General features: G+C 39.8%; 2 long non-coding RNA genes across 5 annotated transcripts; one reads left to right on the top strand and one right to left on the bottom strand.

Moving 5' to 3' along the window:
• Positions 1 to 47,640: 47,640 nt before the first annotated feature.
• Positions 47,641 to 135,923, top strand: LOC137157348 (uncharacterized). 4 transcript variants are annotated; one of them, XR_010921081.1, is made up of 4 exons: positions 47,641 to 47,830; positions 84,459 to 84,486; positions 131,237 to 131,290; positions 135,109 to 135,923. It is a non-coding gene; the product is annotated as an uncharacterized lncRNA (long non-coding RNA). The 4 variants fall into 4 exon arrangements; XR_010921082.1 differs by having other exon boundaries at positions 131,237 to 131,308; XR_010921080.1 differs by lacking the exon at positions 47,641 to 47,830 and adding an exon at positions 79,721 to 79,852.
• Positions 76,966 to 79,095, bottom strand: LOC137157347 (uncharacterized). Its single transcript, XR_010921078.1, has 2 exons — positions 78,910 to 79,095; positions 76,966 to 77,907 (listed from the first exon to the last, which is right to left on the bottom strand). It is a non-coding gene; the product is annotated as an uncharacterized lncRNA (long non-coding RNA).
• Positions 135,924 to 144,179: the final 8,256 nt, after the last annotated feature.

The raw sequence follows: 144,179 nt of genomic DNA, 5'->3' as shown, positions 1-144,179 counted from the left end.
CTGTATCAGTATGTGGTTTTGTGCATCATTGCAGCACTGGAATGTTAATTAGACATTTACATTGAGAGCTGATTCTAGGGCCTTGAAGAACTGCATGCTGCTCTGGAGGTACAGCTGGAGCATTGCTAACTTATAACATCGTCTTGAAAGTAATCATATCTACTTGGATACCCTGTATACAATAAACTCCATAAATGCTTCTAGATATCTGGGAAGAGATCAGCAATATTGTTCCCCTGATGCAGCTTATGACTCTCTTTTTTTCCTTGTATTCTTTCAAAGCTCTCAGACACTAGTATTAAAAATGTTCATAGTTAAATGCAGATATGTCTCCTGGACATTATGATCTCAGTAAATATGAGGGGCCAAATTCCCCACTGGCCTAAGCAGAGTTTGCAATGGACCCTCCAGCGGGAGTACTGACTAAATAAAATGTGCACGATTGGGCCCTATGAAGATGAGCCTCTCGGTAATCCATACGCCATCATAACATTCTTCCACCTTTTAAAATTGGTTTAGATCCTATTGTTGCACGGTACCCATGACACCAATACTAACATTCTATAAGGTTGCTCATATCTTTTGCATTCTCCATTTATATTTACATGTCAATTTAGGGCCAAAGTTGATATATTCACCTCATCCCCTGCCTCTCACAAAAACAACAAACCACCCACTACTCAACCACCACACCCACAACAGAACCACACTTCCGGTTTTGTGCTACCGTCCGTCACTGTAGTACATGTGATCATGTGTGAAATGTTGAGTCCAAAAGTTTTCTATATTGGTAATGACAGGAGTTTACACATTCTTCTAAAGTTCTGATCTTTAGTCTAAAACTAGGAGCTCAGCTGGAGGTGATGCCTGTAGGAGATGAGATGCCGACTTTGCGGAAACCCTGGATTCCAGCCCCTTACATGCATAATAAATGAAGCTATTGTGGAAATAAAATTCTTCATAGTGAAAAGATCAGTAAGGAGGGGTAAAACGACAACCAAACAGGTGATGTGCAATGCTACAGATATCTTGGGGGACTTCTATAAGCACAGAGCTGAATAATAATACTTAGCACCTTGTGCCCAAAGAGGGATGAATGAAAACCCTCTGTCCATCCTAAAAAAGGCCCCATAAATCCTTTATGCTTGTAGCTGGGAAGAAGTCTGGAGGATGACAAAGGAAAAAGAGGGTTGCTTTACTTGACGGTGGATAGTTTTTCTGCCATCTCTTGAGGACTTATGAGAAGCTGCCCTTTCTCAAGTACTCCATTGTTGAGTGTCTCTTACCTTGAAACTTTTCCTTCTGCCTCATTCTGGTACACTGTGCAAAAACTGTCCAGAAGTTATGTGAATAATTTGTTCTGAATCAGACATGTCATTGGCTATATGACTCTCTTCTCTTCCATAGATACAGGTTAAATATAACCTTGTTTGTGTCTCTGTATTGTGTTGCTTAGTTCCAGTGACAATGTCCTAAGGCACACGTTTCTCAACCTTTTGTAAGTGGAGTCTACTTAATTATTCACCTTCGGGCATAAAAGATGTTACAATTACAGCCTTTCCTTTGTTTAAGTAACCAAATCTCTCTTTGACTGTTACGCTAACTGAGAATTAAAATATCCAGGGATAAATCGGTTTCCTTTACTTATTTGACTCCATGGAGTTCCATTGTTTAGGGGGAGGCTGTTAAATGTATCTGAAAATTGTGATCTGCTAGACTGTATACAATGACTCTAAAATTCCTACAAGTTGGGGGGAAATTTCTAAACTGAAGGTAGCTTGAGATTGTGACAAAGCCCATTGAAATCGGGGGGGGGACGACTTTCTAATTATTCCCATGGGCTTTGAATCAGGCTCTCTATGCACATTTCTTCCACAGTTGTTTGTAATCCTTGTTGCACTATCCTCCAGGGATGTGCATGTAAACAATTGCCCCTTACAGCAAATAAAAAGTTCAAATAGTGGCATGTTCTTTTAATGACTTTTTGTCCTTGCATTCTAGGGGCCTGATTCTGAAAGATGCCTAGTAAAGATTACTTCTGTAAAGTAGTGAACGTCCTCAGCTTTCACTGACAGCAGTGAGGATGAAGGTGCTGAGAGCCCTTCCAGAATTGGGCCCTATAATTGCCACCAAATGCTGGTTATTTAATGGGATATACTCCTGCTTTTTTAGAGTGAGCTGTTGCAGATATCCTGGTTGCACAGCCTGAGTGGTAGCACCATATTAAAACTTTGCATGGCTGCATGAGCGACCCTGATCAATGACATCAGTATTTTACATCAAACCCCTAGGTGTTTCTGCAGGTTTCCACCATCTGTTAATCTGTGGTTTTCATTGCATGAATACATGCAAGCAAAGAGTGGAGCCTGTTCGATACATGATACAAAGGTATAATATAGATTCTATGAATCTGAAATTCTAAACAAATGTTTATTTAAATCTGTGTTCATGCCATGCTTTTGAATCTGAAGGTTGTTTTTTGTATGTAGTATAAAGGTCATGTTAGAATTAAAAACAATGAGCAGTACACAGCATGTGTAGTGACCCCTTAAGAGAAATGTTAGTGCACTTCACAGTGAAATAAAAATGTACTGAACATAATGCTCTGTCTAGGAAGTGGAATTTTCTAATTATGGAGTTATTTTGAGACAGAATGTGCCTGTTATAAGCAGGCCAGGTGTGCAGTTGTGATGAGAATTTAAAACTCAGTGTAATTATAGACCTTGCATCATATAAAGTTTACAGCCGCCATACAATTGATGCAGCAAGATGTAAATACAACAAGTTGGTGTGTCTGAAAGCACACCTGTAATCTAAACTACAGCTATTATAATTATGTAGGAAAGCCTATCTTAGGTTAAAATTTATGGAAGTGTTGAAGTGGTCACTGCTCTAAAAGAGAAACATATATGAAAAATACTAGGGAGAATGATTTAAACAAAATGTATAAAGTGACACGTGTAAGTTACTCAAGGCCTCTTCCTTTAGTTCCCTGAAGGGGAGAGTCATAATAAACAAAATTCATTTAAAATGATGCTTAAATTAGTAATTACATACTGTAGTTTCCAGTCGATTATTTTATACCATTGCATTTGTAAGGATTTAAATAGTGAGTATGTAACTAAAATACCTCCAAAACCTTTAACATTACAACAAATGAAAACCATTAGACTCAGAACAGCAGATAAAAAATAAGTCAGCAAAACTATTTATATACTCCCCATGATCTAAAACTTTACAAAAGGAATATGAACTCATCTAAGGCATAATCCTAGGGAATTGGTCCATGGACCTGAAAGGGTTTTGGGCAAGGTCCCTGGGTGTGAAGAGGGTGGTTCATTTGGTAGGGAGATTTCCACAACCTTAGTTTAAGTACTCCTTATGAACTTATTGCCCTCCAGTGGGAAAATAAGCCCTCCTGTATGACTCTTTAACAAGGGTTTATTAAAGGATCTTTAATGAATCTCTTATTTTCTTTGCAGCTTGTTGGATAGATGTGATGGATGCAGGTTAATCTCACACACTAATAATCTAATAGTCTCACGGTGGTTAAATAAATAAAGTAAAAAGTAGCTGACTTTCAATTCTTCCTGCTACAAACCGACTGTTTAGTTTTTAAGTGTCATGGTTACTGTACAACGTTTGCTTTGTCTATGCACACGCAGTGTTGTTGTAACCTGTTGGTCCCAGGATATTCGCTAGACAAGGTGGACCAGCTTCTGTTGGTGAGAGACCAGCTTGCACAAGTGCTGTTGTCTACGAATAGACCATCAACTCTCTGGGTCTCACATCACATGCAGTTTCTCAGCTCTGCTGCTTAAGAAGCAACCCCATTGCTAATCTCAAGCATTCGAAAATCAGGACATTGCAAATGTGGTGGGTTGTTTTTTTTTAATTGTGTGTGGGGGGATGTTATTTTTCTTCTCATTTTTGAGCCTTTGGGATTCATATTTTTAAGCTTTTCTCTGCACGCAGGACAGCTAGAAATGTACTCTTCTTTTTAAATGAAAGCTAAGATGCTCGCCTTTACCCTTTCAGCTGAGGCTTTAAGATAAATACCAACTATCATGAGACTCTCAACCAAACAGAGATATGGCGACACTGAGCTCCTTGTACCTACTGTTCTCAGCAGCCAGCATCACTAGCTTAGTGCCTGAGCCGGCAAGGCCGTGAACATCTCTTGACTGCTGTCAGAATCCCACTTTCAATTCAAAGGTGGCTGTAGCCCACTCCCTTCAGCAGCCTCTTAGCCCCAAGGAGAGGAGAGAGCTTTAGGATTAGGTATGGGTGAATGCAATGACTCAGCCCCAGATGGCCATGCAGGTAATGCCATAGGGATGTGCCGGGAACTCCAGCCTGTAAGGCTCTGGGCATCTTCCGCGTCCTGCTTTGCACAGCTGTATCTCAGAAAGTCTCAAAGAGCACTTGCCCTCCCACCCCCCTAGCACAGCAGTGAGCTGAGTACTAGGGGCCGGGGCAAGGTGGAGAGAGAGCTCAGCACAGAGGAGAGGAGTCGTGCACAGGGAGGGGAGGAGCGAGAGCCCCCATGAGGTGGGGTGGCAGAGGCCGATGGCCCTATGGGCAGCAGGGCAAGCTGAGCATTTATTCTATGTGGCTTCTAGGAGCTGGGCGCTGATCGTGCAAGCTGTGTGGCCCACTGCAGCTTTGGAATGCTGCCCACCTAGGACTGGTGCGGTGAAAGAGTTTTGTGTCATGGGCCAGTCGCCTTCCTACGCTGCGTTACCAGGTACAAGATCAGGGTGCACGTAGGCTGCATGGTGGAACTGTGGGCCCCATTTTTCCCCAAGGCCTCCTGTGTGGTAGAGTGCAAAAGTACGAGGAGGCGTGGGTGCTTCAAGTCAGAGGAGGACTTAATCCGAGGGCCAGATTTTCAAATAAAGTTTGGTGCACATATGTGCTATGACTGCATGTGGAGAGATAGTCAAGTAGGTAGGGGACTAGCCTATGATTTGGGAGTCCCTGCTCTGCCACAGACTGCCTGTGTGACCATGGGAAATTCACTTAGGGTATGTCTACACTGCAGAGTAAAGTCGACTTACTTAAAGTTGACTTTCACCCGCCGATTTTTAGAAGTCGCTGGAGCGTATACACACCACACTGTTTGAGCCAGTCTCGTGCATCCACACTCACCACACTTGTGTAGACATTCAAAGCAGTGCACTGTGGGTTGCTATCCCACAGTGCAACTAGACGCCGTGGCTGTTGGGACGAGTTTCATCATCCCATGATGCAACGCTCCTTCCCCCTCCCTTCTTCCCCCAAACAAACAGGAAACCGATTTTCGCACCGTTTGTTTACGCCGCGCGCTCGCCATTGCTGCGGAGACATGGAGCCAGCTCAACTCTGCACTATTATTGTGAGCATCACAAATACATCGTGGCTTATCATTGAGTATTTTCGAGCCTGTGATCTAGCAGAGGTATCGATGCTGCGGGGTGGCACCGGGGGGCGCCACCGAGAATTGCATGCAGCTCCTTGTAGAAGTGGCATGTTTTCGGGGAGGAGCCAGAACATCTGTTAGCTTCCCTGCCTTTGTGATGTGACTGCCGCAACTCCTTGGTCTTCACGCAGCACTGCTGCGCATCCCTGTTGTGTCCCTTCTCCAGCATGCTCTGGGATATCTTCCCGTAAATGTCCAAATTCCTTTTGCTGGCTCTGAGCCTTGCCCTACAGACCGATGAGATCTAAGACCTCTGGTTGACTCCATACTGGAGCACATTTCTCCACGCTGGCTACACAGGAAATTAAAATTAAAATTTTCCCAGGGCATGAGAGGAGGGGCCATTTCCGTGTAGCGTGACCATGTAACAGCAGAGCGCGAATGTCCAGAGCGGTCACAATGGGGCATTGTGGGATACCTCCCGGAGGCCATGAACGTCGAATTACATTACGCTTTGTCTACACTGACACAAAATCGACCCAATAAAATTGAATTAGGCGCTACGCCACTTGCGGAGGTGGTTTTATTACGTCGACTTTTGCCGCGGTTTAAGTCGACGGAACTGCCATGCCAGTGTAGATGCAGGCTTTTGGAGATCAACTTAAGTGATGGTACGTCGACCTCCATCGCCAGTGTAGACTAGGCCTTAGCCTTTGTGTGCCTCAGTTCTCCATCTGTAAAATGGGGATAGCACTGCCCTACTGCATAAGTGGGTTGAGGATCAAAACATTAAAGATTATGAGGCACTCAGATACTACTGTGATGGAGACCACATAACTATCAGAGAGAGAAAAAATGTACAAATTTGGGTAACTGTGCATGTGCGAATGTAGCTGTATGTGTGTGCAAATTATGCAATTAGCATGCACAATACAGGTCATTGCATTTGCACAGTTTAACTCTTTTGAAAATCAGCTAGAAATGTCCCATTCCTTTATCTATGGTTATTCCCCTTATAAGGCTGTTAGTGCTGCACAAGTAAACTCCACTAAGCAGGTTTTTTGCCAAAAATAATTTACAGTCTAAAGGCAGTAACATATACAATGCACAGGGAGAAAAATGGTGCAAGATCTTCAGCTAACTGCAGCATGGAATTCCTGGGACAATGTAATGTGGAAGATCCTAAATCAGCAGATTCCGAGTTAAAACTGCTTTACTTTCCTGTCCCTTCTCTCATCTCCCTGGTCTCACTCTTCACTTCTGAGGCTCTCTGTATTCATTATAGCCCCAGTTCAGCACATCTCTCTTCAGAACAACATGGAGGCTCCGAATCAGGGGATTTGGAGTAAAAGAGGATTGTGCACTGAGCGAATGACAGAATGCAACATGTCAGTGGAAATGGAAACCCATGCCGAAGGGGTGTGCTAAAACAAGTAACGTGTGTATACAGAGCAGGTAACACTACCAAGCAGTGCATTGGGCCAGATCCTAGGCTGCGTTGGTGGAACAGCTAGAGCAATTTACCTGGCACGTCACCTTCCTGCTGGAGTAGTGGGTTCAGAAAAAGGAGCAGCAGTCAGCTGGTCCCAGACATCCCCTCATTACCAGCAAGCTGAGTGCCATTCATAAGCAGAGCTCACCAGCTAAACTGTTTGGCATGCTGCTCCCTCAGGGTCTTAGTGGAACATTAGCATAGCAATGGTAGCAGGTAGGGCTGCTGTCTCTGAGGTTCAGAAATTGGGGAAATCTGGCACAACCCTAACCCCACAAGACTGGACAGCTGGCAGTATGTACTGAATGCCCTTGCAGATTTCCCAAGAGAGCTGCCCCAAAAGGGATGATTCTGGGAAAACCTGGACAGGTGGCAACCCTAGGGCAATGGTGTAGAGTAGGAGTGGGCTGGTAAGTTGCAGTGTCAAGTGTGATTGTTACTTCCTTGGGTGAACTAAAGAAACTTTTCCCTCTGATTATGTATGTGGTCATTACTACTGAGCTATGATGCATCCATATCTGTAGGAATGGCCTCACGGATTGGTGGAAGAGTGGTAGGCTGCTACTGCAACATAAAGTCCCAATCTATATGAATCAAATGAAAAAATGACAAATGAGTTTGTTATAATCATAATATACACCAGTAAGTGTGACATTTTATAGGACAGGTTTGTTAAATTGAAGATATACTCAAGCTTACTATTTCCAATCTATATGAGACGTTCAATTTCTCTGCACATTCCGTACAAAGGAGCACCTATCCTTGCTCTGACTGCTTCATGACGCATTTTAAAAATAGTTTTACAAGGAAACTCCTTTAGGACTTCTCCTTTGCCCAATCAGTAACATAAATCTTGCTCCTCACTTCATATATGAACACAATTCTCTGAAGTTTGTAGCTGTCAAATCAACTCTTCAGTTGCACAGAAAGTAGCCCAAAGATGAGCATAAAAGAAGCTCAAAAAAGTGCTAGGGGTGTGGGGGTAGAGAGAGAGAAACAAGAGTCAGTAGAAGTGAAGTACTCAAGAGAGAATACCTTGTATGAAAAGAGAATAAGGCCATGTCTACGCTAGACAACTTACAGTGGCACAGCTGTCCCGATGCAGTCCTGCTGTAAGATTGCTTGTGCTCGCCCAGCAGCATATTAAAAACACCTCTATGAGCAGTGGTAGCTATGTCAGCAGGAGAATCTCTCCCAGTGATGTAGCGCTGTCCACACCGGTGCATCGACTGGTATAACTTATGTCGCTCAGGAGAGTGGTTTTTTTCACACCCCTGAGTGACATAAGTTGTACCGACAAGCCCTACAGAAAGGGAGAGGAGAGTTAAGAGAAGTGGTGGAGACCTTGGCACGTTTCCAAATATTCCATACCGTGTTTATACAAAATGCCATTTACAGAGCTTGAACCCTTCGTATTGAACACTGCTTGTTGCCCCCCTTTAGCAGATCATCTGCCCTCTATTGGTAAAGCTAGTATTAAAAACACAAAGCAAACAAAGGCAAATGAGTTAGAGTAGCAGGTACCATTGCAGTATATGACTCTGGAGGGTTTCCCTAGTAACCAGGTGATTTAGCATCAAAAGTGTCATTTCATATTTCCCAACACAGCCTCCCCGTAAAATGGTGGGTACTTTTTCACTTGACCTTCTTTGGTTGTGAGGAAGCTGTCCCATCTACAACAGAATATGGAGACTTTCAGATACCAAGTCATGTACCTGCTGAGCGAAAGAGAAGATGGGCTAGATTATCTCCTGCAGCAAGATCTGCTCAGCATGGCAGGGGCGGGGACATCAGGCTATCTCTGAGTCTCAAGTTGCCCTGGTTCCAGTATAAGATATGGCGTCCCTAGACAACTATTGTGCCTTAGGAACCATTCATTGGTGTAAATTGGCACAGCAGACCTTTGCTCCTCTCCTCTCCTGTCCCACTTATCCCCTATGTAGAGGTGTGGGGGATAATTAGCTTAGGAGTTGGCTCCTTGACCTTACAGTAGCTGAGAATACCTCTCCCCTGAAGGAATTCTAAACTTAGCTGCTTTGGCCAGATTCCAGCTCTTCGCTTTGTTCAGATAAAAAATTAGGCCTGTTATTTTCTTTTCTTTAACTCTCGTCTGTCCATTCTCTTTGAAGCATCCAATTACTAAAATGGGGAGGACAATTTCACCCTCTCTGTCCTGAACTGTGACCTTTGTTAGTATTGGAACTCATTAGGACTCAGTTCATTTAGTCCTCTCGGGATCTGCGTTCACAAAGTTTTGTTTTTAGCCATTAAATTTACAACTGGAAACCGTTTTCACAACAGTTGCCTGTGTGAAGTTTGTTGTCAGGATTCCTAGGAATGGTCCCACTGCACTTCCTTTCCCAAGGCCAGGGATTGAATGTTTTCTTTGTCACATTAAATGAAATAAACATAATAGACTCTGCAGGCCCATTTTTCAGTGAATAGATTCAGCACATGCATTTGTGTATCTGCCATTGCTTTGTTATTGCACCTGCAAACAGGTATTTAGGTGTCTAAATATTCTTTGTGTGTACAGTCATGACTGTTGCATACATAAATGTGGCAGCTGAATACCTTTTTGTGGTACAGGAGCATGCAAATGCAGATGTATACTCAGGTCTTTTCCCAGTGAAAATTTGGCACTAAAATACTGGAGTTAAGAGGTTGGACATCGGAATACCTTTCTACATTAGGGAAACATTCTAAATATAACTTTAGCAACACTGGCAGTCCTAGGACAGATGCTTTGCTGTCTGCTGCAGGTATTAATGCTGTGTTGATTAGACCTGCCTGGAGCAGGGTTACATGACGCAGTGTTAGAAACAGGACTACAGTCCCAACATTGCTAGCCCTGGTGGCATGCAACTTTCAAGACTTTTTTTTTAAGTGTTTGGTTTTTTGGTACATTAGAAATTCAGATCTTGCTCAGACATGTAGTGTCAAAAGAACTGTGAAAAGACGACACCAGAAGAGTCAAGAGACTTTGAGGAATTAAAAGGGCTTTTTAGTGATTTAAAACCCATTTAATACCAACAACTAGTTAATGTTTTGGAGGAAGACAACTTTGTTAAAGATTCATCACACCCAAGGCACATTTCTGAGATACCCATCAAAAGCCGGGAAGATCGGAGTTGACGTTTGGGGTGTACGTATGTGGGGTAACTCTTTATAAAACCTCTCCTATTTTAAAATATCTTTTATAGGTCACCCACCCTTAAAGAAAGCATTGTGAATGGCAAGATGTCGTCTTCATTTGTACTGAGTGCAAATTAATGCTTATTTGTCATGATCACCTGCAAACCAAGATCTGGAGTTAGCAAACCACACAGAGGTCACTGACATGAGCAGACTTATGCCATTCATGTAGTCTCCATCATGCATTTATTTGGTTTCTTCTGTTCTAAACATAAATAGAACAGAAATAAAAAATGCAACTTTAAAAATAACCGAGTTAAGAACCGAGCAAGAAGTGTGGAGGTGTAAATGCTTAGCAGGCTCCACAGTTAAATCTTCTCCCTTTCATTTGATGGTAGACATTAAACACCCAGAATAAACAAACAGCAAATTACTCCCTATGTTCCACTCAATTGTCCAACCATCTACTCCTTCCTTGCACTGTACTTGACAGAATTTTGGCCACTGGGAAAGTGCCGTGAGATATGCAGGAAGTCCTAACCAGCAGGAATTAAAGTTTACAAAACCAGGTAGTGTCAGTTGACTTATAGTTGTAAGTAGTGAACGTGATAGAAGGAGCAGCTAACATTTTAGTGCCACATGTTCCTTCTGAAGGCCAGAGAGGGGAGATTTGTCAAGTAATAGGTCATTGCACATGCTTCCCTCTCTGGAGCAACACAAGAGCTTTGGCGTAAATGCGGCTCAGAATGGTGCCCTCTACATAGGCTGAGAGTAAATTCTCAATCGAGCCCGTTAGTCAACTGCACTTTGGTCATAGTTTTGGGCCAGATTTTGCTCACTATGAGTAGTACCTTACTCCCCAAGCACTAAATAGGATTATGGTGGTACAAGATGTTATGTAGAATTAGAATGAATTAAGGGTGTCAGAATCTGGCTCATCATCTTCATGCTAAATTGTATTCAGTCAAGCTATTTTATTTTAGCCCAGGAACTCAATTTGTGTCAAAATGGCAATAGTTTGACAATAGTAGCTGGATTTAAATGGATTTAAAAGGCAGGCCTAATCAATAGAAACTCTGACTATGCATGTTTAAACTTGGTTTTATAGTATATTTTTGCAAAGGCAACTCCAAATGAAGGATGCTCATTTAAATGAATAACCTTGAGAATTGGGTAGACCCTGTCCTCAAAAGCCAGGGAATTCATGCACATCTAATGGTGAAACATGTCAAATGTCCTCCAACACCTAAAGACAATGGGAAGTTCTCTTAACTATTTAACGTATCTTTGCTTCTACTTATTTTTCAAGTCGGTGTCATCCTGGAAGTTGAGATGCTGCTGTTATCTGTATTGCAGGTCAGACAGAACACAGTAAGCCTCATGGCAAGCCACGAAATAGTTCCTGGTGGCCCTCATGCAACCCTTGGGCTGTCCTTTGTGCATTCATGCTTTAACTGGAAGCTTCCTTTGCTCTAAAATTTACATTTTGTTTTCTACGTCAGATTTTGTTTCTGCCTGAAGGATTCTTCTTCTCCATGATTAGAAATTCTCTTCCTTCTTGCTGCTGGCTGTGCAGTGCCCAGTGAATCAGTTCTGATAATTTCTATTGGGATTAATTAACTAATTACTAATGTCTTGGGGCTCAGTTGTATGTTTGCATGTCAGGATGCTGTACATAATCAACAAAATCACTCTGTTAGGGGCTTGCCATTCTGAAAGTGGATTGTGAGAGGAGTATAGCTCTCTCCACATTTGCCAAAACTTTTGTTTAAATTATTCATAGACCAGTTATTTCCCCTTTCCTGAAGCTCTTAAAGTTTGCCTATGTGCAAAGTAGAAAAGTCAGGATGGGAACAGAAATGGAAATGTTTACGAAGAAAATCCTGGTAGGAAAACCCACTTGTGGAAACTGTAGAATTTCTTAAGGGGAGAGCATCCCAAAATTTTAGATATGGAGGAAAATTCCATTATTTGCATTTAGGTTTAGATTGTGCAGTCTTTAGTCAAGCTCATTCATGCAAGTAGTGCTATTGTCTTCAAAGACACTACTCCTATGAGTAAGTTAAGAACTGTAGGATCTACCCCATAAGGTACCACAAATGGATTTTTAGTTGTGAAAATATGGTCTTCTACTTGCTCTAAAGAATAACCCATTTGGAGGATGATTTGATGGGGTGTTCACCCCACAACAGCTGAAGGAATTAAGATGGCCAGAAGAGGCCAATTAATCTTCATGGTTGCACCTGAAGGGAGGCCCAGGAATTTAGAAAATACTAAATGCTGGTGAAGCCTAACTGGAGGGTGAAGCTGGGTAAGGAGTAGAGAGGGAACAAAGGTGGCTACCTTATCCAACCCTCCCTCCCTGTGGCCGGTGAGTTCTGTGGATGGTGCTTCCTATAGGTGCAACACAAAAACTCATACTTTGATTTTAGGGCTGGGATTTTCAAAGGGGCCTCAGTCAGTGGGATTTGGGCACCTATTTCTCGTAGGTCTCTTAGAAAATCTCTATCATCCTTTTAATGAGTTTGGCCTGTTTGTACCACTGTTCCTATTGTGATGTCTGCTTAGCTTTATAGTATGTTGTTTTGAATGGGAATTTTGCTCTTACGCCACCCTTAACATTTTTGTCACGTGCTCCAGACCAGAGGAATTGAAAGGTGATCTCTCCCGGTCAGAATCTGGATCACATTCAGGGTTAGGCCTCAGTCTTTTAATCAGTCCTCATCTCCTGAAGCCTGTCTTTCCCAGTATTTCGCACGGTATTTTTTTTTTTTTTTTTTTATTGTTGGTAGTAAGGTTTAAACTACAGAAGTAATTTAAAATATTGTGGCATTTCCTTTCTTAATTAATCCCAACTGTTTTTCTGGGTAGTACAGAAAGCATTAGTATTTGATGAGGACATTATGGCTTCATCGCTGTGGCAGTGGATTCTTCCTGCCGAGTCTGTAAACAGCAGACAAGCCACAGAGTTCATTCTTCATGTTCTGGTTTTCATTAGAGCCCAGACTTGAGAAGCACCCAGCTGTGTCTTCCTGTAAGGTCTGTCAGTCTTACAAAGCTTGTTAACATGCTAATATAAAAGGAAATAGGACTGACTTCAAGGAATTTACAACTAGCCTTAAACTTCAAAGACTAAAGCTAAATCTATTCAATACAACAACAACAACAATCCTCTCACCAAAGTTCTGTTAGCATACCAAGAACAGATCTGTATGCATTGAACATTGCAGCCATAATCCATGATGTCACGTCCTTCACTGCAACTTGCAGCACAAATCCCTTTGTATACTGTGCAACTTTGTCCGTAGCTAGTAGATTGGATCAGAGGCAAGTCAAATATCTTTGTCTCACCCACAAATACTGTGATATCAGAAATAATACTCACAGTCGTTCCTTACCCTAAACATGGTTTCCCTACAAATAGCTACAGCAGTTAGATAAATTGGGTTTGAATACTGGGCAAGATTCTCAGCTGGTGTAAAGTGGACTTCAAGGGAGTTATTCCAGCTTGTACCAGCTGAGGAGCCGGCCTACTCTGCACGAACATCTTTAGTATCTGTAGCATGCTGAGCTGACATTCTTAATGGCTCCCACAGACAGATGTTCCAACAAGGTGGAACACATTGTATTCTATTCTGCTGAAAAGAGATCTCCATGATGCACAAGGAGGGCGAGGCATCGGCTGAGCGGAACGATGACTCACTCTATAAGCCATCTCCTGGCAATTCTAATAACAATAAAACAAATCAATTCCACTGAAATGTTAATGGGGAGTAACATTAGCAAAACTGCCATCACCAAAAGTGGCATTCATTGGTATCCTTGTTGGCAGGCGGTCTCAGCAAGAGACGAAGAACTGTATGAATGTGGAAAAAGAAATATCTCTTCAGCACTAGCAGTGGTGCCATGAGGCCAGGCTTGAGGCACGTCAGTGCTTGCCATTGACTGAGTGCCCATGCTATACCTTTCCTTTAGGTAAGGGGAGGATTTTAGAGATAAATCCGTCTACGTGCTGATTGCCTCTTGCAAGTCCTCTCAACTCCTGTTGAAGCCCCAGTATCTTACAGGAGGTGTTTAGGGTATGGGAGGATCAGACCGTAAATCCGCTGAGTTCTCAATCTGGTACCTTTCACAGGCAATAAAAAAGCATAGAAAACTGTTTATTAACTGTGGATTATATCTGTATATAAAAAACTCTGTTATCACATAATGTTCCATTATTATTATTGTAATGTAAAAGGTTCCTATTAAAATTCTCCAGTAGGAATCTGAAGAATTTAAACACAGAGACATGAGTCATGTTGCACAGCTGAGATAATTATATACTGAATGGCTTTGGCTTGTACCCTTGGCAATAAAAGTGTCAGATGACACGCCACTGGGATGTTGTAGTAGATTTCCAAAGTGACCTCTAGCTAGTGAGACTGAACTTTGTGTGCTTGAGAGCTATGAGAACTTTTCATTTGCGAAGACCTCATTAGCTGGTTTGTAATTCAGTTGTTTTCGTCATTTGCAAAAATAAATAAATACATTTAAAAGCAACTCAACTCAACTTAAAAAAAATGACAAAGTAGCATATAAACTTGGCTGTTATTCACACTGTTCTTTCTCTGACAGCTTGTTAAAAATCTTGGTAGAATAGGTGCTACTGTTATACTTTTGTTATTCGGTGCTAATTAGAACAACTTAAGCAGAATCAAAAATGATTTCCAAACGCGACTTATTGTTTTAATTGGAATGAAAAGAAAACCCAGTCTAATGTGCGGTGGGGAAAGCCAGAGAGACCAATTTCATATGTCAGGTTTGCTCATCAATTTGTGTTTTGCTAATTGTCAGAGTTTTATTAGCAGAAGTCATAGTTTGAATACTTCAGTAAAAATGTACCAAACAAAGAAATAGTTGGGATATGCCTATTAGAATTCTTTAGGAAATAAAGTATTTCAGAGGGAATGATTAGGTAATTAATAAACTATTGCCTTATGAAGCTGTAAGACTTTAATTTGATCTCAGATGAGGGAGTGCATCAAGGGGAAATCTTGCCCCTCCCTTTCTGTCCACAGATGTTCCATGTGGCAGCAAAATTAATCCATCATTATTATCAAACACACACAGTTTGACGACTGTTGTGCCAAACAGAGTGACCGTGGTGTATGGCGTTGCACCAGATGTTGTGTAGTGAAGTTCCCAGATCTGACTCAATCCTGTGAATCCATGAATCTTTGGGGTGGCCCCACAGGTAGGGTCAGAGCATATACCCTTCACATCTTGATGGAGGGTTTGAGAGCATGGTGTGCTGGGGTGTTTTAATCTATCCTGGCACTGTGACTGAAGAGCATGCAACACTGCTTTTGAATATAATGAGCAACTGAAGGAAGGCTAGATCTTTGTGAGATTGACATTTTGCACAAAGTCCAAGCACTCTATACTCGGGATTTGGCACTGACAGTGCATATAGAATACCTCGAGCCATTCCAAGTCTGCCTGTCAGAGGGTCCAGGTTTCTGACCGGTATGGTCATACAGCTAGAACACAGGTTTGATAAATCCTGAGCCTCAGCTCAGCTCAGAGAGGCTTTTGCATTCCTAAGCAAGACATGGCAACACAATTGATGTGGCTCTACTGCATAAAGAGGGCACAGGATTTCAAGGGCAGGCCTGTTACGAGGATCTTCCCAACTCCTCCTCCTCTTCCCCCCCATATAAGGGGTCACAGGGACTAGTGTGGTCTCAGGGCTGCTGTAGCGGCCAGGATGCAGATTTCAGCCACTCCGAGTATGTCTACACTCTGCGTGCATGTTTATGTGTACACACACACACACACACACACACTAAGGTAGTGAGTCACAGAGCCCAGGACTGCAGACTCAGGCTTGTGGACTTGTGCTATGGCACTAGAAATAGTAGACATTCCAGTGCAGGCTCTGAAGCCTGGGGCGTAGAGTGGGCTTCAAGTGCCCGAACTTCAGCCCTAGCCGGGAACGTCCACATAGCTATTTTTGGTGTTGTAGCACGAGCCCTAGTCTGTAGGCACAGGCTCCAAGACTCACTGCTGTGGGTGTTTATGTAGTGTAGTCACACCCTTCATGGCCTCCAGCTAAGGTTTTTCTCCTTCTTCCAATCTCCATGCATCTGCCCAGCGACTACCTTAGCTATTCAGGCTTTGGGCTGAATTTGGCCATATAACATTGAGCTGGTTTTAAGAGAGATGGTGAAACACAAGTGTCTAATTTCATACGTCCCCTTAGTGCTGTAAATGGGATTGGCAATGTGCTAGCTAATTATACTGTAAAATAATATTAAAGAAGCTGCCCTGGATTCCGTGCCGTGGAGGGGACTTGACATGAATTGATCAAAGGTAACCTGGACGGCAGTCTGATCAGTACCATAGCCTTGGCTTTTCTGATTCCTTGTATTATAAAGTCCCAAAGGTGAAGAGGGGAAAAGGGAAGCAAGAGTTTGCAGGGGAAAACAATGGAGTGCTCAATCCATCATTAACATCCTTGAAAAAACTATAAGTAACTCAACATTTAGGAATCCGCTTGCAGTTTTTGTTTTTTAATGTGTCTGGAAATTCTGAGTTTACACTTTCCTGTCATTTCTTGTCTTAAAAAGTATCAGCCTAAATTCCTGTGAATGGAGCTAAATGTGATATGGTGCAGATCGATTGCCATTCTGCCAAACAAATCCCAACGTCCTCATGGGATAATGGCAGGAGACTCTGTGCCATGAGCCTGATAATGTCATATTAAATCGGATCCAATTGTTATTGGGTTACATTTTGTGCGTAGTTGTCTCCTTAAGGGGGTGTGTGTGGTATTTATGTGTGTTCTGTAGCTGGTAGCATAAAGGTGACTGTTAAGAAAGGCAACAAAACAGCTAAAAGTGTATTAACCTTTTTTGGGTGCAATTCTTATCTAAATTTCATTTGGAAGAAAGGCACTCCAGTAGGATATGAACATACATCTGACGAAGTGGGTTGCAGCCCACGAAAGCTTATGCCTGCAGAAATCTGTTAGTCTTTAAAATGCTACAGGACCCTCGTTGTTGAGACCCATTGGGTTTCCCAAGTACAGAATTAAGTGGAAAAGTCGCTAACAATTGTCAGAGGTCATTTGAACCTGCAGGAAGCTGCTACTTAGACAGGCCTTAGGAAGCTTTATACTTTTGCAAAGCAGATAATAGGAAAATTCTCAGTCAGTAAGCATTTGGGGACACAGTTCAAAGTTTTTTAGGTTGACAGCCTCTTTAGATGAGAAAGGACATACTAGAACAGATTGGAAATTACTCAGAGCAAGGGCTAAGAGTACAGCTGGCTGGGAAATTCTGAAAGTCAACGCTTTGGAAATTGCAACAAGAATCAATATTGACAAGAGTAATTTTTTTTTCCATTTTTGTCCCCTTTTTTGATCACCACTATGTAAAAAGATACACAGTGTCCAAATTTGTTTCACTTGCACAACACATGATGATGTAGATGTAATGGTTCTACCAATCAGAAGATCATTGGAGTGGATGGTATGCATTTCTTAAGACGGATCAGGTTCCCATCTGTTAGTGGTCTATTTGTGCATAGATATGCTTGTGCAGCTTTGTGGGTAACATCTATAAGCTGATTATTTTGCTTGGCTATGAATATAGATTCAGTAATGGAATTCAAATACACTTTTGTTGATTGGTGAAGGTAAGGATAATGGGGAAATATTCTGCAGGGAAACTCGACCTTTGCCAGCTTATTTGAGAATGCTAAAGATTTTTTTCCCTTAATTTCTCTGTGTTTCCTCTTTGCTCCAAGGTGTTTCTTTGTTTCTGCATGTTTAATCCATATGTTAAAAAGCATGCAAAATAGCTACCTGGTTAAAGAATTCTAAGCTCACAGGAATAGATGAAGATGGATGCAGAACCCAAAACAGCACCTAAGGGGGAAATCATGGTCTTGATTGTGGGGGAAAAAAAACCCTAACAACAAATCACAGGTGGAATTCTGGATCCACAAAGTTAACCCCAAAACTCCCTTGGGCTTCACTGGAGACAGGATTCCACCCCAGTGTGAAAACAGATATTTGACAAAGCTCTGACTATTGTTCTTCTAAATGTCTCTGTCATATATATTGGGGTAGGTTCACTACTTGGGGAGAAGTAGGCATACTTCTGGTTGAATAGGCTAAGCTGGGTTTGTAACTGCTTTGCGTCACAGGGGTGGCACAAAGAAGCCAGGGTAAGTTGGTGAATCTGGCCCTTAAGAGGAGTGATTAATTCTGCAGATGTTTTAGAGATTTGTTTTTCCCCTTTACTTGAGTGGGTGGCTACTAGATGGCATAGCACTGGTACCAAAGCATGTTCACAGTAAGAGAAGCTGAATGGCTTATTCACACTGAATACACTGATCAATAAATATTGCCTATTTTCCTGTCCATGAATTGTCACTGAGTTGCTTATGACTTCTTCAAATGTATTTGAACTGTTTTTCTGAATTATTCTTGTCCTGTAGCTCGTCTGTGAGCAGTTCATTGTGGATTTTCATTACTCAGAATTCAAGCGATTTTGATTGGGCATTCAAGTCACATTATATGTTTTCATTCCCTGAATGGATGAGTTTAACGCTTAGAATCATAATTAGAATCATAATTCTGATGCAATTATGTTTCAGTTTAAAGTTCACTTTCTGTGAATATTTCCCAGTATTGGCTTAAAATTCACTTTTCCTGGGTAAAATAGAATCGTGGCAGAGGGCTAGCTCAGGCTCTATTTCCCCCCACTTACATTTAAATTGAACACTATTTTGAGGATTTAACTGGCACATAGGCCTTTTGGCAGGCCCTTTGCTCAGAGGTGAATTTCACCTTCTGAACAATCCTGCCAATTAACTCATTGGCTAGAATAAGCTCAGAAAGTGAGCCCCAAAGGGTCAGGAACATCAGGAAAATCCATGTGTTTAACTATCTGAACAAATATTCACAGCGCCTCTTTTTTTAATTCAGCATTCTCTCAGCTCTAATAATAAGTGGAAGTGTGGAGCATTTGGGCTCTCACTTTCTCTCCTCTTCCAAGGTACAGTGAAGTCTTTAAGGATGTATTTCCTTTTCTGTAAGGCAGCTTATTGAAAAACAAGGCACTTCCAGGCTAAATTCTCCTTTCAGAGATGCAGTGTGGATTTCTTAACATGTAATTAAGCTGGGACATGCGAGACTGACTGCATCCCACGCATCAGACATTTGACTTGCTGGTGTTCTCCCCTCCTGCAAACAGTGCCTATCTGTAGGCCCTCTGAAGTACTGATTCAGTGCTAGGTGAATGTTCTGTTCTATGCAGATGTATATTCTGTTCATTGCGTAGCACTTCAGGATCCTTTGGGGGCAGAGTGCACTATATCCCCGTAAAATGATATGTGTTCTCTTGACTCAGTTCTCCAGCGTGCAATAGCTCTGAGAAATGGGGCTTTGCTGATGCTAAATGACCCGCTAGGGGTTGATCTGTCAGCCTAGGGTTGTTGGAGTGCAGGCCTACCCACTCCTGCATACCTTCTATGTTGTGGGAGATCCAGATGCAAAGGGGACTTGTCATAAGTTAGGATCTGGCCCATTATCTCTTGTGACCACTTCAGTGTAAAAATATTCCAACTGGCAAAAACTATTTTATTTTTCGGTGGGATCTAAAGACCTAAAACATTTGTCTGAATCCTTATGGTCTGAGTCCCTAGAAGAAAAAGCTAAATTTGTTAGCAAATCCTTTCCGTTACATTCAGCAGTTCAGAAAGGTCAATATCAGCAAAGGAAATTGCAAGTGTTGACTACAAAGTGAACCTCAAACACTGTATAGGAATTTAAGGAAACGGACTTACTAGGCAAATTGGGAGATATCTCTTCTCTACAGACCATTCATGCTCTGTGTCTCTTCTCGCTGTGACACCAGTGTCACACTTACTCTTTCTCCTTCCCTTGCTTCCTGGCCTAAAGTGGACAATGGATATAGGAAGGAGATTTGTGGCTCCATTTTTCTTCTGAGGCAACGTGCGCTGTAATAAAAATGTATCCTGGATCTGAACACCTTGCATGGTTCTTGCATCTTGCACTTTTCAGTCATTCCATGCTACTTTTAGAAAGGTATAGTAAAGTTAAGAAAATTAACACCAGCCATAATATTTGCAAGCTATTTCCTTTTCAGCTGCAATAAGGAACACTTCTTTCAGTCAATCAGTTAAACACTTTAAGTGTCAATTTCTCTTTGCATATAAGATTAGCCAGAGACCTCAATTCTTTTAGATGTACTAGTGATACCATGATTGACTTTCCCATGAGGTAGCATCCAGTCACATTACACAAGGCATGCTACTATAGAGAAAATGCATGGCATGTTCACATGTGTTTGTTTCTGGTTGTGTCCTTTTCAAAAGGAGAATGCAATAATCATAGTGGTTTGGTAGTGAAAGTCCATTAAAGTCTTGTTTAAAGGACTCCTGTCATTTAAAGCCACCTGGGGCAAGTCACTTCTTTTTTTTTAAATGGGGATAACACTTACTGTTTTATAGAGGTGTTATGAGACTAAATATATAAAGCTTTGTAAAGCTAATTGAAATTCTTGGATGGAAGTTGCTGCAGAAATGCAAAATATTATGAAATTTTGATACAGTTACAGAGCTGCTAATATTTTTCTGCCATACCAATGTGTAATTGGCAATAGAGCTGGACTGAGAGGTGCGATACAGATTAATTAGAAACTGGAGAATGCTAGTAGTTGCCCTCATAAACTATACACTATCTTCTTCGTTTCAATTGTGTTGTTTCCAAGAGAATATTTGCATTAAGCATGAATGAGAAGCTGTGATGTTGCTGTTGCCCTCATTGTTCATGATTACAGCCTAGTAACAGCATAACGTTCCGCTTTACTCATGAAACAAGTTAACAGCTTTTGTGCATCACAATGACTTCAGGATCATGATTCCATAGTAAATTCTTGACCAGCATGGAACTGAATGACGCTTTGAGAATACTGATGTTGTTGATGGCATCTTTCCTGTGATGCTCTATAATAATACTCTGCTTACATGGCACCATTCCCCTGAGGATCTCAAAGCCCTTTACAAATAATAATTAGGCAAGCCGCAGAACACCCTGTGAGGCAGGTATTATACCCACAAACAGAACTGGGTGACTCATAAATCTGTTTCACAAATATGCTTTAAAATCTGATCCACTGACTCACTTCTTTGATGGTCACATCCATTTTATCCACAGATGTTTGAGTGAGCAAGTTTTAACTGCAAAAAAATTCTCACAGAAAGAAAAAAGTGTCTCAAATCCTACTGTGAATAAATATCTTTATTAGCATTCTCATCAGAAGTGCTTTCCTGGCTATTTAGAAATATTCTATTCGCACAACAGGTCCACTAAACAATTGCAAATGTTCCTGGACATTTGAAAACAGCATAAGACACTTCTGTTTATAAAGCTTCAGTCAACCAATCTGTGAACAGAAATAACACCACTTGACTTCTGTATATGCAACAAAAATAATGAACAGTATGTATGCACAATAATCAATCAGTGAACAAATCACAGGCAAAAATTTGTTTGCATAAATGACTTACCAAACAATTGTGAATGATAAACAATTTTTTGGAAGTCATAGGCTGTGTGTGGGTGACTTGCAAATAGAAGAAAAGTGCTAAATCAGTTGGAGAAGATAATGAATGATTCAGCCAGCCTATGCCCTTTACAGATGGACAAACAGGTAAAGTGATTTTCCCAAGGTCACACAGCAAGCTGGTAGCAGAGATGGGAATGAAACCTCAGAGTGCTTGTTGCAAACGATATGCTCTCACTTCCAGTCATTGATATCCAACCCATACGCAAATTTCACGTGAGCTGAGCTGTTATCTTTCATGATACAGCATACAAAAATACAAATAAAATCACATCCATTTAAAAAAAATCCACTCAACCTTTTATGTTAAATTTGCAGGTAATTTACATTACAAATGGCAAGCCACAGTGCAAATGATGCTCAGAAAAAATAAGCATTTTGACAAGCAAGTGCAAATGTAACCAAAATGCTGGCACATCTCTCTTTGACAAGACCCATTTTGACAGTTCATGCGTGTGTCTGTGTTTTGGAAGGAGGTGCTTAATATTACATGGATCTGAGAATTAAAATCATCCCACTTTAACAATTTATTTGTGTATTTAGTTGAAGATGTTGGACATGCTAGACTATGAGACCAGAAAGATTGTCTGCTCTGCATGTTGTGCCTAATATGGTTTACACAAATCTTTAATAATAACAAGTTAAAAAGAATTATTAATGATATTAATTGTCATGGTACTAAGCAGGCTGATGTTTCTATATATCAAACCCTGAACCTTGTATAAATTGTTTAGTGTTGGACATGTATTGGGTTATGTTATCACCTTTGACTCTTTGAGCTCATGTATTCCATCTAAATGAATACAAATTCCTCCACAGTCAAACTCTAGTATAGAGGGTGGGAGATGTTGCTGGCAGCATTTGCAGGGAGGATATACATTTTCTTGGCCACCTTGGAGACTTGGACAGCTATTTGGGTGATCAGCCACACCTCCCTCATCATCTGGCCCAATATATAGTGTAAGTGTGTGTCAACCCAATTGCACAGAAGTTTCTGGACCAGGTACCTCTCTCTTCAGTTGTGAATCTAGTGGATTCCTGGACCAGTTTCAATTCAGAGTCCTTTGTCTTGGACATTTTCTACAGAAAGCTAGGCTAACATAGTGTTCCTCCCTGTGTTGTTAGTGTTCCTCCTTAGTGGAAAATATTTGGTGTCAGAGTCGCCCTAGCTCATCGGAAACCAAATAACAGCTCTCAAAATCCTGATCCTCTGTCTGCCCTAACTCCAGCATCTGGAAGAGGTTGAAGCATGATAAGTGATGCAAAAAGCATCTACACTGTCTGTGTGGGATCTGCTGTTGAGTCCCGGACCAAATGCAAACCTATTATGAAACATGCAATGCTTTCAAGTATCTGAGATAATAATTTAGCTCCAATTAAACACGATGATTAATTTAAGGCATCTTGTGATCTTTGTAAATGCAGAATAAATATGGAAAGGGAGAGTTGGGGAGAAACACCACTGTAAAATTAAAGGGACACTGGCAGGTTAAAAATCAACTTTAAAACATTCCTTATCTATGTTCCTAATTTCACCGTCAACTATCAAAATTGAGAGACTTCCTAAAAATGTAGGGCCTGGATTTCAGAAGTGCCTAATATCCATATCTCCAAATTAAAGTCCATGCCTTGAGTGCAGAGCACCTCTAATCATCTGGACCTTGAAATCCCTATTTTTCACCATCTATACCTTTTTGTATTTCATTCAGCTTGGACAATAGGTTCGAGTAGTCAGTTTCACCTTTTAACTCTCCTCAATTAAAGGTCTGATCCAAAACTCATTGTAGTTGATGGGAATTTTTCCATTGCCTTCACTGGACTTTGAATCAGACTCTAGCATAATGTTGCAATGTTTGTGTTGCAAACACTGCAAAGAAAATGTTTAAATTCTGACAAAAATTGGTTTTACATTATTAGAAAAACCTTGAAATAATTTCTGTTGTTAGGTTTTGCAAAATTCCAGTTTATTTTTTAAATAAAGTCTATTTTTTATACCTACCCTACTGGGCATTGTCTTTAAAATGTACGTTATAGTATGTGGTATGCTTTGAGGCCGAGTGGCTAGTGTCATCTTGGGTATATACACTATTAGAGAATAAACGATTACCTTTCCATTATTCCAATATCAATGTGATATCCGGAAGTGCACACTTTCAGCACCTTTAAAGCCAACATGCAAATATGGACTGGTGCTCTGCACTGCATAAGTGATTCACTGTAAGGTAATTCTTACAGCCATTCAACAAAATCCTTCCTGTGGAAGTGTTTCTGCTGTCTTGCCTAGTAATTATTTCTTGTATTTGTCATGCTGGTCCTGACGATCTGCATCTGCTTTAATTTAAAAAAAAAAAAAAGGAATGATAAGGTCAAATTTGTCTTTTAATCCATTGTGTAATTAAATATCTGAGAGCCAAACAACAACAAAAAAGAGTGGTGGTATAGAAGTATATTCAAGTTAAATTCATATACAAAAAGAAAATGTGCATGGTGTTTGCCAGCTAAAAAACTCATAGTATGCTATGGACTTGGAAACGCTTATGCATGTGAGTAGAATTACTTGATTGTCATCCCTTTGTAACCAATGGGACTACTCCTGTGGATAATTTAAATCACGTGTTTGCAGGATCAGGCCCTATACAGTTGCAATGATACCTGTTTTATCCAGGGCAAGATGGAGGGAAAAAAATTAATTTAGGTAAGTGACGTTTTGGATAATTTAGAATCATAGAATCATAGAATATTAGAGCTGGAAGGGACTTCAGGAGGTCATCTAGTCCAACCCCCTGCTCAAAGCAGGACTAACTCCAGCTAACTCATCCCAGCCAGGGACTTTCTAGTGTATTAAAAATACACAATAAACATGATATTATCCCATTTTAGGGAATCCCTTTTATTTAAAAGAAAAAAAGTCCCATAAGCCAGGTTTCGCTGAGAGGGAGAGGGGGACAGACAGACATGCCACAGTCCAGTGAATGAACAAATATGGTATTAGTCATAAAATACATTTTTAAATAAACCCAAGTTCATAAACACAGCTAGCCAAAGGCAAAAGTTAATCAAACAGGACATACAAATACGACACATGCAAAAACCTTCCCCCATGCAAACATAATGGTCCTAACACAACATAGCTCCATTGAGTTCAAAATCGCTTTTAGCGATTTTATTCATGCTGAATGAGAGAATTAGTGTTGGGAAAGCTAAATTCCCAAATGTTCAGTTTCACTGTTAATTTTTGACTAAATTTTAAATGTGTGGAGTTGCTAGATGGCTTGTAAAAGAGCACTCTCCTCTTTTGCTGCTCTGAAAGTTCATTGAGAAGGGAGGTAGGGGAAATCTCTCTTCAGAATCTAGAAGATATCTTGTCTTTTTGCTAAGGTATATAATTACTTTGTCAGGTGTGCCCACTTCTTAGTATGGAAAAAGGTGCTTGCTCGGCTTAAAAACCTGTAGTAAGCAATATAAACTATTTCTCATACACACCAGCAGTTCTTGCTGAGACAAGTGAACAAGGGCTGTTTTAAAGCATATAATTATACCACTATATATCATTTATTAAATCAGATTCCCCCACCCTCTCCTCTTTCAAGTTCTTTCTGTAAACACTTTTTTCTTTCAAGAGGTATGTTAGCCACAGTCCTCCCCGTTTAAGAAGTGTTTCCAAATAATGAAGACAAACAAAAAACAAACAGAATCTGTGCAGCTTATAAAGATACACGTGGCACATTGCTATGCTATTATCTTTCTTTTATTACATCTTCTTCCCCATCTTTTATTTGTTACCTGCTTGGGGCCTGATTCTGCAACCACTTACTGCTGACCAAACCACATGTCACCACAGATACCATAGATTCATACATCTTCAGGCTAGAAAGAACCATTATGACCATCTAGCCTGCTCTTCTGTGTAGCCTGAAATTCTGACCATAGAATTTCACCCAATGATTTCTGCCTCAAGTCCATGACTTCTCGTTGCACTAGAACGTATATGTTAGAAAGACACCCGATGATTTCATGAGGCCACCATCAGTCCAATAATATTTTAAATATATAGAAGTTGACACAAGCTTGCCACATAAAATGCACCACACCCCTCAAATTTAAATACTAAAGCCCAATGTTTACAAAGCACACAGTGGATGCTGTGCATGTGCAAAGATCCAGTATGCCAACCCTGACGTGGACCATAATCTTTCTTTTTAGGCATCTACCCCGCACCTCACTCAACCCATCTCCTCAGTAAAAAGCTGGGGGGGAGGGGGGGAGATTTTACAGCGTACTCTGAAGGGCTGTAGAATTAGGCTTTGTTGGACAAAGGGGCCATCTTAATATTAATTGGTACCCTGTAGTGGAACCCTCTACAAATGCAGTCAAGTCAGGGATCCAAACTGTTAGCCTGGTTGTGAAGATCCTATCTATGCTACCAATTGGCAGAGTTTTATAGCTGGCACAATTGTGTTGTACCTGGAACTGCTGTTGTACTTGTGGTATAGGCGGAGCTCTATGGTGAAGCTTTGTGCTTTGATATATACTGATGAAAAGACGATAGAAGAGCTAGATATTATTATTATTTTATTGTTAATTTTCAACCCCTCTGCTCACAGATATATGTATGTATGTTGGTACTTTGAATCAGATTGTCAAGGAGAAGCATTTGACTGTTTTCCTTCAGGCTCTAATTTTACTTTTTTAAAAGGTATTTTCTCCGCTAGTCGGTTTTGTAAAAAAAATAAATAAATTCCGATATGGAAGGAAAAACAAAGGGAAGATTATTTGAAGGAAGATGTTGGGAGAGGTGGAAGAATGTTTTACATCAAACAACAGAGAAACAGAGTTTCTATACACAGGATCAACTTATGGCAAATCATATATGAAATACAACATCATCTATACTTGGGATCAACTTACGGTAAATCAAATGTGAAATATATAACACGTAAGGTAAATAGTGATCCTGCTGTAGGACATAAGATATAAACAAACACATGCTGATGGATACCCACCACCTCCCATCCTCTGTTTTTACCAACTTTACAACAATGGTGCTCATATGAAAAGTTAATATGGATCCGTATTGTCATTTTATACTGTCTTTAATTAGCTTGTGAATAATGCCATTTGGAGATCAATTGGCACAGTGTACAGTGACATGAACACTGCCACCTAGGCTTGTGGAAGCATCAGTTTTACTTTATGGGTGGTCTTTGTTCTTGCAAGCTTATATGAATACCACATATTAGCTGGACTAGTTCTCCCTTGATGTCTGTGTTGTGTTGTACACATGTTGTCACTGTTTGACACTTAAACAATCCAGATTCTTACCCAGCCCATATTTAGTGCCATAATAAACTTCTGAGCATATGTTTTTGTGAGCAACACAGTACCATTCATCAATCCAATGTGACATGTAAATAAGCACTATTGGAGAGTATACATGCCTTCAGAGGGCAGAGCTGGACTGAAGGTGTGCATTGAAGTGAACTTTGTGACTCTTGACCTCTGGTTTTTTGTTTTGTTTTTTGGGTTTTTTTTGCTTCACAATAATTGAAGCAGTAGTTCAAGTAACTTAAAAAATTAGCCATGGCACATTTAGGGAACAAATTGTTAGAGCAGCCTTGTTAATAACATTACGAGGTTGCTTGTCTCTTATTTGGGCTCTGCTCTGAAAAGGTTTATGAGGGAGGCATAAAGCATTTCCTCCCTTTCTCCAGGTCAATCTCACCCTCTTTCTGTACATTTATATGGGGAAATCCATGCTTTGTCTCCCCTGCACAGTCAGTTTGGAAGGCATTGTACAATAACACTCTCACCCCCAGAGGGTCAGAGTCTGCTTTTCTTACACTGTCAAAGTTCCCACGTTCAGTGGGTTTTTGCCTGCCTGAGGAGGGCTCTAGTAGTTGACCCAGTGTGTGCAAGAACAAGAGAAGAGGGCCCAGCAAGACCGGAAAATCACAGAGAATAACGATAAAGTGGCAATTTCAAAGTGATGGCAAATTTAGTCTTCTTTATCTGGTTAGACTTCCTATGGGTTCAGTGGGAGTTTTGTCTGAGCAAAGAATGGAAAAAGAAAAAAAAAAGACCCTGAGTGAGGAAATAGTGCTAATTTCTGAAGAGTTAGACCAATTAATTTCTGACCAATTAGAGTGAAATAGTTGCTCCTAATGAACATATGGCAGCTAGCCCATGATCTCATTGATTACAGGTGGAATTACCAGAGCAATGATGCGGGATGCAGAGTCTTCAACACTTTCCGTGTCAAGCATCTCTTCATTCTCTACCAGTACTTATTTAAAGAAACGTGCTGTAGATGGTAGGAAGTGCCTCTCTCTTCTCGTGTTGAAAAAAACTTCAGTGATAAATGGATCATCTTCCTTTATTTCCTCAGTTAGTACTTGAATTTCTAATCACCAGTGTTGCTGAACACAGGAGATCATAGAAAGTCACATTTATGAAGAGTACATATTCAGGAGCAGAAATCATTTCACCTTAACTTGTCAACTGTCTTACTGTCAGAGTTACATTAGTACAGAAATGTTTAGAAATTGGGGGGGGGAGTATTTATTATATATATAAACGTTTCATGAAGTGAATTACTTTTTCTCCGGGGACAAGTTTCTTTCCTTGGAGAATCCTACTCAGCCCTGCATGCTTTAAGGGCTTCGTTCTCAAGGTATCATGTTGTGGCTGCTGTCTTTGTGACTGAGCTGGACTGGACAGGATTCCCACTAGGGACCATTCATGTCTTCCATTAAGGGGCCAGTGGGATTGCTGTTGAGATACATAGCCTCCACCTATCTCACAACTTGCAACATGCATATTTTCTCCACCGTGGAAATTAAGAACTTAAACAAAGGGTAGGAGTGTGTGGCTGAAAACAGACGATGTGCCTCAACAGCTCTGCATGCTATGAGCAGGAGACACTCCTGCTTTCAAGCGTTAGGCTGGAAAGGCATGGCTGCATCACTAAGGCCCTGATTTGGAAATATTTAAGCACATGCTTAGAGTTAAGCATGTGCATAAGGGTTTTCAAGATGGAGGCCTAAGTAGATGCGGCTGGGAGCAACAGGGTGAAGGATGTGTGTTTACAACCCCTGGGTACAGGATGACCTATTGAGAGAGACTGATATCACCTTCCTTCTGCCCAGAGGCTGAGCGAAAAGAGGCTAGCTGATAGCCAGTGGAAGTGGCAGACCTACAATGAAGGTGGCAATACCAGGCTTCCATATTGTCAGGCTTCAAGGCAGAAAATTCATCCTGATTAACCTGGATTGTCAACACTTGGGGGCAGGTCTCCCTGCTGTTTGAGCAGTGCCGACCAAAATGGGGATGGTCATTTAGGTGTTACTGCAACACCAATTATAAATAAGATAACGTGAATGTTTTTGTCCCTTTGGAAAGCAATGTGTGCATTAGAGATGGGTTCAACCTAAAATTTTGAATCCACACACCAGATCCTTGGGTCTAAATTTCATATACGGGCCTGGTAAAGCTGTAACAAAACCCCATTTCTCACCCTTCCCCCTTCCTTTCCTTCCCTCCCCTGCCCCTACCAAAAGCATGAGTATTCTAAACTGGATCCAGGCCTAGACTTTTTGACCTGGTTCCGTCCTGTGTGCACATACAAAAGAGAAGATCTTTCACATGCAGCCACGTTAATTCTTGCAAGAGGGACTTTAAGTTTTAATATTACGGTTGTCTAATTTGATCAAGTATTTGGTCACTGAATTGTATCATTGTAAGAAGCATGAGAACAGTAGCATGGCCATGAGGTATATTGTATTACAGAATGAGGTTACACAGCACCAAAGCAACCCCATATTTCAGTAACAAATGCAGCTTCTGGGGAGTTTTGTTATCATTGCATAAGCTTCACTGCTCCCTATCAGATGACACTGATTCAGACAGAAAACACTAATTCAGTTCTTGCCAGTAGAGCCAATTGTCTCTTTGATTACATTAGACTGACAACTGGTTTTCAATGTCATTGTCAGCAGCAAGCTTCCATACATAGCGCAGTGTAGCGTGAACCTGGCTCTCTTTATTTATTTATTTCAGTCCATTTCTGTATTTGTGAGTAAGGCAAATATGGTCTGATCTAACAGATTTAAAAACTTCAGGTGGCTTATATTTTAATGCCCAGGTTTCAGCAATGGTCGCTGGCATCATTTTTAAAGGTAGAGCTAAGTGAATGTTTCATAGCCAATAAATTACTTGATGAATTTATCTTGTTTTATTAGAGGTCCACAAGTAGCTTATGATTTCTTGATTGTATGTTAGCTGCTGAATAGTTTCTTTTGCAAATCAGTCGAGCTGGTCAGGAAATTTCCAACAAAATATTTTTTCATCATAAAAATGCAGATTCATCAACACTGAAATTATTTGAGGAAATGGTTTAAATTTGCAGTTTTGATGAATTTTCTGTTTCAAGGAAAAATTCTTAGAAGTTTAGAACTTGTCAAAATGTCCCATTACTTTTTTAAAATGAAAAATTCCATTTTGGGAGGAGTGGGGCAAATTTACCTTTTTATTTTAGAAATTAAATTTATAGTTAAAAATATCTTTTTAAAAGAAGTTCAAAATCTAAACAAAAGATTTCAAAATTTTCAAAACAAAATGTTTCAATTGACCCAATTCAAATATTTGTTTGCACAAATTTTAGATATTTTGACTTTTTGTTCCAATCTGTGCATGAACATTTTTGGAATATTGAAAATTCTAATGGGACTGGAAAACCATTTGTCACCCAGCTCAACAAATAAATCCAAATAAATTCTGAAGCATCTGGCATAGGCCACTGTCGGAAGACTGGACTAGATGGACTTTTGGTCTGACCCAGTATGGCCATTCTTATGATAAGCTTAATGTTCTTCTGCAACAGAGAGATTTGCCTTATTTCTTCAGTGTCTTTATATATGTTTAGCTCTTGTTAATGATACTTGGGCCACACTCTGACACACTTACTCACACTGAATAGTACCTTATTCCATGAGTAAGGGCTTGTGGTGAAAAGACCTGATTCTGTACCTCTGAAATAAATGAGAGTTTGGCTATTGCCTTCAATAGGCTCTGGACTGAGCCGTAATGTACTATTCAATATGAGTAAGAGCACCGGAATCTTGCCTAAATATTAAAAATAAATAATTTTTTTTTTAAATTGAGGGTTTCGGGGTAAGTTACAAGAATATTCACATTTGTGGCTCAAATAGATTATGAACTTGTGGTTTGAATGATTGGGGATGACCTGGTAAATCAGCTGTCTTCCTCCAGTCTCTTCACAAACTGAGGACCCAATCCTGCACACCCTTATGCATGTGCTTAACTTTGTACATTTTATCCACTGAGGTTATTAGTTATTAATTATATTACCATAGTGCCATGGAATAGATGTGGGTGAAATATTTTGTGCGACACCTTTTTCACTAAAAAATGCAGATTCAGGTTGACTGAAATAATTTAAGAATTCAGAGTGATTTTAATGAATTGTTTCAGTCAGAAAAATTCTATTTGGAAATGGTGAATTGGTTTGACTTTTTTTTTTTTTTTTTTTTTTTTGGAAAGACATTTAGTTTTAGAATGTTCCTCGGTTTTATTTATTTTTTTAAAATTAAAAATGCTTAAACCTTTAAAATGAGACAAAATGTTTTGTTTCGGGTACAACTAATGTGTATCATTCTGCTCGAACTGAAAAATCAGCTATTTGTACAGCTTTACCTAGGAGTCTCAATCATGCACTTTGTGCTCAGCACTGAAAAGACTGTACAGTGCATATACAGTTAAGTATGTGTCAGGATTTCAGAACATGGGTGTAAGCGAGCTTCTTCATCATAATATTGTCTGATCTCTGTCTGTCAAAAGAGGAGTTCGACTTTTATCCTCTGATTCTCAGCTAATGATTCAAGTAGCAACCGACGCCTGTCTAGTCAGCAGAACAGAGACCTACTAGAAAAAAATTGTACAAATAAGTTATTGACCTAGTTAATGCCATGTGATGGTGCTACGAAAACCTCTCACCTAGATGGGAATAAGCTGCAAAAAAAGAGGGGTGGAATTCAAACATCAGGGGTCCAGGTATCTGCAGGAGACAAAAAGAATCTGTGCTGTCTCTGCTTTACTGCCCAGACCACTGCTCACTGCAAATCCTGGATAGCATGTCTTCTGCAGTAATGCAATCTGCTGTGGTCTGTGTGCATGTGCTCACTGGCATGCATATGCGTGGGGTGATGAAGTCATCAGACACTGGGCTGCTCTCTCTCTTTCTGTCACCTTCAGCTCTATGGAAGTGAAACCATGCAATGGGAGAGCTCTCATAGGCTTGAGGGAACACACTATGGAGAGGCTACACTTTCATGCACCTCAGACTCCCCTCTGAGCGAGGAATTGGGAAGGAACACGATGGCTATCATTTGTTTTTTTTTATGATATTGGTCTTGTAAGTTGAACTGAGTTGGCTGTTTTGTGGGGTTTTTTAATAACTATATACTTTATAGAGCATGGAATCTGTGTTGTATTTGCAATGATGGAAGCCTAATTTTAACTTAAAGTCCAAAAATATAAACTTAAAACGATGTGTTGGCTCATTTGCATGTCCTATATTTGCCACCTCTCTTTAGAGATTTCCAGTCTGTGAGGCATATGTTGCCCTTAAAGTAGCATGCAGGAAATCTTTTCTACAAAATGATCATCTTGATTCCGTGTGTGAAAATAGACAAAAATGAAATTCAACTCTCAAACTCTGTTGTTGTTGTTGTTTTTTGTATTGCAGTAGTACCTAGGTACTCCAGTTATGGACTCAAACCCCATTGTGATAGGCAGTGTCCAAAGAACAAAACACTGATGCCCAAAGAGTTTACAATCCAAGTAATTTTAAAGTAGGCTTTACATCATTTAAGACTAAAATAAATTTTGCAATCTAAGTTCCAGATTTACTTGCCAAACAATGCTGGCAAAGGTTTTTGCACAAATTATTGAGGGTTGGAAAAGCCCACTTTTGCCTCATTTTAAGGCAATTGGAATATCGACATCAGGATTCAGAAAGTATTGTCATTTATTATTGGTAGTATCATGGCTGAGATTTTCACCTATTCTCATGCCTCGAGGAGCTCCAGGTTTAAGAAAAATACCAAATATATTGAGACTCACAAAACCATGAGAGTTGGCAACATTGCACTGCCTTTAAAAGGTGCATAGGTAATCATAAATCTGGCACTTCCTACTCGTTGAGTGCTTGACGTTACAACTTAAGTAAAGTTCTGTTAACGTTCTATATTTTTGTATGGAATTTTATATACATAAACTAAAAAATCCCAAACTTCTTGAAAAGAAAAATGAGTTTAGTAATTAGGAGGAAAGTTTCACAAGTAGTTCTGTGAATTCTGCAAACCCACAAAATAGTTTGCATCCAGCTGTATGTGATTCCCTTGTCCCTGCAGAATAGAGATCTGTGTTTTTCAAAAACGTGTATTTTTCCATTCTTGGAGTCTCTCCTGCTCACATGGCACAACAAAAGCCAAACAAAGCTAACCTCCTCCACTTCCCAGAGTGAAAGACACGCACGCATTGCATTTAAGAGTAGATTTAGCAACTGCAAAGTGGGCGATTTTGGATCCACCTATTAAAACTGAGCCCTCTGATCTAAAGTCAGGTGAGTGCTACTCCTTGCGGGATGTGTGCCAAATCCAATTAAGCTTTTGCATAACCTGCATCTTGGATGACTTTGATTTATTAGTTTTGTTTGAAAAAAGTAATAATAAAAATGGCTCTGCTAATAATCTGTTTGAATTCCCTGTGTAAGTAGAATACATGGGGGTGCGAGGTTACATCACCTGTTAGAATGATGCAACCCACTCCGTGGGTTGGTATAGAGAGGGGCACGGATGCATGGTCCCAACTCCTCTATACTTTTTCCTTTCTATTTGCCTTACGTACTTATATGGCCTCCATTGCTGCAATATTTGACCACCTCACAACCTTTAATGGTTTTATTCTCTCAAATCCCTGATGAGGTATAGAAGTGTGGTTATCCCCTTTTTATAAAATGGGGAACTAAGGCATGGGCATATTAAGAGTCCTGCCCAAGGTCACACAGGAAGTCTATGGTGGAGCAGGGAATTGAATTAGTTTGGTATGTGAAGATCCGAGCTGCTGGACAATCCTTTCTCCCTTTGGATATCTTGCACTCCATAGGCTGCAGAGAGGAAGGATTTTCTGCCGGAGTGCAGGTATGTTTGGTCCTTATTCTGGTGGGGGAAGTGTCTGTGCACCTTCTTCCATCACACCACATCAGCATGTTGGTTAGTCATGGTGAATCCTCACTTGTAAAAACAGCAACATTACGTTGTGGCTTGAATGCCAGTACTATGGGAATGCTTACAGGAATGGTTTCCAAATGGGAAACCCTCCTCATGGCTGCTCCAAATTATGCCAAGGAAAGTGGATTAGGTCCTCCTTTCTTCACCATTCTTAGCTGCAATATGCATACATTTGGTGTAGCTGAGCATTGAGCCCATTACTAGATTTAATTTCTTCTTGACAAATACCTGAAACTCTTACGTTTGCAATGAAAAGATGCATTGCAATGACCAGCTAGTCTCATCCATGCTGCACTGACTTGAAGTGGGGCATCCAAGCTGAGAGATCTAATTCCAGTGATACTGTAACACAATACAAAGGGGAGGATTTGCTTATCCCCTTCCTCTTTGGGGTGGACTCTTAAGACTAAGAATTGCTGTCAGGAGATTATTTATTATTCATATTGTGGTACCACTCAAAATGTCCTGGGTGCTCTAGATGCATGGGAGGAACCTGGTTCTTTCCCCTGCACAGCTTGCAACTTGAAAGACCAGCTATTGGTGGTGCTGGAGGTGCTGTTCAATGTAGTGACCTTTTGGATGGTCGTAGAATCTCATTTTTGCCACGGGATCTTGCAATAACTCAGTTTTGTTCAATGGGATGAAATGGTACTAGAGTATAAGAAGTCAGTGAAACTGTTATTGTGTCTTCTGTAATAACAAAATAAGTTTCCAGACTCTAGCCCAGGCAAGTAGAGCTGGGCAAATAATATAGAAATGTTTCCATGAATTGTTTGTTTGAAGTGTTACTGAAGCAATTCTGAGTATATTTACATTTATTCTGTGTGTAAACATCTCCCAAATGAGTACAGCTGGTTGAAAAAAGCTAAGTGTGTTTCATGGATTTTTTTCTTAAAGATTTTGTTCATAATATTTTCTTTTGACAAAAAAAAATTAGAAACTTTTTTGTTTTGTTTTGAAAAATTTGGTTTAAAATGTTTTCTGTTAGCTTTGCAGAGACAGTCACTTTATTTTTGAAAATGTTTCTTCTTTTTCCACTGGAAAAAAGGGGGAGAGGGCAGTAAACTCAGACAAAGTGGAGTGTGGAAGGGGAAACAGAATCAATTTTCTTTTACAAAAATTAAGTCCTTCTGACCCTGCCCCTAAAAAAATCACGCTTGTCAAAACACCATTTTCCAATGAAAGCTTGTTGTTCAACAGCTCTTCCTTGGCTGTACAACTGAGCTTACTGACTCTAACACTCACCAAAATTGTGACTGGGAAGTAAGCACTGGGAAATATTTGTAGAGGGTGAATTTTGAATAATGAAACACAAGTATTCTCACTGGAAAGCTGATGCAAAGAGTTTCACTCATCCAGTCAGGAAAGAGAAACAAACCATCTAACATGCTGTGCCCAAAACAGCTCGACCTTCAGATGTAAAAGAGAACCTGTTCAAAACCTGCCTAAAGACCATGAACTTGCAATGACTTTGGCGTAATTCTCACCTTTGAAGCAGGGTCTGAAAAAGGTTAATTGATGTGGGGGGGCCTAAAAGGGCTTGAAGTTCTAGTCTCCCATCTTTAAGAAAAATGAATTCAAACCGGAGCAGGTGCAGAGAAGGATGCTACTAGGATGATCAAAGGAATGGAAAACTTGCCTTAGGAGAGGAGGCTAAACAAGACAATCTCCTTAACAAAACAAAGGCTGAGGGAAGATATGATTGTTCTCTATAAATATATCAGGGATAAACACCAGGGAGGGAGAGGGCTTATTTAAGTTAAGAGCCAACACCTGTCAGGGATGGTATAGATAATACTTAGTCCTGCCATAAGTGCAGGGGACTGGATTAGATAACCTCTAAGGTCCCTTCCAGTCCTACGAGTCTATGATTCTATTTTAAGTTTAGTCTTGAAGTGAGATGAAGGTTTCTAACCATCAGAGGAGTGAAGTTCCGGAACAGCTTCCTAAGGGGAGCCGTGGGGACAAAAGAAAAAAACTTGTTTCAAGACTGATCTTGATAAGTTTATGGAGGGGATGTTATGATGAGATAGACATGGATAGGCCATGTGCAACTGTAGGCAATCAGCAATTATCTCCAACAGCTGGAGATCTGAGGACTTCTGTAACTCAGCCAGAGGTCATGGGCCTATTGAAGGAGTGGTGGGTGAGGGTCTATTGCCCGCAATGTGCAGGAGGTAAGAAGAGATGATCATGATGGTCCCTTCTGGCCTTAGTCTATGAGTTCTTCCCAGCCCAGAGGTAAGCACATTGCTCTCCAATGCTATGCCTTGGGCTCCTTTTGTCCTGTGAAAAGACGACAAGGTGGTAAGGGCTCCTGAAGCAATGCTGCATAAAAAGACCCCAATGGCCTCGTTTTAATCTTAGGCTGTGATTTCCAAAGGTGCCTAAGGGAGTTCAGTGTTCAGTTCCCATTGTAGTGTAATGGGGTTTGGATGCCTGACTCAGTGGTGCTGGAAGGACTGCAAAAGTGTGTGTGTGTGTGTGTGTGTGTGTGTGTGTGTGTGTGTGTGTGTGTGTGTGTGTGTGTGTGTGTGTGTGTGTGTGTGTGTGTGTGTGTGTGTTGGGGGCGAGCAGCCAGAATGGCCCCAACCTGAGTGACTGAGTGCACCAGGTCACTCATATTTGGCAGGGTGTCTTCTCCGTCATGCCAGCAGGGAAGGGCTTTGCTGTTATGTCCCACCCACTCCCCTGTCAGAGGTTAAGGGGAGGCCTGCCCCTTCCTCCCTCCCCCCCCCCCCCCCAATCACCTCCCATGGAGTTCAGGTTCTCAAAAATGGGGGAGCAATGACTCTTTGACCCCTGTCTCCAGCACCCATGGCCTGACTCCTCAGACACTCCACTGAAAAGATACCAGCCTTAGTTTATCAGCCTGCTTAGGGGTCTTGTCTACACTGCAATTAAAAACTTGCAGCTGGCCCGGGCCAGCTGATTTGGACCCATGGGGCTAACAACTAAGGGGCTGTTTAATTGCTGTGTAGATGTTCAGGCTCGGGCTGGAGCCTGTGAGGGAGGAGGGTCCCAGAGTTCAAACTGCAGCCTAAGTCCGAACGTCTACACTGCAATTAAACAGCCCCTAAGCCCGAGTGCCACGAGCCTGAGTCAGCTGGCGCAGGCCAGCCAGGAGTGTCTAATTGCAGTGTGGACACACTCTTAGGGGCTGGGGGCAAATTCTCTCTCGTGCAAGTAACAGGCTTCTCTTCCAAGATTCACCTATACCAACAAGCCACGGTGATTATTTGTGTGTACAGGAGGTGGAGGGAAGGAAGGGATTCTTTTCCAAATTGGTTTTTGCCAGAAATACAGCCACGATGCTGCATGCCGCCTTTGCTGACTATATGCGCCGTCTGACAGTGACTCAGAGGCAGGGAGAATGAGATTTCTTCTCCTGGCTCAAACATTGAGTCAGTTGTGGAGGAGGAGGAGGGATAATTAATGAATATGGGGCATTGGACAACTCTCTTGTTGTTTGTAGTAACTGGGCGTGATCGGCTCACAAATCAAACTGCTGGCTGACTAATTTTGCAAAAGCAGATATATCTCTCAAACACCAGTGAGCCATATCTGCACAGCTGAGTGTGTATCACTGGTGATCCGTCTTCACTACACACCGTATGCCAGTTGCTAGATCCAGTAGAGAGAATGTCCATAGCATAATTGACGTGAATAGAGTCGGAGGCTGGGGTTCAGGTTGCTGACCTGAAGTTAATTAAGTTCTCACTGGGTTCCTGAAGTTGGTATATTTATTTTTGAAAGCCTGCTAAGTGGATTTTCCAAAGCTCTGACTATATTAATTTTCTGCTTAACGATAGGATCTAATTTCAGCAACAGTGTCTCAGTAGGGAATGGATTTGTTTAGCAGCAGGAATTGTAACCAGGTAGTAGCGTAATGATCTGGTCAATAGATTTAGCTTAGCAGCTAGATCCTGAGCTTGTGTAAATCAATGTAGCTGGATTGAAGTCAATGGATCAGACTTCTGGACTGCAAATTAATGAGAGTTCTACACTTCCAGAGACATTTTGGGCCTGATTCTCCTCTCTTCCTGGGGCAAATCAGAAATAGTTCCATTGAAGTCAATTGAAGTCAATTGATATAAATGTGAAGGAAAAAGGCCTGTTGTTTTCTTTCTGATTTAAAACAATTAAAAGTTTCCCTTGAACAAGATACTGGGCTCTGCCATCAGTTTTTAAACTTTTTCCTATGAAACTTAAGGGGCTGGATCTCCGGTGTGTGGCATCAGTTTCACATCGATAGAACTCCTTCTCCTTCTGTAGAGTTAAACGGGCATGAAAACAGGTTAGGGAACGGGAATTACCCATTGGCATAATATCTTTGTGACACATGATTACGCTAAATAAAAATATACCATAAACAATACATTTTGCCCAGTGTCTGTAGTTTTATTTGTTCCTTTAATTTACACAGCAGGACATACCTACAGAATAAAATCTCACCCCACCAAAAACAGCAACAGCCTTTCCTTCCCCACTTGCAACCTGTAGGTGTTGAAAATAATTGAATGAAATATGCATTACATTTATGGATTTCCGGGTTCCTGCTGTGGGTTTATCATTGTATGATAGGTCCGCCACAGAGTGTTTACAGAAACTACTTTGTTTCCTGAGACACAGATGGTATTGAGTTTTGTCATTGGCTCCATTCTTTACGAGGGACACCATTAAGATGGTTAGCCTTGACATCTTAATTTTTGTGAGGAAAATATTTTGCCAAACCTATTTTTAATAGAATATTTTATTTTTTTTAGCATTTTGTTTATCGAAGGCCATATTTTCAAAAGAGCTCCGCTCCCATTTAGGCATGTAGATAAGAGCCAGATTGTCAAAAGCACTTAGTAGTTCTCATTGAGAACAGCCTTTTGGCTTACACGAAAACATTTTTGGGCACGCTTTGCAAGTTTGTGCCTGTGCATGAGAAACAGAAAGTGTTAAATGCATCTATATAGACAAGACTTAAAACAATGGGAGCTTAAACTTAGGCTCCTAAGTCCATTTTTATGCTTGATGTTATGAACTGATTTCACAGAAACTAAATTATATGATCAAACTGGAACCTGAGGCAATGGGGCTTTACATGGGTTCAGGGGTTCTGGCTAGTGTTTCTGATTATAGCCCTGAGTCTTTGGCCTGTAACTACATCACTGAAGTTATACCTACTTACACCAGGTCTGAATTTGGCCCAAAGTCTTCATTTTGGATAATAGAACACGATGGAAACATGAACACAGCCTAGTATTTCATTTTTATTTGGCTTGGGTAGTAATTATATAATTGTGTCTTTTGCTAGGAGGGACTATTTTGATGTTATTGTGGTTTTCTTAAAGAGACGCTATGAAGATAAAAATCAAACATCATTTTGTTTAATATAAAATATCCTTTCTAAACCATGATATGGCACCACATTAGCTTAGTTTCAAATTTAATATCTGAAAAACCTAATTGACGAAGAAGTTACATAGCCATGCAAAACGAAGATGGCACTTAATCCCTGACTGGTCTGTAATTATGCTGTGTGATATGGAAGGCTGATCCTGCAGGCATTTAATCAAGTTGGTAGGAACTCTGTATGTTTAAGGAATAGAAGTCTTTAGTGAGTTCAATAGAAGTCTTTAGTGAGTTCAAGCTAAAAGTATTTCTAAAAGTATAGAAATAGGTATTTAAAAGAGCCAGTCTTAGGCCTTAAATCTACAAGTTCCCTACAGGCAGACTCCCGTTCCACTGTGGCGCTCCATTGACTTCAGTCCAGCTCTGCACAGGTCAGCGATCCATCAACACAGGACAGCCTGCGTGATTTGGACCTTAGTCGTGACACTTTTTAAATCCTCTAGGAAACTGGCATACAGCAAAGACAACAAAGATCATCATGTCCCTCTATCTCCATCTGCCAAAGACCACAACTAGGTGCTTTAGACCTTGAAAGACATGTTGGGCAACAACTCTTATAATGATCACTTTAGGCACATTCCAAATGAACTTGCAGGGTCTGACTACTTAGGTGTGAGAGAGAGAAGACAGAGACCTGGCCAAGGAAGGTCATGTTTTTGAAAGCCAGAAATATAAGGTGTCCTAAGATAAATAAATCATATAGGGTGAAAACCTGGATAATGAGTCTCATTGAAGTAATCTATGCACAATTGCCTTGAATCTGGAGTATTCTACAATGGATAAAGAGCATTACAGGACTGATCCAAATCCATACGAGTCATAGGAAAGACTGCCATTGTCCAGAATGGTTTTGGATCGGCTCTGTGGGCTTACGTGGTCCATACCATTTGGTACAGACCATTTAAATTAGTGTAAATCTATCCCAGAAATCTTTGAGTACTGATGGACCTTACTGAATTTACCAGAGGGATTAAAGCTAGTTCACAGCTCTTTGGCCCCAGAGGTGAAAGGAAGCTTTATCCCTTCATAGTTCATTTTCTCTATTTCTGCTTTCATCTCTGAAGAGCTGCAATGGAGAGATTGCCCATGAAGAATTATGACCACTTACTATTTCAACCAGGAGATGGCTGAGCAGCATACACGTAAATTCACAATCCAGCAAAGCATTGGAGCACATTTATCCAAAAGCATGCGAGAAATCCTATTAAAATCAATGGGACTAAGCTTGTGTTTAAAGTTAAGTGTGTACCTCAGCATTTTGCTGGACTGGGGCCTAAAGCCATAAGAAAGTGCTGAGACCATTTTCATATGAAAGTAATTATCATTTTACCTTTTGATGTTCTACTATCTAGAATGTTTTTCACCAAATCCTACAAAAAAAGGTCATTTTTATGTCAAAATGTCTTGTGTTTTCGGTGATGATTGGTTTTCCAACTTTAGCTCTGCATTAACAAGTTAAGTGGGACTTAACTGGAATATAGAAGCCTGGTGTAGTTACTCTACATTGGAAAGGACTTAAGTGGTGTTTCTGGGCCTTGGGCAAGCCCTCCACCTGGGATGAATTTCACCCCAATTAGTCATTTGTTTTCTTGCTCAATTAATGGCACCCAAGATATGGAGGATCTCAACCACTTCCTTCAGGTTTTCCCTAGGGTGGGGAATTGTTTAAGTCTGAGCTATGTGAACTCATTATTGTAACGTATAATGTGCAAAAGAACTTCAAATTTTCTCGAGGAATATCTGATTAGAGAGGCTAAATTATCCTCTTATTATTTTAATAGTTTGCTCTAATGAGGTTCAGGCAGAATGCTGTTTTATTGAAGATGGGCCAAGAGGTGGAGTTCTGCTCTGGCTTAGGTTAAGGGTAGAGTTTGGGTATGAGTCTGAATCAGACCTAAGGTTCAGGTTTGGTGCCAAAATCTTGTGAGCTGTTCTCACAAAGGTTGGGTTCAGAATGGTGGGACTCTTGAGAGATCTGCAGTTCTTGTGAGAGTTCTGTCATCCTGGAACAAAATCCTAGGAGAATTTTACAAAATGGTTAGAACTGGAAAAAGAGGCCATTTAATTTTTAGATCTGACCCAGAACAAAAATTGTAGAGATGTATCTGAATCCAATGATTTTTCTCCCAACACCATCAAAATTCAAAGGGATTCTGATCTGAAGTTATAGTTTTTGCTCATATCTATGTCTGTCTGTTTATCCTATTTCTATACACAAAAGAGTAGAGATAAGCAAAAAACTAGAACGTCAGGTCACACTCTTCCAGTCAGAAATGTTTAACGTTTATCTTCTCTGTCTTTTGATCCCTTTAATTAAAATTTAAGGGAGGCGTAGGCTGGGATGCTCTTCAGTGACACCGTTTTTGTTCCCTCAGTGCTGATTGAGAACATTTAAGGCCAGATTTTGAAGCTGTTTAGATGCAGACAGGCACCTAGTCAGATTTTCAAAACTCTCCACTGACTTTATTAAATCCACTGTTTTAGGAAGCTTAATGTTACATGCTTTTTTGAATTCGAACAAGCATGCCCAGGTGGCTAGAAGGAGGAGTGCATAAAATCACATTGATATCTCTGTTCCAGGCGTTCAGGTGAGCAACAGATAGTTAGAACTCCTCCTCTCATCTAGCCTATCTTTCTCCAACGCAGCATTCTTTGTGCATTAATAGCCATAGAAATTAGAGATGGAAAAGACCTACTAGTAATATTGCTAACACAGTAGCATGGGTGGTTATGGAAAACCATCTTGAGATCTGAGTCACAGGCAGGGTTCGGTGGCTACAAAAGAAAACTTAACCTAGTAGAAATGAGTCTGTAGTTTGTGTAGTTGGAGTCAACCAATGGTGGTATTTCCTGTTCACCTTTGAAATGGCACAGCTGAACAGAGAACCACGTGATTTTAAAGCTATGGAACTGGATTTATATGGTCTAAATCTGTGTTTCAACAAAATAAATCAGATTTAGTGTCTTCTGTGGTGTTGCATTTATTGTAGTTGCAGCTTAATATCTCACAACAAACTGCACCTTTAAAAAAAAAAAAGAGCAACTGTGCAGGCAAGAAGCAGCATCTGCATTTGTTTTGCTGGATCTTTTGTCAAGCATTGTGATCAGGCTGACAGTTAGCCTGGAGGAAAGTTATAAATTCTGCACTGAATTGCGGTACAATCTTTCACCATGGCATTTCTGCCCTCTGGCCACACTCTGGTTATCCATAATTGTGGCAGATAATGGTTTTTTATGGCTGGAAACATTCTTTGCAGGCACAGGACAATAACCAGGGCTGAAAATGTAATTAAAGTGAATGGATGAACTTTCTTAAAGAAACAGTGTGGACTATTACTGGATTTTTAAACAGTCAATAGGCCTGGGGCAAAATGGTAGCATCTGAAAAAACGTGTATACATGTTAAATATAGGCCACAGCTGGAAGGTGGATATTAGATTACAGAAGGAAAACTGAGACATTTGATGTAACAGATAACTAAGACCTGAGATCATCTCCAGTAATATAAGCTAATGTAACACATCTTTCTCTGTCAATTGGAATATTTTATTTGTCTTCCGTGGCACTTTGTTTTCTCTAGACTAGAGAAGTTTGTCTCAGATTTTTCTGGGGCTATATAGGTATAAAAGGTGTTTCCTTAATGAAACAATTACAGAGAGGACTGTTTTATGACCCCTCTTTTTGTACATCCCAGACTTTCCACATCATGTAGTGAACCAAATTTACTTTGCATAGCACCACTAAGAATATGAAAATCAGTTTATATAGAACAGCATTGTGTATACAGATAGAAGTACATTGTAACAGACCTCTATTCATTAGTGCTTACACAGTTATGTTTATAACTATTCCAGGAATGGAGTAAATACATTCTGCAACTCTATAAGCCAAGTAAATTATACTACAACATTGTCTTTCTTTCCTTTAATCTAAACCTGGGCCCACCGTAGCTGCATGCTTTGTGGTTCCTATTGGAGGACTGAGGCCTATATTTGTCCCCTTTGTTTTCTTATGAGGCAGAAAGAATCATAACTTCTTCAGAGTTTAATCTCGCCTATAATACACATACACATTAAAAATGCAATGGAATGCAATGGAATAATACATTGATTAACATCTACAAAAAGCACTATACTTCTCATAGCCAAAGTTTTATTCTTCAAATGCTGGTATATATGAAGCTAGGGACCACATTTTCAGTCTTGAACTAGACATCCAATTTTTCCACCTACTTTTGTGCGTACAAGTGACTGTCCCTGTCAAAGTGAGTGCTCTCTATTTTATGCATGAGAATCAAGTTGCCGGGTGCCCTCTTTGCATGCACAAATGGCTGCCAACTTTTATGATTTGTTATTTGTATTACCACATGCCCCTAGGAACTCCAGTCATGGACCAGGACCCCATTGAGCTACTTGCTGTACAAACACAGAACAAAAAGGCGGACCCTGTCCCAAGGATTTAATAACTAAGTAACTTTTGTGTGTGTGCTCAGTTGCACGCATGAACGTTGGCTTGAAAAATCAGAAGCCAACCTGCAATCTTCTCCTCCAGTCTTAGGAGCATAACTTCACTACCCTTTTTGTTTTTATTTCGAGACAGCGCTCTTGCTCACCTTCTCTCTGTGCTGATTTCCCTGCTGCCTGAGTTGTCCTAGTTAAGCTAGCTTTCTACATGAGAACAAACTTAGAGGCTGTAAATCGGGTGCTTTATATATTTCAACCAAGCTTCAAGGTTCAAGGATAAATTATGTTAATTTGAAACCACTAACAATGAGGCCATCTGAGCCTTTCGCACAATTTGTACCTTGTACGCTTGGTCTTGGGTTCTCGTTTCATGTGACCAAGCTGAATCTCAAAGCAAAATGCATGAAGTGAATTCATCTCTGTATATTGCATCGTGGAGTGCTGTTATGAGACCAGGGGAAAACCTTCCGTGGTACCAACCAATTCATCAAAACCAAAGTGACCAAAACCAAAGTGTGTAACTCAGTCTCCAAAAACGTGTGCCTCGCCAGAGAAAATGAAACACTTAAGATATGTCTACACTGCCGGCAACTTGGGGATCGATGCAGTGGGATCGATTGAGCAAGTCATGGAGACCCGCTCAGTTGATCCTGGAAGTGCTCTCTGGTCGACGCGATTAAACCACCTCTCTGAAAGGAGTAGGCTGCATCGACTGGAGGGTGTTTCCTGTCGATGCAGCGCAGTGAAGATGCCGTGGTACGGCAACGTAAGTCGACGGGAGATACGCAAGCTACAGTATGTCGACTGCCAGTGGCAGTGTAGACCAGGCCTTAGTTTGATAAAAGGCTCAGAAGGGAGGGGTCTTAAAAGTTTTTTCTGAAGCTCTGTGTGTGTGTGTGTGTGTGTGTGGTTTCTGTGTGAGAACCTTCGGCACAGCGCTCTTTGCTAATTACCACGAACAAGGATATGCATTATATTATGCTTTCCTGTCTTCAAAAAGGAAACAAATCAGCATTAATTTTTAATAACCCACTCAGTTCATGTTTTGTCTTTTTTTCTCTGCCCCTTTTTACAATGTTGTTTACATTAATAGCAATGGAAACTTAACCTGGTGTCCGATTAGATTCTGAGTGCTTATAGTGCTGCATGCTGAATCACTTGCATGCTCTTGTCTCTTGGAAATGGTGATAGTTCATGTGCAGAATTGAATACACAGGGCCAAATTCTGCTGTAGTTGGATTGCATTATAAAAGGGTAAGTGAAAGCAGAATGTCTCACTGTGCTTTTCCTGGGGCAGGTGTCCAAACAGCAGAATTACCAGCCAGTTTGCCAAATGTCCTCTGCCACCTGTTCCAGTGGTTTGGAGTTGCCTCCAGGTTTGCCACACGGTCAGGCTGCTTATGAAAGATTCCAAATATCTTTGTACTAGCTTCAGTTTGCCTTAGGCTCCAGGTAAAAGATGATATCTAGATAGTGTTATGCTTGCTCACCTGAGCTGGAAGAGGCAGATTCCCACAAACTGATTTCTGAACTTTAGAGTAAGAGAACAGCTACTACAACTGACCAAACCAAGGTAGGTGAGAGAAGAATCCACTTTCGGTTGCATCTTATGGCTTTCTTGTTATTGTGTATCAGTGCCTAGATACTATGGTGACTGACACTCTATACCTAACAGAGACCTGGCAGATCTGTTCGCAGTAGTGGTGATTCCCAAACAGGGGTCTTTGAAGCACTGGATGGTGTTCTATGGAGAGCTTGCGAGTTACGTAGGGCTTAGCCCTGCATCGTGCTGAGCACTCTGGTTCTGATCCAGCAAAGCACATGCTTAACCTTAATCATCTCTGTGCTCCTGCTGGAGTCAATGATTTTTTACTCATGTGTTTAAAGTTAAGCATGTGCTTTGCTGGGCTTGCTGTTCTTGTTCCCTCCTCACGGGGTCCTAGAGCCTGGGCTCCCGCTTGAACCCAAAAGTCTATACTGCAGTTAAAAGCCCCGTAGCCTAAGCCCCGTGAGCCTGAGTCAGCTGGCACAGGCCAACTGCAGGTTTCTAATTGCAGTGTAAACATACCCTGCTTTCTGTCTACTGCTAGTAATTTGGAATCTATGCTTCCTTCATTGTTTTTGTTGGTTTGGGGGGTTTTTTTGGTGAGTGTTATGCTGCTACTTTTTTTCTTTCTTCCTTAATCTACAATAATGATGTCAAACTTTATAGGACTGATTCACTTTATATTACACTATATATAAACATCACTGACATAATGCTATCTGACAGGATCATGTGATATGACATATTAAACTTAAACGTCTTAGATCAGATGTCCATTATCAATTTCAGTTTTGAAACAATCTAGTTAAAAGAATTTGGCATTTGGAAGAAAATGTGGTATCTATCTGAAGTAAATAACTCCATACAATATAGCTACTGTATATGCTATGTATTAGGATATTCATTTCTAAAATCTACTGCAATTCAGACAAGCCTGATAAAGTGCTTGCATTTTGTTTCATGTTTTCTCGCTAGACGCAAACCAACACAACAGAAACAGTCACTTAGCAAAATACTGGGCAGAATATTTTTCTCAATTAACTGAAGTGTTTAGATACATGTATAGCATGTTGCCATTGGCACTTGATTCATACAAACATAGACATCTAAATTTGACAGTTTTCTGTTGATATGAGTATACTTCATGGATCTGTCTGGCTCAGGCATACATATGTCCCATTTCACTGAAAATTTGCCATGTTTCCAGTGAATTTTTCAAGTGAAAATTAACCAATTTTTTGCAAGAAACAGTCTGTTTCTTGAAATGCCTCAGAAATTCAATTCTTCTGCATGTTTTCAATGTGAAAACAACAATTTGCAGAAAAGTGATTTAAAAAAAACCCACCAGGAATTAAACAGCAAAAATGTATGTGCAACTACTTACAAATGGTTCCATTAATTTTGAAATGAAAATGCAAGAGTCTTGCAGCTATGGTGTTGGTGAAAATTTGTTATGGGATATATCCCACTTCTCTCTCTCTTTCTGATTGCTCCTGGACGTCATAGCTATTCTGGCAGTACCCCCATTGTCCCAGGGTCTGCAGCAAAGAGCATAACTTTGCCAACATAGGATCTGTAGTGTAGACATGGCCTAACTCGCCCACTATCACACTAGCACCCAGCAACGTGTGCTTCAATCTGTGGAAAAAGAACCATGTGTAGCAAGGACGGAAGCAATTTGGAATGATACCATTTTAAGATCATGTCATCTGTTACTTCACAAATTTGCTATTCTTTCCTCTTTTCTAATCCCACTTTTCTCTCCAGGAAAACACCAAATTGAGGCAGGAAGGAAAAACAGAGAGAATTTGGCCTGGAAGATCACAGAGGTACAAATGACATGGATTGCTGAGATGATGTATGTGCAGTGTCACGAAAGGGAGTAGAAAGATTTGCCACCTGCAGGCTAACCAAGAATCCACAATGAGTGAACTGCTTGGGATACAGTAGCTACAGAGGCTGGCTTGTGCTCTGTTCTTTCAGCCGGAGGAAACATACCATCCCTCTGCTGAAATGGAGAGTGACAGACAAAAGCGGAAAAGGGAAATAATAATCAAAGTAACGGAAGAGCAAAGAATCCTAATGGGTACAAAACATACACCTCTAAAAACCAAATTATCAATGGGTTGCATGCCGCACAGCTGTAGAGACTGAAACGTGTCATAGAACAGAGACGCTTAAAAAGATACATGATTATGAGCATTGGCATTAACCACAAGTGGTATATAAACCCTTCATTTACCTGGAGGGTAAAGAAAGCAACAAAACAGTTTCTTGATTTCATGTCACAGGAGATCATGCTTGAGGATGATGTGCTGCAAAAGAAAATTTGCATGTGATACAGCCCACTATTCCTCCTGTTTTTTATGCCTTGTAGGCAGAGAGAGGGCCAGACAGTCGAATTTGTCTCTTGCCATGATGATCCCAGACAAATATGAGAGGGGTAAGAAATGTTCCTTTGCTCTGGGCAGCTGGATAAGCCTTTTTATAGATGAAACTTGCAATGCAGCTCAGTGGGGGACAGCTGGATGAAGGTTATTTATGTCAAGTGCTCAGCTGCTTGGTTCAGGGCTCATGAAGAAGCTTAAAAATTAAAATATTTTCTATAAAAGTAAAAAGTGTGTTAGCTCTCAGGTAGTAAAAAATCATTTATAAAAATGTATATTTATAGAGATATTGGTACCTTCCAGGCAGGTTTATGACCTCCATAAGCAATGATATCATAGTATATATGTATCCTTTGTGCTATCCTTCCTTAAGCTCCACCTGTTGTTTGCTGTCCCTTATTAGACATTCTGTGTGGGGTCTAGGGTTTTGTGACTCAGTTTTCCTACCTGTGATTTAAAAGTGATAATGCTTCCCTACTGGGAGACATGAAGATGGGCTCTGTGTAAGTTCGAAAGTTTGTCTCGCTCACCAACAGAAGTTGATCCAATACAAGATACTGCCTCATCCATCTTGTCTCCCTAGTACCTGGGACCAGCACAGCCACAATAACACCGCATACAGAAGTATTCCTGGTAGTTTTGTGTATCATTAGAAAAATTAGTCGTCACTGCTACTTTTGGATTTAGGTACCCAAATGCAATTTCCTCAGTATTAGGAAAGTTCTACTTATATGCCTAATGCATTTTGACATCAAACAGATCTCATTCCTTTGCTTTCACTAAATAAAAGGGAAAAGCTGCAGAAGTCCACTACAGTAACATGTAATAGCTACAGGGCACAGAGACTGGAAGAGAGACAAAGAATATTCCTCATGCAATGGAATCATTTCTATTACTTAACTCTCTTCTTCATCTCGCTGAACATAAGAAACCATTTGTATCACCTATATGTGGACTTCGTAAGACCTAGAGCACTGCAAACTTTGTGGAGTTCCAAGATTTGCAAACGTCCATCAGCTACTATTTCCCCCCTGCAATTTGAAACAAACGTATTTTTCCCCTCTTAGGGCCTGTTCCAAAGACTCATAGTGACTTCAGTGAGCTTTGGACCAGGCCTTAACTATTTTCCATGACTGCTGCTGAGAGGGAGAGGAGGATGGAGGACAAAGTTTTGGCCCTCTGTACAGGGAGCTGATGGGGATCAATGGTTAGCAGCAAAGAAAAGGCTCAGTCCTACAACATGCTGAGCGAATGTAATTGTTGAGTGAGGAGGGGCAGCTGCTAAACAATCAGTTTCATCGTTCTAGTTTTAGAATGCTCTTATTTTAGAATATATGTGCTGAATGGTGCAGAGAAGGTAGACAGGGCACTGCTGCTATTCCTGCTTTCTCCTGATATGAGAATATAGGGACGTTTGTTGAAAATGAAAGGAGAGGCTTACAACTGACAACTTACTTTTTCACACAATGTGCAGTTACCCAGTGGAACTCATTGTTACAAAATATCATTGAGGCCAAGAGATAAGCAAGATTCAAAAAGGAATTGGACATTTATATGGACTACAAGAACAGCCGAAGTTATAATAGTAACTATTTTTAAAATGAAGCGCTTTGGAAGGGATATATCCTTCAGCCTTTAATCTCTAGCTATTGCAGGTTAGGAGGACACTTCCTTGGGGACAGATTCACCCCTAACGATGTAATTCATGGCATCTTGCACCTTCTTCTGAAGCAGCTGGTACCAATCTCTGGTGGTGATAGGAGACAGGACTTGGTGGGCCATTGGTCTGATCCAATATAGCAAATCCTGTTTCTCTCTATATGGCAATATTTGAATCTAAAATTCATCTTCTGTCTATTTTTTATTTATGCTATAAATTTCATTGTAAAAAAATTAACCACTTACTATGGTTTAAAAACCAGCACATCTCATCTATAAAATGTAGCCATATAAGCAAAATTCAATAAAGGTTAATAACATAATGGAAAATAAAATATCTACAGCCAAAAACAAAACAATATTCCATCTTATAATTGAATAGTGCTGCTGAAGTGTTAAAGCAAATCAGCAATGCCGTTCTGCCATATCTTTCCAAATGGGGTGTGAAATTCAACCATTGGGCCATGCAAGTCACATACAATTCAAATTTGACTAATTAGATGAATTGTGCAATTTCCCATTTTTTAATGGAAAAGAGTTTGTGAAGCAATTTTGAGAGGGTGCGAGCTGTCAGGAAAGAGAGAAAAATCATCTGAAAGATAGAAAAGTCTTTAACATCTATGTAATTTAGAAAGTCCTTAATTGGATCCTATTAAGGGAAAAGCCACAAGACTGAAAATATTTCATTACTGTAAACATGACAGTGGGGATACACAATAAATGAGACCTCTTTGGGCCTGAATCCCATTAATACTAAGGCCCCTTCACACTATTCTGGCAGAAGGGGTGAAAAGGCCTTTGTGTAGATGAGAATCAGGCACTTTGTTTTGAAAAGGTTTTCCAAGATGCTTTTCCTAAATTGCTGCAGAACGGGAAGACTTGCTGACTTCAGTCACATTTAAGTACATGTAAGTCTAAGTGTTATAAATTCTACAGCAGTACACATTGTGCTTACGCAAGAGATTACATCAGATTAAGTAGAGTAATGTTTAGGAGTAGGATGTGTCACTGCAGTAGAAGGGCATTGATTCTGAACTCGCAAGTCTTAAGACTCATTGGAGTGTCATTCTTAAGGGTGTCACAGTATTAGAGATCTTATATTTGATGGAAAATTAACCTGAGGTACTAACCTGAGGTACTTCATTGTCTAAGTGGAACTTAAAGAATCTATGGAGTTTAAGTAGGTGATTTGATTTAATATATTACCCTTATAAAACACTCACTGAGAAGCTACTAAGCACTGCAGGATAAAACTTATACTAACTATTACAATGAAAATAAAGAAGCAAGCAGTAATTTACCGCGAACCTGAACAAATGATTGAGCAGTAAATCTGGAAGTTCTCAGACAAGCCACCCTATTAAGTGTAAGCCAGTTAAAGATCCACCTGCTGAAAAAAATGGGATTTGATTCATGCCCAAAAGGCATCTAGAGACAGATTCTGTTGGACCTTTTCCAGGAGAAAGTGTTTGACCAAGAAAGTTGCGCCCTTGTCTTGCTCTGACTGAATCCACAGGCAAGACCTGTCCCAGGTTATTTACAGTCTCCTAACTATTGTTCCTACTTCCAGTAAAGCAGGTGACATAGAAAAGCAGGAGAGTAATGGAGATGATTTTAATGTATTATTGTTGCTAGCCCCATATTCTGCAGCAGTATGTGAATTCCACAGCCACAGAATTGATGACAAGTAGGGGCTTGTAGCTTTTGTTAATAAACAAGATTACCATACGCTTCTGTTGACACATTTTGTCTTGCCAGTATTAAGTTCACATTATGACCAGATCCTTCAAAGTACTAAGTATCCTCTACTCCCATTGATTTCAATGACAACTGAAGATGCTCAGCTGCTCAAGGATCAGACCTTCACTTTGTAAAATGATCCCTGAATATCAATGGCATTCAAATGTTGGCCAGCAAATTAATCATGTCGACAAGCTCAACAGGTAAAACGATGGTGGATGAAGGCTTAATTTTCTTGAACCCAAACTCAGCAGGGGCTTGGAGTCTTCTGATGAGGACAAAAACAAGTCTTTATGAACAAAGAGGATTAAATTAAAGTAATGCTGTCAAGCTCAAATTTGGCCCCATATTAGGTTTTATTAAAATAAGATTTATAGAATCTTAAACCTACAGAAATATTTCTAAGGGGAAAAAATGCCAATGGACACAGATGGTTTAAACAGATTAGCATTCACCTGAAGTGTATGTAACCCAAACATTATACCATTATATCTAGTGCATGAGAACCAGAATGTGAAAATGATTGGAAAAAACAGTAACACTGATGAGTCTGTTTTCCTTGTTCAGCCAGAAAGAAATGCAAAATGTAAAGAATGTGTGTGTTGGTCCCAGGATATTGGAGAGACAAGGTGGGTGAGGTAATATCTTCTAAACAACAAGTTTAAAAGCTTGTCTCTCTTACCAACAGAAGTTGCTCAAGTAAAAAGATATTACCTCATCCACCTTGTATGTGTGTGTGTCTGTCTGTCTGTCTATCTATCTAGAGGGGAAAAATCATACAACTTTTCATTTATTATCTAAGATGGTATTATGAACCTAGGAAATTATATAATTATATTATATAAGATCTTTACCCTAACAATGGTTCCCTACTGACTTATACTGCCGAATATGTATTTATTCTTTTGTTTATTGAATTCACTTTAGAATTAGGGAACCTTGTTGTCAGAGAAGACAACTGGTGGTGGTTTACTTGTGAGTAGTGGGTTGCTGCTACCTGCAGGTGAAAGAAGGAAGCAGCAGATGCTTTTCTGTTTTTTGTATCTGAGTACCTTGGTACTATGCATTTTCCATCCCTTCAGTGCACAGCGAGGTATATCTGTGGCAGGCCTCCAGTTGGGGTTCAAAACGTTTTGTTCCCACTGAGTCTGATGTGGAACACAGTTTTATTTATTGTCTTAGGTGTGGCTTATAGTGGATTCTTGGTTTCAGAATCTTTCTTGGAATCCATTGAACTATTGTCTATGTATGCTGTTTGTATACAAAGCTCTTGTTAGTTACCAGGAGGCCTTCTTGAGAGGTTGTGTATAAAAAGTGTCTAGAGTTGCATGGTTTACAAAAACAAATAGCTTATTTAGTAGAGCGTGAGATTCAATTTATTGTAAGCTTTTTGGGGCAGAGGCCATATCTTTATTCTGTCTGTACAGTGCCTAGCACAGTGAAGTTCTGGCCCATGACTGGTGCTTTTTGGTGTATTCAAATAATAAATACTACTACTAATTTAAGGGCCATGTGTAGGATCAACCAAAGTGCACTCCCAGGTATGGTGTTATTGTTGACAGCCATTGTCACTTCAAAATGTTTTGCATAGAGATTAACACAGGGCAAGTGGTCTGCTGTGCATCTGTCTCCTTCACAGAAAACAAAGGTCTATGCCTGTGTACTAGCATGGGGTTCTTCTGCCCCATGCCCTGGCAGAGCACATCTAATAAGCCCTGATAAGGACTCTCTTGGGGGCTGCTGCCCCTGGATCTCCACCTAACAAGGGCTCTTTGTTGGAACCCACAGAAAAGTCAGTACAGCCTGAGGCTGAATTACCTTTCCTAGGGACATTCTGTGAGGTTGGGGGGTGGACAATATGCATCTATCCAGTCCTGTTCTCATCCATTGAGGACCTACTAACTGCCCCTCCTAGCCTGCCTAGTCTCCACATAGATCCCCACATTTGTGGGGGTTTTCAGGGTGTCAGAACAGTACACTTGAGGAGGTTGATGCTCCCCCATTCTGTATGGGAAGGTTGACATCCATCTGTAGATGCCACCTGGCATGCACAAATCAGGGAGATGGGTACAGTAGGGCCTATTACAGTAATATGGTGGTCTGCAGTGTCACTGACAAGTAGGCGTTCAACATGTAATAATGGGAGATGAGCTCAGCTGGCAAAATCTGGACCTGGATTTTGAAACCCTCAAAGTCTAGGCATGTTCTGATCTGGGTAGTTTGCGTTGTAATGGCCAGCCATGAAATTCTCACCTGCGGAGGTATTCCGATTCTGGATAGCACCACATTCTAACAGCAGTAATAATCCGGGCTTCTGGATTGGATCTATCGCTTGTAAAAATTCTAACATTATCAAGATATTTTGGAATGCCTATACAGTACAGGATCATCAAAATCCCATGGCCTCTGCCATAGCGTGAGGCCTGAAAGATACTGTTCTCTTAAGGAATCATCTTCCTTTGGAGAACATTTAAAAGCATGGGAAGGAGGATAATGCAGTTTTTCTCTTTGACTGGAGTTGAGCTCTATGATATGTAAAGATCTGGCAGGACTCCATGAAAATTAGCTTGAGAGATAAAGGGAATTCAGCCATTGCTATCCTAGAGCAAAACCATGATATTGGGCTCCTGGCAGGTCTAGGCAGAGAGCAAACGCCTACTGAAGCATGGCCCAGACAGGCCTGGTATCATCTCATCTGAGGAGCTGCCCTTGCCAACTGCCTGAATCTATAAATGGGATGCCAGAAACATGTGCCGCCACAGTTGAATTGCTGGGGGCAGGGAGGTGGTGGTTAGGGAATAGAACAGAAGAGTGAGAGCTGGGAACGCCTGATATCTAATCCTGCTTTGGACACTGGCTCTCTTTGTGGCCTTGGGCATGTCGCTTGAACTCTCTACCTCAGGAGTAGTCTACACTGCCCCACAGTTTGGACTATGGTGTGTGTGAACAGCAGTGTGCACCAAAGGGTTGCACTGTAACTCTTCCATGTGGATGCTCCAGGCATGAACTAGAAGGTTCATAGTTCACGCAAATTTACTCCTGGTCAAAGAGGACTACATTAATGCAAACTAAAAACCTTTTAGATCATGGCCACAGCATCCAAATGGGGGAGTTACAGCATGGCCCTGTGGGGTGCGCTGCTGTTCACGCCCCTATAATCCGCACTGTAGGGCAGTATAGAATAGCCCTCAGTTTCCTGGTACTAATCAATCTATCTCCCAGGAGCATTGGGCGGACTGGTTTAGTTTGCTGATATCTTTCTAAAGATGAAAAGCGCCAATTATTTATTATTAAACAATCTGACAATTCACTGGAGCAATTGTTGAGTTTGCATCCTCTCAAAAGAATGTGACTCATATGATTTCCATTAACAGTTCATTTACATGGGTTTCCTTGCATCTGATCATTATTCTTTGGCTAAATGCAAGAAGGTCTGAGTATGTGCTGAATGCCAGTAATTCGATTATCTGCCCTCTTTCTGTCCAATCATATGATCTTGACAAAGACCTTTAGTAAAAATCCATTTAGAAAGTGTTGCTAAAACTTAATGGAATGCCAGTCATGTTAATACAATTTGACCAGTGAAAAGCATATGCTTATTGAACAGAAAACTTTAATCTCGTTATTACTCGATACAAGGGAAAATGATAATGAATGGTTGTGCTAAAGCTGTCACTCAGACAATGAAAGTGGGACCTCCCTTGCTGTATGGACACACCTGTCCTTTTTCATTCTGGAAAACTTCTCTTTAATGTAGGATGAACCTGATATATAGGATTCCAAAAGAGCTTATCAGAGGTCATAATTATCCTCTCCCCTGCCAGTTCATGAATAGGAATTTTGGTCACTTTAGCTTACACATTGTGCTTGCTCTGAATGTAACTACAGTTGCTTCTTTGAAGGAAATTCCTTTGAGTGGTTCTGTGTAGCTGTTTCAGTGGGTTTTTGGGGGTTTTTTTTACCTTAAGAACAATCACACCCAGTTATTACAGTGATAGGTGTTGCAGAAATGCATATATCAAGATAAAATAACAGAGAAGAAAAGTTGTTCTCCTGGCAGTTTATTGTTCCAGGTTAGAGTACTGTTGAATGGACTGTGTGGTTTGGGAATATTAAAAGGAGCTGTGAGAATGACATCCTGTGTTGGAAAGAGACTTTAATCACTGATGCCAGATGTACCAGGTATGTGAAGATAAGCCTATCTCCAGAGCTGGCCCACGTACCTACTAGGACTGTGCAAAATATTTGCAGTAACTCATGATAACAGAGGAAACACATTTGATTTCAGGTTCCCACATAAACCTGAAACTCAGGGTGGGTTCATTGAAAGGTTTGTTTAGGGCAATGAATCTGGGCCAAGTTAAGGGTTTGTATCAGAGCACTGAGAAACTCACATGAAAACATGGGAAACTTGCCACTTTCAGTTGAGTCTTCTGTGTCTGAGTCAGTGAAAACCCTGCAATTCATAGTGAAACTCAGGAAGAGGGGATGTGTGGATTGAAACCAAAAATAGTATTTGCATGAATCCCTGTGAAGCAAACACACTGAGTTTTGTGTTGGCATAGTGTCTTAACAACTTCTTAATGGAGTACAGGGCCATAGTAACATCTACTGTTTACAACGGCAGACGGAGTGGTATAGAACTGGGTTAATTTTTTCAGACAAAACACTTTCACTAAAGAATATAGATTTGGGTCGACTGGAAAGTTTTGCTTATTCATGTTGAATTCGTCAAATTGTTTCAGTCAAAAATTAAAAAGAAATTAAAAAAAAAAATTTAAAAAGTGTAAATGCTTCATTCTGACACTTTTGAAACAAAACATTTTGATTTTTTTTATTCAAAATGACTTTTTGTTTTGAATTTTACTACTTTTTTATTTTAAAAAGGTTAAATAAAAGCAGCAAAAACTCCAACATTGAAATGACGTTATTACCAACTTTTTTGGTTGTCTGAAAATTTTTTAAATAGTTTTGGGCTGATCCAATATTATTTGGTTTTCCATTTTTCGGTTAGGCCACAGAACAGAGAAATCAGCTATTCACCCAGATTAGTCACATGTGAGTCGTGCTATTGAATTCTTTGTGTGTGATCTTCAGAGAAATCACTTAATTCATATCTTTGTACCTCAATTTCCCATTCTTTAAAATGGGGCTAATTATAGTTACCCATCACTCTAAAACACTGGGAGGCCCTTGGATAAATGTTTCTATGACAGTGCAAAGTATTATTTGTATTAGATCTGTCAGTTTATTCAATGAGTTTACCTTTTTATTGTCATGAATTGCCTAGGAACAGATTGATTTTTCTGAACTTCTTTGTGATTCATAATGGTTTGCTGAATGATTTCCGTAGCTAATTTTGGACCTGTAGCTTGTGAATAAAAATGTCATAGGGAGTACTTGATAGTCAATGTGTGAACTGTTTTGATTGGATAGATCTGTCGTGTGGCTTGTTTTGGTTGGAAGACTGTTACTCTCTGAATCAAGAGTTTTGGCCTGGAACCCCATAGCTAAAATGCCAGGATTTGTTTTCTGATAATATTTTCTAAAATATTTGCTTAAAGTTTTGCTGTTTTGGTAAGAAGCAGACTTATTTGCTGGAATAATCACGGCAAGTGAACACGTCAGAGGTACAGACTCACCCAAAATTAATTCATTTAAATTCTACAAGCATTTGCAAAGGACTCCCCCTCTGACCTGCCGTGATGGTCCAGCTGTGTGATAGTGGCACCTAAAAAAAAGCTGAAGCTCTGTTACTAATGTGTTATAATGCACATGCCAAGTCCTTATGTGAACACATAGCTAGAGCGAGTATGTGAAAAAGTCCTCTCCCTTCTGCAACCCATGCAATTCTCTTAGGGCCTTATCTCACTGAATTCAGTAATAATAATAATACTTATTCCTTATATAACATTTTTCAGCACTAGAACACAAAGCGCTTCACAACCTGTTGATGTACTGATCCTCACAATGCCACTGTGAGGTAGACAGGCATTGTTATCATTCCCATTTTACAGATGGGGAACTGAGGCACAGAGAGACTCAGTGACTTGCCCAAGGTCACATGCACAGTCAATCGGGGAATAGAGAACTGAACCTGGATTGCCCAGGTCCTTAGCCAGTGCCCTAAACATTGGGCCGTCCGTTCCATTCAGTGGGTTTTGGATCACTCCTGTGATGTGTTCCTGGGGGGACGGTTCCAGGAGACAGGCTGCATGGAGTGGAAAAGACTGTACCATCTTAGTGAATGGGTATAGTTTGCCCAGCACCCAAGTGAACCAGCCTGCTGTTCTCTGAGTCTCAATCCCCCCTGGTGTACCCTATGGGGGTTGTAGCTTAGCACTGCCCGCTGCTGGGGGCAGTGACTAAATGTCACAATTTGCTCCTATATAAGATAAGTGCAGATCGACTTAATCTTGCATTTTTAACTTATTTAAATAGTAATAATATAAGTTGAGGCCCTTGGCCTATGGAAAAGATACGCTTTACACTCAGAAAAGGAAAGAAATTACTGACAACTGCCTAGAAACGCCTTTAAGGGAAAGACTTGATAAAACCTAATTGTGGAACTGGACTCTTCAGCAGTGGCTTCTTTGCTACCATTTTACGATTACGCACATTGGCATCTGTTATTGTTAATTACTTCTTCAAATTTCATCAATGATTTCTTGCACTCCCCATAAAAAACATTGAAAGGTTTTAACAAACAAATTAATTATGTGTAGTCTGTGATGCAAATTAGCCTAATTAATTGTAGCATTGATACCCTCTCCTCGCAAAAAAGAAAAAAAGGAGAGAGAAATACTGTCATACATATTTATAAGTACTTTTTGATATATGATGATGGGTTGTGATGAAGAATCGGTCAAGGTTTTCAAAATGACTTTTTTTTTCATGACAGGCAAACGGGGTAGCAATTTCGTAGAACACTGAGTTCACTTCATCACAAAGGCTCTGAATATTCAAAGCTGGAAGGTCTAGGGAAATGCTATGCCCATAGGCCGAAATCCCGATACCACTGAAGTCAGTGGGAGGTTTCTGATTGATATCCAAGGGAGCAGGAGCAGAAACAAGGCCTAGACATGAAGATACCCATTAGCGCTCTCTCTCTCTATATATATATCTATATATCTCCCTGGAAAAAAAGTTCCTGTCTGACTTACTAAAATCTACAGCTAGTTGGGAAATGCTTTTTTTGTTTGTTTGTTTGTTTCCGTGGACAATTTTGATGAATTTTCATTAGAAAACTGAAAACTTAATATTTTTCTTTCTGTTGCCAAAAGCTGACTGGTTTTTTGCTGACAAATTGAAAATTTACAAGGAAAGCAGGCACTCTTCACAAACATTTTTTGGTTAGTCTAAACCACAATTTTTTGTTGAAAAAGAGTTTGGATAAAAGATCTTTTGATCAGCCCTACTAAAATCTCAGAATATCATCAAGTCACTGGAGTTTGTACAGATTTAAGACTAAAAAAAACATATGCCCAAATAGAGAGGGTCATGCAAACCTCATAAGCCTCATGAGGACAATCGTTTTCAGGCAGAAATTCTGGAGCGCGCTTTAATCAGAAATAAGAGTTGCAAGTTATTACTTGTTTATTATAAATGCAAAACAAATTCCACTGGAATGTAATGTGCAAAAATAGTGATACTTTTATTTCATAGTGTTTGAAATGTACCTCTTTTAACTGCCGTACAAACATTAATAAAATTAGATTAGTTTACAACAAATTGCAACTCTCATACTTAACACAGAGAAGAAGAAATAGCTTGTGTTCTTGTTCTCTCTCTGTAAAACAGATGACAATGTAGCACATGTGCATACATGAGATCATTTGAGAATCTCCATGTGCATGAGTAGAGCATGGTTAAGTTTAAATACATCTTACTTGGTGTTCTTGTCAAGTAATTGGGGGCTGGCTGGCTGCTCACATGTAATGATATGATGGCCAGTTATACCTAAAGCTCTTGTTAAGTATTGTGAAATGTTTGCCTCATTAATAGAGCTGGTAAAAAAAAAGATGAAAAATATTTATGAAAAAAATCAGAAATTTTTCTGCACATTTCTCATCACAATTTAGAATATTTGAAAAAGTCTAATCACGCTCTAAGCTGGTCAAAACCAGCAAAATACAGAATTTTGAATTTTTGCAAAAAAAATTTCCATTTGACATTTTGAAGCTCTAATCATCGGCAATAGCAGGATCACTCATTGGTCTCTGAGCAGAGCAAATGGCTTAAAATACGGAGATGCTGAATTTGTGGGATAAAACAAACAATATTCTCTCTGGTTCCTTAGAGACTTAGGGCAGGTCTACATTACAAATTTACATTGGTGAAGCTGCAGTGTGTCTGGTGAAGACAGGGGAGAGCGCTCCAGTCAGCTTAATAACTCCACTTCCACAAGAGGAGGTAGCTATGTTGGCAGGAGAAGCTCTCCCGCCAATCTACTGCTGTCTACATGGGGGCAAGGTCAGTATAACTACATCGCTTGGGTGGGTGCATATTTTTCACACCCCTAAGCGACATAATTATACTGAAGTAAGTATGTAGTGTAGACCAAACATAGGTCAAATACTTGGAGAATGGTTCCCCTCATCAGACAGAAGCTGCATGCATTGTTCAACTGCAACTCACTTAAAGTATAGATAAAGTTGGGGGTTAAGGGCGTAAGGGTTCATATGCCTTCCATGGACCCTCTGCACTGGGGTGAATTTCACTCACAGGTCATGCCTACACTACAAAAGATGCCTGTTGCTGACAGCTGATAACAGCAACTGTGCTGGTACCCAGGGTTGTCCTTAGCATGAAGCAGACTTGTCTGTGCCCACTGTGGATCAGTTCCCTGAAACCACCAGTCCTAGCACACGCACTACCTTCCAGGCATGTGCAGGCCTTGGTTCTCTAGTCTATACTACAGGTAGTGATAGGTACACACTAATCCCCAAGTCTGTGGAGTGTTCCCTCCTGAGTCCAGCCCCTACTCCACTGAATACTCACAGAATTACCAGGCCTTCTATTCCCAAAGGAACAGCACACACCACTTTATAAAATTCAGCTCAGGACAGCCACTTTGCTTAACACCACAGCACTTGGATGTCTTTATAGTGAAAACAAGCATACGTTTATTAACAAAGAACAGAGATTCAAGTCATAGTGAGTAAGAATGTTGGAGACAAATGGTTATGTATCCAACAAAATCGTAACTCTATTGAGACTAAACTAACAGGTTAACTCCCCGTCTAAAGAAATTTATCTCACCCAGAACTCTTGCTAGCGTTTTCAACAAAGGCCTCTTTTTCATGAAGTAAACTTGCTGTCCATTTGTTTCCTCAGTGAAGGGCAACAAATATATGAGAGCAAACCTTTAATGTGCACCTCAAGGTAAGGTTCTCCCTTTCCCGCCCCTACCAGGTTAGTTTCTTTTTGAAGTCCACATCAGCTCTTCATTAGCATTTGACTTAGATTACTAATGGTTGCCCACTGTGAATGAGATAATTCTCAATTTACATGTAAACAGGTAGATGGATAAACATCACTTGTCTGACAGAAAACCTGTTTTCACCTTTGCTGCTGACCAGTCCCTAGGCAGGGACTTTTAGAAGTATTTTCAGTATATATACATACACATAACTCCTTATGTGATGACCAGAGTGACACAGGCTTTTATTACAGACTTCACGTGACACTCTTTTGGTGAGCTAGAATGTAAGTCTCAGACTCAGGAAATCCCTGTATCCCCTATGCACTCCATCTGTGCCCCTGGCCAGTTGGCACTAAGAGGTTCCTGAGTCACAGCAATGTGTGCAGCTGAACTCAATTTGGTTGCAACTCTAGCCAAAGACTACCAGAGTTTACCACCACTTGAGCTGCCCCAGTTGCTAACAGAGTCTTCCTAGGGCTTTTGATCATTAATGTGTTTTGCACTGGTGAGCTATGCTGATGTGAAAAGTGACCTATGCCAGTGCAGGTTATCACAGTTTGAAAATCAAGTGCAAGTCACATTTCAACCATTGCTGTACATTTGCTCTAGAGGTTTGCACTGGTGCAGCTACCTACGCATAGCTATCCCAGTGCAAAACCCACCCAGTTGTAGACCAGGGCCTTGGAATTCAGTGGGAATTTGCCTAATGTAGAAGTCTTCAGAGTTGGCTCCTTGATGGTGGCAAACTGCGTCACTGAAGCAGGTTGGGTGCTTCTTGTGGTAATTTAGTTGTTAGTGAAATGTGACAGACTATTTGATAAATGGGATTGGTGGGCAGAGCCCACCAAAGCCATGAGAGGCCTGCCCCCTCCAGGTGAAGAAAAGGACACAGAACCCAAAAATCAATAGAATGCAGGGGGCAAAACAAAATAACACCGACAAACCAAGGGTGGGGGCGCAGGTCTGACAGCCCTGGAGACTGAAGTGTTCTCTCTCCCTCCACAGAATTGGCTACTACATATTCCCTACCAGAATGCTTCATCCCTCCCCTGGAGAGATGAGAGTGAAATTTAGTTTCCATCTTTCATTCAGTCCTTTCTCTATACTACTCTTCACTGTGACGATCCAGAAACTGCAGCATCAGCCAATCAGCATTACATTGGGCTCTGATACTATTCGTGGATATACCATTTCAGGGAGTTAGATTTCAGGTGTTGAAACAAGCCAAATGTAGAACTGTTTGAAAATTGCTATATATTTTCAGGGAAAAAAATTATCTGAAATTTTTCAGAGAATGGTTTATTTATTTTGACAGAAGAAAAACCAAAAAATCTTTGTTTTTCTCTGGTTTTTTTTTTTTCCTTCTAGAGAGAGAAAATGAAGGGAGGAGAAACAAATCCCCCCCCCCCCCCAATTATTTGTTTTTTCAAAACCTCATTTTTGTTTGTTTTTTACTTAACGTAAACAAAAAACAAAACAAAACAAATTGAACATTTAAACTATCAAAATTTTTAAACCACAAAAAAGTTCATTTAAAAAAGTCATTTTTCATCTAAACAATGATTCAACGATACATTTTTAACCAGTTCAAGCCAGATAGCTGTGCTGTAGAACAGTGGTTCTCAACCTTTCCAGACTACTGTACCCCTTTCTGGAGTCTGATTTGTCTTGATTACCCCAAGTTTCACCTCACTTAAAATCTACTTGCTTACAAAATCAGACATAAAAATACAAAAAAGTGTCAGCACACAATTATTGAAAAATGGCTGACTTTCTCATTTTTACCATATAATTGTAAAATAATCTGATTGGAATATAAATATTGTACTAATATTTCAGTGTATAGTATATTGAGCGATATAAACAAGTCATTGTCTGTATGAAATTTTAGTTTATACTGACTTCGCAGGTGCTCTTTAAATAGCCTGTTGTAAAACTAGACAAATATCTAGATGAATTGATGTACCCCCCAGAAGACCTTTGCATACCCCCAGTGGTATGCATACCCCTGGTTGAGAACCACTGCTGTAGAATAATGCTGGAGAGAGAGAAATTTAATTCTGTCCAAAGGTCTCTGAATATTCCTGTGTTCAAAGATACCTACTGTACTAGACTGAAAGCACTCCATTTTCCTTTTTCCCCACAAGATATTTGGGTCCTTACATCAAGTCTGGTGTGCGTGTGTATGTGTTTTGTTTTCTTGTTTTTTTGTTTTGTTTTGCAGTTTAAATTGGGCTTGTGAATGGATCATATTCTACAGGAGATTATTTTAAGATGTCTTGAATTCAAGTGTCATGGAAACTTTAGAGTCATTAAAAGATGCTTTTAAGGCTGGATCACAAAATCAGAGAAACTGGAGATGGCAAGAATCTATTAATACATGCCTTGCGTAGCTGCTAGGGGTTGAGAGTTTTTCTGTTGTGTTGTCTCTTCTGCTTCCTCTGATCTAGTCAAAGTGGTTCACACTAGTTCCCTTTATTGAGGGCTTGTCTACACTTACAACACTGCAGTGGCACAGCTGCGCCTCTGTAACACTTGGTGCAGATGCTATCTATGTCGACAGGAGAGCTTCTCCCATTAGTGCAGATTCTCCATCTCCCCAAGAGGCGGTAGCTATGTTAACAGGAGAAACCATCCCGTCAACATAGAGCTGTCTATGCTGTGTGTTAGATCAGAATTACTGTGTCACTTGGATGTGGATTTTCCACATGCTGGAGCAACATATGTGAGTATAACTCACTTTGTAGTGTAGAGCAAGGTTGAAAATATATGACTTTCTCTAAACACAGAAATTGCATCAGTTCTGCTAAAATCAGTTAGAATACTAGTTCAGCTAGTGCAAAGCCATGTGTGGACACAGGTTTTAACTTGGTGTTATTGGTTTAGCTTGCACCTGTAAAGATGTGTCTACATGGAAAGTTACACCAGCTTAACTAAAAGTGTGACTTAAAATTGATTTAGTTAAACTGGCACAAAAGATTGCATGGACATTCTTAAATCAATATAAACCTGGCTTTATTTGATTTAGTTTCAGTTGATTAGGAACAGGTTTCAGCTGAACAAATAAAAGCCATTTTCAACTGATATACATGTCTACACAGGGGCTCACATGGATTTAACTAAATCAGTTTAAAAATACATGTTTATTTAAACTGGTGCAAGTATGTGTGTAGACCGGACCTTAGGGCTGCTACAACAAAAGGTGTTGGTAATTAAGTAGGTGACTTGTCCAATGATATTTGGAAGCCAGGTTGAGCACATATAAGACTTTCACTCATTTGCAGACATGCATGGAGCATTTATAGAAATTGGTTTCCTGTAGTTAAAAAAATCTTAGCTTGCTTCATGGTGTTCCTCTTGATGAGTTTATGTTGAAAATGTTCTGCTCTGCATAAAGGTAAACAAAAGAAACTTGATTTCTTGAAATTAACATCAATATTTAGTTTTTCACCGTGCTGAAATTTTGTGAAATATTTATTTTAAAAAAATGTCTTGTACACAACCAAAGGGTTTTATAATCTGCAGGGATCAAAGCAATAGTTCCTCATTTCAGATATCCCAGAAAAGGCTAGATTCACAAAGAATTGTAGCTGTGGGGACACTGAGCATTGTCACGGCTAATTTTTAGGTGCCTGGAATATCACTGCTGTTCACACAGCCTGAGTCCTGTCCCTATCCAACGAATGGGGAGAGTTGGGCACTTTAGAATGGGATTCACAAAAGCCAGCACACCAGGCGTGTCCCTGCCTAAACTAGACAATGGGAGATGCCCAGGAGGGATGTGTGTGTGCGCTAAGCCCTGCCCCTCTCTGGGAGATAGTTCCAAGTCCAGGCAACACGAAGATTCCTCCTGCTCTGTTTTCTTTTTTAATTATTTATCCACAGTGGAACAGATGCAACAAGAGAGACTGGGGGACCCTCACATCAGCATGTCCCATAGCCCATTAGCTAAGGCTCTCAGCCTAGAGGTGGCAGATTCCTATTCAGATCCCTTCTCCCACGATGTGGAGGTGCGGAATCCCACACGGAGTACCATAACCACTGGGCTAAATGTTAAGAGGGAGTGCCTCCTCTGGCCATTTTGTGTACGCTTGCCTCTCAGGGCCCAGATCCAGTAGGTGATGTCTGAGCGCAATCACCAGATTGGGCCCTGCAGGTGAGTTAGGCACAGGAATGTCTATCTTCCCCAGTTCATATGGATCTCTGGGCGTAGGCATGCAGACACTTGGAAAGTGGCAGCAGTGTGCATGCTTAGATGCAGAAATGTATGTGTATAGAGAACTTTTACAGCAAAAAATTAGGCACCAAGCGAGTTTAGGTGACTACAGGGTTTGGGGGCAGCTGAGCAGGGATTTTGTGAATCTCAGTGATTCTAGGATTTAGGCACTTAAAATATCAGGCACCTAAGTCCTTTTGTGAATCTAGCCCAAAGTGGCTATTTTAAAATGGCCCTTTCTGGGGGTAGGAGAGGCATGTTTGGAAAATTTTTTTTTATTTAATTTTTTTGTTAAGATGATTAAACCAAATTTTCCAAATGAAGCAAGGCAAGTGTGCAATCCCTGTGAGAGCAATGGGAATGATATGAGCCCCACATTGGCATATGTGAGACATGTAACTGTGCATACAAGTGTTCATTGTATGCACAGGTTATGTAAATGTGAGATCTGTATGCACAATTTTGTGAACACGACTTAGGCAATCACATTTAAAATTTGGCTCCACTATATCCCTTACAAAGCTTTGAGACTGGCTCTTGTCTAGTGCATGTGTGGAGTATTGTGTGTGTATATGGTAAAAAGGGATGAACAGGAAAGGAAGTTCAGAGGATCCCTCTCCTTCATGAATAAGAAAGCTGGTGCATGGCCACCACATGAGTCCAAAGAAGATAGCACATAGCTACATGTCTCATAAAAAGGCATAAGGGGATCATGCATGAGCCTAGATCTCATGCCCATGTCTGATTCCTGTTTGTTTTCTTCACCCTTTATTTTACCAGGTGCTCTTGTGAGTGAGTGATCAGGTACATGAGGATGCTATTTGTGCAGAGAACTATACCTAGCACTAGCCTTTTTTGTAACCATATCGTTGCCTTGCACTTCCTTGCTCTACCCAACTATCTTGTGCCCCCTACATTGCAAATCTTTCAGGATCAAGGCCTTTACAGTTGTTTATATTACAATAGGAGCAAGAGTTCCCAACTAAGCTGTACAAACATTGACAGCCCCTGCCCCAAAGAGCTTACAATATAAATAGATAAGATAGCCAAAGGGTGGGAGAAACAATGCATTATTTTTCCCATTTTACAGATGAGAAACTGAGGCACAGAGCGAAACAGCAACTTGCCCCAAGTCTGTGGTAGAACTGGGAACTGAACCTACGTCCCCTCACCTATGCTGTAACCATTCTCTCTGAATGAATTATTTTCCCTTGGAATTAATCCTAATATTTTTCCTAATATTTCCATTGCAGTATTTCACAAAGTAGTTCCCGAAGAGAATTTATCAGTCATAGTTTAAACAACTCTAAAAAGGAAAGCAATATTAGAAACCTGCTTAGGGAAATCTGCTGCAGTGTTTCAAAATGAATCTTTTTCTTTAATACAAAGAAAAATGCACAGAGAAGCAAATATATAATTCATAATCCCTGTTTAAAATACCCTTCATTTTTAGGTATTAAACCTTCAAATTCTCCACAATATGGTACGGTATGTTCACTGATCAACCTACTAAGGTTTTCTGTGACTAATTATTGACACTACCAAGGGCTGTCTCAAAAGGTATAGGCAGCCTGGGGATTTTGTATAAATGTAATCACTGAATCTCGGATGTTTTTAATTTCCAAAGTTTCTTTAGCATTGGTGCTCTAAGGAGAGATGAGCATAAAAGGCTCTCAGAATGGCCGCCTAAAATATGTGTTCAGATTGGAACCATGTGCTTTGTATAAGGCCAAGTTTTCAAAATGTGGATCTGTCCTGAAATCTGACTCTGTAAACATGGAACAGTAGGGTTGCACGTTGAACTGGTTGGGAATTTTTCAACAAAACGTTTTTTTTTTTGGTTGGAAAATACTGATTTGCCAAAATGGAACCTTTTTGCAGAAATGAATCGGTTTTTAAAAATTTTCATTGAGAATGTCCAGGATAGAATTGAGAGAGAGCCGTAAGTGAGACTAGGCGAGACATTTGTGCCTAGGGCACTGGGATTTGGTTCAAATCCCAGCTGTGAATTGGGCTTAGTAGAGACTTGAACCTGGGTCTCTAACATCCCTGCTGTGTACCCTAACCCCTGGGCTCTCTTGGGATGGGGGGCAAGTACCCCCTGCTTTTTTTTTTTAATTAAATTTTTTTAACAATCTTGACTTCGTTCTGATGCAAAATGCAGAATGCTGTTTCCCATCCAGCTCTAGTTCCATGCTGGTGTCTCAATTATTCCAGCCCATAATTGCACCTTTACAAGTAAAAAGATAGGAGTGGAGAAATCAATGACAGTTTTGCCATTGACTTCAATTGAGCCAGGATTTCCCCCAGGAATTCTCTCACAGCCAGCATTTCACAATCTCACCCTGTGATCTGAAAGTCAAACTTTCCTGATTCTGCACAAGTTCTTAGTTCACCTCCATTGTTCTCAGTAGAGTTGTACTGGTAACAACAGCAGTATTTGAAGACATTGGGGTTGTATATAATTGTGCAATAGGATTGTGAAACTTGTTCATGTGTAACTCAAAGCATGGTTTGGGCTGCAAAACTCTCATTGCTGGTGATGATGTGTGAGATGGAAAAAACCTAGCCTGACTTTCAGAGCTGGGGTGAGTATACAGAGCTGGCTGGTAGAAAAAATAATTTTACTTGTAAAGAAAATCTGAACGGAGTCACTGAGATATTGTGGGCAAAATCCTGACTCCATGATGTCAATGGAAGTTTTACCATTTACTTTTATGGATACAGAATTTCACCCTACACATACAGAACCCCACAACAGCATTTCTGAAGCACTGGAAGCCATATACAATACCGTCCGTGTCTGTGTATTGATGTCCACAACTATCTGAAGGAGGTAATGCTGCAAGCTACAACCGCTCACATGTGAGACTTTTTCCATGCCGCTGAAAAGTCGAGGGAATAAAGGTTCACAATGTCATTGGTTTTGTATAACTAATGTGTGACTGTTTGGGCTTCATTTCTATGAAAAGGCATATTTTTGCCCTAAAGAAAGGGAAACATTGAAGGTGGCAGACAGGGATCTAGTTATAAAAGTCAAGAAAAGAGAAATGAAGGCTGAATATCTGGAAAATCTACCTGAACATAAAATGTATTAAAGTAGAGTCACTTCCTAAAGGATGTGGTGGAATCTTCATCATTTCTGATATCTTAAACAAGTCTAGGAACACCTCTATAAACTTCACTATGTAAGGGGACAATCCTGCATTGGGAAGAGGATGGCCCATCTGATTTTTTAATATGAAATCGCTCATCAATGTCATTTTTAAAGCACTCATATTCTAGGATCCAGAAACATAAACCAGATCCTCAGTTGGTGTAAGCTTCAATGGAGTGATGCTGAGCTACACCAGCTGAGTTTCTGGCCCAATGCTGTCTTTGGAAAAAAAAAAAAAAAAAACGTGCAATTACTGTGAGTGCATATATATACCAGGTAATTGTATGTATAAATATGCTTATCTGGTCGTTTGTACATGCACATGCAATTACCTAATTAATGTGCAAAATTCTATGAATTGTATGTGTGCTGGGTGTGCAGTTTAAAAATGTGCAACTATAATGAAGTCTGTCTTTTTCATCCCTAATGTGTATGATTAGTTAGAGTACATGTGAGGGTGAATTATTATCAAACTGTGGTAGCTCTGGTTTTGTCATGTCCTAAGTTGTATAAATAAATTTAATACTATGAAATGTTGCGGAAATGAAACAGAATAGAAAGTACTAGGTAATTACCTAGTACTACAAAGAGAAATTGGGCCAGAATCTCAGCCGTGGTAAGTAAAGTGTAGCTCCACAGATTTCACTGGGGTTATGCCGGTTTACACCAGCTAAGAATCTTGCCCATTATGTTTTCTAGATTAGCCCTAAAAAAAGCTTATTAGCCGTATATGGCTGGTTATAGTAAGCCCCTTTTGTTGTTAAAAAAAAACAAAAAAAAACCTCCTATTACTTAACCATTTCCTGTAGTTGTTGTCTGTGACTGTAACAGTTTAAAATTTGTTATACATGATCTTCCTTTTGGGAAATTCACTTATGATTATAATTGAGCTAAAGCCATCCTCCTTTAAAATTAATTAACTTTTAACTTCAGGCCAAAAGCTTATTACTCAGCTGAGAGAGCATGGATTACAGTATTTCATATTACATTCAGTATCAACATCTTAAATATGTCAATGGTTTCCTTTAAAAAAAAATGTAAAACAAACAAACAAAAACTAATCTTTACTTATGTAACTTTATAACTTTAGTCTCTTAGCAAATGACTATTTTGAATGTATGATAAACTAAAAGCTAGCTATAAATATAATTCTCTTTCTGCTAGTAAATCACAGTGATTAAGCAAATGACATTATGAAAAACATGTGTTTTGAAAACCTGTTCTAAAGATATTTAATTTCCATTTGGAACACTAGCTTTGAAATAAAGGACTTTGCTACATAATGCAATTTTCCCTTCTCTATTTCAAATGGGAAGAACATGTACTAAGTTCACTGACTCCTAATATGTTGCTGTTGTGACACAAGGAAAGCAGCATCTTTTTAAAACTCCACTTTAATTCCTTTTTAATTTTGCATGAACACCTTAACTGGGAAAAAATTAGCTCCAAATCAGCATCTGATTAGCCCAAATCATTCTCTCTTAATCCCCTCTCTGAAGGCATAATTTGCAAAATACTGCTGTGCATCCATGTAACATCTCTGTAAATTTAAAACCCTGAGTGTATTAATGAAAATAAATAGAACATTTTAATTAAAACTCATAAAATTGTTGGACATCTGCTCTGAATTGTTCAACATTTTAGTGGTTAACAGATTTTGTGCACCTAGATAATGAATTACTCGTTATTATTGGCATAAATAGTAGCTATGGGGCTTTTTATAGCAAGATCAGAAGCCTCTTTGTGAAAGCTCTGGCTTACTTTATAGTCTTTTGGCAGATGCCTGTTAGAACCAATAAGTTTAGCTAAAAAAAGGGAGGCAGAGTTAAACACAGGAAACAAGAGTTGAATGTCCGCCAATAAAAATGATCACAAATCAGGGCTGCTTATGTCATAACCCTTGGGGTCAAAGGTTGAGAAAGGAATAAATGGTTCTGAAAGGGACAGCCTGTCTGGTGTACTGAGCTGTTGTTGGCAGGCAGGCCATAGTACATGAGTAAATGGGAAGCACAATGAAATCCAATGCGCCTCATTAGCAGCCAGGGCCTGGGTGAAGAGAAGTGTTTGATGAGTCCTTCATGTCCCACTGTGTCACTATGGGATGTAAATGGAATAATTACTATGATCTAATGGTCGTCTCTTTTGCATGCAGGCCCCTCTGAATGGAGCCCCTCTTTCATTGTATTCATCCTGGGTTGTGTAAACTGTAGGGTGCCACTCGGAATCGGAGCCTGCAAGACTGGCGGCAGGTCAACTCCGACCATTTTGTATTCACCATGAATAGAATAAGAAGGCCAAGTAATTTACTTCCCCGTCTTTCAGCGTGAGAGTGGCAGATTGAAGGTCACACTCTATTTGGCAGGGCTTGAGTCACTTTCTATGCACACACGGAGTTAGACAGATGTAACATCTATTTGCTAAGACTTTAAAGAACTAACAATTTAATTGGTCTGCACTTCATCATACGGGCTTCAAACTGCGCTGCCCTTAAGATGCTGAAATTCAATATATTTCATTTTTAAGAAACCAAGACTCTTTAGGTTTTAAGAATTTACCCCTTTTCAGTTTAATTTCCATCTGGGTTTAAATCTGAAATTAAAATGTTTGCATGCATTCAGTTTTATAGACAGTATATTACTGTGGAATGTCTAAATCTAGCTATTCCTTGAATCCCCATTCAGATAGTAATTTCTGGGCCAGTTGCCTTATATGTATATATATATATATATGTGTGTGTGTGTGTGTGTATAGATATATATAATGTGTATGTATATATAATATGTATGTTTGTTTAAATTTAAATAGTTGTATTGTTTACAGTATGTTCCTTTTTCTCCTCAGAGAGTTAAATTAATACATGACTTTGTGTCTGGGGCATACTCTCATTTAAAAAATGACGTGCAGCAAATTATATCCTAAAAATACTCTTAAATTGTTTAATAAAAAATGTATTCCGTTTGAATCCAAATGAACAAAATTCTGATATTATATATCTCTTAATATGTAATGTTGAGCATTATTGTGGTAGTTCTAAAAAGGTCTACATTAATAGTCAGCCTTCTATAAAAATCTTTACTTTTTATCTTTGTAGCATATGATTTAAATTTAATAACTTACACGCATTTTCTTTTTCAAGTGTTTTAATATCCTCCTTGAACTAAGTCACTCCAAAAAAGTTCTGTGAATTTTTTCATAGGACTCTCTGTGTGTCCACTTCTTGAGGTGCTATCAAAATGCTCATGATGTTTGTTTTATGATACATTCACTGCACTGTTAATGAGGGCCAAATCTTAGATGCATGGAAGTCAATTGTAAAACTCCCAATGACTTCAGCGGGACCAGAATTGAATTGTGCGGTCTGCACAAAATGTGATGGAATCCATGGGATATTTTCTGAGGTCACTTTAATTAAGACCTGTGCAGTATTTTGGTTTTTGTGGTCACGTGGAATCAACACTCATCATTTGTGAAGACAACACAATCATTCCTCCAGGCTACATTTCTTTATTTTGAAAGAAGAGAGAGATTGTGGACACTTGAAAAGGTCACATCTAGGTCAGCATCAGAGCTTTAACCAGTTCTCTGAACACATGTTTACATATTTTGGAACCCAGTAGTCATGGATTTATATACATTATTGTGAAATAATGCATCAGTGGTTTTAACAGTTACTTGGAATATCACTGATATGAATAACATTGTTTAAAAATTGACAATATTTTATTGTTAAACTCCATAATATAAAGTATGGAAGAAACAAACGTGTATAAACACCAGGCAAATGGACTGAAAATTGAAAACCTTTCGCTGCCCCTGTAATCATGTATGTAGTGTAATTATATTCTTAATTGCTTATAATTATCCACTTGCTCTCTTCCTTGCTTCTGCCTAAGATGTGTAGCAAACAGCCCAAAAAGCTAGCGAAGCTGGCAATACTTGCCTAAATCTATATAGCAGTTTAGTAAACGTGTTAAAATACAGTGACTCTGTGATTTTTATTGGCATTGTCTGTCTTCTGGTGTTATAGTAAATTCCTGGGTTTATTAAATTCATTTCACAGTTGCCAGTGAGCTGGGCAGAGATGAGCTTTCTAATGCTATCAGGGCCCATTCTTGGGAGGTCTTGAGCATCTGGTGTCATCTCCATGATGTCATAGTGAGTTTAGAGCTCTCAGGATTGGGCCCAAGTTTCTAACTTCTTCTTTATATAACAATTTAGTCCTCCATGGGCCTGGCCTGCCCCCACTGAATAAATGGGAGTTTTGTCCTCTGCTTCAAAGGAAGCCAGCCCACAATCAGATCTTTTGTGGGCACCTATAGCTCCCAGTGACTTCAGCTGTTACAGGCCTTCCCTCTGTGCTGATCCACAAAGGATATATGTTAAAGCTCTCAGCTACAGAGTCTTGTCTGTAGCATGGCATGTTTTCAGTTCAGGAGATCCCCAGTTCCATCTCCAGCGTGTCAGCCAAAGGTGGCCATCACATCAGCTCTTCTGAAAGTCTGACCCTATAGCTTTACATTACTGTTCTTCCTTTTGTGTATTGCTATTGCAGCTAGGGTGAAGAAGAGCTCATGCACCTAATTATATAGTCCTTACTCTGGCAAAACTTCTAGCCACTTCAGGGAGTTTTCCTGGGTAAGGATAGCAGGAGTTGCTCCAATAACTGTAGAGAACCTTAGAGATGAAAAATACTATGGGACAGATTTCCCAGACTACTCAGCATCTCCTGCATAGGCACCTGAATAAGTAGCCAGATTTTCAAAACTATTCAGCCGCCAGCAGCTCTCCTTGTTACTTGTGATAAGTGAGATTTCAGTGGAAGCCGTTGAGTACTGAGTACTTTTGAAAATATGGCCCTATATAAATACGTAAGCATTACTATTTTATTATTGGTGCTGTTACCTGTTCTTAGCAAATACTCTGAGGCAAATTAATTCCTGCCATAACTTTACTGACTTCAAGAGATGAAGCTGGTCCTCCTTAGTAAATTTGGAGGCAGATATTGCTGCAAAAAATCTATCTGCAAAAAAGAAAGAATTCAGAGTTGCAGGAACTTTTTTTTCTGTCTCTCTTTCAGAATCTTTATGTTGCTTTTTCATCCGTTTCTTTCTTCTTGAAATGCTAAGCTTGCAAACAACCCCCTTGCCCTCGCCCTCCTCCTCCCCCCGCAATTGACCACAGAAAAGGGTTAAATTTAAATCATCATTTTTGTGTGATGTTCCTGTTGTAAGGTGGAGTTTGGAATGCAGCGTGCAACAGACCCCTTGCATTTTTCGTTGATTATCTTTAATTACTTTTGAGGGTTGAGCTAGCTAGCATTATCCCCCAGGCAGCAGTGACTGACAAGGAATGTTCTTTAAAGCCATTTATAGTGCATCACATCATCAAGTAACTAACAGACCAAAACTGACACGAAAAGAAAGTACATTATTACTTTCATTATTGTTAAAATAGTTTTATTTACTTTTGTAGCCCTCTACTTTTAAATACATTTACTTCCCTGAATGTGTTACCAGTGCTTGCTGTCTTTCCCCTTTGGAAGGAGGAGAAGAATTCAACACGCTAGTTTGTGATGGTCTATAATGCCCTGAGCAAAGCAAAAGCATCACCATCATTATTATTATTGACCATGTTTACTATTATAGTGGCTAAGGGGCAGTCAAGAATGGGGCCCTGTTGTGCTAGTACTGCATGACACAGAGTAGCAGACGGTCCCTGCCACAAAGAGCTTACAGCCTAAATCAGCAACCAAACTTTGTTTTATCTCCTTCAAGACTGTTGTTTGTATTTATAGAGCTTTACAGATGTTTGGCTTAGAGCTGTGATTTGAAGGGTTAAGTCATTTCACCAGCCAGGCTTTAACAAGTATAGGGAAAAGGAATATTGCCTATACCAAAGCTGTCCACTCACTGTGTTCTTGCTGTTCTTAAGATTTCAAGGCACTACGGTAGTTGAACTAATTTTCTAAGGCAAAGATAACACAGTATTCCTATTCAGAACTAATGCATTGTAAAATAAATGCACAATGTGTAATTTAGGTACCTAAACCCAATCCTGCCCTCATGGAGACCTGTTGAAGACAATGGTGCCCCCTCATGATTCCCAGAGTGGGATCTAGGTATTACCTAGCATAATTCAAACACATCTATAATAACCTATGCATCCGGTGAGGGTCCTGAATGGCTCGGGTAAGGGGTAGGATCAAAGCTGGTCAGATACAAAATACTAAATATCAAAATAATTATTGAATTAATAGGACTGGTCTTTGCTGAATAATTTACTTGACAGATGATATTCAGTCAGCTATGATACCGAGCTGGCTGAATGTTCCAACAAAGTATGCATTTGAATAAGTTTGAAAATAAATGGTAAAATTAGTCAAACATTCAAGCAGCTCTGCATAAGACATTGAGTTCTTCATCTCTGGGTTCAGAACTATCCTAGACTGGCTATGATGAAAAGTTATTAACATCTGATGGCTATACAGGGTGTGTAAAGAGTGGCTGTTCTCTGCCAATCCCAAGGGCTGGTGTACACTCCCAAATTAGATTGTCCCAGCTTTGTGGCTCAGGGGTGAGAAAAATCCACACTCCTGAGCTATGTTGTTAAACCTATCTAAATCCCTGTGTAGATGGTGCTGGGTTGACAGAAGAATTCTTCCATCGACCTAGCTATACCTTCTCAGGGAGGTGGATTTATGACAGCGACTGGAAAACCCCCTTCCATTGCTGTACTGTGTCTACACTCCAGCACTCCAATGGTGCAGCTGTAGCATTTAAAATATAGATGTAGGCCTAGTAGTCAGATACCCACTTTACAGAAAAGACTTGCTGTGGCAGTACCACGTTGCACTACCTTTGCTCAGGAGGGAACTAGTACACAAGGAGTGAAACACTGGAGAACTGGGCTTATTCTGAGGAAATCAGTTTCATGATAGCAAATCATGGAGTTAGCTAATAATATTATCAGCTATAGTAGCATGTTGTGGATCTGGAATCTGTTCTTTGATTTCTCACTGTTATGATTTGGGGGAAGAGAAATCAATGGGAATTAGATGCCTTTGCGTTGAAGATACTGGCCCAGAGTATGTAAAAAAGGCATGTTATTTAGCATGCCTAATTTGCATGTGCATGCACTGTGTCTATGCATGGAGCCACAGTAGTCCAATTAGAAAGTGCCGTTTGCGCGTGCACTTGCTCTGACTGCTGGCAGTGGTGATAATTGTGTGTGCATATTAGGTAAGCAAAAGTGCATGTAGCTTTACCTGTGTAATTGTATATCTGCAATTGTGAAGATTTGGGCCATATAATTTTAGATGTAATTTTTCTTTGGATAGGTAGATGTACACCCTGTGGTGCTTCATAAATGTGTTTGAATTTTGATAATAGAAGAAGAATTTCATGTAAATTGAACACGAGAATTTCCTGGCTCCCTCATTCATTTAAATTACACCAAAAGTCAAATGGTGCAGAATGTTCTGTAAATGACATGAGAATAAATCTACCAAATATACTCTTTTTGTTTTGTTGAAAAAGTATGTATTTTGTAATTGTGTGAAGGCATCGAATTGTCTAATGTCTTCCAAACTACATGGTGAAATAGGTGCCTTTTTACTACTGGGCATGCCACGCTGATCTTGTAATGCTGTCTGAACCGGCCAAATATTTAAACATAATATATGCATCTGGGGCCTGATCCAGATCCCATTGATTTCAGTATGTGGATCTGGGCCCCTGTCTCTCTTCTAGCCCTGTAAATTATCTAGTGCCCCTGACAATCTCTAATATCCAGTGGCTTTTACTTCCAAAGCTCTCTAAGAAGTGGAAGGAGGTGTCAGTCCCTTGTGGCATCTCGCGTTGTGGGATATAGAATATTTGCAACTGAAAACAGAACATATCATCGGCAATATTATTATTTAGCTGCTAAAAGAGATGTTATGTTTCAGATGCAATAGGTTCCTTACTGAGATTATCAATTCCTAATTTAAAGTTTTACTGTTCTTATCTGAATAGTCCATAAAACCTAACACTTTTCCTTATCCAAAGGGGCTTTGATGAATGTTAAATAATTATTCATCAGGCTCCCCAGGCTGTAGCTATTTTACGAAACTGCCCACAAAAATTTAGAGAGTGGAGGTAAAGACATCTCTGCTGTACAGATAATGTCCTGGTCAATAAAGCTACGTGCTTTTGTGTCATGCTTTTGCAGTTCCAGATCCTCTGTGTTATTAAAAATGTGCAGCCTCCTGTTTGAGCTGACGTTTCAATAGGTGGTTTTCCTTCTGCATTGGTGTAAATATTAATCTGGCCTTGGTGGGTTGATAAAAGTGTTTGCAGGCCTTATTATCTGTCATATTTTCAATACGGTGGTTTGTCTTATGAACAAACTGAAAGGCTGATCCATTTGCATTGCTGTTTTTACCTGCTGTATTTAATCACAAGGAATATGTTATGTTGAACTCATCAGGAAATAGTGTCACATCCTAAGGTAGTGCCTCACGTCTGACATTCGTGGGGAAGTGGATCGAACATGGATTTTGGGCTGATGCGGAGTATGGGGGAAATGCAACACGTGACCTCTGTGTGGTGTCTGCAGTAAGACATGCATCAGACCCCTTTAGTACTCATTCCTTTCCCACTTACTAAATTCACAGTCATGGCTTTTTTGGAGGAACTTTTATGAGGAGAGACTCCTGGTAACTGGGAAGATGCCGCGGATCCTGTGCAGTCACAGACTTTTAAATCACTTTTCTGGAAACCCTACGGAATGGGAATATCAGTTTGGTAATATGCCTATTCAGATTTTGTACCAATCCAAACCTGTGCAGGTCTCTCTGTGGACCTGTGATGGACATGGAGCTGCTCTGTAATAATTGATGAATACAGCATGTTGATCTGGGATTACTGGGATGTTTTCTGTATGAATATATTGGTTTAGCTTAATAGGAAGCTGTAAGGAAAAAGCAAGCCGGAAGGAAATAATAGCACAAGACCACTCACCCCATGGTCAACACTTGAGGGTTTTTATGGGACACTGGGAGAGCCATTGGCTCTGTGGAGTCTGGCTTAGACTCCTACAGAGCCTGCTAAATTGGTTTTGCCCAGAAGGGCAAAGCCTGGTCCATAAAGTTGTTCTTTCTTTTGAACACAATGACACTGGAGAGCACAGGTGATAGCATGTGCCTCCTGGCAAGACTAGGCTGAAGAACCAGAAAATCATAGTACTATAGCAAGAGGCGGAAAAGATCTATTAGGTCATGATGCCCTTCACTCTGGAAAAGTAAGATATAGTCCCCAAGTAGAGGCTGGGGAATCTCACCCTTTTTTGTTCAAGGTGATACTTTGATGTTGATACAAGTTATGATCCAATAACAAATAAATAAACTCGCTGGCTATGCCCAACATCCCCACCCTTCTAAGCAAAGTAAAGAGAGACCACATGTGTTTTTAAAACCATATTCTTTGTGTTAAAACATGCTCCTCTTGTGAATGAATTCCCTACAGCAAGCTCCAAATAACTATGCATAGCGATAACTTAAAAAAAAAAATTCCCTGCCTGATGCACAGAAATAATCCAGGTTGTTTGGTGTTGTCCCTGCTCCGAAGTGATCTTTGTTCTGTGCTGTGTATAGTCTGAGCAGTCAAATTAGGTCACCAGGAGCAGAGAGTGGGTATTTTTTTCAATACCATTTCCCTGTATGTGTTTTTCTCTCTCTTCACTCACCCCCTGTGTATCCAGGAACCAGATAGCTGGGGCTGGCCGACAGCTTTTTCAAAGCTTGCTTTTTTCCTCCTTTTTTTTTGTTAAGTTTCTCAGTAGCTCTTAATGGGGTTGTTTTCACTTCAGTGCCACAGACACAATGTTGGCTCTATTCACCAGCAAGTGGCTGCAGCGGTGACAGGAAGCCCTGGGGAGACCATCTGAAAGAAGTCTGTTTCTAGACAAGGCAGAAGGAGACTTTTGGTTAGATCTGGTGCAGATGAGTAGCTCTGAGTAGATGAGTAGCAGTTTAGGAGTAGACGAGTCCTTTTCATCTCTGAGATACGCAAACATTTCTGTAATGGTTTGGCCCATCTCAAACATACATAATATATAAAAGGTTTTGTCTGACTTCATTTATTTTCTGAAAGCAAACTACTAATGGCATGTGTGATCACTCAGGAGCATGCAATTTAAAAAAAATCTAAATAAACCACTATGTTCCCAACAGCAAACTCTTGTGAAAAACTACTAGAAGAATCCATTCACTGTTTCCCTCCAAATATATTGCTATTAAAATGACTCTTCTGTTTTGGGGGAATCTCCATCTATAAAAAATAAGCAATATAATGTCATCTTTGTCCCTTCTCAAGACATGTCCTTATTGCATTTTGGACAATGGGGTCATTGATGATGATGATGATTTAAATACTTCTGAATCCTGAAAATGTAATTTCAAATTAGCTGTCAGAAGTTTTACCAGTTGTTGAAATGTCTTTGTGACCTAATTTCCAGTTTACAACAGGCAGCATTTTAATCCTGGTGTAAACCAATCACTCATCTAGATGTCTCCTCACATTGAAACATACAGATTTAAAACAAAAATTAATAGGGTATTAAGGGTATTTTTACACTGCAATAAAACACCCACCACTGGCCTGTGTCAGCTGACTTGGGATCACAGCACTCAGGCTGCAGGGCTATGAAATTGCAAGGTAGACATTGGAGTCCAGGCACCCTGTGAAGCTAAGCTCCCCTCTGAGCCTGAACACCTACCTTGCAACTTTGTAGTCCCACAGCCCAATGCCCTGTGAGCCTGAGTCAGCTGACATGGGCCAGCTGTGGGTATTTTATTGCAGTGTAGACATACCCTACATAGCTGTAAGTTTTGGCTATTCAGCCTCATGTAGACCCTTCAAATGGTGTTGGTATCTGAACCTACAAGCATAGGAGTACTTACAAGATCAGGTTCAGTATCGCTAACCATCTTCTGAATCCGAATACTCACAAAACAGCCAGGTCTCCTTTAGACTCCTTTCCCTGTGTATTGCCACTTCCTATTTGAGCAAGACAGTGCTTAGTCACTGCTTTGTGAAACAACTTTCCTGGGAAGAAAGTATGTCTCCTCTCCCTTTCAGATTGCAAGGATTAGAGTTATGAGAGCAGCGGTTGATAGGAGACTCAGGCAGATCTGAAGTTGGTTCGTTAACCCTTGAAGTTAAGCAGGTGATTAAAGTTAAGCACCCGCTGAAGTACTTTGCTGAATTGGGGCCTGTGCATGCAACTACACTTTATTAAGTTTTAGGGCTGGTCTACACACTGAAGTTATACCACTATAGTTAAAGCAGTGCAACCCCCTCAGTGTGAACACAGTTATACCCACATAAAGGTGCTTACACCATTACAGCTATTCCCAAATGAGAAAGCGGATAAGATCTACTGGTATAAGGCGCTTTTATACTGGCATAACTGCATCCGCACTATGGGTTGTACTGGAATAACTATTTGAAGTTAAAAAAAAATGCCCCTAACTGAAATAGTTACAGTGGTACAAAAACTGTGTGTAAACCAGAGCTCAAGTGTGAATCCTATTCCCTTTGAAATCAGTGATAAACCTCTCAGCAACCAAGTGTCAGCCATATTTCACTCCAGAATTTGTGACTATCACAGGTGAAAAGCTTCAGCTAATAAAGCAGGCAATTATGCTTGTCAGGTAAAACAATCTCTTGCATTAATTAATTAAACACTTTTCGCTTGAGAAAAGCAGGGCAAGCCTGGCCCTGAGTTGCAGTCCCTCATCTATCTAAACATATGATGCAGTAGCCCTGGCTCTGGAATACAAACTCCACTTGTGCCTGAATATTGAAGGCATCTCTGAACAGGAAATTTGGATTCCAGGGCAGGTACAGGATAGAATTTTCACCTTCATTCTGAGTCTGAATGTCCTGGCTTTAGTTATTTTGTGTTAGATTTTTTTATGTTATTTCTTGGTCTTTGTTGAATTGTACTTTAACATTTAATGTTTTTACAAAAATAAACAAAGAAAACCCAAAGTAAATCTGAGAGAAGTCTTGGGACTTGTCTACATACAGATGATCTGGTTTAAATTAAATTCCCTAAAAATTCTATTTAAGGTAAACCAGTGGAAACCTCTGTGTGGATGTACTTACATCAGTTTAAAAGTGGTTATATCAGCCTGTAAATTTACAAATGCAAGCTAACCTGAAATCAGGCTAAAATTAATTTAAGAGCATTTACACATACACTTGCACTGGTTTAACTAAATTTATTTAAAGTCACATGTTTAGTTAACCTAACAATGAGAGTCCTGGAGCTAACAAAAGACTAACAAATTTATTTGTGCATAAGCTTTCATGGGCAGAAACCCACTTTGTCAGAGGCATGAAGTGGAAATTTCAGTTTGGTAGGTGTATATATACACATGCAAGGATGGGTGAGTTACATCACAGTGAGGAGTGCAAGTGTTAACTAGGTTAATTCAATCAGGGTGGATGAGGCTGTCCACAACAGTTGATAAGAAGGTGTGAATGCCAAAAGAGGGAGCATTATTTTTTGTAGTGGGCTAGCCACTCCCAATCTCTATTCAGACCTAATCCGATAGTGTCAAGTTTGCATAAGAGTTTCAGCACTGCAGTTTCACACTGGAGTTTGTTTTCAAAGTTTTTTTTGTTGAAATATGGCAACTTTCAAGTCTGTTACTGAGTGTCCAGTGAGATTGAAGTGCTCTCCTACTGGTTTTTGAATGTTACCATTCTTGATGTCTGATTTGTGTCCATTTATTCTTTTGCGTAGACAGTCCGGTTTGGCTAATGTCCATGGCAGAGGGGCATTGTTGGCACATGATGGTGTATATCACATTAGTAGATGTTCAGGTGAACGAGTTCCTGATGGTGTGGCTGATGTGGTTAGGACCTGTGATGGTGTCACTAGAGTCGATGTGTGGGCAGAGTTGGCAACGGGGTTTGTTGCAAAGATATGTTCCTGGGTTAGTGTTTCTGTTCTATGGTGTGCAGTTGCTGGTGAGTATTTGCTTCAGATTGGGGGGCTGTCTGTAAGCGAGGACTGGCCTGCCTCCCAGAGTTTGTGAGAGTGAGGGATCGTCTTCCAGGATAGGTTGTAGATCCTTGATGATGTGTTAGTTAACGTACTGCAACTTTATGTATAAACTAGGTTTTAGAAAATTGACAGGGAGCCAGTTCTGCAGTTAGTGTTTGTGAGAATCTGGACTAACACCCTTTACACCAATGCATTTGAGAGCAGCATTTGGCCCAAAATATCTCCACTATTAGAATGCAAAAGGACCAGCAGATCCTGATCCCACTGAAGTTAATGTGACCACAGGAGGTTGTGACATGTTAGAAATAGGTTTATTTTCTTGATAAGATCAGGGTGTCTCCAAGTTAAATATCTTGGTTGCTTTTATTTTAGAAATCATGATCAATAAGAGAAGCTTACTCGCATTTTAAATGTTATGGTATTTTTATGATCAAAAGCTTGTGGGGGGGGCTACCCAATAAGCATTATTAGACTGTAAAGCTTCTGTTTTTATGCTTATGTGCAGATAATGAACATACTTCAACCCCCTATGATTTATTTCCCTTTCCCCACACAAATAACCGTCAACCAGAAAACACATCACCAAGATCAGCTTAGCTTCTTTAAATGAAAACACCAATTTGGAAATAGGATGGAAGTTCTGATGCAAAAGTAAAGGCTGGAGAAAACATCCCTGGCTGATGTTTGAAATGGGGAAGGTAATGGCTTTGCCACATTGTGGCTCACTTTCCTCATTTGTAAAATAGGGATTATGACACAACGCTTTCTGTAAAGCACTTGATGAAAGCAATGCTATTAGAACTTAGTAGTATTAATTAAAATGTTGCCACAACAACTGGAAGCATTCTGATAAAATCTCATGGCACTGTGATTGTAGACAGGCCAGTTCCTCAGCTGATGTCAGTGGAGCGATGCTGATTTACACCAGTTGAACACTTGGTCCGGTGCCTCATATCAAGAGGCATCCAGCACCATTAGGATACTATCTTCATTCCATCACAGTATTTACAAAAGTGATTGTAATTAACTAGATGCTGAAGTAATAAATGTGTAAGATAAATTATTTTTGGCTTGACAGCAAAAATTGCTGGCAGCGTCTGCTTGCTGAAATTAAAACAATAAGCTGCTTCAACATTACATTTCCAAACAGGCAATAACTTGCATTGCCATTCAGTGCGGTAAAATGAAATCATCACAATATTGTTGACCAAGTGGATGGTAGTGGAAGTTTTTTTTGTTTAGAAACTCTCATGTATTTGCACACAAGAAAGCATGTTTTGGCTTTTTGCTTTTATTGCAACTTGAAGAAAGGAGGAAATGGCTTACCTACAAATGTATACTGTACCCAAGCAGGCACATATATAAATGTGTGTGTGCATTTGGATTAATTAAGTGAATGCTTTCTCTTTAATTTTTTCTATGTTGATTGCTCTGCTGCATTCACATGCATGTTGACTGGTCCCTTTAAGAAAACTATGGCAGTAATGCAGTTTAGAAAAAACAGTGCAATTATTTTAAGCATTTTCTTTCTAAAGAGTTTTTCTACAGCTGTAGTTAATTTGTCTGATTAGTCTGACCCTTCACCCTATAAGGAAGTAGTTTAGGAAAAGGAATAAATGTGGTCACTATATATATATATATATATATATATATATATATATATATATATATAGTTTTTATTACTGTCTATGTTCAGCAAATAGTAGTTCTGATTGCATATATTTATGTATATTTTTATCTTTGCTAATTTTTGTCATGCATTTTAAAAGTGACATCTAATTTACTCCTTGCACAAGATTTTGATGAACCCAGACTTACTAGTAGTTTGCAGTTTTCTTGTTCCCAACTGGCTCACTGAAACTAATAACATAAATAGAGCAATTAAAAAAAAAAAGTAAAAACACACAGCAGTGTTGTTTGTCTCTCCTTTTGAAGACATGCCCAGATTTTAAAGGCATCTTATTTAATGACCAGTCATTACAGAAATCTAAGCCTTTGCTTGTGTTTATAAAACTCGGGCAAGTTTATAAAGAATAGTTCCTAAATAAAACACAGATCTTATGTGTGGAAATGCTGGAAGGGTTTTCTTATAGTGCACTGCTAACGTCCATGGGAAAATGTTAATTGACATGAACAAAATGGCTTTTGGATACATACAGATGTATCTCTCATCCCAATAATGGGGCTGATTTCTCAGTTCTTGTGCAGTTCTTGGTTGATATGAGTTTTGCCTGCCTCAGGACTGATGGAGTAGTACCTGTTCTTGACACACGTTTTGTATGATCTAGATTAATTCTTACTGTTGTATTATTACCTCTTGCTACTGTTAAAATATTATGAAATCCTCATATGTTCTGTCCCAGGTCCTGATCTTACCAGCACTTATGCGCATGCTTAACGTGTAGGCCATATGCAGTCCCAGTGACTTCATGGATCTGCTGATGTTCTTAAAGTTCAGCATATGCACAAGTGTTTAAAGGATAGGGGCTTTGGAGACCTCTTTGTACTTTGAAATACATAGGGATCCAGCTACAAAGTTCAAGGCGATTCAGAACCAATGTTGAGATCTGGGCTCATTTCTACTCTGGATATCAAAAAGCAATTCCAATGTCTGGAGGTCAGATGGTCACTGAGGGATTATGTCTGTACCCACTCAATTTACCTTCAAACTGGTTGGTGCCGAATATTCAGATGGTGCCATTCTTGAAGATACCTGGTCTGAAAATGATACCTCCTCAAATAATATCACAGAAGCAAGGAATAGTCATTGCTAGTTGTGGAAATATCCTTGTGGCACTCTACATATGGCTATGGTGCTGTGTACACATCACAGCAGCTTCTATTGGTTCAGTATTTTGACAGCCATAGGCCAGCTATTTGAAAGATTCTGGGTATTTCAAATCTGCCCCTGGAGCTGAAGGGTCTTTTAATGGATTTGTTGTTTCTTTGGTTTTTTTTTAATTTAATATAATGGGAATCCTTCTACTAAATTCAATGGGTGTTGGATTAGTGTGACATTATAGTATGTCACTATAGTGACATTAGTGTGCATGGTGCTGTACAGATATAAAGACATGGGTGGAAATTTCAAAAGCACTCAAGTGATTTAGGAATGCAAGTCCCATTGATCTTTCAATGGGACTTATGCTTCTAAATGATGTAGACACTTTTGAAAAAGCTCCTAAGTGATTTAGAGGGAAACACAAATAGCACATAAGTAATGCAAAGGCAAATGGTGTATTGCAGTCATGAGACTAAGAACCAGGAACTCCTGTTCTTTGGCTCTGATACTGACTTATTGGGCCTTGGATAAGTCACTTAATTCTGTGCATCTCAGCTGAAATCACTGACTTAACATGTTATTGTACATAAAGTGCTACAATATATGTGTGAAGTACTGTGAATTTTAAATGTGTTTTCTCTTCATTTCAGGTCCTCTGAAATTGACCTGTGGAGATCAGTAAGTGGTACTTTTTTTAATTAGAACACAAGGTTTACCTAAAGTGGGTTTTTTAAAATCCAGAATTATATAATTTTTGTGTGTGTCCATTTTCCCTTAAATATATTTGTCTAACTAGGTATTTTTATGGCTCTCATCACTGTAGTTTGAGTAAAATATATATGAGGTATGTTGATAGTGCTATAAGAGTTAAATTCTCCCAGCAAAACCTAGAATAACTTGTTTACATTGACTTTATTGCAAGTGTCATCCATGCTAAATGTATGGATCTTTTCCCCCTCTCTAACGGCTAGAGAGTGGTTGTGCAATACAGGTGCAGACTTTACATGTTTAGCTCAAGCAGAAGCAGCTTTTGTTTTTAGCACTGTATTTTGTGGGTTCAAACCAACCTGATGATCCAAGAGACAGGCCTTTATACAAGCTCAGCTAAATGACCTGCTTAAAATGAACATTCCTATGCTCTTATGAAATTTTAAAAATGTATAAATTTAGCCGTTCTATATTTTCAGAATGAAACCATCTGAAATATTATGTGCAATGAAGGAAACACACACTTAAATGTGTAAAGGAAATACGTGTGTTACTCTGAGACAAATAATATGAATGCTGCTATTTCAGGTTTAGAGCGGTGTTCTCTAAATACCTTTTAATTAATATCTCAGGTTAAGAAGTTCAGGAAATAAATGTAATCCTTCCAACATTTTTGTCCCTTACTTGTGTAGAAGGATCAGTCTCTATGTTTGTAATAGCAATGGTGAGTCTTGATACTATATTTATTTATGGATTGTGGAAGTGTCATGCTGAGATTTTTGCAGCTTTAAAAAACATTTTTTTAAGGGTCTGTATTATGCAGAGATTTGTTGGCTTCTTGTGATGACATCCATGGCACTGGCATTATTCAGAGAGCGTTCCACGATACCTCTGTGAATGCCATTTAGATGTACAGTAGGAAATAGTCCTGTACCATCAGGGTATGTCTACCCTGCAATAAAACACCCTTGCCTGGCCTGTATCAAATGACTCAGGCTCAAAATTGCAATACAGATGTTCGGACTTGGGCTGAAGCGTGGGCCCTGATAAGTCAGGGCCATAACCTCTGTGCCTCAGTTTCCCATCTATAAAATATTGTCATTCTTGTTTGTTTAGTTTTTAAGTTGTTTGAGATCCAGACTGTCTCCTACTGTGTTTATGGAGAATTCATAGCACTGTGCAATCCCATTCTTCACTGCGGTCTCTAGGCAATAGTGTAATAATTGTTATGTAGTGTCTTTAAAAACAGGGCCTTTATGTATGGCCATTTGTTTAAGGAGACAAGCTGGGATTTTTTTTTTTTTTTTTTTTAAAGAGAAGTTTTCTTGAAAAAATTGTCCTTTTATTTTTTTTCCCCCATTGAAACCTTAAGATTTGGACCAGCTTTAGATATGTTGGATGCCTTCTCAGCCTTCGTGCAATCATCTGAAAAATACACTGTGTGTAAAAGATAAGAAGTTGTGGTCAGCTGGACTTTAATATTAATGATTTCCATTGAAATGACTTTTTTTTTTACTATTAAACCTTGTTTTAATTTTTAAATGCCCTTTTCTTTTTTGCAAATGTAAATTTCTTTGTCTTGCTGATGATGATCAGAGATCAGTTACGTACCTACATTTCAGTGTGTGTATTGGATGGGGATTACTGAGTGGCTGTCACCACAGGAAGATGATGTGCTATGAGAATCTTGCCCAAAGCGTGGCAGTAAAGTTGACATTCAGAATGCAGCTAAATTAAAGCAATCCTGGAAACACCCAGCAACAGTTCAAAACGTGATCTCATATTATCACAAATCCTCTCTCATTAGCTTGGGCTGTGCATGCTGTCGAATTTTCCCTTCGTTTCTGGAGGGAATTTGTATTGTTGCCATTATATATGGAGTCAAAAACTACCATTAGTAGCTCTTATACTTTACTTATGTGCCAGGAACAGTCAGAATGGTAATAGCCGCTCACTACATTGTCTTATTTCAGCATCTGTCAAAGAAATGAGTCTGATCAACAAAAGAGTTCATTTGAGTGTTTTGGGGAAAAAAAATTAAGTGCTGGCTTATGACACACAAGGCATAAATTAAATCATAACTAGAGCAAGATTGCTGACAAGAAGTGATGACAGGTGTTGTGAATAAGTTGACGCAGGAGCCACTGCCCTGTATAACAATTGTCAGTCATCGGCCGGTTTTGAGGTTCTTGTATAGCTAATGGGGAATAGTTACTGGAAATCCATAAAGCACTATTATCTGCATCCTATTTTAAACACTAATTTATGGCACAAATATTTGTTCGCTAAATAGAGACAAGCTGATTATATGGGATTTTTTTGTAATATTGCTTTTAGTACATGCAGTACAGTGCCTTGTAAGGATGGGCTTATTGTTAAGACTCTGGACTGAGACTCAGGAGATATGGGTTCAATTTCTGGCTTTTTGTGTGACCCTGAACAAGCGATGTGATCCTCTGGTGCCTCAGTTCTGTAAAAGAGAGATAGTTCCTTTGTCTCATCTATTTAGATTGTCAGTAGAGCTGTGCAAATAACTGATTTTTTTGGATCACTGGACAAACTGTAAAATTTGGGGGGGGGGGGGGGGAAGGAAAATTAGTTTTGGGTCAAATTAAACATTTTGTTGGACCTGAAATGGAATATTTTTGTTTGGCTTTTGAGTTTATTTAATAAAATAAAAGTAAAATTCTAAATGAAACATTATTTTGAAACAAAAAATTGAAAGTTTTTGGTATGAAAATGTCACACATTTTTTGTGTGGTTTTTTTGGAATTTTTTAAACTCGTTTTCAACTGGAACAATTTGGCAAGTCCCACATGAACTTATGAAATGTTTTGGTTGATCCAAATCTGCATTTTTATTTTATATTTATTTATTTATTGGTGAGGGGGAGAAAAAGTTTTGGTCAAAAATCTTTGCCCAACTCGAATTGTGAACTCTTCAAGGCAGGAGCTGTTTCTCACTTTGTATCTGTACACAGCTAGCACAATGAGGCTTTCTCAGCTGAGATCTCTGGGTGCTACCATAATGCCAGCAACAGATTAAGGAATGTTGCTTGCTCTGAACAGTTTACAATCTAAAATACAGAAGACAGACAACAATAGCTATACTATTACTACTGGCTAGATTAATCTGCTGTTACCAGATGATACCCATGTGCTTCTATGTACTGCATACAGATCAATGCCAAAAACATACAGATGAAAACATACAATCCGTATTGACATGTTTGACATGTCTCTCTTCAGGATATTACAGAACATTATGCATTTTGGGATACATAAAAAGAGAGCAACCCTGCAGCAGTTCAAAAAGATGTTTATAGTTAGAAAAAAATCATGGAGGTAAATTTCTCCCAGCCTGACCTCCCCCTCATTTCTCCAACATCATTCTCAGGAGAAAAAGCATCATTATTTTTGAACTCTGCTGTATATGAAGTATCATTAGCATTATTCAGTTGCTAACTTCAGATGTCTTCTTCTCTGGTCAGAGCAATCATTATAGGTTTATCCAAGAAGAGCTGTGACAGATGTCACAGTGTGTTACATTCACTGTATGCTGGATTTAGCCTCCAGTTATGTACCGCTTCAGTACTGTCTCTAAAAGCATCTTGCGAGTACCCTGCAGTAGAAACAAGTGACAAGGACTTCAGCTGTATTTGTGACATTGCATGGGCGAGTTTTTAGGATGGCGATTATGATGTGGTAAGCAGAGTGAAACAAAGAAGCACAAGATACCTTGAACAAAGAGCATTTCCTACCTTTTTCTTCATTGTGGCTTTTGGTTTCAGATGAGGTGGGCATTGTTAGTAAAGTGAGTTTGATAGTCCTGCATATCTATAGTGCAATGTCATTTTGGCCTGGTATAGCAAAACTACAAGCCTCGTATAAGATGGCCTTAATTTTTATCTACAGATTGAACTGCTGCAATAGGAGTTTCTATTGGTTATAAAAAGAATGGAAGGAGAGAAGGAAGTATGGAGAGATCAAGGTGACCTGGAGCTACAGAAGGGTAGCCTCAGAGAGACTTTTATTAGAGGTGGTCCCTAGCTGCAAAATGTGGCTCTGGATTCAAATCATTCTGAAATTCTGAGCTTTTTGGAACTCGGGGTTTGGTGTAACAAGTTTGTAAACATGGGGAGAAGCTGCAAGGGTTTTGTTCAGACAGTTCTAGAGAGAGAGGCTCAAATGTGATGTTCATACATGAATTTGAATATACCTGAGATTGGGGTGGGTGACGTGCAGGGCAATCTACAATATTTGCCCTTGCAACTCACATGCAGTTGTGTTGTCCTACACATGCCAATGAGTTTGCATGAGTATAACTGAGGGGTAAAATACTTTAGGTGGGTGTGATGCTGCTTATATATGTTGCTCTGTTATGTGTACGAGTCTGCAAATAAGAGTTGGCTGCAGTCACTCGGGCTTTCTGTTCTAGGTTCACTTTCTGTCAAATGCTCATGGAGAGGATACTAAATACAGTATATGAAGTATGACTGAAATGCAAAGAAGCATGTAAAAACTCTAGAGAGCTTTCTTTTAAATGGTGTAATCAAAACTCTTACTTTCCTGGCCTGCTAGAAAAAGAATGGTAGTGAGAGAGTGGAATGACAAAGCATAAATTAATAACTGTCAATATTCTAGTCTTCAATTAATGCTTTTTAAGCTCTGTCAGTATGTTCCAATTTCTCCTCTGTCTCTGATTCTAATGACCTATAAATATTGAAATAAAAAAAACTGTAAAGAGCCTCTCTTCTGAAAATAAAATGTGCCTTATGTGCTTACCTTTAAGAATTATTGATGCCGACACAATCTATAATATATGAGAAATCTGGCCAAATGGTCCACAAGATGCTTACTTCTCACAGAATAACTTCATTCTTCCACAAAGCCACTTGTTCATTGATGCTTTCTAACGAACACTGCTGTCATTCGTTCCTTAATTAGGAGATCAGGAGAATTCCTTGGCTGAAAATTAAGAATCACTATGGCTTATTTTATCACTAAAAGATCACTACAACAACTTCCTCCAGGAAATTGCAAAGGGAAGTCATTATCTGAGGGGGGCTGGGGAGGGAAAACCTAGCTAGATTGTACATGTGAACCCCAGATGAAATGCATACTATGTCAGGAGGGGGTAGTAGGGGGTGTTTACTAGGTCATTTACTATGTTCTTCTTTTTTAAAGTTTCCTTTTCCACGATTACTTGTTGACCTTAATTGTTTCCATGCTCATGAGATAAGTCTTTGTACTTCCTACTGAGGATTAGCAGAGAGGTCTGGGGATTGCTCCTGCTAATTACCGTGTATTCCTTCATTTCCCTGGAGTATCTGTGTGGCAAGCCTATTCCACATATGCTACCAAAATCCATTTTAATAGAAGGGGCAGCAACGCACGAGCTGATGACATATGTTTAGCTGCATTCAGTATTCGGTGAAGCATGCCTATCACGTTACATAAAAGGAGAAGGTCAGTACAAAACAAACAGCTTTTTACAAGCTGTAGCTTAAGGATTCTGTACGTTTTGAAGAAAGGAAAATAAGCTTGTTGTTAAGCTCTGTTCTCTTTCTAGGGTATGTGCTGCATCAATTAGAAATGTTCTTAGTCTCCCAGGACAACCTGTGTTAAAATGTTCCTTTGGCACTGTGTGTTCATGGTACAAATAAAATACTAGGCCAGATCCTCAGCTGGTGTCAACTGGCATAGATCCATTGACTTCAATAGCTGACATACCGGCTTCCACAGCAGAGGATCTGGCCCAGCTATCTGTAAAGAAAGGTCAAACCAGGTAGTCTCTTCTATTTTAAAACAATAAACAGTTTTGAGGTGACGAGGTTTATCCGTAGCCAGGGTGAAATAATTAGTGGCTATAAATATTTGCTATGTAGGTAGATATTTAATGTACACTATGCAGAGCAACTAGGTCAGTTTAACCTTTAGAAAATTAGTAGCAACAGGTAATTGGGTGCGCACACAGTCATAACAATACTTAAGAAACAACCTGAAACTAGATGGTCTGGAGGAGATCTTTAAAGGCACAAAGGGCAGATAGGCACCTGATTCCCACTGAAAGTCAGTGGGAGTTGGGCGCACACCTCCCTTTTTATGCATTTTAAAATTTACTTCCACTGGTTCTTTAGAGATGCTGACTGCCTGCGGCTCTGAAACAAACAGGAGATGCTCGTTGTTCTTCAGCGTTGGGCCCTTTTGTAGCAAGGCCTATAAATAGCCATGTGTCTGTATCTGAAATGACATCATTTCATCGGTAGCCGAGTAGCCCCAGGATATTAGAGAGACAGGGTGGGTGAGGTCATATCTCGTACTGGACCAACTTTTGTTGGCTTGTCTTTCTCACCAACAGAAGTTGGTCTAATAAAAGATATTACCAAGACAATGATGGTTTGTGGCAATAGCTAAGAAACAAATTCATATCCCATTGTTTGTTTGTTTGTATTAAAACAATGCCCAGAAGCCTCAGTCAGATTAAGGCCCATTGTGCTAGGTGCTGTACAATCAGGTCCTAAGAGACTGTTCTTGCACCAAAGCTGTTTGTAAACTAAATAAAGACAAGAGGTAATAAGTTGATGTAGCAAATGTTAGGGACTTGGGGAAAAAGGATCTTAAGGTAATATTGATGAGGACATCTGGTTATGTGGTCTAGCTATGAGTACAATTCACATTTTAAATCTTATTTTGGAATACAGCTCAGGTGAGGAAATAAAGACCCTGTTTGCTTGGATTTTGGTATGCAAACTTTGTTCACGGGATCCTAGTGGTTTAAATGGTGCCAAGGGGTAATTTAGGGCCAGATTTTCCAAGCACGCAGAAGCTCCCATTTAGAACAACCCTGAGTTCTTCAGAAAATCTCGGCCCACTTGTGGGTGCTGAGCACTTCCGAAAATCTGGTCCAGGAATTGTTCAGTTTTAATGTCCTGACCACTGCTTGCAATATGACAAGTGCCCTCAACTCTCCCTGAAGTTAATGGGAGCTGACTGGTCTCAGGGCCTCTTAAGATCATACCCTCCCAAACACTTTATTTAACAACATGAAAGCACTTGAACAGTCACTGATATAAACAGGATTGTTCAATCTGGATTGGAATAAAATTTGCCCAAATTTCCATCTAAGCATTTGAAATATGTAGTTTTGTGCAAAGATGCACGATAGGGCTTGTGTGATCACAAAAACTGATAATCTCAGGATCCTACAGAAAAATTGCTGTCACTGAAATGGATGCAAGGCCTGTTTTTTCCTCAGGGAACAGAAACCCTTTCCAATAAGCCAATTTCTTGTTTGTTTGTTTTTTGTTTTAAATAGCTTTCAAAAATTGCTTTGCAGCCAGCTGACTAAAATCATGCAAATGGTTTCAATATCCTTTTGGGGAAAAGTTTTTATAGAGATATTTCTTAGTATAAAAGTCTAATAAATTTCCAATGCTTGGCCATGAAGCAGAGTGAGCTTCAACTGCAGTCTTTATCGTATTTAAACTTAAGTAAAAGCTTTTGAAGGAAAATTGTTCTTTCTCCACTGACTGACACCTCCATTGACACAATTTGTCTCCCTTAGTCTTCCGTATATTAATGGCTTCCATGAAGACTGAAGTCACATTTGTTTTCCTGCTTGGGAAACCAATTGGAAACAAAAGCTAATTGATAGTTGCTTGCTATTTATATTCAGGAAGCAGGCACCATAGTTAAGTCTAAGTAAACATGTGAAAGAATTCTGACAGCAAACCTGAAGACTCACCTGTTCCACGAAGCATTCAAGCCTCTGTCAATTTAATTCCTGTGAAGCATATAGGATGAAATCCCGGCCCCAGTAAAGGCAATGAAGGTTTCCCATCAACTTCAGTGGGACCAGGATTTCCCCCAGAGTATAAAATTGACCCTATAAAATAAAAGGGTGAAATGAGCCCCTACGCAGAGCTCTAGGGTGGGATTTAAGATTTCCATGGGCCTTGTGCACACAAGGGTAATTCTCATGCTAAATAAATATATTTTATTTATATGAGCCCATTTTGTCCTTGTTCTGTTATATATTGTTTGGTATTCCAGTGACTTGAGCATTTAGACTGAAAGATTTTGTGGCAGGGACTTTGTTCTTTGGCACATTCACACTTTGTACAGCACCATGCACAGTTAGTCTGCTGTCTGGTAATCGACAATTCGACTTGCTGAAAGGATGGGAAGGTTCACGAGGTTCCTTTTGAACTCCCCCATTCAGCATAGGCTGGGGAACAGCATTCCCATGCAGGTGTAAAAGGCCTCCAGTATGAGAGGATGGGACTTTATAAGAAAACAGATATCAGTTGATCTTGCATGCCTAGATGATTTTACTGTGACGTTCTGCCAAGAAGCCTGAGGCACTGCAAAATTAACTGCTAGTATTATAGTATCATGATGTTTCTGATTCCCCAGTGAATCCCATATTTGTTTGCTTTACTTTGAAGTGTTTCATGTCACCAGTTTATACACTCTCCCTTCATTTACAGGAAAATAATCCAGTGGGGGGAGATATCCAGATGACAATGGCAGAGCTCAGGGCCCAGCCTATGCATTTTCCTTCTATCTCTACTCTATTTTCAATGTTTCCAAGACACCTTTCACTGGTATCTAAGCATGTGTTGAATAGAAAACAAGTCAATTTCTGACTGCTTTCCCTATAATTTTTTAATCTGAAAATACTACATAGCAGTAAGTAGTTAAGCACAGCACAAAACAACTCAGTCATACATCCCAGCCTATTAGTTTACCATCTACTTTATTCTGTGTTTGTACAGCACCTAGCACAACAGGGTCCTAGTCCATGACTGGGCTCCAAGTTACTATGATAACAGGAAAAAAACGTGGAAAAGAGGACCATTCTCTGGTAAACCATCAGATACTAAAGCTGTGTAATTCTCTATGTACCTGCTGCAAACATCCATCGCTGCCAGTCATATTCCTAAAGGGTGCTGAATGAGTTCAACTATCTTCTCACATTCTGTGCGCTCATGTACCAGCCTGGTGGAGTGATCTTCTCAATTGTTGCTTGCATTCCACCAGCTAAACAATCTGGCCGGGTCTTTTCCCACCTTGAGCCCCAGCCGGTGGCCACTCACCTCCTGCCTGAGGAGATCAATTCCCACTTCTGCCTGTACCACACTTGAAAAAATATTCGTGTTCCAAATTTGCTTTTTGGATTTTAATCCCTCTGAGCAGCTCGCCTAGGGAAGGCTGGCCCTCCTGTCTTTGCTACCTGGCAAGCTTGTGCTGCCCTCATTCCCTGAAGGGAAAACAATACCGTATCATCTCTCCTTCCCCTGCCTAATTTGTTTAAGAAAACCAAAAGTGACTGCTGAAGTTAATTAAAAGGTACTGTCTGATGTTTTCAAAAGAATGCTACCCTTGCTTTCTTGCCGGAGGCAGGTAAAATGGATGTGAGTGACAGCCTGGTTGCTGGTTGTGAGTTTAGAGCAAGGATTCAGTCTCAGCTCATATGAGTTGCCACAGGGGGCCCTGCAGGTACAATGTGGCACGAAGAATGAAATGGAGGAAACCAGTAAAGTCATCTAAGCATGGACTTTTTAAAATTAAATCTAACCAAACTTTTTCAAACCTCAAAACCTGTTGGGTTCATTTCCAGTTAGAAGTAAAATTGTGGATGGCTTCTTGCTGTAACCACTAATTTTGCCCATCCCTTATAGCAACAAAAATCAACAAGGCAAATCATTCCCTGGACCATCGTCTTGTTATGTAAACTGTTGGCAATAGACATACGTGTTCTTCTTAGTCTACCTAATCTTTTTACCAGGTGCTCGGGCATTCCCATGTGTATTTAAACTCAGCAGTGAATTCCACCATCGAAGGAGTCATATTGCATAATTCTACAACCCAGACCAACCTTGTATTTTTTTTCTCCGTTTTTGATTATGGTATCACTGTGCTCTTGGGGCTGACTTAAATAGCATTGAATAGTAAATGGTTTTCATGTACTATCAAGTTTATGGTTCTAGAGTTTATAAAAAATGGTCAGTATCTTTATTCTCCTAGTAAAGAGTCTATATCAGAACAATCTTTAATTAAGCAATAGTGTTTCACATTAGGATGAATGTTACACTCCTACCTCTGATGTAAAATGCTTATTTCTTTGTAACTTGTTTATTCTGTTAACAAACGTATCCTGATGAAGCATCTTACTACGTTGATCTGATAAATATAAATGCTAGATTCCAGTAATTTTAAAACTTACCTTTATTTCATGCCAAATAGAGGTAGTGGAAAAATCATTGTTTCACTATTTATTTATTTATTTTTAAATTTCAAAATTCAGAATTTTAAAACATCAAAATGTGAAACATTTTTGCCCAGCTCTATGGTTGGTTGAAAAATGGAGACAAATCTTATGAAGGTTTTGTCAAATGCATCAATCTTTTTCTCCCCCCTCCCCCCCCCCCCCCCAAAATTTTGAAAAATTGCAACTGGCTCAAAATGTGCATCAACATTTCAAACGTTTGAAAAATGTTTCTGGCAACCCTCCCTCCACCCCCCACACAACTTCAGAGGTGGAAAAAATGGTGATGGTGGTGAAATATAACTTTTTTTAAAAAATTACCAATTTTTGTTTTCCAGTAATAGCCTCTACCTCATATTTTAGGATCTTGCAAGAGGAGAAAGATGAGAGAGGTGGTGATGTAAAGTTTTATATTAAGGACAATTAGATCTGGTGAAACAGTTTAAAAAACATAATAAATATTGTTATGAATAAAAATGCCAACTTCAGTTTGCTGTTACATTTTGGCATCAGAAGCTGCAGAAATCAGCATTGTTTCCCAAACTATTCACTAACCACTAATGAAGGGGATACATTCATAACACTACTTGTTCAAAACAAATAGACATCCAGAATAAATTTGTCACAACAAGAGACCAAATGGGAAGTTTAAATTCAAATAACCAAATGAGATTATGGGATCTAGGGGCTAAAGAAAAGAGATCCACGCATCTGTATTAGAAAAATCAATGTCCAGGCCTTTTGGATGTGAGAAGAAGAAGCTTCAGGGCAAATCCTCTATTGAAATCAATGGAACTACATCAGTTTACACCAGCTGAGGATCTGCCCCACAGTATATTACCAGTATCTGTACAGGCCTCTATCTGCTTGCAGTCCACCTGAGTAAGAAGCAGTGAGATTTCTTTGCAATAAATAATCTTGACTGGTTAATGGTATCGTACCTGTGCAGTGGTAAATAATCTTAGGTTGTGCTAAATTAATTGTAGCAGCCATATGGCAACTTTTTCGTGGTGGTTCTCAAACTTTTTGTATTATTGACCCCTTACACAGCAAGCTGCTGAGTGTGACCCTCTTGCCCCTGTGGTCGCCTGCCCTGCCCTGCGCCTGCTCCCCCATCGCCCCTAACCCCTGCATTGTACCCTCTTCACCCCTAACTCCTGAGCCCTCCTGGGGAAACAGATCTGTATGCAGGGAGCAGCTGATATTGAGAACCAATGCTTTATCATCTGTGATACTAAGGTGAGTATCATTAAATCCTATTAGTGTGTGCATAGTGAGAATGGGGAGTCAGAAATCTTTGCTCACGGACTATCACCTTTATCAATGATTTCATCAACCGTTGTAAAAAATGTGGAAAACTTACTGCCCTTGTTCAGTCTGCCATCCCTGCAGTAAATCTCTGAGTCCTGTCATATCTTGCAGCAGCAAAACAGTCTTTCCTAAGTGCAGATGTCAATCAGATGATCTTTCACCCTCTCTGGATCACTCTAAGCAATGAAAGCCTGTTCTGTTGCTTTAGAAGGATATTAAGGTAACCATGCTGAATCCAGGTGGCCATGGTTGCGCATCTGACTAGTAATCTTGATATCAGTCTGAGGTCTTCTGAGCATGCCACATTACTATTGAGCCTCAGATAGATTGCTCTCCATTGGTAAGGGGAGAAAATGTAGTGAATGAAAGAGCAGTTTAGAATCCAGAAATACCCCATTTTTAAATGGAATTCTTTAAGGTCCTCTTTTTCTAAGCTTAAAAGGCAGACTTTCTGTCCGCCAGCACATTGCAAATTTTTGCCCATCATTCCAAATATTTTTGCTTTTCTCTTGCGGGTAAACGCTGACCTGTCGTACCAACTTTAGATATGGCATCAGTTGTACCCTACAACAGAATAATGAAGGGGGAAATTATGCATTAGTAGAAAACAAAAAGCAGTGAGTAAATAAATCTCCCCGGTTTGGTTGTACTGCTTCCTTATTTCCATAACTTTTTTTTACCAACATTATAATCTTCACCCACCTGATATTGACTTCCCTGTATTTGAGCCTCCCACAGTAATTGAGGCAGATTTAAGGATGCCAGTTCTGCAAGGAGCCAACGGTATGTTAGGCTATCAGTAAAGAGTTCTAAACTGCTTATTGTGGAATGTCTGCTGTGAGGGTGCGTTTAGTGGTGATGGGGTCTTGGTCTATCACTAAAAGTTGTGCATTTTTTAATGCGGTCTGCCTCTTGGGAAATGACCCCTCTTTCTTTCAATGAGGAAGTGATGATACTACAAGAGAAATGTAAAGTTCAGGTGGTCCTGCTCGCTTTCTTCCTTGGTTGTTCCTATGATCTCCAATGTTAATGAACAAACTTCTTTTGCCAATAGATTGATTGATTGTTTGTGAGGAGACAGTAGTAAAAATTCTGGAAACAGAGGACAAAATAGCAAGGGCAGTGTGGGAGAATTACACTGTCACTAACAGATCACTCAGCAGGAGATGTACAGCAGGTAAAAATGAAGTAAAATTGCCTTGGGGATGAATTTGGCCCTCAGTGTTGATTTTAATGGAAGGTTGATGTTTGGCATGATAAAGTGAGAGAACCAATTTCACTTGGGATCATAAATCACAGGGAGGGAGAAGAAATAACCTAATAGATTATATATGCACTTAATAATGTAAACTGTAATCCCCTGGTAAAGGATATATCAGGTATTAAACTGATAACAGATGTTAAACTTCACTTCCGCCAGCTAGCCAAGAAAGCCTAAGGTATTTAAACACCTGTCATTTGAATGGCTTGCTAAAGAATGAGAAACCTTTTTCTGGTTTGTAGCTCCCTTCCCCTCCCGCCTTCCATTTCCAGACTGCATCTGGATTGTTTGTACCTTGTCAAACATATTTTAAATAAACTGATGTTCTGTGTTTTTGTTCTGTGTTCTTGTTAGGAAAATTGCTGCCCTCTTCTGGTTTAAAAAAATACCCAAACATTTAAATGTGTCTTAAGGAGAATGCCTGTTTCAATGTGATAATATGACCCAATATGAAACTAATTAAATCTAAACAATAGTTTTGGCTTAAGACTCAATCAGAAATGAGGGCACGCAGTCTTTCGTAGGACAATGGGGTTGAATCCAAATGGTGTTTAGAGACATCCTGATCCAGGATGCATTTAATGAGATTCATGCAATTTCTTTCTGAAAACAATAACTTTAGCTGTTGGTTGCATAACTCACGATATCCAGCTGAGGCCCCCCATGCACAAGGGCTATGGTTTGGCAGAAGGAACTTCAGGGGAACTTTCATTTAGTGCTTTGGAAGCATTACAAGCAAGAGAAAAATATTCCTCTCCCCCCTTCCCCCCCGACAACGTCACCCCAACTACAACAGCCTCACACAGCAATGAGAACAACACCTGAAAAATTACCACCAGAGGGCTAGAAATCTACTGTTTAACTCTTTACTCACATAAGTAGTCCCATTAATTTCAGTGGAATTAGTCCTTTAATAGACCTTATTGATGCTGATTGTAGAAAACAAGTCCTTGATGGGCAGCCACATCTTTAAATTGGCTTTCCTCCCCACCACTTGAGAGCAGAGTGATTTAAGAAAGTCTTTGCAGATCCAGCTATTCCTTCCCATTTAGGTAGCATACAGCATCAGTTTTATATGACTGGAACTAAATGGAACCTTAATACAAACAGAAACTACAGTTCACAAGCCAGATATGAAGATAAATGGTGGGTGCATCTCTTAGCTATTTATTTAGAGCCATTCATTTACTTTTTTGTTCATAACTTCCACTGATATTGGTGAGAAGTACTAATATAAACAGTATTCTCTTATTCAAAATGCTTATATTTCCTATATTGCCGTTGTGGGACAATTATTACGGTTGCATTATAAGCTTCCAAGGGAGGTTATGGAGTCCTCATCATTGGAGGTTTTTAAAAAACAGGTTGGACAAACACCTTTCAGGGATGGTTTGGGTTTATTTGGCCCTGCCTCAGCACACTTGATGACTTCTTGAGGTCCCTTCCAGTCCCAACTTCTATGATTATCAGTGCACTTCAACTATAAAATGCTATTTAGCAGTTACAGGCCAGATCCTGATTGCCTTTCTTACATTAATCGGGTTTGACAATTAGGTATAGAAGACTTGATCCTGCCATGTTCTGAACATCGCGAAATACTGTTACTGTCTCTAGCTCCTGCTAGCCTTACATTCCCCTATAATAGCCTCTGTTAACAAATAGGTGGCTTAAATAAATGCAAAAGAACCCTCCCACTTTAAAACAAACCTGCCATAGTGTGGTTAGGGTGGATGCACGTCTATAAATATATCTGCGATATTATTCTCAGTAACAGAAGGTAGACACCTGAATGCAAATTTTGCAGTATGCATGCACCTATTGAACACACCTGATTCAGCTGCAAACCCCCCAGTATTTTAATGAAATTTGAAAAAAATTGTTGAAATTTCCCTCATTTTTTGACCAACTGTAGAACTGGTTTAATTCTTTTGAATTCTGAAACTTCAAAAAAGGAGGCTAAAATACTGAGACAGACCAATTTCCCTGACCAGCTCTGTCCTCCAAGTCTGAGCATGTCTGTTGTTCATGCACATCTGGGCATGTGGAAGCACAGTTGTAAGCGTGTGCACTGTGGATTTGCATGGTTAGCTGGACACCCGCAAAAGGGCATTTCCATACATCTGAAAACGTGAGCCTCATTGCGTTACAAAAATTGGTTTGGAAGACCTAAAGTTAACAAAAGGGGGGAAAGAATACAGAAACAGTCATTGTGTTACTGCTCTGGATTTCAGTTACCCCCGTATTTCCCCATGTATAAGACGCTCCCATGTATAAGATGCACCTTAATTTTGGGGCCCGAAATTTGAAAAAAAATGTTATTGAACTCAAGTTTTATTCATCATAAATGCAAGTAGAAAAATCTACAACCACTGTATAAGACACACTCAGTTTTTAGACCCCAAATTTTTCGAAAAAAGGTGCGTCTTATACATGGGGAAATACGGTAGGTGTGGTAGGGCTACCAGGGAGGTGAGCAAACTTAATGCATTGTATAGGAACAGAGCAGTATCCATGAAAATAGTTTGGCCATCTAGTGGTGCCCATCATGTTCTATGTTTTAGAAACTGCCAGCAACCAGCCAGAGCACCACTGTGTGTATATAGCTGGGCCTTGCATGTCTGTGTATATTGACTAAACCCAGTTATTTGGGACCCAATTGTGTCAACATGGTTTCTCCACCTTGTTTTTGTTGTGTAAAGAGCAAAAGACACGATACTCACAGTACCTAGATGTGAAAGAGCCCATTTGAAAGGTATCTTCCTAGGAAGGAAAGCAAAACATTCTGGTTGTTAAAGCAAGTACTCAGAGTAAGGAAACCAGGGGTTGATTTCTGATTCTGTTGCTGACTTGCTATGTAACCTTGAGGAGTTGATTAGCTACTCAGTGTCTCAGTTCCCACGTCTGTAGAAAGGGGGAAACACGACATCTCTATAGCTACATCTACCATTGGAGGTAAGGGTGCGATTCCCGGCTTGTGTAGCATACTTCCACTAGCTCTCACTGAGCACTACAAATAGCAGTTTGGCTGCGGTAGCATGGGCAGCAGTTTGGCTAGCTGCTCCGGGTACAAACCCACCTGGATACACCTGGACTCAGGGCAGCTAGTCCGTGTCACCGCTCGCCACTGTCCAAACTCCAACGGCTACACTATCTGGTATTTTAGCTCAGTGAGACCTAGTGTGGGAGCTGGGAATCACACCCCTAACTCCAAATGTAAACGTGGCCTATGTTTGTAAAGCACTTTGATACCTCTGCTTTCAATGTGCTGCATTCATGCGGAGTCGTGGTAGTGGTATTTGTGATTAGGCCGTTATATGGCCATTTTGGTGCTGAGATAATTTTCTTGATCTTGTGTAATGAAAAGCTGCTCTTTTGGCCTCTCCTCCTGTACTTACTGGATTTCTATGGCCCACTTAGCAGTCACTGTAGGGAAAGGAGAAATCTATTTGCTGCTCCGGAATTCTTCTTAGTGACTTCAACCCACAGTGCCTGTGGGGCTCCATTTTGTATCAGGTAGAAGTGAATATTAGCGAGTGTTCCCTGTGTTCCCTCCAGATATAATGAAACACGATTGTACCCTTCCTCGATTTCTCCCATGGGTTCCGTATTGAAGCAGTAAAATGGTGTCCTCCTTAGTAATGGGAGATCCGCTAAAAGCTTGGCTGGGCGCCCAGAAGTTTGGCTCCTTATCCAAACTATTGAGACCTGCAGAACTGGCCTGCCGGTCTTGTAAAAGCAGGCTGCCCGATGAGACTTCTCACACCTGCTTCAGGTCAGCTAAGTGGTTACCTGGTGGTAACTTTCATTGTGCGGCTCTGTCATTTTTGCTTCCAGCCCCAGGATATATTTGCAATTTAAAAATGATGGAGATAGAGATCTGAGTGATAGTGTTTGGATTGGAACTTCCCCAAAGTTTGGGGCTGCTTGGATCTGGAATTGTCTGGGATGCAGGAGTTGAATTAAGAAAGCCTCTGGGCGGGTGGGTGGGTGGGTACTTAGAATTTTGGGTGAAGAGTCAGACAGGCTTTTAGTTTGTGAAGTGACTCACCCATCACGTTCAGCAATCCCAACCTGGATATTTACGTTCCATCCATGCTTGTTCGTCAGTAGCCTAAACTATCTATTGGAAAAGCAACAATGTGGCTCTTCATGCTGCCAGATGCCACTGCGGTGATCTCAAGCATAAGCTGTAGATTTTTATCTTTCAAACTGAGCTGTCCCTTGGGCACAGCCGCTGCCCCTGTCCACAGCTATCCTTGTCACCAAGCTGTCCTCCGCACTCGGTGCTGCCCTGCCACAAGACCGTAAGGCTGTGTTTGCTGCATGAGAAGTATTACAGTGGACAAGGCCAGAAATCAAGGTTTGGGATCCGGGGGACATCTTGGTTTAAAGGTAATGGGATTGTGGCTGTTCTTTGGAAAGGCAAGACACGAGACCTGGAATAAGCTAGGGCTCAAAACAGGGTGTGTGTGTGTGTGTGTGTGTGTGTGTTCTATAGGATTACAGATATTCATCTTCCCATTTCTCACTGATGCTGGAAATAAGTGAAGTGAATACACACTGTGAAATAAGAGAGACTTTTAGAACTTGACTCTACTACTCTTCTCACTGGCTTCCCCAAGTTCCCTCTCCCATGGGCTTCAGCTGGTGCAGACTGTAACTGCTAGGCTTCTTACATAATGAAGCAAGTTGGAGCACATCACCCCTATTCTCACATTCATTTCTGAAATTTTAAGGTGCTGCACTATCTGGTGACACAATCACACATTCCCAGTCAGATTAGGATCCAGATGAAAATGGTCCTAAATGGGTTTTAACACCCTTTACGGACTTGCTCTGGCCAATTCTGCAGACCTCTAGCCAAGTTCATCTCTGGTGTAACTCCACTGAAGATGGGTAACTCCACTGAAGCCAATAGACTTGAGTTAGCTGTCTTGCAGTAAATTCCGAGTGGATACAAGGTGCAGTAATTTTTAGCTCAATGTGGCTAGTGAGGTAAACCCATATTGTTGAATTTGACTAGGTACACGACAGTAAAAACTACCTGTGCTTTGTCTCTGTTAGGATTTTACAGCAAGAGATCTAACTCAAATAAGCTCTCTCTATAAGAACTCTCTTTCTGGCAGTGAAGATGTAGGCTTTGTTAAAGCAGTGATGAACCTAGCAGGTGCTCAGATCAGGGTCTGGATTAAGTTTAAGATCGTACTTGGCTCTGAGGTTGAATCAGGGCTAAGGTTCAGATTCTGAACCAGTGGTGGTGAAATCTCATGATTCCACCTACTCATTTTGCTGTTGACTTTTAACCCTTTCAAATCAACATACAGATACTGAAGTTAGTAATGCAATTTCATCTGTCGTCTCTCCAACATTTGTAGTCCATATTTCCCATAACATTGTGGTTTCCCCACCCAAAATTCCATTTCAAACCATCTTTGGAAAAGATGGATTTGTCACAGATGCTTAACCTGTTTGGGGTGGGAAGGGTGAGTCCGCAAGGATTTCTATTAACTAGCCATGAACTGCTGTCAGTTCATATTGCAAAATGCCCCTTGGTATCAAGTGAAGTGCCTCTACCTATCAGGGTGTGTAGTGGGTGTGAAGTCACAGCAATATATTGCATGTAAGATGCACTTAAAATGCAAAAGAAGAACAGTAACTCAATAAATCAATTACATGTACAAAAATAAATCAGATCAACTCATAAATCAGTTAACTTGTCTGTTAGTGACTCTTTTAAAGATACTAGTAAAAGCCTGGAAAAAGCTTAAGAATAAAAAACTGTGGCTCCTTTATTGATCTTGTTACTGTAGTTTCTTGAGTTTCCTCCCTTTAGCAACAGAGTGCATTGATCTCATTTTTAAAAGCTAAAGAACAGTCATCCCAACCCCCGAGTCCTGTTTGCTTTTAAAATATATTTTCTGGCGTGAAACAAATACCGCAATTTATTTTTCTATAGAGTATTCAGACACTAAAGAGTTAATAGTGTTGTCTGACTCTTGTAATCCTATCCCTATCTCAGACAGGTCTCTTCCTTGCCACACCCAGCTGGTATTAGCAGCAGACAAAAAAAAAAAAAAAAAAGCAGACACTGAAAGAAATTATATGTGTGCGTGCGTGCGGTCCTTCATTCCTGAGCTATAAACGCTACCACAGCAAGGCACAGATTTTCAGCAAACTTTGTAGTTTTCAGACAAATGGATTTCTGACCTTGTAAATGTACACGCAAGAGCATCAGTGGCGCATTTCCCTTCAGATGTCATTCTCAGGCATATCGCAGTTAAACCCACATTTCAAAATTGATTAAGGATGAAGGGTAATTTAGCTCTGGCCATACATGTGCCTTTGCAGAGCTACAGCTCCACTCTCCTGTGATCAAAATGGTAAGTCTCTTTACTGATCAAGGGTGCAGTTTACCACTCTCTATACAAAGCCCAAGGAAGCAGGTGCTGAGTGTGGTCTGGGGGAATGGACTTCAGCCTCAAAACCTACATGCAGGCCACAGTGCTGTAGTGCTACCCCTTTACTGCGATTATTCCAGCACGTAAGGTGGAATATACGAGGTACTGCTCATCCATACTTCTGCTTCACAGGGGCTTCCCAGCCACTCCATCTGTGCAAGCTCATGTTTAATAATCCTCATAGGTGTCTTAAATGTTATATAAAAGGCTTTTCAGGTCCTCTGCTCCAGGGTGAAAGTCATCCCAAATGGTTTTCTGAGGCCTCGTCTACACCTAAAACTCAGGTTGATTTAGCTACATCTCTCAGGACTGTTTAAAAAAACAAAATTCACACCCCGTGTGACGTAATTAGATTGACTTGACACACCTGCATCTATAGTGGGGGTTAACAGAAGAATTCTTCCATTGGCCTAGCTACCACCTGCCCTGAGGTGGATTAATACAGCAATGGGAAATAAATCCTTCCATCACTGTAGTAAGTGTTACAGCTGCAGCTGTGTTGCTGTAGTGCTTGGAGTGTAGACATATCCTGAGGCCTGCTCTACAAACAGGTTTTTATACTAGTAGGTTAGTGGGGTGATTCTTTTTCTTTTCTTTACTGATGTTCTTATACCAATGCATCCCCTAGTGTGGACATGGTTATATTGGTATAAAGCTGCCTTGCACCTTATTCCCCTTCTCATAAAAGAATAAGGTATATTGGTATAGGCACATTACACTGCTATAACTCTGTCCATGCTAGGGGAGTTGTGCTGTTAACAACAGCAGTATAATTAAAACAGTACAACTGCTGTGCGTGGATGAAGCCTTAACAACTGCCACGTTTCTTCATTATAAGGAAAATTGTTGTCGCTTCGGAATACGTTTTTGAGAGATGTCAATGCAGATCACAGTGACAAACTGAACCAATAATGTCCGTGTTTAGTGTCTGGTCATGTCCTCCTTTGCCTACGTTTGGAGTGCGCAGCAAAAGCACTTCAGAAATTTTTCAAAGGATTTAGTCAAAAATGGCCTTTTAAAAAAATATTCATTGGAAAAATTATCAACGTTGTCAATTTTTTTTCCAATTTTTTTTTTTTTTTTAAAGTTGAAAACATCAAACTGGCTATAAACATTTTATATTGACCTAAGGCCTAGTTTTCTGATAGAAGAACATTTTAGATACTATTTGTGATATTTTAATTAAATAAAATGTAAACAGTGCTGACTTTTTTTGAAAATGTGAAAAAATGTTTTCAAAAACGTCAGAATTGCAGAAACATAGTTTTTCATTTTTCAACCTTTTTTTCTTTTAAAAAAAAAAAAAAAGCCTCAACTACTTCCTTGAGCAAGTAAGAACCAGAAAGCTTGAAAACCTTCTCTACATAAACGCTGCTCTCATAATGAGAACTGAAATGTGCTAGAAGAATCCAATCTTATTGAAAAAGCTTTACATGTGGCCTACCTCTAACTGTGGGAACCTAGACATAATTTAGGATTTTATAGGGCCAAAGGAAAAGCTTCAGCAATTCATGGCCAGTTGTGTTCACATATTTATCATGTCATAGAATTTAAGGCCAGACGTGTCCAGCAGATTATCTAGTCTGACCTCCTGTATCACAGGCCGCCCCTCCCCGCCCCCACTAAGCCCAACAACTAAAAGTAGACCAAAGTATTACAGCCTGCAGAAGACTACATTATTATGTCCCACAAGGAGAGAACAGGAGGGACCAAGGCCCACAAATGCCTGAGGCCCCTGCAATAGCAAGTGACTGCATGCTTCAGAGGAAGTTGGGGGGAGAGGGGAACCCCAGCTCACTGCCAATCTGACCAGGGGGAAAATTCCTTCCCAACCCCACATATAGTGATCAGTTTGACCATGAGCATGAGAATAAGAGCCCGTCAGTCAAGCACCTGAAACAGAGATTGCTTGATGCTATCTCATAGCACTGGACCACCCTGCCCAGTATCCCATCTCCAGCCATGGCTATATCTGATACATTATATATGTATGTATATATATATATATGAAAATGCCTTGCCTAGTGCATCTTAGCATCACAGGTTCATAGTCTCATGTGATCAACCCCATGCACTCAAGTTTCTCTCTTCCTCTGTCACTTCCAACTGATGAGTCCTTCGATAGTAGCAGGAATTCTTATTAGATCCTAAGTGCATGATCTTGCAGTTTGTACTATTGAGTTTCATCTGCCTCCTGTCACACCAGTCTTCAAGCTCATTCAGATCTTCCAACTTTGTATCATCAGCAGATTTCATTTGCACACTGCTACTTTTTATGACAAGGTCATTAATAAAACTATTGAATGAGATTTGTCCCAAGACCTATTCTCCATAAACTCCACTAGCAACCTACCTCCTGTCTGATTAGTTTACCTGTCAGCACAGCACATTGCCTTCTCCCCGTTAGCCAATGCCTTATCCAGTTTACAATTCTTGTATTAATCTCTTTTTTTTATCTAATTTAAAATAATAATTTTGCATGGGGTACCATATTAAAAGTTTTACTGAAGTCCCAACTACATTAGATCTACTGCATTTACCTTATCTTAAAAAAATAAGTTATTTTCTCAAAGAAGAAAATCAGGTTGGTCTGATATGATCTACCTTTGGCAAACCCATATTGCATTATATCCCTTTTTGCTGTTTACCTCCATGAATTTAATTAATCTTTCCTTTACAGTTTGTTCTAAAGCCTTGTATGCTACTGAGTCCGTTTAATTGGTTTGTAATTGCCCGTATCACTTTTTTCTCCTTTCTTAAATATAGATACAACATTAGCTCTTCTCCAGTTATGTGGTGCTTCCCTCAAGTAGCTAGATTTATTAAAAATCCTTGCTACTGGACTTGCAAACTCATGTGCCAGTTTCTGTATTCTGGGGTGAAGATTATACAGTCTGCCCAGTTTGAACACATTAAACTCTTCAAGTTTTTTCCACCTCAGATATGATGATTTCCATTTCTAGACACTCATTTCCACGTTCCATATTATCATCCTTATTGAAATCAAGGCACAGGATTCATTTAGTGTTTGGGCCATACCTAGATATCTTTAATCTCCTTTCTATCTACAGCTGCATAGCAGCCCAACCTCAACCTTCCTTCTTCTCTTTTTTTATTTATATAACTAAAAATTTAGCTCTTGCCAAGAAAATTAAAATAAATAATAGTAATCCTGTGTGTCTGGGCGACGGCGGGGAGAGTTGAACCTATATTATGGAACCATGGTGTTACATTTTAGCTCATCTCTTCACTTGCAAGATGTTCTAAGAAGTGGGTATTTCTTCAGTCCTATTGCTACCTCAGGAGTATTGCCTTACTCATCCAGCTATGTCTCAAATTGAGAAATCTCTTACTGAATCCTTCTGGACATGGCTGTGCAAAGAATCAGAGGAGATTAAAGTAAAACATTCCAGTGACATGTTTAAACATAGTTTATTAATATCTCTTTGCAGTAACCCTTAAGGCCCCAACCACTGAAGACTATCTCCTCACAACAGTGACAAATTCTGATTCCAACAAACCCCCTTGGGCATGTCAAATCATTAAACACAAATGTCAAAGGTCTATATTATTTCCAATATTTTTTGATGTTGCATATGATGTGGCCTCTGGCACATTCCCAGCAGAGGAAAGTTGAGCTGTATTTCTTTCAATTAAAGAATTGGATATATCCACAAGTCATGTCAGAGAAAGCTTCAGTACGGGAGGAGCAGGGAAGGGAATGGGGGGTGAGAAAGCAACTATTTCTTAATGGTGCACTCTGATGGTTTGTTTCATGCCCCTGTGTGACCTGTCCATGCCTAGGGTAGCCACCTGAAAATGCTAAGGTTAGAGCTGGCTGCAAAAGCAGGGCAGATTCTCCCAACACTGGTGGGTGACACTGAAGTCAGACTTCCCAACCAGCCAAAACAGTGCTTCTGATTCCCCACACTGGTTATCAAGAAGCCAAAATACAAGTATACACAGCCCCCATTACTGCATTTCAGTCTCTGGCTCCCAATCGACCACTAGATCTAGTAAAGAGATCAGTTATTTCAAACTCTATGCTCTTTACCAAAAAGGTTTCTCCTGATCCCAAAGGGTCAGCCACAGTACCAGATCAACATAAGTTTGGATCTTACTCAAAATACCACGCTGCCAGCCAATCCTTTAGTAACGAAAACTAAAGGTTTATTATAAAAGGAAAGAAACAAACTATAAGAGAAATGTTAAAGGATTAAAGCAATTAGACAAATACAATTGATTTGAAAGTCCATATATATATTAGGTTTCTAATAGAATTGTGGAGTTTGCAGGCTTGTACAGTCCCTCTGGTATACATCCAGTACCTGGATGGGTCTCAGTCCTTTTTTTTTTTTCCACAGCTTCAATTTAGTTGTAGATGAGTTGATCCAGAGGTAGACTGAAGACCAAAGACAGAAGACAAAATGGATGTGGGTGCAGCTGCCTTTTATGTCCTTTGGCTTTTGCCATGCTGCTTGTGGAAATTTACAGGAATAAGATGGAGTCCAGGGTCACTTGAGTGACTGGTGACTCATCAGGTATATCCCTGGCTTCTCCCCCGGGCCCATTGTACCTGTGAATTTCCTTAATGGCCATTAAGCAGGCTAGTGCTACAGCCATCCTGACTGGGGTGTCTCCCGGAAACACAGTACAATATGAAATACAGATAAATTACAGATATCCATACCTTCTATTACACCCATAACACATTAACATAAACATTATCATTTTACTTAGCACATTATAGCCTTTCTAACAGTACCTGACATGGCATATCTCCCATGAATTATTATGATTCTGACGTATTGATGTTAAAAAATATAATAAATGCCCCCCCAATCCAGCCAGCATGACACCCTGCACAAGGACTGGAGCACAGTATAAAGCACACTGTTACATTAGATAGGTTCTTTCTACGTCAATAGCAATTATCCCAAGAGAAGACATACCTATATGAAATTTCATCTCTGTGGGCTGTCCACAAAGCCTAATCCTAGTGAATGCACTCATATGTTCAAATTGATATTAATCAGAGCTAATATGTAGCTAAGAGGATTGACCCTTTTCTCAGTTTACTAATTCTGCATTCGCCAGGCCTATAGGACATGCTGCAAATGTTTCCAGGAATACCTTTTACCTGTTGCCTCGAACAAATCCAATTCCCACTTTCAAACAGGAAGAAGAGATGCAAGAAATATTGAACATTGGGTGATGGCTAAATACCTACACACATCAAGAGATGCGGTCCCTCATAGTGAACCTGATTTGACTTTGCTGTCTTAACCATGCTTTGTCTTTGGTTAATGCCTTCTCGAAACTGGCAAATCAGGCTGAGTGGCTCCATACAACCCTAATGGATGGGCAGGAGTACAAAAATTCTATACAATCAGTGTGTGCACTGAGTCTATTTATTTGTGTGCTCAACAAATGCTTGATCCTGCAAACCCTTATTCATGCATGCATCCATTTGATGACAGTACAGTAGGCCAGCTTACATGAGTAAAGACTGCTCACTGAGCTAAGTGTTTATAAAATCAGGACCTAAGACTCTAGAACTAAGGATGTGATGGGCTGGGGGGAGAACAGATGAGGTAAGTATTCTGGCACTAGTGCTAGCCTCTGGGGTGCTTCTGACTCTGTGCAGTGAGTATGGATGGAAATAATATGAGAACAGAAAGAGGAGGGGTATATTCTCTTGAGGAGTGGGAAGTCGCATGCAAGTAAGCACTACCCTAACCCCTAGCTTGGCTTCTACCCAACCTCCAGGGTTACAGCCACACCTGATTATTTCCATCAATACTAAAATGACATAAGCAATTGATGGCAAGTTGTGGGACTAGAGAATGACACACTGGTCCAGAGGTTTCTGTATTTCTGGTGTCCCAGGGCAAAATGATTCCTTTGTCTGAGTTTATTGCTGAATAGCTGAGAAGGGTGTGGAATACAGATTCATGACCTTCCATAGCTTTCACATAGCTGCTTAGCCCATATGCAGGTGTGGTCTATCTAAGGCCCTAATTAAACAGCAGAAAAACTTGAAAAACAGCAAAGCTCTTGATAAGAGAGGATTTGCATAGGGAAAGATGGTCAAGTTACAGAGCAGGGCATAATAATAGGAATAACTGCTGGTTAAGTTTTCCAAATCTTACTTATCAGATCATCTTTACAACCAGAAGCCTGTGTTACTCAGGAAATAGCTTCTCTTTGCTGATCTCTGCTTATTAATGGAGAAAGCTGGAAATGTTTGGAGTTTGGGTTAAGTTTTTATAAAGTGCCCAAATACTGACATCCTTCAGAACCTTTTGTATCCGCAAAGCTGGGCTAGAAATACATAAGTACAGGCCTTCTCATGTGATTTCTGGTGCTGCTTCTTCTCCTCACGAGCTGGATGTTAGGAAAATGTCAGCACTGTGTTTTCTGGTTTTGATGCAGGCTGACTGCATAGTCACACTAGCAAATACTCTGATCTTACAATGAGATGTATACTGATGGATCTCTACACCCACTCAGGGCCCCCGTTGGCTTGAGTGGGCTCTGCTCTGCCACCAGGTCAGGAATGTAAAAGTTGAGTTTCTGAGAGCAGTGCTGCAGAGTTAATATTGTGCATATGTAGCATATTCTTTCTCTTGTTGATTATGTACGTTTATGTCCTAAAATGTGTTTCACAAAATATACAGGGTGCTGTGTGACTGAGAGAGAGGTGCTGTTGCAATCTGAATTATTGCATTTCCTGATGATTTGTGACTTTATATTTCAACTGTGCTACATTAGTGCTATTTTTTTTTTCACTTCACATACCTATATCTTGTACGTTAAGGGTGAGATTTTTCACAAGAGCTCAGTATTGGCCTAACTCAGCTTCCACTGAAGTCAGAGAGTGGTAAAACGCCCCATGGGAGCAAAGTTAGGAATGCTTTTCAAACTCCCAAGTTCTGTGTGTGTATTGCATCTGTATTGTATATCCGGTGAAATATTTGCATATATGACTGCTCCTTCAGCTTGCACAATGACCTAAGTATTTTTATACACACAGATATTGTTTTTAATTAAAATTTTCCATTGTGTCTTAAGTAGTCTATTCATGAAAATATGTTGATGTGAGGGATCTGACTGACAGTGGTTTTTACAGTGGAACATGAACAGGAATGATAACTTTAAAAGCAGTAGCATTCGCCCGATCATTGTATTTTTCTGAAAGACAAGTGCAAAATCTTTTTTTGCTCGACAGTTACGTCCTAGGCATATGTACCATGTACCTTTTAGTGTCTTGCCTTTATGTAAGGAGTATGCTAGGCAGATGATGTCACTGCTGGTAACTTTGTGGAATCTCGAAAATCTGACATCTATGCTAAAGAGCAGAATGAGTACATATATGTAAATATCAGGACTTTCTTCTCATTTATTACAAATCATGTGGCATATTGCAGATCTTGTATATATGACTGAAAATGTCATGCAAATGGGCTCATTCCTACAATAGCAAACATCACAAAGCAACATAAACATCATTCCTTTTCCAGGGCAGCCAGGGAATGGTTTGTGGTACCTCAAGCAGACATAGCTCATAACCTTGTAGAAACAGAGTTTCAGTGGTCACCCTTAAACGGATTATTTTCTCCTCCTCACTTGAGAGAGAGATTACCACTACTTGAAATGTGTGGGGGTGGCGGGCAGGTATAATGCTAGAACTGGTAATGCCTGTCTAACCTGTGGACCTTTTTAAATGCACCCACTGGCTGCATTTTAGAGCACTGACAGCATGATTGCATAATCTATACAGCATGTTTGAAGCACATGTGTACTTTCACCATAAAAGTACACTTAGGTAGATGCGCATTAAATAGATAATGTGCATGAGACTGTATAGCAAGGCCGCATAGACTAGAGATTAAAGAATAGGATTGGCACTGAAAAAGCTTTAGATTCTGTTTCCGGCTTTGCCACTAGTCCATATATTACAGTGATTATAAACTGGGTATTTTCAGTGTTGGAAAAGCTGGTAGTTACAGATGAGCTGTACCCCTGAATTACAACAGGCATTTTGAACATGCCCACTTCTGAAACAAGAGAGACAGCCTGTAAGCCTTTCCTCCCCTCAGTTCAGTATCCATTCTCCTTTCTTCTACAGGGTTCAGTTGCATTTTTCCCAGTAGCAGATTTGCTAGGGAGGAAAAAACTTAACTAGGGAATTTTTCTTTCTGGTTGAATCTGTGATTCCAGAATTTTTGCTTGTAGACAATATATTTAAAAAGCAGGCATGTGAGGGGGCATGTGAGCGCTCCTGAATTAATGAATAGAAACAAGATGTTTTAACCACCACCTAGGGAGGTTGCTGAGTGGTCATGATCAGAACTCCCTAGGAGGCGGCCAAAATGTCTCCTCTCTATTCATTAGGTCAGAATAGCTTTCCTTTTACAATGTGATCTTTCTTCCTGACCTCCTTTCTGCTTCTAAATGACTCCAGGACCATAAATCCCCCTTTAGTAGTGGCATTGTTTATTTTACTATCAATCTGTTAAAATCAAGTTGGAATCATTCTTTGAGAGAGAGTATCAATTTGAATCGATATGGCATTCTCTGTTAACAGTATAATGTTTCTGCATTTTTTAAAATTCTGAAATATACTTCCTCTGAACCCTTCTATAGAGGAGTAATTTGCTCATATCATGTTCATGCTGTATGCAAACTGGCTGTTTATGTGAAACGCTTTTGGTAGTATTGAAGTAATACTAAATTCTTCATAATAACATGATTTCAGGGTTGGTTGGATGATTTGTTTTAAATATTGAGGCACATTTTAAATGGATTTGTAAGGCTGTGTCTATGCACAAAAATTGAATCACTTTAATTATCTTGGTCTAGTTAAAATGTCATAACCCCTCTAATGTGGACACAGTTATGCTACAAAGATGCTTATATTGGTATATTATCTCTGTATGTGAAGGAGAATAAGCTATACTGGTATAAGACATCTTTATATCAGTATAATTGTGTCCAGACTAGGATTTGTACCAGTATAACTACATCAGTTTTAAAAAAAATCCTATCCTAATTGTTTTTTTAACTGGCAAAACTATTTCAAACACACAAACTGTATAGCCCAGGCCTAAGATTCAGCCTGCAAATTTTTTTGCCACAGCCCTTTTGCATGAGCAAAACCTGCATTTGCACATACAAATAGGCGTTTGTGCATGAAAACCAGGCAGTTACATGCATGATTTCCCAATTTCTCAATTCTTGGCTGCTCTACTTAGAGATACAAGGTGGGATTTTCCAAAGCATTTAAGTCATTGAGAAGCACAAGTCCCATTGAAAGTCAGTAGAACTTCTGCTCCTATATCACTTACAGGCTCTTTTGAAAACCCCACCTTAAATTACTTAGGAACAGAAGTTCCCCTGACTTTCAATGGGACTTGTGCGTCTCAGTGATTTTAAATGCTTTTGAAAAATCCCATCTGATACCATTCCCCTTCCCCCACCCCATAATCTATTTATTTGTCAGAATTAAATAAAATCAGTTAATCCATTTTCTAGCTTTTAAACGCTGCTATTCTTACAGCCCGACATAGGTAAATCTCTTTCTCTATATTTGTGTGCATTTGCTTTCTCCCTGCCTAGTGAGGTTATTTACAACATCAATCAAACATTTTACAAAAATGAACCTGACTAGGTTATGAAGCCTCTCATCAACAGGGATGGCACTTGTGTTAGTGGCTTAGGGCAATAAAGTATTCTGAGGCTATCATGATCAGTTTTGTTCTGCACCCATTTACAAGTCAAGCTGACCAGTTTAAATACATTGTAAAGCCCTTGTCAGTGAAATGCCTTTATAATTGAGAAAGAAATATTCTATAAATGTATTTGGGAGTTTCCTGATGGAACTTATTTCAGCTGCTTAGCTTGCATTCTTGCAGTATGTATCCATGCAAGTAACATCATGAGCTTGAGACTTGTGAGATCAAGCTCCTAATTTGACAGCTGAAATTGCCCAATTGCTGGTTTTGTGTAGCAAAATCTATGGGGGCAGGTGTAGGTGATTTTACAGATTAGGGCAAAAATGAGCTTGCTTGTGGGGAAACACCCTTTTCACCTGCATCAGGTCTGGTGTTTGTTTACAGCAGAAATGGAGCAGAGCTTTTTTAGCTGGAAGAGCATTAAAGAGCACTGGACACATGAAGCTGTTTCTTCTAGCCCTTTTTGAGTGTCAGTGATGTTATACCAGCAGAATAAGTACTCTTGGAAAGTAAAACATTAAAGTTCACTACTGTAGAAAACGCCCTCTAGATGGACCTGTTCCAGACCTATTGAAATCAGCAACTTAGACATGGAACTTTAGCACATTGATACTTTGGTTCGGTTTATCCCATCTTGTAGCCCCTGATCAGGGAAGGCTCAGAAACAAAATACAACCAGCCTGTCAGGACTGAGGTGCGTCAGCAGAGTTGTGGGGAGGCCCAGTGCTAGGGGATTGCTGTTTTGGAGTGAGGTGTCTTAGCAAAGCTGAATGGCTGGAGGGAGATGTACAGTACATGCTGCACTCTACCTGGCTCTGTGAGAGTGCTGCATGTTGGAACTTTACACAGATATGCTCAACAATGTATGCGTGGAGGTGTGAGCCATTTGTGCTCCCTGTTTTATTAGGTCCAGTCAGATGCATAGGGTAAGCAGTCTATAAATATATACCTCCTTTTGCAATTGCCTGGAGGACATCTTGAGAAGACTAGAAAACCATTGTTTTCTTCATATAACTGAACCTGATCAGAGACATTGCCTGCATTTTAATTCAAGTCACTTACTGGAATCCTCCCAAATGTAAAGAAAAACAGATCCTAGAAAATACTGGAATATGGTGTTATTAAGCAATAATGATCAAGGTTGGAGGGATATTTCCTGGGTATTAGTGACTAGCCAGGAGATCTGGTGGCTCAGAATAAACTTAAGTCTCTAACATTCCTCCTCGCCCAATAATTTATTTTCCAGGAAATGACCGAGCCCAAGGTCATTACAGTTATGATCAGGGATATTGGTTTAATCAGTCTGAATAAAATAAGAACCAATCCAACCTTCCAACTGAACTTCAACTTTTTTAGGGTTCAAAAAAAAAAACAGTTCAATTTTCTTTAATTGGCTTGAACATCATGTACTTCCTCATTTGGATCAGAAGTGGAAAGTACCTAAATTCTGTGAGAAACTGTTCTCATGCTGTCTGAGTCAAGTGGAGTCTGGAAATCTCATAAGAGACTCTTCTTGTGAAATCTCCAGCCTGGATTTCTAGATAAATTGACTCAGCATTGCAATATTGGATCCTTATCTAAGGATTTAACTGAATGTCCAAACTTCTCTGAAATTCTCCCAGTTAATTATAACTTGTCTTGTGGTACAGAGGGTGTTTTTGTTGAATGAAATGGATATTTTAAGTGTTTGTTTGCACCTTTGAATGGAACAAGGATGGGTGGCTTGAAGGGCAGTGCTGTTTTGTCGGGTCATTTAGAGCTTGGTCTGACGCCCATCCTTATCAATGGAACAAATCCCGCTGGCTTCCGTGGTCTGTGAATTAAACCCATGCTGACTATCAGTTCATATTGACCCATCATCTGGTGAGAATTATCCAGACTATTGGCCTTTTGTGGCCATGTGGTGATTTAGTAAAGCTGCAAAAGGTTCAGAACAAATCTAAGGCATGTGTTCAATGCTCTGAAAGTTCATTTAGGGAAGGAAGATCAGTTTGTTGTTAAGGCACTGACTGGACTGTGACTCGAATATTCTAAATTCAATTCCCAGTTCTGCCACAGACTTCCAGTGTGACCCTAGGCAAGTCACTTAGGGGCAGGTTTTGAAAGGTAATTAGGTACCTAAAGATGCAGATAGGGGCCTAGTGGGATTTTCAAAAGCACCTAAGCAGATGAAGCCCTGAACTCCCATTGATGTCCATGGAATTTAGGCACCTAACCTGCCTAGGTGCTTTTCTCCACAAGGCCTCTACTGCATCTTTAGCTACCTAAATACCTTTCAAAATCTGATCCTTAATATCTCCCTGCCTCAGTTCCTCAAAATGGGGATATTTCCTTTCTCCATCATCTGCCTGTCTTGTCTATTTAGATTGCAAGCTTTCTCGGGTATGGACTCTCTCTTACTCTCCCACTGTATGTACAGTCCTGACACAATGGGGCTCGGTTTCAGCTGTGGTTCCTAGGTATTCTCATAATACAAATGAAACATAATTTTACAGATTAGGAACAGGAGGGATTTTTCCCATTTTACAGAATTTTGGGGGGATTATTTTATCACAAATACTATGTAACTAATTTTTAAGACTCTTCAATGGTTGATTGGTACAGATACGTGTGTGTGTGTGTGTGTGTGTGTGTGTGTGTGTGTGTAATACTTTTAAATATACTCTGCACAAATATTTGTTCAATTTTGCTGAGATTTATGTAACTGCTCATCCCGCAGGCTAGTGAAAAGGTGCCATGATGTAAGTGCACCATATGAAGAAAAGGGATAACAAACAAGTGCTAAGGACTAAGTCTCAGATCCTCAAAGTTTATTAGACATCTAACTCCTGTTGAAATCAATGGGAGTTAGGTGCCTAAATACCTTTCACAATCTGGGCCTAAAGCCCCTTGCAGCAGAGATAGAGCAACAGGAAAGTCCTGCTTAGCAGGGCACGTGGGTAAATATCTCATCCTGGAAAAATAAGGTGGGGGAGGATCAGATCAAGACCATTGGCAAAATTCTGCTCCAGTTAATCAGCTGATCAACCCAACTAAAATCAATGCAGTTATGTGGGACCAGATTTTCACAAGTGGTTGGCACCTAACCGAAGTCTGGGGACAGATTCTACACTTGCACACCAAGGGCCAGATTTTAAAAACCACTCCCATTTAGGTATATGAGGGCTTTTCTATACGAGGCCGTGTAGTGATAGACTCACAGGGCTCAATTTATCTGGCTTCACGAAGAGAGGGTTAAGGGATGATTTGATTGCAGTCTGTAACTATCTCCATGGGGAATAAATATTCAACAATGGGCTCTTCAATCCAGCAGAGAAAGTAGAACATGATCCAATGACTGGAAGTTGAAGTTAGGCAAATTCAGGTGGGAAATAAGGAATACATTTTTGGCAGTGATGGTAATTAACCATTAAAACAATTTATCAAGGATCATGGTGGATTCTCTATCACTGATCATTTTTAAATTAAGATGGGAGATTTTTCCTAAAAAATCTGTTCTAGGAATTATTTTGGGGAAATCCTATGGCCTGTGCGATAGAAGAAGTCAGACTAGCTGATCACAGAGGTTCCTTCTGTCCTTGGAATCTGTGAACACTTAGCTTGCAGCAAGTTAAGCTCTGAAGGGAACATCTCAGTGAGGTGAAGAGGGTCCTAGAAGGTTTCGTTTACATCTTTGCTGCTGCCACTCATTTGGCAGGAGACTATTTTTTGCATTATCAGAGCAGTTGTGACTCCATTTTCCTCACCTCACTGAAGGTTTTACAGTAAAAGCTAGGAGTCAGCAAACATTGCAGGCTGGGGATGCCCATGATTCCCCAGTGTGTCTGGCAGTTCTCTTACCTGGACATTGAAGGCCGGCAAGCCGGCTGGAATGTTCTACAAGATATAAACATGTTCCTTCAGTTAGAGACCACAAACCAAACCATCTCAGAATGTCTCCTATATTGGGCTCTGTGCCGCCCTTCCTTAAAACCAAATTCTAAATGCTCATTACTCTCCTGCTATGAGGAAAGGATCTGGAGGCTGAAGCTTAACCCAGAGAAGATAGCCAGTTAGATGAAAAGGCAGGACATTGCATGCACCATCTTCTGAGGCTGGTGTATGTTCCCCTTCGCCAAAATGGGTCACAGCCACAGTGCATTATTGGATCTGCTGTTGCATCTGAAGTTTCAAGTAGCCCATACCATTTGGATTTCCAGTAGTAACCCATTGTGGTTTTTGTCACCCACAATGGACTGGGAGGCTTCAATCACACCCCTCTTGTCTTATCTCACAATGGTGCAAAAACCTTGGCTAGGGGCATTTGTGTACTCCACCCCCATTACTCCCTAATTGGCACCACTGCTGTCAACACGTACAACCTGTGCTGGAAGTTCCTGTTCAGTTCCGTCAAAGGCGGAGCTGGTGATTGCTAAAGATCTCACCCATTGGAGACTCTCCCGTCACCCTATTTATCCACATAGAACATATGCCTATGTGCTTTGCTAGATCAGGGCCTAAGTTAAGAACATTAAGTGATTCGCAAGATGGGGGCCGTAGGTTCCTAAACCCCATAAGAAAAGGTTTTTTTGATCCTGGAAGAAAATATTCCCAACAAATCCATCCCATTGAAAAATGGGTGACACTATAGAGTTTAATTAAATGAAAATGAATTTCCTCCGCATTCCAAAGCATTTCTGGGGTACTATTTTTGTTGACTTTTAGATTGCAAGGCAACCTCAAGTGCATATAAGATGGCAATCAAAATGACTTGGTAGAGTACAAATGTTGCTATTCACTTAGCAAAAATGTCTCTGCCAGATATATTTAGTTTACCTAAGAGTTAATGGGAAGCAGTGTCCAATTCCAAGTGTTGACATGATTTGTCAAGTTTGCCATTGTATATGTCTGAAGTTTCCTTTGAGGGGAAATGACCCAAGATTGTAACACTAAATAAACACACTCTTCAAATAACCAATGGCAGTTTCCTAAATTGCCAATCAAACCCATAAATAATGAGACATACTGTGGGTATAGTTACGTTGTGATTAGCAGAACAGATCTAACCGGTGCTACTCCTGTTAAAATGGATTTTCAACTTAAAGTGATATTCTTGTGAACATTCAAAATAAATTGTCTGTGCCTTTGCCTTTTGGAAAAATGGATTGAATAAGGAAGCTGCACTAGAAACTTAGAAGCTGGTTATGAAATTCTTACTATTAAAAGCAAGCACGGCTGTCATAACTATGGATCCACTAAAAATTGCTTTCCACAAGATAGCAGAACGCATTTATTTTTATTTGTAGACTTTCAAAGTGTAAAATGCAAGTATTTAAAATGAAAAAACTTTAGAGTAAACTTCTCAAAGGATCCCAGGTCCCATTTTCTAAAATGATGTAAGCAATTCAGGCCAGATTTACATAAGTATGTAGCCATCTAAGGATGCAGACACTAGGTGCCTGTTGGGATTTTCAAAAGCACCCAAGCAGGTTAGGAACCTAACTCTCATTGAAATCAATGGGAGTTCGACATCTCAGTCACTTAGGCACTTCATAAACCTGAAGGTTTAGGCACCTCTCTGCATCTTTAAGTGCTTAAATACCCTTTTTAAATCTAGCCTTTAGGAGCTTATGTCTTACTGACTTTCAAGGAGCCCTAATCTCCTAAGTGCCTACGTCATTTAAAAAAAAAAGGGATTTAGGTTCCTAAGTCACTTAAACACTTTTGAAAATTTTCCCTTAATCTTTTCAATTTGCAAGGAAAACTGTCTTTTTATAAAAGCTGCAGTGTCGGCCACCCCCAAACCAGCTTTATACTCCTTCTTTTATGGGCAGCTGAATGAGCCTGTGTGTGTGTATGTGTATACACCTTCCATGCACAGGAAAAGCACCCATTTGGCACATGATTAAGGCATGTCAAATGACAGTTTGTGTAAATACAGTGGGTGACAGTCTTGCCTCACTGAAATCAATGGAAAAAACTCCCATTATTTCTTGGTTCTTGGAATGTATTGGGGACAACTTTTTGTTTCAGAAAGTAGAGGAAGTTACCGGGAGACAGCCATTTTATACTTGATTCTAACCAACAGGGAGGAATTGGTTGTGAATCTGAAGGTAGAAGACAATATGGATGAAAATGGTTATGAAATAATAGATTTCATGATTCTAAGGAGAAGGAGTGAGAGCAGCAGAATAAGGACAATGTACTTCCAAAAAGCAGAATTTAGCACACTCAGAGAACTGGTAGATAAGGTAAGGAGACCATATTAAGGACACAACTGCAAACTATCCTTATGCAAAGGGAAAAATAGGAAGAATAGTAATATGGCTCCATCAGGAGCTCTTTAATGACCTGAAAATGAAAAAGGAAGCCTATAAAAAATGGAAATATGGATGAATTGCTAAGGAGGAGTACAAAAGAATAGCACAAGCATGTAGGGCAAAATCAGAAAGACCAAGGAACAAATTGAGTTACACCTAACAAGGTACAAAAAAGGCAATAAGAAGGGGTTCTTTAAATACATTAGGAGCAAGAGAAAGACGAAGGAAAGTATAGGTCATCATAGCGGGAAAGGAGAACTCATAACTGATGACATCAAGGTGGCTGAGGTATTTAATGTGTATTTTGCTTCAATCTTTACTAAAAAGATTAATGGTGACTAGACACTCAACACATTTTGTATTAAGAACAAGGGAGGAAGGAATGCAAGGCAAAATAGGAAAAGAACAGGTTAAAGAATATTTAGCTAAGTTAGCTGTATTTAAGTTAGCAGTGCCTGATGAAATTCATCCTACGGTACTTACGGAATTAGTTGAAGCCATCTCAGAACCATTAGCAAGAACTCACAATAGGACTGGAGAACAGCAAACATAGTACCTATCTTTTTTAAAAAGGAAACAAAGGCAAACTGGGGAGTTATAGACTAGTCAGCTTAATTTTAACACCAAGAAAAACACAGAAAGACGCTGAAACAAATTATTTATCAAGCAATTTGTAAGCACCTGTAGGATAATAGGGTAATAAGTAATTGCCAGCATGGATTTGTCAAGAGCAAATGATGTCAAACCCAATTTAATTTCCTTTTTTGACAGAGTTACTGGTCTAGTGGATGGGGGAAGCAGTGGACATGGTATAACTTGACTTTAGTGAGGCCTTTAACACAGTCCCATGTGACTTTCTCATAAGCAAACTAGGGAAATGTAGTTTAGATTAAATTACTAAAATGTGGTTGCACAGCTGGTTGAAAGACCCTACTCAAAGAGTAGTTATCAATGGTTTGCTGTTAAACTGGAGGGTGTATGTAGTGGGGTCCCACAGGGCTCAATGCTAGGATTCGTACTATACAATATTTTCATTAATGACTTGGATGGTGGAGTGGTGAATGTGCTTTTAAAATTTGCAAATGATACAAAACTGGGAGAGGTTGCAAGTGGTTTGGAGAATGGAATTAGAATTCAAAACAACCTTAACCTGGAGAATTAGTCTGAGATCAATGAGATGAAATTCAATAAAGATGAGTGCAAAATACTGCACTTAGGAAGGAAAAATCAAATGCACAATACAAAATGAGGAACAACTGGTGAGGCAGTAATACTGTTGAAAAGGATCTGGAGGTTATAGTGGATCACAAATTGAATGAGTCAACAATGTGATGCAGTTGCAAAAACGACTATCATTCTGAGGTGTGTTAACAGGAGTGTTGTATGTAAGATACAGGATGTAATTTTCCCTTTTTCTCAGTGCTAGTGAGGCCTCTGCTGGAAGCAATTCGTGTCCACACTTTAAGAAAGATGTTGACAAATTAGAGTCCAGGGAAACCACCAAAAAATGACAAAGGTTAGAGAACATGACCTACGTGGGAAGGTTTAAAAAAACTGGGCATGTCTAGTCTTGAAAAACTAAGATTGAGGGAGGATCTGATAAGTTTTTAAATAATGTTAAGAACTGTTAAAAAGAGGACGGTGTTCTCCATAGTCATCTTCCCTTCTCCGCTCCTCTTCAGTTGTTCTCTATGTCCACTGGAGGTAGGACAAGAAATAATGGGCTGAAACTGCAGCAAGGGGGTTTTAGGTTAGATATTAGGAAAATCTTTCTGACTATAAGCATAATTAAGCTCTGGAATAAGCTTCCAAGGGAGGTTTAATTTTCTTTCTTTTTTTTTTTTTTTTAATTTCAGTGAAAAATTGAAATGGACACTTTTGCATTTCAATTAAAACAAAGAAAAACGAAATGTTTAGTGTTGACCAGTTATCGATTTTACCCAGGCCATCACCCATTGGCATCAGTGGAAGTTTGTCTGAGTGAAAATTCAGTAAAGAGCTCAAAATCTGGCCATGTTAAAGTATGTATATGAGTTATATAATATATATGCACATACACTGATGTAAGTAAGCAGGTAAGAACAATTTGAAATGTCAATGAAAACCTTTGCTTCATGTATGAATCTAATGGGATCAGGAAACACAGCTACAGACACCAGGCACACTCTGATACCAATAAAGAGACGATCGGAATAACTAATAAATTTAGAACACAAATGCAACTCCCTTTAAACTTCTCTCTACTCCTCTCCAAAAGTGAAATAACATCCGCAAGTGTTTGCAGAGGTGGCCCATTTTTCAGAATACCAGTAGCCAGAAGGACAATTTCAAATGGCCAGATTTCTGTCATCAAGAGTTTAGAAACAAAAACAAAAAACCCTCATTTCCAAAGCCAGGATTAATGTCAAAATTCACTGGGAAATGTCATCTTGGAGTTCAGAGTTAATTTTCCTTTTGCACAAATCAATAGCTATCATCACACAATGCAAAGGGTTTGAAACTTCAAACCCTGTGCCAAACAGCTTTGCATTACACACACTGCTCTGTTTTGCCCTAAGGCTTAATCCGCAGTTTAGTGAGACAGAGATGCCAATTTCTGTGCAGGTATTTCACATTATCACTTAGATTTGCCTCAAAGGTAAAAAGGAGGAGGGAATCCTCAGTTTCAAAAAGCTATTTTAGTCTAAGGGCCACTTAGTCTTAAGTGCTATCTGCAGGCAGCAAGAAACATGCAAGCAACAATATAAAGAGTATTTATTTTGATCTAATGTAAACCACAAGTATTAATCCACAGTACTGAAACAATGTTTAAGTGTTAAAGTAACATTGAGGCTCACTTTTTCTGAAAATCACCCATACAAACATGCACGTATCTTTGTGTTTGTAGGCATGTTCTAGTGTCACAATTGTTCACGCAATCATAGATGAACATCGAATTTGCTCACAGTTGCAGCAACTCCATATCAAAATTAGGCTTTCAAATGCCTGCATTTTTCTGAAGGTGCACCAATGTTTGGTGCCATATTTGGAGACACAGGTTTGGTGCATTTGACACATGTAATGGTAGTTTGGTTGGCATTCTTTGACCGTGCAAAATCAATTTAATTCACAAAAGTGTGTGTGAACTCAGGGTTGTAAATGTTCTCCCCTGAACTAGTGACCGCAGGGCCGTATTATCTATTAGGCACAACAGGCACAGTGTCTAGGGCCTACGAAACTTTCAGGGCCTACGAAAAAAGATTTATATATAATTTTTTATTTTTATTTAAAAAACTATTTATTAATAGCTTAAAATCAAATTAGTTATTTCGGTCGGGGGGCCTACGAAGGCAAGTGTGCCTAGGACCTACGAAGGTCTGAAAACGGCCCTGAGTGACCGGCAAGAAATTTGGAATTCAGATAATGATTTTGGTGACTTGTTGGAATATCAGCATCTGCAGGAGTCTTCTCTAGCTGCTGTCTAAGCAATGCTTTTTTGCATAATTATATCTTGTTAATCCTCTCCTGCCTAAAAATTCTTCCCCATCTTAGGTTTGGTCTACAGTTGACAGTTTTACCAGTATAATTATTTTGGTGAGAGATGTGCTTTTTTTTAAAAAAACAAACAAACAAAAAAACCCAGAATAATTACACTAGTAAAAGCTCAAGTGTGGATGCAGTTATGCCAGCATAAAGGTACCTTATACCTGTAGAATTATCCCCTTCTCATTCAGAAGTAGCTATCATGGTATAAAGCACCTCTTTACCAATATACCTATATTATCTGTACTGTAATGTACATTTTTAATTATACTGGTATAGATAACACAGCACAACTTTTTAAGATCGACAAGCCCTTAACATTCACAGCCACTACTCCTTTCTTTCTGACAAAGCAAACTCTGAGACAGTGAAAGAGAGAGAAATGGGATGAGTTCTAATGCCAATGTAAAATTGAGTCTGAATTGCTTTATCAACAGCTGTGTCCTGGTCCATGACTGTGGCTCCTCGTTGGTACAATAATAGAAATAGTAACAATGGAGGGGATTCTCAAAAGCATCGAACCAGGTTAAGTGCCAAATCCCCACTGAGAGCCAGTGAAAGCCAATGGGAGTTAGACACCTCATTCACTTATTTTCTTTAGAAAATCCCAGCCCGTATCTCTCTCTAATATTTTGTCAAATTGTTTTCCTGTTTGACAATAATTGACCAAAACAGCTGATTACTGTGTGTGCAGAACTCCTTCTCCCATGTTTTGATTATGATTGTGTCTTTCTAATGCTTATAATTCAGTAAGATGAAGGGATTCAGTCTCTTATTTCACTTGGATACAGTGCTTTTCTCCTTTTCTTGACCTCCGCAGCGACTGTGTTTCACCCCAGAAGTGGCTGCATTTTTGGTGCTTCCTGCAATGGTTAAACCTGATGGGTTGGAAGTGAACTGGCTCCTGCAGTTGAGCTTAGATAGCTGAGTTCTAAATCCTATAGGGCAGCTCCCCATGCCCCCATACTGCCGTCAGAACTCTTACAAAGATCTAAATGATCTACATTATTTAGGTCAGGGTTGGGAAGGGCATGTGAAAGGAAGTTAGTAGCAGCTGTTGTGGGGAAATGAGGGGAAAGGTTTGCAAATTTTGTTGGTCCAAACATCCCTTTTGGAGAATGTATTTGACATTCTAGCATGGTGAACCCTGGCAGTCTTCACACACTAGTCCCATTGACTTGAATAGGGATTTAAACCCGTACAACAGATGCAATCATTGAGAAGAAGCACATTTTGGCAGAAATTTTCAGTTTTGTGTTTTTGTCAAAAAAACCAAACAATTTTCAGGGAAATCAAACTTTTTCATGAAAATTTTTTGTTTGGTCAAAAAACAAATGTTCTGTTTTGGACAAAAAAAAAAATTCAACCAGGCCCATTTGTCTTCCTGTACTGGTAGTAAATCTGTATATTTTAAAACATTTATGAAGCATTTGTTATCTGAAGATAGCTGAACAGCTGTGAGGCAGAGGAGTGGTATTTATATCCATTTTACAAATGGGACAGGAGATGCACACAGAGGTAAAATGATTTGCCCAAATCCACAGAGATTTGGATCTTATTTCCACTGGTATAATATAAATCTGGAATACCATCATTAATTTAAGGAAGCTACCCTGAATTTACACCAGTGAAAGTGAGGTCAGTGTCTGGCCACGAATGTAGAATAGAACCCAGAAGTCCTACTTCCTCACCTTCTCTACTTTCACTAGTAGGCAGCCATCTGCCATACTCCTTCCACAACTTAAAAAAAATTGTTTGAAAGCATAATTAACAAACCGGAGTATTCAAGCTCAGTCTTGTTGATGCAGCTTTCCATACCATGTAGCATTTAACTCAAGCTGAAACATTCAGATATGGATGTGGATGTTTAAAACCCAGGTGCTGTGGAGTTCACATCTGAAGTTTTGGTTTGGCCTATGAAAATGATGATAATGAAGTGGACCATTTCCAAAATTCTAATCCAGACCAGTGTTTGGATTCTGAACATCCTTTCACATTTGGGCATATCTGCACCCAGGGTTTTGGTTTTGGGACTTTCTTGAATATCTTTTCCTAGTACTAAGAAAAAGAGCTGTTTTAAGTGATCGCTTAGCTTGTTCTCAGTTGTTAGACAGGTAACATTAACCAATAGCTCTGGACTGGAAGTAAGGAGATCTTGGCCCTGATTCAGGCATACCTCTTAAGGAAGCTGCTAAGCATGTATTTAAAGTTAACATGTGCACTTTGTCCTTGATTTGACTCCTGTCTTTGCACCGAGGCTGCTATGTGAACCTGATCAATTCACTTAACTACTCTGTGCCTCAGTTTCCATGCCTGTTAAGTGGAGTGATGCCCCACTGAGGTAGGTCAGTGTTAGAGGTTTAATTCATTAGTATATGTAAAGAAATGGAAGAGGCATTAGCAGTGCAAAATATGATTTCCATGGGAAACTGCTTCTCAATTGTATAACTTTACAGATTTCACCAAGTGTGCAATGGGTGCTAAAGAGACAACGGGTAGCATGAAATGTTGCAGAGATACTAAATCATCAAGTGAAACTCGATAGGGTTTGTTTCTATAGCTCTGTGATATGTGAAAACTGTGCTAGAGGCTACATCTCTCACAGTTGCCTATTACCTAAATTCCCTTCAGCTCAAATGTAAATCCTTTTAAGAGATTTAAGATGCTTTGAAGTTGAAGAGTAGCTCCCAATGACAAATTTATACTTTTTCTGAGCTTTGCTTTCTGGTATTCCTCCCCCCAGCTTTCCTCCCCCCAATTCTGTAAAATGTCACTGAAGTCTAATGAAACAAGCCTGGAGTTATTAATGTTTTAGAATACTATGTTGTCATCACCTGATCTCTCAGAAATTTGCTATTGCAAGTGTTATTTTTACAGTATTTTATCTTAAGCTATTTGCATTTAATGTCACTTTAATGTTTTGGATGGAAGTTTTAAGAAAAGCACATGATGATTCTTTAGCTTGACTGGATGCCAATGTAGTATTATGGTGAATAATTGTGCCTAACTGGGAAGTTCTCCTTCTTTATGTACTCTTATCCCCATAAAGTTTCCAATAATATTGATTTAGGCAAAAAAATAGAAGTTTTCAGTACAAGAAGCCTCCCTTATAGGTAAAAGGAGAAAATCTGTTTATGCTGTCTGCGTCATGGATTCAGGTAACATCCTGAGAGACTAGAAAGGCAGATGGCGTTAGGAAAGAAGAAAGAAGTAGGCTGAGATTTTCGAATCTTCCTGAAAGAATGCAACTAGGGCAAGACAAAAATTTGCCACTGGAACTTTTTATTGGCAGAGAATTGGGTTTTGATTAAATTAAAATTACAGAAAGTTTGTTTTCCTTGAAATTTTTTGGATTTTTTTTCTTCTTTGAGCTGAAAATCAATTCAAAATATTTTCAGTTTTCTGCAGTTTTAGGCTAAATTTTTGTTTTAATATCTCATTCTTTGACAAAAATAAAAAATATTTTCATCCAAATGTTGCATTGGGGGAGGGGGACATTTTCCAACAAACTAATGTAGACATGCAAACTCCTAATTAAATTAATGGGAGCTGTGTGTCTAAATCCCTTAAGTGGCTTTGAAAATCTCAGATCTTGGTTTTGAAGGAGAGACTTTTTGTGGAAGAAAGAAACACATGAATTGTTAAAATAACTCAGGAAGTAGCGTGGGGTAAGAAGAAGGAGCTGCAGACGTGGCAAAGAAAACAAATGTTGGCATGGGATCTGTACTCTTTATAAATGTCCTAGCCTGTTCTAGTGAATCTTTGACTAGATAAGAAAAAGTAAATGCTTTACTGTCTCATGTTTTTCCTCTCATTGCTTCTTAAGCATAGGATACTTTTTGTTTAATAAACAAATCCAAATGATATCTTGGGGAGGTGACTGTACATCTCAAGAAATCCCAACTCTGAAAGAAGGAAAAGGATTTATATGGAGTCCACCATCCCAGTAGTGTCATAATCAAGTAGAGATTTTAGTTTCATTCTTTCTTGTTTGTTGCTTTGCTAATTCTAACGTAAGGCTTTTGGACTGACAACTACTAGATGGTTCATTGTGTAGTGAGAAACACAACAGGCCTGAGATGTAAACTTGGAATCCAAACAGCCAAAAGTTCAGGGGTGTTTGGATTTCAACATTTAATATCACTTTCCACTCTCTCTTTCCTACATAGGCTACCTGCACAAAGCCCATTTTTTTCAGGATTTTAGTCTGTAACTCATGGAAATTAATGCCTAAACAACATTTTGCCTCCATATGTACATTGAGTAGTAGGATTATTTTGGTTTGTTTTTTTCCCCTTCATGAGTTGACTTGATGTAAATAGAAAGAGTGGGGGAGGGTTCACCCCAGAGCTGGCAGCCATCATGACTAAAGCAAAAAGTTATTTGCGGGTCCTGATATTGTATTACAAACTCTTCTATATTAAATATCATCCCTTCAGAGAAAGCTGTCAAAACACTTTCATTTAATCTTCACCAGTAGAAAAATCTTAGCAATGTCACATAACTCAGATTATACAAATAACTGTCAATGTTCATTAAAATCTCCTTTGGAAAAATGATTTCCCTAAATTTTACTAATTTTTTTTAAAGAATCTTGATGAATAGTATTTCCAGGTTTGAACCAGGCTAATGAAGTTTTAGACCTGATCATCTTTAATTTAGATGTAAAATCTAAGCAAATATACCCTGACACACAATTCCCATGAGGACGGCAACCAAAATCACTGGTGTGACGGATAGATACAGATAATCTCCCACAGCACAGGGCAAGTGTCCAGACCACCGGGATGTCCTGAAGTGGGCGTGTGTCTTGCTCATTTTTCACAAAAGACGTTGAAACATCTCATTTTTGTTCCAATGTAGAATAGGAAAATGTTTAAACATTTAAGATCACTATCAAAATATCCTTCTTCCCAACACTTTCAAAGTACCTTTTTCTAATTAGGTATATAAGTCCCCTTCTTTTGAGGCTTTCAGGATGAAGAATGGAGGTAAAATAGAGTGCAGAATCACATCTAGTAATTCCTACATTTTTCTTTTTTGAAAATGTATTCTTTAAAAAAATTCTGTCTGTAAATTGCATTTTAAAACGTGGCAGCCAGCACATGCTTTTTCTTTCCACACCAATACATTTAGGAATATTCATTCTAGCAGGAGGAAAACAAAAATCACAATAGCTTGAGTTCTCTTTGATCCTTCATACTTCCTACATGCTTTTCTCTCTGCTTATATTATCTGACATAATTCCTTTGGTCAGATTTTATGCCTGAAGTCATTTAGGTCAATTCTACCTTCTTTTTTCAGGGCTTTGACATCTCAGGCAACTTAATCTAGGTCAGTACGTACCTGCTGTTGGCAGGAATTTTCTTGCGTACTGTTTTGGTGTCAGAGGGACCTCACTTGACATGTACATGTCAGAGGTCATTGAACATGTACAGTATGTAAAGGGCAAGCAACTGCATGTAAAATATTAGTCAAAATAGTATCAATAATTATTGTAAAAACAAAACAACACCCATTTAAATAAAAAGTGGTTTTGGAAGTGACTGAAATGTTATAATGAAAAGGTCCAGAGTCCATTATATTTTGGGAAGGATGAACATATTCAGAAAGTTCAAAATAGCTCATATGGGAAGCCACAATCGTATTGGTTTCAAACCCATTTTCAGAAACATTTGAGAAGCACAGCAGACCAAAAGCTGCCCTTAGTTACAACCCCAATGAAGTGTGTGGGTGTTACAGACCAGAGTTTGGCTCAGTAAACTATCTGGAACCCAAGAGAGCTTGTGGCAGTCCTGGGCCCAATCCAAAGCTCGTTGAAGTCAGTGGGCAGGCTCCCACTGAAGTCAGTGGGCTTTGAATCAAGCCCAGATTCTGTTTCATGCTTTTCAACTTTTTTTTTTTTTCAATTTAAATTTTAATACCTATTTTGTTGTAGAAGTTTGAAATTTGAAAATTATAAACTAGCAACATTTCCATGGTGGTTCGCTGTTGTTTTAATCAATGCATTACGTATCCCTAATTCTTCCTACCCAATGCAAAAAGTGAATACTAATTAGTGCTACTGGGGACAGGGTTTCCTCATAATTATTTCTGTAGCAAAATCAGAAACAGCACATGCTGTAGTTGGAACAAAACTAGGGCAAAAAGAAAAGAGAGAATGTTCTTCTTATTTTCCTTAAATATTAAATGAGGAGTCATGAGTTTTATTGTCATTTATCTTCAGCCTTTGCAGAAATGATGGTGAATGCCAATATTTCAGAAACAATTAAAGAGATCAGGTGACAATGTAGCCTATCAAATCTAAACTGAGTAACTGTATTAGAAACTTAATTTGCTCTGTGTGCTTAGTTATCTCATGGCTAAATAGCCAATCAGTGGTACACTAGCAAGTACTGATACTTTTGCCCTTTTAATTTGACTGAATCTGTTATATTTGGATGACCGATTTCCAATAAGTTCAAAATATTCAAAACAGTTGTTCTCAAGCTATGCTCTGAGGATCACTGCCTGGTAGGCTGGTCACAGGGCGCAGTTCTTTCACTTTGGCTACATCTACGCTATACTGCTTTCATCAGTTTGTAGAGTATGTGTAGCTTCACACTACAGTGAAAAGCAAGCTCTGTTCACACTGCGGTGTGTAGCTACATGTGTGTGTGAAAGGCTCTGGCGGTGGCAAGGCAGCAGGAAAAGCCTTCAGCAGCTCCCCATTTCCGGAGTCTTTCACTGAGGCAAGAAAAGGCAAGAAAACCTTTCCTCGCTTCCTCCTTCCCACCAGATCCTTTCCCCTCTGCAGCAGAAGTCTTTCACTGTGGTGCGGAAGAGCTCTAGCAGCAGGAAGCTGCCAGAGCTTTTCCTTGAGGTGGAGAAAGGCTCCAGAAGCTGGGAGACAGCTGAACACTCCATAGCTAAAAATAGCAAACAGGAAGGCCTGGCTTGAACAAGTAGAGAGCCATGCAGGGTATGTACTTGGGTATGGACCCACACTCTTCAGGCATGTCTACTCTTCTCACCTAAGCCATGCCTCACAAACTACAGTGCAACTTAAACCTATGCTAGAGGGACTACCTGATACATACACTACACGCTGCCGAAAGAAGCATGCCGTGTAGACGTAGCCTTGGTTTTCAGCTGTGAAGTCACATTAAAAGAAGCTAAAAAATAGATTCACATGCTTTTCTAATTTTTTTTTCCTCCAATCACTGTAGTTGCTACATGTATATAGTTCAATCAGCAGTGGGAGGAGAGGTAATTGCGTGATTGCAAATGGAAGCAGAGGGAAGCTGATGTGAAGATTTGGATATGAGACAGGGGTCCACAAAACCATTTCTCCATTAAAGGGGACCTGCAACAGCTTTTTTAAAAAATTGGGCTTATGCCCTTTTTTGCTTCTCTGTGATTTACAAAGAAGGTGTAAAAGATTTTTCATTTTAAATAAAAAGATGTGAATTTATTTGTTTATTTTTTTACCGTAGAAAATAAGGAATGGGGAGTTTGGTTTTCTTTGGGAAGGTCTCAGAACAAATTAATTTGGAATCTTTAATGAAGGCTTCCTTTATGTAAATTGTTCATTAGGCATTGCAGTTAAATATACATAAACAATGTTTTGAGCAGTCCGACTAAAACTCCCTTCCCTCTTCCAATTGCTGAGTTCTCCCACTCTTAAAAAATGTGATGGCTTCATTTAACTAGTTCTTCTGTCTTTTAGTCCAGACAGGGCTCAAATTTCTAATGTAAGGAACAAGGAAAAATAAACACACACATAAACAAAATAAAACCCCCACTATTTTTAGACTACAACATTTATACATCAAAAAGAAGCAAAAATGGGATAAGTCCATTCTTTTTTTACTTTTGCAGTTAACTTTGAAGAAATGGTCCCATAAGAAGGACAACACATGTGAAAGTGATGCTGTAAGTAAAGTGAAGGAGGTGAATTGGAATCATCTGCTTTTTTTTTTTTTTTTTTTTTTGCTTCCATAAAATCGTGCTCCTGTTCTGCTTCTCGGGTCTATAAATAATCTGCAGGCCTTTCCTTCTTTGTGAGCAAATCCATGATGTGACTGATGAGTCTTTAACACACAAACATCCTGAATGGTGACCTGACTTTTTTTTTTTTTTTAAATTATGACTGTTTATTCAAATGAGGGTATTAAAGGGCAATCACACTTATTTTTAATGTCTTGTGCTCTTTAAATAGCTGAGCCCCATAGTGAGTAAATGGTTAATCGTGGCCCATTATTATTTAGGTGAATTTTGAAAGTGTGAAGCCACCCCTTTAGGGGAAACATAGGTTGAGGCAGCAGGAGCTGCCTGATGAGAAGTAAAAGACGCTTGCTGCTTCAAAGGATGACAGCTCTAAGAAATTTAGGGCTGGTCTACACTGAAAACTTACATTGGCATAGCTACATTCTCAGGAGTCTTAAAAATCCACACCCCTGAGAAAAGTAGCTATGCCTACCTAACCCCCAGTGTTGGGTCGATGGAAGAATTCTGTCAACGGAGCTGCTGCCTTTCGGAGACGTGGACTAACTACAACTACAGGAGAACCAGCCCCATCTCTGCAGAGAGTGTCTACACTGAAGTGCTGCAGTGGTAGTGCCCGTCTAACATTTTAAGTGTAGACATTCCCTGAATAATAAGATGCACCATTGGTGTATGTATGTGGGGAGGGGGAAGGGAGATTGTTGAGGGAGGAAGGAACTTTCTCCCACTAGAGTATGAAGAAACAATGGAGAGGTGTAAGGAGTCCTCCTCTGAACAATATCTGTCAAGCCAAGGGATGGGAAAGGCAGCAGAGGTGCCAGAATCTAGCAGGCTGAGAGTGGAAGTGGGGGCTGGGGCAGGAGTAAGGGCCATCACCCCACCACTCATGAAACACAAGATGAGGGGACATGCTTTTGTGGGGGACCCTCTCCACTGAAAATATATATTAGACTAAGCGGGCAATTGGGAAAGCTCCCGTCCCTTCCCCCTGATTCAGATCTAGAAAGGTAGAGAATGGGAACTTCTCTGAGCTGCCTACCTGTATTTCATTAAACCTTGTATCAGTTGGCTGTCTGCCTGGTTTATTAAGAGGGGGAGGGCAAAGGATTAAGGAGAGGACAGTATGGTCAAACATGCAGAGTAATGCTTTAAAGAATCCAGGGCTGTCATTTTTGCCTTTTAAATCCTCATTAGGAATTCTATATTGTTTGATGTCTTGAACCATTTTAAAAGCGATCTCTGCTTTGAAGTGTAAAAGTGCTAAGCTCCTTTTGGAGAGTTTATATCAAGCTAGTGCTGTTGCGCCCTCTCCTCCCCGTCCACCTACGACAGTGCGAGGCTTACGGGGAGGAGGCAACTAATGGAGAAATGTATGCATAACTAGTAGCTGAAAAACTGTGCTATCGCTTGGGTGTAATTCGTAGTCACCTGGTTTTTTTTTTAAAAAAATGCCTGAAAATTTAAAAACCGGACAGAAACAGACCAAGAATCCCAGTGATGATTGAATCTGGTTATGCTCTAAACAAAAAGAGCTCTGAGCTATCCTTATAGCTGTTTCTGTTGCTTCACACTGACTCAACATACATCTTAGGCTTCAAAGTGATACATAGTGACATATCTGGAATCTTCTTCTATATATAATTATTGACTAAGGGGAAAAAAGGACAAAATGTGCCCCATGTCTTACAGCAAGTTATTTGGCCAGCTCTAGTCCTAATACCGGTATAGCTTATTGTTCTGTAAATCAAAGAATCCCCCAGAAACTTGTATCTTCATGCAGCCCTTAACTCTTACACAGCGTGCTTGTCAATGAAAACCCATAGGCTGATTCTACTACATTCTGATTCTGATTCTACTACTGATTCAGCTACACTGGTCTGAAACTTGAATAGTTCCATTGATTTCAATGGAGTTTCTTGGACTTACACCAGTGCAAATAAGACCAAAAGTCCATTTCTCTTTAGTTTAGTGTGAGAACCTGTTAAAATCAGACCTATTTTAACATGTGCAAGCTTCTTCCACTTCGGAGTTTTGTGCTGAGATCATCAGATGGCTTGTTGCTCCCCTGCCTGTTATTAAGAACTTGGAGGAAATCCTGTGTTTTGTTCTTTTGATGTTTTTGGTATCTTCCTTGTTTTGATCTCATGCGGCTGACTTCTGCCTTATTTGGATACTGGTGGCTGGTGCCATATTGGACAAAAATAGTAAACGCTCTGAATTTGGATGAGATTCATGTGATTCCCTGGCTGCAGGGGGAACTGGCACATATGTCTACTTTTCCCTTCATTGCTTTCTTTGTTGTTCGCAATGTATCGGGGTAGGTTGTCATAGCAAAATGCTGAGACTTGAGTACAGAGCGTGTTTTTGAAACTTAGCAAATTGGTAATAAACAAATGGAATCTGCTGACCTGGGATCATTGGCATTCAAAATTCATGTTGCCAAACACCATTTAACAACACCAGAAACAGCAAAAAGAGGCTTTGATCCTGCAATGAGCTCCAGGGGGATTCCTGTTGAAATCAGTGGGGCTCAGTGTGGGTGCAGGTTTGCTTTAAGCCAGTGGTTCTCAACCCATGGACTATGAGCCACTTGGGACCCAATCAGCACACAGCTGCGGCCCATGTATCATGCTCAAAGCTGTACAGACAGTATATATATTATGTGGGCCACATCCACACAACTCCTAGAGAGCTGCACATGTGGCCCACAATAGTAAATAGGTTGATCTAAGCTCTTTGAAGTTATACTTCTCAGCATCAGCTAAGTATTTATTTGATATAGTTGCTCATTATTTATACATATTGTATGTCAGACTGAGTTTAGAAACCTCATCCATTTCAAACTGGGATAACTATGATCATTCGGGCTGCCAAATGTCTCTGCCCCCTTTCTCCCCTCTGCGGTTCCCCCCTCCCCCCCCCCCCCAAAAAAAAATCCACAAAATCTTTTAAGCTACTGGTTCCTCAACTTGCTTCTTTTTGAAGCATTTTATAAGACAAGATTCTTCTCACTGAAATGGAACTCTACCACCTCATGGTCACTGCTACCCAGGTTGCCACCCACTTCTACTTCCTCTATTAATTCTTCCCTGTTTGTGAGCAGCAGGTCAAAAGGAGCACAGCCCCTAGTTGGTTCCTCCAGCACTTACACCAGGAAGTTGTACACAACGTTCTCCAAAAACTTCCTGGGTTGTCTGTATTGCTTTCCCAGCAGATGCCATAAATAATAGAAGAAGAATAGAAATCGCAGATGAAAGCCTTCCCTTTCTTCCTCCCACTCTCGCACCCTCATTGCTTTCTTTTCTGGCTGGCCAGCAAACTTTTTATGCTTTGACATCTTCATTTTTGTCTTCACTAGCTGTTGGTTCTTGTGACTTCTAATGATTTAAAAACATTTGGGGTAAAGGTCTAATTTTATCTCAATCAATTCAAGTGTTCCCAATTTTTTGGCACTTTATTGAAGCATTGCTTGTAACAGAACAGCAGAACTGAACATCTGACTGTTTATACAGATGTGAGAAGCTACGCAGGGCAGTATAAAAACATTGCTACTATTTGCTGTTCCAACCCAAATGGTTCCTTTAAGAAAATGTCTAACAAGGAAAATCATTGAAATAAATACAGCCGATACACTTCGGAATTAATATCCTGTCCCCTGAACCTAGTGAGTAAGGCTTAAAATACAAACAGATCAGCCCTTTCTTATGAGATACTTACATTCTAAATCCTTTTTTTCATTTTTGCAGAAACATCACCAAATGCCTTGGCAATAAGTTACAAGAGCTTACATGTTCTATGGGCTGCATATATATAAAGCAGCTGAGAGAGGATCGCTTTTATGCCTGTGCCTGACAAAAGCGGTTTGTCTTAAAAACATTATGCTATTTAGTCACGTGAAATGCATTCATTGTCAAGTCCAGTGGTTGAAACACGTTTTCTTACACTAATGCTAAGGGACATGATGTAAGTATTTATGGTTTTGCTTTTAAATGTCAGGATATGGAAAGGTTGAACATTTTGTGAGCTCATCTATTGGTGGGCAGATACTATGCCGTGGTTGGGACAATTATATATATATATATATATATATATATATATATGGTTGATTTATTTTAGTGTTCCATTAACACCCCACAATGCACATTGTTACTACAGTCCATTTTATGTTTCATGAAAGAGTGATACAACAGAAAAACACTGGTGGAAAATGGCAACCAGCTATTTGAAAATAAATGTCATATTTTTGTGTTCTATAACTGTGCCTCTAGGTTAATAATTGCTGTTGATTGTATTAGTTGATGTATAGATGTAGAATGGTTTTATTTTGTGTTACAGGCATAGCATCCTTTACATAAAGTTGATCTGTTACTTTTCATTCCAACCTGAAATAAAACTCCTGCAGCTGAAAGCTTGTGTAACGTGAAAGAACTGTTGAAAAACTATTTCTATGGACATAAAATCTGATGCAATGACAGTGTGAAACTGCTCACAACCCAAGGATGACAAAACGCCAGTAACTTCAAAGGAGTTAAAGGGCTGCCGGAGGGGAATTTTTAATTAAAATTAGATAACCTGAACGAAAAGCATCCAATTTGTAGTCTATAAAAACATTTTGGAATCACAGTTCTTCAGCCCCAGGACCATAGCTGTAACAATTATCTGAAGACATTTCACGAAGGAATCACAACATGTTAATTTTTTAATGAGTCCGTCTGCGGCGTAAGGAAGTTTCTGACAATGGAGTGCAAACATACAGATTGCATGTCTAATTTTTTTAAATGAAATGCTGAAGTCAAATTTAAGCTCCCAGTTAACACGACTTTCCTATCTCTGCCGAGAATGGGGTTTTAAACTGAGTGAGCAGGCCTGTGCTCTGAGTTTACAAACTGGATTGGGTTCCACTGAAACGATTTGTGTTAGAGGTATGTGACTGCTGTTTATATATGTGTTCATTGGAAGTTCTCAAATATAGTCATACTGTGGAGCCACACCTGAAAAAGGCATGGTCTCCTGGATGCTTCAACTCCAGCTGCAATTCCTCAAGCCAACCCCCCTCTCACTAGTGATTGCATAACAACCCGATGACAAACACAGCAATTGCTTACATGGAAAAGTAACATTAGCAAAGCACTGGTGTATTTTCAGCTTCCTTGAGTGTGGTGATGAGTGTCCTGCCCTTTTATGAAAAGCTAATAATACTTTCTCCTCTTTCTTTGTTACATCTCTCCTTCCCATTGACTTTGGGTAACTCAGCTAGGAACAAGAAGAATGAACACCACATGGCCACCTGTAATTGACTGTTACCTAGGTGTTGACTTCAGAAAATGTCACTGATGCAAGTGGTGGAAGTTTCATCATGTGAGTCATTTAAAACTGGACCTGGCAAAGCACCATAGAGTGAAATCCTGAATTTCCAGCTGATGGGCTTGAAGTTGAGCTAAGTAGATGAAGCAACAAGCAGGCAGAAGATAAACAGGAGTTACAAATAGAATGGAAAACAAGGCATGTATCTGTCTGCCTAGTCTGAAAGCTAAGTAGCTAGTCACCAAACTAGATGATCATAAAGATCCTTTCTGGCCTTAAAATCCTTGAATCTATAAAATCTGGGAGGGTGTGGAGAACCATGAAACCAAATAGAGAGGATGGTTGGCTGATTGATTTCCTTCCATAAGATATGAAATATAGAAGGTTGTACCAATCCCCTGAATCATTCACTCAGCCAGTGTTTGGGTTTGTTTTAGGATGCTTCTTAAAATCAAGTTGAGGCTGGTTTGATGTTTGACTCTTCAAAGCTGTTCATCACCCAGCCCTTTTTGTGGCTCCAGTGAGTTCAGCAGTTGGCACTAGGGTTATATAATGTGTCTGAGCTTTCAAAACAACAGCCAAGGATATGAATCTTTTCCAAAATGAATCTGAGGTAGATGCAGGGTGGAAGAAGAGCATTGTGCCTCCTGTTTTTAAAGGAATGTTTTCCCTTATGAATGGCCATTTTTACACTTGAACCCTCAGCCTAATTCTATGACAGTTCCACTATCAGAATTACCATTGACTGAAGTCAAAACAGTTCCCAAATATGTTGAAGCTACTATGCCATTTCCTATAATTCCAGCCATATAAACAAGGGAAATGTGCCGATCTCAGACTGGTCTCCAAACAAGCCCCAAATGATCCGCAACATACAATTCCATGCTCTGTATTCCAGTAGACTCATGTGGTATTGTAGTGTAGAAACCTGAGTTAAGAGCTAGGAATAGAACCCTGACTCCCAAACAATTAAGTCATGTCTATACTGCAGGTGGAAGTGAGCCTCCCAACCCAGGTACTTGAGCTACTGTGCTACAAATAGCAGTGTAGATATTCTGGCTTGGTCAGCAGCTCTAGCTAGTCACCAGCTCAGAGCTGGCGGGGAGGGAGTGGGGTTGAGCTTCTATCTGAACCACAACATCTACATTGCTATTTTTAGCCTGCTGGCTTAGGAGGAGCTAACATGAGTCTGTCTACCAGTGAAGGCAGGCTCACTCGCAGCTGCAGTGTAGACATACCCTCTGTCTCCAGTGATCAATGTTACAAAACTTAAGTGATTTAGATTCTTTGAATTTGATAGCAATAATCAATAATATTGCGCTCTTCTATGGAACCTTCCATCTGCGGCCCTCAAGTTGATTTACAAACGTGAATTAATTCGTTCCTCCACACCATTCTGTGTGATAGGTACTACTATCTGTTTTATGGGTAAGTAAACCAATGCACGGAGAGATGAAGTGACTCAAGCTAGTTTATGTAAGTGAGTGGCAATAGAGCTGGGCAGAGAACCAACAGTTCCTGACTCTGTCCTCCCTGCTGTAGTCACAGTAGCCCTGCGTAACAATACCTGGTTCCCCCTTTTCAAAAATATTTCCCACTGGAGATCTATGCAGAGTGAATTATTAACAATGCCAAATTCTTGCAGCCTGTATATTTTTGCATTCTCAGCTACAATGGATGCGAAGGAAAGCATAGGATAAATCTTTCTGGTTCCACTTAGCGGCGATAGCAAGCTAGTAACGGTAACCTTTCCTTATTCCTGCCTTTGCAGGGTTTGCAAGTGGAGTTTTGAAGGCAGATATTGCCTAGTGTTTTGTAAAAAGATATTGTCCAGTCCTATAGCCAGCCTGGGTTGGAGGAAGGACGTTGCAGCTGCTGATTTCCAGGATCTATGGTGCTGCGTGAAGGAGAAAAGAAATCAGACGCTGCATGGAAGAGACCAGCTTCACCTGAATGGGAGTTAAAACGTGACAGCCATCTTAGTCTATGAGTGCCCTCTGTTGGCTACTCTATGAGTAACTTCAACAAGTGATTATGTTGCTTTATACCCAGCTAGAAGACAGATGGTCAGGGTGACCCGGACTAAGGAGGAGGAAAGCATTTTAGCTTCACGCATTACTCTCACCACCATGCTGTCCTGGGGGGGTGTGCATCATGGAAGAACTGCTTTCGTTTCTGCCCCAGTCTCCCTAAGAATCATGGCAGTTGATGTGTTGAGTCACCGTGGTCCCTGGCTATATCCTTTTGACAACCAGAGCCAAAAGCTACATCCCTTTGACAACCCAGACAAAAGGGAAGCTGTAGCCATTTGGTCCTCATGCTCCTTCCTTGTGACCTTTCTAGCATAAATAATGACTGAAATTGCCCCTTGTTTTAATTCACACAACATAGAAGAGGCTAATCTTTACTTGGAGATAAAATCAATCTGGAACCATTTAGAAGCTGTCAGCATCAGAACAGGCCACCCTCCTTAATCCTACCTTTGCTGAAAGAAGTAGTTGACTCAAGTATTTATCTAACCTTGCATTTAACCAGGAAACCCAGCTGAGGTGAATTGCTGTCTGACAGGGGAAAATTTGGGCAACTTTCTGCTCTGACATTTTTGAATGACACTCTGCACCTTGGCCATTTTTTAAAAAGGGTTGAATCACACCCAGAAATATGCACACATTTTAAATAATGTTTCTTTCAGAAAATCAGAGTTTGTTGTCATCAGGGGAGATTTAAGAAAATGCCATGTGTTATTTGAAAACCTAAATATAAGACTTAAATATAAGAGGCTGATGAGTCCTGCTTTGTACACATTGTCCATCCTTTTCCTTTCCCCACCAAGGGCATTCATTTTTACTCTGCACCTTGCATCTCTGACCTGAAGTAAGACTCTTCCCTTATTCTGGCTTTAATCAGGAGACTTATTTTGCTCCATATCCCTCACAGTTTGGTGGTTACATTACCCCTTTCAGTGTCAGTCTTCAGAAATAATTTATCTGATTTGGCTTGCCCTGCTTCTTCTTATAGGTAGCAATATATATGTTACAGCCTTCAAAGGAAAGTAGTGGGGGTAAAAACCTAACTTTTGTCAAGACTGTGCATAAGACTATGGAGAGGATTCTACGATGGGGTTGTTCTACAATGGCATATGACCAATATGCAACAGCTATTAGCAAATATCTCCAGTGGCTGGAAATGGGACACTAGATGGGGAGTGCTCTTAAGTTACTCAAGATCATTCTTTCCTGGATGTCTGGCTGGTTGGTCTTGCCTACATGCTCAGGGTCTAACTTATTGTCATATTTGGGTTAGGAAAGAATTTTCCCCCAAGTCAGACTTGCAGAGACTTTGGGGTTTTTTTTGGTCTTCCTCTGAAGCATGGGACATGGTTCATCAGCTGATTTCATTTAGAGTAAATGGTGAATTCTCTGTCACTTGAAGTCTTTAAATCAAGACTTGAGGACTTCAGTAATTCAACAAGAGATTACAGGTCTGTCACAGCAGTGGATGGTTGAGGTTCCATGGCCTGTGATGTGCAGGAGGCCAGACTAGATGGTCCCTTCTGGCTTTAAAGTCTATGTATGAAATAAACTGAATCACGGCAGGTTAGTGGCCTATGGAAGTGGGTAGGTAAACCTTACCCAAACTTAGTGCAGAGGCAGTGCAGCTTAGTGGCTTGATAATGGGGCTGGGATTGAAGAGGCTGGATTCTATTCCTGGATCTACCTACCACAGGATTTTTGGATGACCTTGGGCAATTCACTTCACCTCTCTGTACCTGAGTTTCTCCATCTGTAAAGCACTTTGAGACCTGCAGATGAAAAGTGCTGTATGAGAGCTAGGCACAATAATTATTTTATTAGTATTATTTTCTTAGAGTCGGATCCCATTTCCTCCCATTCCTTTCCTTTTTGTCTCATTCTAGCTTTTTCTTCACTAGCATTTTACTGCTAAAACGTCCCACCATTACTGGCACTTGTGCTGCTCCACTAGAGGTAGCAAAAATGAAAACACTAACCAGGCTCCAGCGGCCTCCAGTATTTTGACCATCAGGCCATCTAGATCTGTTCAGAGCAGGGTTACAGGACATAGTTGTTAAAACCTCTGGGAGCCTGTCAACATGAGCACTCCCACCATCGCTACCACTGATAAAGCCTTATGCCATCCTGCCCAGGAACAGACTCCTTCAGGTCAGCTGCAGAAATCATGCATTCCCACTTCTTCTCTGCATGGTCCCTGCAGCTTTTCTAAAGTGGTTGAAAGGGGTAAACATTTTCATGTCGTTGAAAAATGTGGCAGACTCTTCAGCTCCCTATTCTCATCTCTTCTAAGCTTTAATCAACAAAATAACAATTTACAATGGCCATCATTTCCCCCCCCCCCTTCACAATTCTGAAATGCTGGATCAAACTGGTGAGTCTCTGCAGATTCTGCTGTATCTTTGACTTCCTCGCGGTACGTTTTTAAAGTTGTGTCTATGAGGCTCCTGCACAAATCTCATTAACGTATAGCAGCATTTATGTGCATTGCTTTGAAACTCCACAGTATCTAATTAAGTGCCCAATTCTACTGTGTACTGAGAGCTTCCTGAGAGATGCTGAATGTCTTCAGTTTCCATTGAAGCCAGTAGGGACTGAGTGCATTCCAGGCGGTGCCCAGAACCTCACACGATCAGATCCTCAGCCAGCAAGTCAAGTGGAAGTGGACTGCAATAAAACATGAAACAGCATGATGTGCTATCACTGTGCACATTGTCCTGGAAATGATAGAAAAGTGCCTTTTCCACATCTGCTCTTATCTTATGTCAAGCTACAAATATTAACCCAATCAGTTCATGGAGATGGCAAAGCCATTATCAATGGCTGAATCATTAACAAGTATTCTAATCACACAGATGTGGTTAATATTTTTAACCAGTTTCCATGGTATTGTGGCATAGATGCTCTCTTCTATAGTTTCAAATTAAATGCTACATTGTGATGAACATGGGAAACAACATTTAATTAACTAAAGGTAGCTTCGCTTCTTTGGTCAGCGGCCAATCTCTGCTTGTGTAAAAGATCTCTCTGTTACCAGTCTGTTTGATTTCTGTTTATCTCCTTGTGACTATGAAGCTTAGGAGGGAATTTGTGGCTTGATCCAAAGCTCACTGAAGTCAATGGGAATCTTTGGATCAGGCTCTTGGGGAATTCAAACCAAGTGTATAACCCTTACCTATTGAAATTAACCACAAATGAAATCAGAGGTAAGTTTCCCAGAGCAGGGAATGCAGGATCACACTGTTAGGTTTTAATAAAGTGTGGACAGTATATTCTACAACATGCTGTTACAATTATTGCAGGAATAAAGACAGGAAATTCATTAACACTTAATGGGGGAAGAAAGCCGTGCTTCAGGCAAACAATATATTGCTATTGCAACTGCAGGCGTCCTTCAATAAGAGAACAAGGCAAAATCCAGTGGAAGAGAATAATCACATAGTCAACAGATAGAAATGATGCACTTAGCAGGGATCCATTCATTTTGGAATCCCATGGACAGCATGCACCTGCGTTGCCTCATGGATCATTTCCATGAAAGCAGGTCAAAATGCTAGTGATGAAGCTCTTGAAGAAGGACCATGCACACTCACTTGAAAACATGTTTTCCAGGTGCCTGCAACAACTGTTGGCAGGATGACACTTACTTCTTTTAAAACTAAAGGCAGGTTAACTGCTTTGATGAAGTGCAGGTGAGTTATATCATGTGAGTTGCATGTCAGGCAGGATTAGTTGCTTGGCAGGTTATCAAAGTCAACTGATAGAGAAACAAGTTGGGACTCTCCTACAGTGGCAGTTTAAAACTAGGTGTAACTTCACCCAAAACAAATGAATGCAGGAGGGTTGTGGGGGGACTTCCTGTTTCATTAACCTATTAGAGTTCAAGTAAGGCATAACACTTTATGGGCATTCAAAAGATCCACAAAGAACCTGAAATTATATTGGGTGAGTAAATCAGAAGAAACCTCAGTTACTGGGCAAATTCCATTTCGCTAGTGTTGACTTTAATTTTATTTTTATTTGTTTATTTTACATTTTGTAGGGGGTGGGAAGAGATAGTGTGAGGTAGAGAGGTGGAAGACTTTAAACATAATTTAGGGCTGATTGGGACCAAATTTTACAACAGTTGCATTCACAGAATCCACTGACTGCACAAGTTCCCATATATGCAATTTTCACATGCAGCTAATGCTCCATTACCATACAAATAGATGCTCCTGAAATTTTAAAAGAACATCTTTGAGTGTCCACTGAAAATGCTAAACCATAGATTCAAGAAATGCGGGGAGCTCCCAGAGATAGATTTCATATTTGTTTTAAATTAAATGTTGAATATTAAGAATGGACTTAGTATTAAAACATATCTCCAGTGTTATATGGCAACACCATGCGCTAAGAACTGGTAACGTATCAATAGCTATAATAGAGTACATACATGTTGCTCTTGTAAAAGCATAGTAGAATCATATGAAAGCACAGAAATGCTGGAAGTATTTTCAGCTATCCTTGGACTAGCTTCCAGTTTTGCATTTGCATCTCACTGCTACAATAAGCATGAACCCATTTTGTATGCACTTAACCATCACATGTGCAAATTTGGGCTCCCAAATACCCAGTCATCTTTCATATGGCTGGTGTAGAGCAGCAACTACAATTCACTTGAAGTTGAATGAGCCAGATGGCTATATTAGGAGTGGCAGAATTTATTGCCCCCTTCATATTTATAAATTGGGCAATAGGTGATGGTCTATGGTGGGAGTCCTTGATTTTCCATTTGTGCATTATGTGAAAGTGGACATCTAATGCACAAACTACCCAGTAAGAGCGTGGAAATGACTGTGTATGCAAAAACAGTGTGCACCATCTTTGCACATATCACCAATTGCACATAGGGGGCAGAAAGACCAGACATGCAAAATTGGATGTTGGGCTAAAAATGTGGCCCATCAACAATAAAACATGATATAACCAGAGGAAGATATCAAGCAATTTAAAAGAAAAGTGACAGAGAGACCACTCATTAATTTAATCAAACGTTTCCCATGTGTTTGCGTGTAGTTTAGTTAATCAAAATATAAGTAGGTTCAATAGTACCCTTTATTAATATTAGCATTTATTTCAAAGTCAGGGAGTACCAGTAAAATTATCCGTCTGTCTGTTAGAAGATGGATTAACTGGATAGATCCTGAGTAATTATGTTTAATAAGAGCCTGTCTATACATGCTACTATCAGATATTATTTTCTATAGTTTCAAGCCAAGTCTAATGCGTTAAATGCACATATTAACTTTAGTGCTGTACTAATTTTTTTCCTTTTTCTTTTGGATGGGAAAATTCTAAAGCTGATTGTCATGTGGCTTCCTTTCAGACAGTTGCATTTGATCTAATCTGATCTATTGTTGCACATTTTGAATGAGCGTAGATATCTTGGGGAAAAGGAAAAAGACTTATTCTGATCAATGTTCACATGACTGTATTCTGAC

Source organism: Emydura macquarii, unplaced genomic scaffold, assembly GCF_026122565.2.
Source record: "Emydura macquarii macquarii isolate MOO-44397 ecotype Brisbane River unplaced genomic scaffold, CSIRO-AGI_Emac_v2 contig_1483, whole genome shotgun sequence".
NCBI classification, from domain to species: Eukaryota; Metazoa; Chordata; order Testudines; family Chelidae; genus Emydura; species Emydura macquarii.
Note: the sequence above shows the minus strand (reverse complement) of the source record. Positions and strands in the feature narration are given on the sequence as shown.